Genomic DNA, 144,179 nt, shown 5'->3' on the forward strand with positions numbered 1-144,179 from the left:
TAGTCCATATTCATTATATCCCCAATTCTTTTTATCCATTCTTCCACTTTGGGTATTAATTTTTGTTTCCATAATCTTGCAAGAACTAATCTGGCAGCTGTTGTTAAGTGTGTAAAGATTTTGTCTTCATTCTTTCCCCATTGGTTATTCGTCATGCCTAATAGAAAGAATTCTGGGAGTAGTGGTATTTTTATCTTTAAGATTTTTTGACATTTATCATAGATTTCCCTCCAGTACGGTTTTACCTTCTCACAAGACCACCACATGTGTAGGTACGATCCTTCACCTCTTCCACATTTCCAGCATTTAATCTTCTTGCCTTTAGTAAATTTTGATATCCTTTTTGGGGTCAGATGCCACCGATAGAACATTTTCCACCAATTTTCTTTCAATTCATAGGCATATTTGTAATTTAGTTTTTTCCCCCATAAAAGTTCCCATTCCTCTAATAATATAGTTCTTCCTAGATCTCTTGCCCAATTTGTCATGCGCTTCTTTGTTCCTTTTCAGTGCTTCATTCCAATAGAAATTTATATATTCTTGCAATTTTCCTCTTTCCCTTGTCTAATATTCCATCCCATGATGTTACCTTATCCTCAAATCCCTGAATCTTATCTTTATTGAAACTTTCTTTTAATTGATAATACTGGAGCCAGGTTAGATTACCATATTTTAATTTTAATTCTTCCTGTGATTTTAATTTTATTTCCCTTCCTTCTTTTTCTAGTATATGTCTATACATAGGCCATGTGTTCCAACCCAGTTCTCTTCTCTGGCGCGCCTCCATAGAAGAGACCCAGAGGGTTTTTTTAACAATATTGTATCCTGCCTTAAGAGGAAGGGGGAGGCAGGCAATAAACTCATAACCACCGCCATCATCATAATTAATTTTGTAAAAAATAATAATAAACCAAATTATGTTTTTCACCTACTTTTTTGAGATTTTTAATCTCACAGTTTTGCTTTATTCCCCATTTATTCCACATCTGTGCATTTTGGAAAATTCACCTCAGAATATACAGAACTTAATTCCTCATCCATCCCTAATATACTGAATCTATACGTCTCTCTATGATTAGGAGCTATGAGAAAACAGGGATGATGAATGGAGAAATGTTCTATGAAAGAACTGTACAACTTGTTCAAACAGATTTTCTGCAAGTCTGGTTATGCTTTCTCCCATTATCTAATAAATGGTGATGATATACCCTTTTAAATTATTGTTAGAATGCTTTTAGAAAAGTGGGGGGTGACACAAAGAACACTATTACCAACTTCAATATCTGGCAAATGGATCCAAGTCTGTATCTGGCATAAACAAGTGTCATCAACTGCCACATGCACAAGTGAAGTGCACCCTGCCCATTGTTTCTAATGGGATGTTATAAAGTTCATTCTAGGAACCCATGAATCCAGTGAAATCTCAGTCCTAACACAGTATGTTAATTTCAATTTGAGTTTAAACAATCTGAAACCAAGAGTAAACCACACTGCACTTCCTGCTGACTAAACATGCATAGGATTGCACCATTTCTCTTTAATGGTTCATTACGTTGGAAACACAGCATCATATAGAGACCCAAATCCAGTTACTAATAACAACTAAGTAGATCCATTGTACCAATGGGATTTACCTAATTGTTGTTTTATCAGTTCTATTTGCATCAGTGACTCCACTTTAACTGGAATTAACAAATGAATCTATGCTATGCTTGGTACACTACAATGTGGCAATGACTATATCTAGTCCTTTCTATAATGCTGGAATAATATGGATACATTGATTCCAATTGTCCTCCTTTTTAAGAATATATACAAGCTCTAGAACATTTTAGATCTGTCTATGCAGATTCTAAAGATGTCTGAGAAATAATATATAATTTAACCCAACAAACATGGTACACAGCAGTTGACATTAAGATATTTCATTGCTAAAGATTTAAAACCTTCTGCCTGGATAAGACTGTCCATAAATACTAACTTCTTATACATTCATAAAAAAATACCTTAAGCTCCTTTTGTAATGATTATGAAAATTTTGTAATGGTTAAAACATTTGTAAAAACAGAGTACAATTTGCAACCACACCAAATCTGATTCTTTATTGATTTGGTATTGATCGATATGTTTCTTGCTCCCTTTGTCTCAAGCTTTATTTCAAAATAAAATATTTAAAAAGAATAGAGCCATCTGCAGCTCTATCCAGTCAACTGAAAAAAATCATCATAGTCTTCCCTTTACCATATTTTCATAGCCAAACATTTTTTTGTTCCTGACAATTAGACTGGATGTGCTCAGTAGCTTTAAGGTTTTTTTTTTTTTTAAAAAAAAATACTTTAATAAAAACTACTCCAAATTATAGAGTAAAATACAGGTTGTCACTCTGTATTATAGATTTCTAGCCTAGAGGTATGAATCTGTAACTGTTCCGTATTTATCTTACTAGAAAACTATGTGAATGCATCCTAAACCCACCTTAAGAGCCAGCAGTCTCATCATGTGAAGGAGGTCTGTTACAATTAGAATATAAGGAGAAGAATATTTCCAACTTCCTCACATCAGCAGGTGAGGCTGCAACAATCAGAAACTGAACTCTTGTTGCAATTTCCTATTACAACCTTGCTTGCTGGTGAAAGGGGTTTGGAAATGTCATTCTTATTGCACTTTGATTCTCTACTAAACTGACTTTCCTTGCCTCGTGATGCTGCTGGTAATGTGTAGGTGGTGGGTGGTGACACATCAGGAGATGTTATTTAGTTATGCATTCGGAACTTCGTAGCCAAGGTAGAAAATTGGCAACCATCTCTCTAGTGTGAAATGATTATATTTAACAATAATGGCCCCTGGAGGTGCAGCAGATTAAACAGCTGAGCTGCTGAACTTGCTGACTGAAAGGTCGGCAGTTCGAATCCGGGGAGCAGGGTGAGCTTCCACTGTTAGCCCCAGTTTCTGCCAACCAGCAGTTCAAAAACATGCAAATGTAAGTAGATCAATAAGTACCATTCCAGCGGGAAGGTACTCCATGCACTCATGCCATTCACATGACCTTGGAAGTGTCTACGGACAACGCCAGCTCTTTGGCCTAGAAATGGAGATGAGCACCAACCCCTAGAATCAGACATGACTAGACTTAATGTTGGGGGAAAACCTTCACCTTTACCCTATTTCAAGGCAGTTAATTATTTATTTGTTTGTTTATTCTGTGCAGGCATTCATCAAAATTTCACAGGAAACCTGAACAACAACAACAACAACAACAACAACAACAACAACAACAACAACAACAACAATAATAATAATAATAATAATTGTTCAGGAAACAGGAAAAACTCAGCCGCTATCAGGACCTCAAGTTTGAACTTCAAAGACGCTGGCAGAAACCAGTGCAGGTGGTCCCGGTGGTGATGGGCACACTGGGTGCCATGCCAAAATTTGGAAACAATAGACATTGACAAAATCACGATCTGCCAACTGCAAAAGGCCACCCTACTGGGATCTGCACGCATCATCCGAAAATACATCACACAGTCCTAGACACTTGGGAAGTGTTTGACTTGTGATTTTGTGATATGAAATCCAGCATGTCTATCTTGTTTGCTGTGTCATACAATAAAATAATAATAATAATAATAATAATAATAATAATAATAATAATAATAATAATAATAATAATCTTTATTTTTATATCCCGCACCATCTCCCTGAAGGGACTCGGGGCGGCTCACATGGGGACAAGCCCGAAACAATGACACAACATATTTGACAAAAACTTAAAACATTTCAATGATACACAAAATAAAATAATGGACAATTAAAAATAATAATGGACATTAAATAATGGACATTAAAATCCAAGCAGATAAAATCAGAATAATTAAAAGCAAACTAGCGGGGACAGGTTTTATAAAGTGCTGTATCATGTAAATGAGTAACAGTGATAAAGTGCCATACGCTTTTAAAACATAAAGAAGTATTCTGATGACAGCTCTATTGGGCCTATTCATTCAAACGCGCTCTGGAACAACCATGTTTTCAATTCCCGGCGGAAAATGGGTAGGGAAGGGGCTAATCTAATCTCCTTAGGGAGAGAGTTCCAAAGTCGGGGGGCCACTGCCGAGAAGGCCCTCTCCCTTGTCCCCACCAGCCGCCTTTGAGACAAAGGCGGGAGCGAGAGGAGCGCCTCCCCGGATGATCTTAAGGTTTGCGTTGGTTCGTAGGAGAGGAGGCGATCACGGAGATAGGCAGGTCCTGAATGGCAGATTCTCCACTGCAGCTACTTAATTCATCACTGATGGTGGAGACAGAATAAAAAATAAAGTAGAAGAGCTTGGTCAAGGCAATCCCTTCTCATACAATTTTAATTATGTAGTGAAAATATTTGTATTTACTCTGATTTTATTATCAGTCCTTCTTGAACTGCATTCATATCAAAATTAAACTTTCAAATTGGTATAGAAGTATTTTTAAATGGTGTAGCACATTCCTTTCTAAGTGTAGAATGTTCTTTTAAATGATATGACCCATTTCCCAGACAGAGACACAGAAATCCCACTTTTTCATATGTTTATTATTAGCACATTTGTTGGTCTTTGCACATTTCATTTTTCTAACAGCTGAGGAAGAACCTAACAATTTTGAAACCAACCAATAGTCCTATATAGTTACTGGGTAAAAATATGAATTTTGGACGGGTATTCCAAGCAGTTAAGAGTGTACTACCAGTGACTTTCATATAATTGTGAATTAAATACAAAAGGATTTAACTTTGTTCTCCTTTTGTTCCTACACTTATCAATGAAATACCCATAATTTAAGTTAATGCATTTTCTCTTGGTCAAATCGCTGAAGCATCAAATCCATTAATATATTGCTTCCAGACAATACAGAGTATCCAAGGTCCAGCCACAAAGAAAACCTTCCCTCCATTCCCAGAAGCTTACAAACTTGAAGCTGCAGTTACTTCCACATTCTCATTTTTTAACACTATCTTCCTTGAAAGATTACAGGGGATGTTCTCTAGCAGACATATTGTCATTAAACATTTAGTAAGAAGATTCATTTTAAAAAGACCATTAGCTGGCCACCATCTCATTTAATTAAAATTGATTCTAAAAACACAATATAAATTTGAGTGCCTATTTTAATCACTCTTTCGGCAATATTCTGTTCTTACCAAGTCTAACACTTACATAATTATAACCACTCTAGTCAAAGTAAAAGGATTGCCCTACCTCTTGCATGCTTTCTCCTACTCAAATTATTTGGAGCTTTCTCAAACAATACACATTGTGCACAATTACAGTGCTAAAGTTTGTTTGGTGTGTGTGTTTGCATGCAAAGGTAATTAAGTTTATTTTGAAGGAAAGTTAAGGGGGATCTTTTTAAAGGTTGCATTCTCAAAAGCTTCAGGAAGAAACTATTTCAGAACCCTTTTGGTTTAAATGTGAGGAGAATATGTCTATCAAATGTAAAGTAGGAGGCAAGCTTCTTTTTGTGAACCACAAGTCAATTTTTCACTTAATATATCTGCTTTTGGTTGACTAAAAGATGTCTGTACCAGAAAGCATTAACAAACACTGTAATTTGCTGGGATCAGCCAGGTCTGTAGCTGTGTTAGTCTGGGCCCTCTTAAATTATGCTATCAGCTTTCAAAACCTTATTAGGCATAGCCCATTTAGGCGCCACTGGCTTCTCGGAATCACCAATACACCTCTAATCAGAAAACCGCAGAGCAGCCAATCTGCTGCTATCAGAAACCTCAGTACGATTTTGTGTATTAATATTTCAGAGAGCATGTGGGAACACATGCTCCCTGCTGAGCATTACAACCAGTCAAGCAACTGAAACAGCAGAAACCAATCACCAGCAAAGACTGGCCAGATACACTTACTACCGTCTCTTGTCTGGCGGAGGACCTGGTAACCAAAGAAGACAAAATGCAATGACTACTCCTATTTCGTCTATGATTAATAAATTCCCATAAATGTCAAAGCAGATGACACTCAATGATTATAATTAAAGTTACAGGAATAGAGAAACCCCAGACATTTAAATGAACTTATTTCATCTTAACATTGGTTAACCTTATTTATTTTTTTTACATTTAGCCTGCATTAATGGATTGATACATTTTTCTTCTTTTGTATGTGCTGCATAGATTTCTCTGAACTGATTTAAATAAAAATAAAAATAACCTGAAGGACAGGAAGAATCATCAATGATTTCAGGAAGTGAGTAGATATTTTTGTAATATCTTGATTGCCACTGTATAAGCTATTAAAACTGACAGGTATTTAGGAAAGAAAGTCAGAAAGGAATTCCAATGAATCAAGCCAAATCATGTACAGGAAAGGAGGGGTAGGAGAGGAGAATATATTAGTATTTCTTTGAAACACAACATAAATGCTACTTTGCATCACACTAGAGGCTATATTTCAGAAGAAGGAAAAGCACTCTGAGTATTTCTTGCTTAAGAAAACCCTATGAAATTCATAGGGTCCAACACAAATTGAGAGGTGAATTGAAAGCACATGCAACACACACAGAGATTCATTTGATGTGATTTTTACTCACTGAACAAAGAAATGTGGGACACTGCATCAGATAGGAAAAGTAAACACAAACTCGTTAAAAGTTTATCAGAATGATTGTCTTTACAATTGGGCTTATAAAAGCATATATGTTTTGCATATCGCTGTGAAAGATAATATTTTTCTTCCCAAATCAGCACGGGCTGTGGCGCAGGCTGGAGGGCAAGCCAGCTGCAACCAGCTGCAATGAATCACTCTGACCAGGAGGTCATGAGTTCGAGGCCCGCTCGGAGCCTATGTTTGTCTTGTCTTTGTTCTATGTTAAAAGGCATTGAATGTTTGCTTATATGTGTAATGTGATCCGCCCTGAGTCCCCTTCAGGGTGAGAAGGGCGGAATATAAATGCTGTAAATAAATAAATAAATAAAATCATTTGCACTTCCCCTATACATTTTTTCATCAAGAATATGGTTGGGGTTGTGTGTTTTCCAGGCTGTATGGCCATGTTCCAGAAGTATTCTCTCCTGATGTTTCGCCCACAACTATGGCAGGCATCCTCACAACCTCTGGGGATGCCTGTCATAGATGTGGGTGAAACATCAGGAAAGAATACTTCTGGAACATGGCCATACTGCCCGGAAAACATACCGGCCATGAAAGCCTTCGACAACACAAGGATATGGTTGGTGTTAATTTTTCAGTAGTAAAGCCTTTTCCATTTATAAACAGATAACATTTCTACTTACCATCTTTGGTTATCCGGGATGCCATCTAGGCCTCCATGAAAGCCCTGGTTTTGGGTTGGGGACTAGAAGCTAAGAGGAAGTGGGTTGTTTTATCCCACTTCCTCTCAGGTTTTAGCATAGTGTTGAAGGGCCCTCTGTTTCATCTCAAACTGATCCTACTCTTGAGAAACCAAATAATGCAAGATCAGGAAGGGGGAGGAAATCATTTCAATCAAAGATTATCTATAAATGTATGTAACATCTTCACTCACAGTTGTAAAGAACTCAGTGAGGCTAGGAAGATGGAATGTCCATCAGTCTTAGGATACATCTACACTGTAGTATTAACTGTCATGGCTCAATGCTAAAAAATCATGGGAGTTGTAGTTTGGTGAGGCAGAAAAGGATAAAGGCTTTTAAAGCTGCAACTCCCATAATTCCATAAAATTGAGCAGTGTCAATTAAAGTGTAGTCAAACTGCATTAATTCTACAGTGTAGATGCAGTCTTATGCCCCTTCTACATTGCCATATAAAATTCAGATTATCTGCTTCGAACTGGATTGTATGGCAGTATAGACTCATATAAACCAGTTCAAAGCAGATAATCTGGATTATCTGATGTTATAATCTGGATTATATGGCAGTGTAGAAGCGGCCTTAGTTTACCACACTTGAATGTAAAAATTAGGTGAGTCTTTGGTCTTGCGATCACAACAGTAGCATTATCAGACTCCTAGTGAAAGTTTTGAATTTGCTGGGTAGTTTCAGGGCAAGACAATTGGAAAGGAAGTTATTCATTAATGCAATAAAAAGAAGAATATTCCTCTGCCACTCTATCCTCCATCTCTGTGATGCTTCCCTTTAAATAGTGTTTGAACAGAGAGCAGGAAGTGACATAACACGATGCAAAGAATGCAAATCCTGGGAAGCTCCCTTTGATTCTGTCTCAGTTGTATCTACAAAGGACCAAACCCTTGAACATACCTAAAATGCCTCTAGGATCTCAATCAATATGTGTAAGCCTAAAATAATAATAAGGAATGTTTTCACAAAAAGGTACCTTGCAAAGTACCTTACAACAAAGCTGCATTTGTGGTTGAGTGGTTTTATTCATTATTCATGTTATTGATATATTGAACACCTATTTTGGTAACAAGTAGGAGACAAAGTATATAGGTGTTAATTTGTAATCTGTAATTACATTTCAGCTCCCCATAAACAGTGCTGCAGGGTAGAGTCAGAAAAAGCAAGCTGTTGTTGCCAATGATGTTAGCAAACACAGTGTCATATTATTGGGTATTAAGTGAAAGCTGAAGCAAAATATCAAACAGAAGCCGAAGGTAAACCATGCAAATATATCTTCTGCCAGGGTGACACCATGTTTTGTGGCACCACATTTCTTCATTTTCAAACAGATTCATCGACAAAACTGTCAGAATAGCACTTGAAGCAAGCATGAGCAAACAGGAATGGAGGAGCTGCTCTATGATGAGAGAGATGTGCAAAAGAAACCCACTTCAACATTTCCGTGGGTTGGAACTGTCATGTTTTTATGCTAATGCTACATTAAGAAAATAAAATGGGAACCACCCTTATCTTTCCAATGAGATAGAAACCTGAAACACTGACAAGATAAAGAGAAAGATAATCTTTAAATCCACACTGATGCAGAGTGTTGTGAGGATTACTCATCATGTCAATTTGAGAAAGGTAGAATATAAGCCCATCTTTCCTCATTGCAACATTGCTAAAAAATTCCAATATCTAGATTAACAAAACTGATCTACCTTTTAATCTTTTAAACAAAGATTTACATGACAAGATTACAGAAATCCAAGTATAGATCACCAAAACATAAAACTGCAGGACACATAAAATAATACTAGATAATCTATCAATCTGAAGAGTATTAGAATTCACAGCCATCTTTATGTATGCTGTACTCAAGGAATAAATATTATTTTCAAGGGCCTCATGCTGATTTTGAAGAGCTAGTTGCATCCAGTTCTTACTAGGAGGGTACAATGCATACTTAATATAGGAATATATGGGGAAAGATAGATGAACCATGTTGTCATTCCTGTTGTGTGTGTTTTTCAACAAGATAGCTTTATACAGTTCTCATTCATAGAAAAGGCTTAGATAATGAAGTATCACCATGGTTAGTGGCCTGTGTAAACTTGTAACTGTGCTTTTATTCAGCATATATGTTGATCAGTCTTTGCACTCAGTACCAACACATATAAACACCTTTGGAAATGTCTTCTGCAGTTTGAACACCAGTGTAACATAAATGCCTGTGTATTGGAATATACTATTATTTTTCTTTTGCTTAATTTACACACTCCATGTTCTGGCTGGCCCAGAGCCAGAGCTTCATTGCTTGAAGAACTACTCTTATCATTTCGTAAATGATCACTTTCTCTCTGTGATTGCTCCAAAAGTCAAGACAATTTGGAATACAGAGAAAAAGTTGTGAGTACCATACTTTGAAAAAAATGACTTGTTGACTTGAATCACTGGCCAAAACTACAATTATCTTATTTACTTGATATATGTTTTAAAGTTTCAGTATTATGCACACCTATGAATACGTATGGGCACAATGTAGCTAAATCTAATGACTTTAAAGTGAGGTTTATACATTAAAAATACATATTTTTATTTTGGCATTTGTGTCTAATCTTTCTGGGAAAACTCTTAAAAATTGTTCCTACTAGGTAACTGTTCTGTATTTGCTGCCTCTACATATGACCTTATCCCATGGGAAGGGGGGGGGGGAGTGAAGGAAAGTGGGGAAAAGTGTTCTTAATAGTGGGAACACAATCTACCCCAGCAGGATCTGTCTTAGGAGATTGCCAGCCATCCCACAATGTTTCCCTGTTTTCCTCCACTTCTGCATGCTGTCTCCAAAATACGGAGACTCCATTTGTAGTCGCAACCCATACTTTTCCTCTAGACCTAGAATCCAAAGAACTATACAGCTGGTAATCCTGGGCACATCTAGCCTGACTGTGTAATGTAGTTTGAGGGCAACTCGACAGCATGATATTTAAATGAAGCATGCCATGAACGTGCATAGTAAAGGTAAAGGTTTGCCCCTGACATTAAAGATTACTCGTGTCTGGCTCTGGGGGTTGGTGCTCATCTTCATTTCTAAGCCCAAGAGCTGTTGTTGTCTGTAGACATATCCAGGGCCATGTGGCCGCAATGACTGCATGGAGCACCATTGTCTTCTCTCCGGAGTGGTACCTATTGATCTACTCACATTTGCATGTTTTTGAACTGCTAAGTTGGCAGAAGCTGGGGCTAACAGTGGAAGCTCACCCCGCTCCCTGGATTTGAACCACCAACCTTTCAGTCAGCAAATTTAACAGCTCAGCGGTTTAACCCACTGTGCCACCGGGTGCTCCCTGAATGTGCATAGCAATGTGCATTAAGAGCTTTAAAGCAGGATAAGCAAAGTTGGGGGACATAGCCCATAATGTGCATCAGCACTAATAAATGTAAACCACATACCATGATGAAACTGATTTAAAAACAGGTGCTCCAGCAATTAATACATGTTCATTAAGATGGGGATGAAAAAGAAAAACGATTGACCATGAAGCTTCAGATAAATGGAGAAAAGGGTCATCTTAAACATTGGGGAGAGATTAAAATTTGACCAGCATTGCTCTGTTGAAACTGGAAGTTCACCTCAAATTACTTTCCTTTTTATAAAAGGATCAGCTGCCAGTTACTCTCAAAAAACATACTGCATTCTTGATTGTCATCTTCTAGCAGATTTGTCTAGCAGAAAAGATAGCAAACAACAACAAACCAGACCATTTTCAACTATCTTTAGCAATTGCAAACACATGCAGCTAAGTTTTTACATGTGATGTGTTGTGCTGCTCATTTGTCTGCAAAGGAAACTAATGGAGAAATTTTGGCTCTTCCTCAAAGGCAGCATCTGTCAGCGGATAAGTGTTTCTTCCATTTTTAAGGGGAAAATATCATCAATGATCTTCATAAGGGGACACTGAGCATATTTCTGTGACTGTGGATGTATAGAAATAATTTCTGCTGGACAATAAGCCCAATGTACTTCATAAAACCCTTTTATGTCAGTGTCATAAATCTGAGTCAAAGCAACCTGTCTTGGATTTATAAATCTCTGATTTAAAAGCAAAAAACAAAATATTGCTGCCCAATTCAATTTAATTGCAGATTAAGGATTAGGGATTAACCATCCAGAAGTATCTCATTTTTTAAACAGCCTTGTATGCTGCTCTTTATAGTTTCTTCTGTACTTCTAACAAATATTGCTAAAACCTTCAAAATGACATTACATCAAAAGCATTATCTTATGTTTTTTTGGAGATAGTATTCAAGAGAGGACAATGCCAAAAATATTTCAGTTTTTAAAATAACAGCAACATATGTTCTATATAAGATTTCTGTTAAATTAGACATGCTATAAAAATGACCCCACCCCCAAGGATAGAATATAGTATATCGGGAAATGTCTAAAAAAAAAATGACAGTGTTAAGTAAATGAATTTTATTTTTGTTTTTATGCTTCTTCAAATTAAGTCCACCTTAAATTAGAGCAGTGGTTCTCAACCTGTGGGTCCCCAGATGTTTTAGTCTTCCGCTCTCAGAAATCCTAACAGTTGGTAAACTGGCTGAAATTTCTGGGTGTTTTTTTTAAAAAATTTATTACATTCCAACAATTAACAAAATTATTTCAATATACACAATACCAAAAGTAAGTAATGCTTAAATGACATTTTAAACGATCCTTTGGAATGTAACACCCCCCCTCCCCTCCCCCTTTCCCCCTCCCCCCTGGAACAGCAATTCAATATATTTTCATTGTATCATTTTAACTGTGTGGAACGCCTGGTTCAAGGTGGTGTATCTTTCGTCTCCATCTATTTTGTTGATTAGGACTGACCATTTCCTGAACCAGTCAGGTTCTTTTAGACAATTTGTATATTTTCTTTTCCTTTGATTAATGAAATCATTGATTATATATTCTGATATATAAGACCACCAAATTTCTACGTTCCATTTTGTCTCATCCCTCCATCCTTGGGCTATTGTGGCTTGTATTGCGGCTGTCATATATTTTAGAATCTCGGTCCAATTATTGTTATCTTCCCTTACCTTTATTGTGAGGGACATAAATCTGGCTTTATCCCATATTAATTCTTTCCCTATTATTTCTTCCATTTCTTTTCTTATTTTGCTATAAAAGATTTGAACCTATTCCCCCACATTTATGCCAACATTTGTTCGAGGTACTTCCCGTTATATGAGCCAATTGTAGGGGGGTTCTATACCATTTTGTGATTATTTTCCTTTGTGTTTCTTTGATCCTTATATGATTAATTTTATGAATATTATTGATCCATGACCCAATTAGTTTCTCAGTAAAGTTTTTTTCCTGTTTCCAGATCTCTGTAAGCGTTTCTTTCGTATTATAAGTTAAGGTAATTAGTACATCATACCATAGCCCAATCATTCCTTTATCTGTTTCTAATTTCCTTCTAATTATTCTATCCAGGGGGGTTTCACCTGCTTCTGGGTGTTGTAGGCCAAAGCACCTGGGGACCCACAGGTTGAGAACCACTGCATTAGAGTTTTCTGGGCAAGATTTGTTAAAAAAAATAGGTTTGCTTTTACCTTCTTCTTTAACTGAGAGAATGTTACTTGGAATTCCATGACTGAAAGCATACATACAATAAAATACATAGATAAAAATACACCATTATAAAAAGCATATACCAAATCATATTGCAGCAATAGAGTGTAAATTGAAAACTCATGATTGAAAGTTGACTGGATAGGCCTGCCAGAAGAGATGGGTCTTCAATTAAGTCTTAAATTCTGACAGTTTGTTTAGCTGTCAGTTCTCTTCTGGTATGTCATTCCACAGTTGTGGGGTGGCCGATGAAAAGGTCATCTGGGTGACAACTGTCAGTACGATTCTGGCTGGCTGGAGTAGCCATCCCTCAAAGGACCTCAGTGTCCCAAAGGTCAGATTGTGCAGGAGAAGGCAATCCTGTAGGTAAAGAGCCCAAAGTCCAGGTTCTTGTCACATCATGATTGCTTCATTAAGGTTTCTTTTAAATTGTACTTGTTAAACATCTATCACCATCATTAGAGACCTAAGTGCAGAATAGAACACAGCAGTGATAGAATTTCTGAGCAGTTCCCTTAAGATGCCAAGCCTACTAGTAAGGTATAATAATAAGAATTATAACTGTTGGAATCCTGTTAGGGACATTCACAGTTCAACTTATACATACATATCCTTTCTCTGTCCCTCCCTCCCTCCAATCCCTCCCTCCCTCCATCCCTCATATCTCCCAGATGGAGTGGCCCACCTTCACACAAAATGCTGCCATCCCCCTGAATCCTGCCCCTCTTCTAACTATTTAGTGGTTAGTAGAGAACAAATGATGTCTTGTTAGTAGAAAAGTTAGTGCATTCAAAGACCATCCTGACCAGTACTCCTAGGCTTTCAGAATTGCTTATGCTGGTATCATGGGGTTTGTGTAACCCTGGACAGGATGCAAGCATTGCACATTCACCAGCATAAAGCCACAAAAGTGCCAGCTATTGACCCAAGAGTTTAAAACTAGTAACACACAGCTTTAAACTGGGACTAACTGTTTTTGCTCAAACTATTATTTCTTGATTCCATGCTTTTATGGTTTATTTATTTCATGTCAAAAGCATTGCATAATAAATAAATTTAAAAAGTGATGAAATAAAGGAAATCACAAACAGCTAAATAGTTTTTGACCAAAAGTGGGCAACAGCAACTGCATTGTGTGTAGCTTTAAACAACTCCTCTTCCGTACATGAGGCAGGACATTGTGGGCAAGCATACATATGAAGAGTTGTTTGTTCTGCTCCACAGTCATACGAGGTGGAGGGTTCCTCCAGGTAGTGCCACCTCATCAAGTTGTCTTTTGATCTGCCCACTCCGCTTCTAAGTCTGTTTAGGGACTTCCAATTTGTCCATTCTTGGTTTGCCCCTGGAGGAAGACCCTCATGGGGAGCCATCCAGTTAGAATTGCCAGGTTTAGCTGCCCAGAGGGACACTCTTGCTGTTGCTGGAGGAACATCAAGAGGAGTGGTGGTTCTCATGAAGCCCTTCCTTGATTTGAGTCTGGTGGGAGGAGGCTGGTAGTCATGCAGTGAGTGGCTTTCACAATGTTTGACTTTATTTCTCTCACCGTTAGCAGCAACTTCCCATCGCACGTCAGGAGGGGCAATGCCAGCTAACTTGTAGTTTATCAACAGGTGTAGGTTTAAAGCATCCTGTGATTATTTTGCATGTTTCATTCAGTGCTGTGTCCACCTGCTTCGCATGGGCAGACTTGTGCCAGACAGGACAGGCATACTCAGCAGTTGAGTAAGACAAGGCCAGGGCTGATGTTCTTATTAATTGTGGGTCTGCACCCCATGCACTGCCAGTAAGTTTCCGCAGGATGTTATTGTATTTGTGCTTGGTGTTCATGCAGTGTTTCCTATATGTTAGTGTTCGATCTAAGGTGACACCAAGGTATTTAGGATGGAAGCAGTGTTCAAGTTCTTGGCCTTCCCAAGTAACTTTCAGTTTCCTGTTGGCTTCACAGTTACGTAGGTGGAAAACACACATTTGTGTCTTGGAAGGGTTAGGCTTCAGGTAGTTCTCTTTGTAGTAGCTGGAGAGATTTTTCAAGGCATGAGTGAGTTGCTTTTGAACTGTTTCAAAATCTTTTGCTTGTGTTGTTAGGCCAAGGTCATCAGCATATATAAAACTCTTTGTGAGTGGTGGTTGTGACTGATCATTCGTGAGGATGTTAAATAAGGCCGGTGCAAGAACGCTGCCTTGGGGTAAACCATTCTTTTGCCTCCTCCATCTACTTTTCCTGCCCTGAAACTCCGCATAGAATCTGCGGTTTTCCAGCAGGGTCTGGACAGTTTTTGTAAAGTCAAAGTCCCGGGTGATATGGTAGACTTTATGCAGCATTTTTCTATGTTGCACCATGTCATAGGCTGCCGTAAGGTCCACAAAAACTGTTCCCATAATGCAGCCTTCTCATAGCCTTCCTCGATATGCTCAGTCAGATGAAGAATTTGACCTGTACAGTTTTTTCCTGGTCTGAAACCTGCTTGTTGTGCAATAAGCTTAGGTTCGATGACAAGTCCTAATCGATTTAATAGCATCCTCTCATATACTTTATATAGATGACATAAGAGAGAGATTGGTTGGTAGCTCCTGGCATTGGAGGCATCTTTACCGGGTTTTAAAATGGCAATGATCTTAATTTTGCTTTTATGGTTAAACCAGACTTTATGATTCCATTTTAATTTTTGGTCCTTTTCCCTGAATACCTTTGAAAAGATGCTCACTTGAATGTTCTTGACATCTCTTCGACTATGGAATTGCACAAAAGTGTAAAAGATGTAGACTGTTTGACAAGAGTGTTTAAGCAATTCATCTTGTTACAGAATCACTGAAACACTGCAAGTGTCTGGTCTGTGAAGGGAGAACATCATACAGTGGAAATATGTGTGTGTCCAGTTCACATTTAACCATTGTGATTGTGAGAGTACCCACTGGTGGGTTGGAATTCACATTTTCAACAATATTCCTTATACAGACAAGCCATTTCTGAGAAAGGAGGGAAGTGTTCAGAACCTATAATAGTCTAGTGAATATGCACATGGTTTCCTTTATTCCTATTCAAAAGCATATTTTGAATCTTTCTGTGAAATAAAATAAATTAGAAATGCAGTTAGAAAATAGGTCCAACCATGTACTCAGGTAAGATAAACTGACAGATCACAAAGCATGCTTCCTATGAAATGTCTTTAAGGACTGGTAAAAAAAATAATCTTATTTCTCTGCTAATTTCCACATACAAACATGTGTTGGATCTATCCATTAAATGTGGAACTTCTCTTTTAAAAGATCTCAGCAAATACAGCCAGGTCTAAGAAGAAATATTTCACAGATGACAAGAAAAGAGTTAATCTGGGGTGGCAAAACAGCTCTGTGCCCTTTCTAATAAAATCAATTTTTATGCTACCACTGGCAAGACTTTGTGAGAGCAGTGCTTTATTTTTGTGGCGAGCTGCTGCCAAATCCAAGCTTTGTTGGACAAGCTTCCCTAGTTTAGCTTTGAAAAATTTCTCATATTTTCAGACATCTGACTCTTAGGTTGGAGGTCAAAAATAAATCTCCTATCACTTAAAGTAAAGCCCTGTTGTTGCAGCACTGGAATTCCAAAGCTTCTTATCACAGGGCTTGTTTTCGCATTCATGTTCTCCTGTAACATTCTGAGCTGTAAGTAACAAGTTTGGTATTCAAGGCAGGATCCAGACTTTAGCAACTAAACATTTTTATTGATAAATCCAGTAATTCATGCAAACTGGTTCAGCTTTGGAAAGAAGAGGATCAATGTTTTAAAAAATTAAAAATAAAAGCAACTCCAAAACAATGTTTGCATGCTCTACACAAACATATTTTGTTTTAGCTATAGCGTTTCCCTACTAATCAAAAGTGTAATTAAACTTTTCAACTATAGCAGTTTGTTAGCATTTTAACTGCCATGGTTTCCACCTAGAGATTCCTGGAGGTTGTAGTTTCTTTCTCTTCTAAGGCCCCTTCTACATATACAATCCAGATTATCTGTTTTGAACTGGATTATATGGCAGTGTAGACTCATAATCCTGTTCAAAGCAGATAGTCTGGATTATTTGCTTTGATAATCTGGATTATAGGGCAGTGTAGAAGGGGACCAAGTCAACTCCCTTATACTACAGCACCCGAATCCTTTGGCAAAGAGTACATCTATATTTGACAGTTTGACTGTTTGACCCTCCATTTTAACAGCCATGACTCAATGCTATGGAATCATATTACTTGTAGTTTTGGTCAGGCATCTAAACACTTTGGCAGATAAGGCTAAAGACCTTGTTAAACTTTAGTAATGCCATTGCATAGAACTATGGAAGTCAGAGTCATCTCAAACTGCATTGTGTCAACAGTGTAGGTTCACCCAGAGATGTTTAAGTACACCACAGAACTATAAATAATGGGTCCTTCTACACATACCCAAAAACCCAGAAGAGACCGGGATAAAGGGGGGGGGGGACTACATGACATTTAGGGAAAGTCTGCTCAGTATCAGGTTAACAGCTAAAAAACACACGTTTTTAAGATGCGCTTAAACCCAATTTTGGCCAAAAAAAATTGAGCACCTTCGCATGACTGTATATCCATGCAGTCATGGAAATTATGTGACTTCTTTCCAATCCTCTGGTGTGGACTGCTCCAGCTCATATGTATGTTTTAAAAACCCAAAACAGATTATTGGGCTGTCAAAAAATGGAGCCACAGACACACAGGTGGCTCAATCTAAGCACAGTTGGGAAGCAACGAGAAATCTCTACAACCATTCCTTTGTTCTAATGTTTATAATATTAAACAGTGCTTGAATTTATAATTGGTTGAAGAGAGAGAATAAGAAATCTGTTTGTGTACATCAGAATCTCTGCATGAGCTCAAATGAGATCCAGTGCATCTTGAAGAGAAAAAACCCTCCTGCCGGATATCCTCGTCCCCCCTCCATCTTGAAGACTTGTAAAATCCACCTTAAAGAAAGGCATGAGAACAGCAGGGGAGCATTTCCAAGGAGTGACAGGTCTGTGTGTGGACTTGCTGTTAGATCCTGGGATTTTTTTGCCCCACTTTTTAAACCCATATTTTGACGCAGTCTCAAAGCAATTATAAAGATGGGCACTAGGTTTTTTGAATATTTGTTATCTTTCTTTATGAGCCTGTCATTACTCCAAAACCGGATCCACGCTGGAATATAATCAAATTTCTGAATCCAGATTACCTGCATCGAACTGATTTATATGAGGTCCCTTCTACACTGCCATATAAAATTCAGATTATCTGCTTTGAACTGGGTTATATGTCAGTGTAGATTTATATAATGCAGTTCAAAGCAGGTATTATGGATTATCTGATTTGATAATCTGGATTATATGGGGCCTGAGTCTACAATGCCATAAATTCCAGTTCAAACAAGATAATATAGATTCAGAAACTGGATTATATAGTAGTGTAGATTGGGCCTAAAATCATCTGGAGATAACTCTCTTTCCACCCTACCAGCTTTCCTAGGGTCATTCGAAAGGAGAAAACCTTCTTGGTGTCTGCCCCAGACTTTGGAACTTTCTCTTTAGGGAAGTCAGAATAATTTATTACTTGTTCGCCTTTCATCAGAAAGTTACAATATTTTTTATCAATCATACTCAGCCACGAGTGACAGCCTATGATGATGACAATATTTTTCTATCATCAGACTTTTGAAAACTGACTGGGGAGTGCTTTAGTGCTGCATGATGTTGTTTTTAAGGGTTTTCTGTTGTCCTTTGATGGATTTTAATTTGTTTAATTTTAAAACTGTAACTTTTTTGTTTTAAAATGATAAATATATATTTTACTAAAGCTTTTATACCATTTTAATCTGTTTTGTTTTAAAATATCTTGTTAGTCACTTTATACGCTTTACTGAGAGGAAGGAAATATAATGAATAAAACAATAACAACAAATCCCAATGTTCCATTCAGTGAAACCATAATAGTCAATGTGGTATAAAAGAATTATAAAGTTTGGGTACACCCACATGCAAAAAAATGTTGTTGATAAAGTTTACAAGAATGCACCTGAAAAATACATTTTGTCTAAGAAGCTTCAGTAAAGGTAAATTGTTTCTCTTTATTGGGCCGTAAAAATCATTATGGATTTTCCTGCTGTGAATGCACCCTAAACCTGTGTGAATTCTTATACACAAGACCACACAGAAGAAAACTGATTGTGTCCTAAAATCATTTGATGCAGGCATGATCATTACTTGGTTATTGTGCCATGAAGGGATAATTTGCAAAAGTGCAAAATCCCAATAGATTACTCACCCTTGGCTACTTGTAATTATATCATTAAATGAATTACAATGCAATCCTATGCCTGCCTACTCAGAAGTATTTTTATTGTGTTAAGTAGGATTTACTTCCAAGGAGACTGTAACCATATCAACACTAGTGGTACAACTTTTATCTCTGCCAATAGCAGGTCCTTTGTAAAATCAGACTTAATTGCTCTCTCAAGACCAAGCCATCCCAAATATTACTGCCAGATTATATGGGTCACTAGCAATTATTACTAATGGTTAAGCAGTTCCAAATTCATGTGATATATTATTAATAAAATACAGCTCACTGAGCAGGGAGGGGGGATTCTGAATTTTTTATTTTAGGCTGTACCCCAAATGGCTATTTAGTGAACACTACAGGATTATAGATGTTCCCTAAGATTTATGCAGGATTTTTAATACAATTCTCAAAACTAGAATAATACTTTGTTGTTGCTGTTTTTGCTGGTTTTGGGTTGTCATTTTTGATTTATTGTGACATTAAAATGATCCAATCAGGGAGTGTGATTTCCCCAAGCCATACAGTGGATTTCCATAATTGAGAAGAAATACAAACTCTGGTCTTCAGAGTTGTAGACCCCATCTACACTGCAATATATGGTCAGTGTAGACTCATGTAATGTAGTTTAATGCCTTTGTCCCCATCTACACTGCCAGATAATGCAGTGTTGAGGGTGCATTAGCCTGGGGTGTTCAAACGATCATGTGATTTAACCCAGAATCAACCCGATAATCCAGGTTTATTCCAAGATAAAAAAAATACCTACAAAGATCCAGAACTTCCAGGAAGATCTGAATCTTTGCAGGTATAGGGGTTGTGGGGGTTTCCTCCTGGATCACCAACTACAATCCCAGAAGGTGTCCCCACAGCCATCACATGTTCCTTGGGTTCAGGCAACCCAAGGGGAGGTAGCAGTGCCATCCTCCCCTTCCTGTGCCCTGCTTTGCACCCAAGACCACAGAAATAGCCTCCTTACCAATGCATGAAGCTTCTCTTAGCTCTGTAGCACTCAGAAATAATGCCACAGAGCTTGGAGAGGAAATTCCCCCTTTTCTATAACAAAACTCTGTGGTGTCATTTCTGAGTGCAGTGGAGCTGTGGGAGCCTCATGCATTGGTAAGCAGGCTGTTTCTGACATTTTGAGCATGAAATGGAGTGCAGGGAGGGGAGGATGGCAGTGGCCATGCCTGCCCATGCCAAGAATACATTGCAACAGGTGAGTGTATGACATTCTGGTTTTCCTGGGCAGGTCGTTCCATAGTCGTGGAGCAGCCACCAAGAAAGCCCACTCTCTCATTCCCACCAACTGAGCTTGAGATGGAGGTGAGGCTGAGAGAAGCACCTCTCCTGAACATCTCAGGGTAGGTCCGTACAAAGGAATCTGGTCAGCCAAGTAGCCTGAACATGAACTGTCTAGGGCTTTAAGGTCATAACCAGCAATTTGAATTGTGCCTGGAAATGGACTGGGAGCCAGTGGAGCTGCTTCAACAGGGGGATTGTCTGCTCCCTGTAGTCATAGAATCATAGAATCATAGAATCATAGAATAGTAGAGTTGGAAGAGACCACATGGGCCATCTAGTCCAACCCCCTGCTAAGAAGCAGGAAATCGCATTCAAAGCACCCCCGACAGATGGCCATCCAGCCTCTGCTTAAAAGCCTCCAAGGAAGGAGCCTCCACCACGGCCCCGGGGAGAGAGTTCCACTGTCGAACAGCTCTCACAGTGAGGAAGTTCTTCCTGATGTTCAGGTAGTCAGCCTGTTGTGGCTCAGCCATCACAGCCTATACTTCATCAAGAGTTGGAGTTGGAAACAGACTATGCAAGGATCCAGGCCCAGAACAAGGCCCCTTGGCCTTGCAGCTGCCTGATATTATTACACAGGAGGATACGATAATTGGAGAATGTTCCGATACCTCGGCAATCTTGCCTACACCAGATGGTGTTGTCCTAGGCAAAGATGGGGTTTTCAATTGGAGGGAGTGTTTTACGAGAGATAGGAGCAAGAAGGTGGGGGTTTGAAGGAGCAAGAGGTTAGCTCTGAGGCTCGATAATGACTAACTGTTTCCCGTGGGAAGTTTTGTGGGCCCTGCACTCCCTTAATCTCACAACCTTGGAATCTCCTTAAAAGTGTTCCCCTTTGTGTTCCTCATTGCGGTGTCAACTTTGCCTTTCCTCGGAAGAGGTTCCAGTATCCAGTTCCCAGCCTTGATTCCTGTTTGGAAACCGAGCCAGGTTTCCAGCTCCTTGCAAGCCGCGCTGTGCCACTACTTCCGAGTAGACCTCGCCTTGTTACCTTGCTTTCCTTGTTCCTGAACCGAGACTGACTTCGCCTTGTACCCTGCCATCCTTGTTCCTGGATTGAGACTGACTTTGCTTTGTTTATGTTGCTTTCCTTGTTCTGAGATGGGACTCCCCAATTGGATCACAGTTTCAGTTTTCAGCGTTTGGTTCTTGGTTTTGAGTTTAAGAACTATCCTTGACTTTTGGGTGAAACTATCGAGTTTCACTGGTGGATTACAAAAAGGACTTTGCTGAACTTGTTTGAAATTGCAAAAGACTTTATATTAAGGACCACTTTTAATACTGACTTATTTCGCTAACTGTGCATAGACAGATATATATGCTTTAATAAACCGCTTGTGTGTTATACTGGTATCCTGTCTGTTTCTCAGAGTGCTCCTGCAGCCTTGGGGTGCGACACAGCCCCAGTTAGCAATCTGGCTGCATGTCACGACCCAGGCTACAGAGCACCAATAACCATACGCAGAGGCCAGATTCTATCTAATATCTTTATTAAGGAAATATATAAGATTAATAAAAACAAATGTAAAAGTTAGTTCAGAAGCGGACCTTTCAGGAAAGGTCAAAATTAGTCCAAAAAAGCAATGTCCAATATGAAATATTATGGTCCAAAGTTGTAATCCAATAACCGAACACTCACTTTGCCAGGCAAAGTGAGGGGAATAGGCCAGGTCCTTTAGTCCATAACTTGAAATAACTTGATACTTGAAACAAGGCTTAAACGTGGAACAAGGTAGCTAGGAACAAGAACAAGGTCCGTGGAATAACTTGGTAAAATCCGTGGAACAAGGCAAGGATTGGTCCTGGGCAACAAGGCAAAGTCCGTAGGTAAACAAGGCTGGGAAGCAAGGCGAAGGCTGGAAAGCAGGGCAAGGCTTGAGCAGGAGCGAGGCTTGAATCGGAGCGCGCTGTCCAGACACAACTCGCTCCGTAGGCTGACGAATTGACTCCGTGAAGTTACTGCGCGGGTAAAACACCTATATAGAGTCTAACTTTCCCACCGAAGCAGTTCTCTGGGAATCAGAAACGAAAGCTAAACTCTGAGACCAGATGTTAGACTCCTTAAAGATTCTCACGAGAAGCAGTCTTAATTGGCTACATTCTTAGCTGCAATTCTCGCACTCCTGCGCGAAGCTGATTCCAAACTTCTCTGTTGTTTACAAAACTCCCGGCGCAAGAACACGGGAGAAGTAGGCTCTGGGCTTGTTTGACATACTTCTGGGAGACAACTTTCTTGCAGGTGCAAGGTTCCCAGATCTGCCTGGGAAAGATCTGGCTGAGAGGAATCCAGTTCTGACTGGGAAGGTAAAAAACCCAAGTTTTCTTCTTCATCAGGAATTACAATGTCCTGAGCAGGACTACAAGGCCCATGGGTCATCACACTATCCCCCTCCTCAAGGCCCCTCCCAAACTGGGGCCCTCTCCCCGAGGCGAGAGGTCGCGGCTTGGCGGGATAGGTCTGATGAAAGCGGCGGGTTAGATCAGGAGCATGGACTGTGGAGGCGTCTTCCCAAGAGCGTTCCTCAGGGCCAAAACCCACCCAGTCAATGAGATATTGTAGGCGGCGGCGATGAAAGCGAGAATCCAAAATGTCCTCAACCTCGAACTCCTCCTCCCCATTCATTAAAACAGGAGGGGGGGCCGGTTGGTCTGTATCAGGACGCACACCATCCGCCGGAAGGAGCAGGGAACGGTGAAACACTGGGTGAATACGCATTGAACGCGGAAGTTGGAGTTTGAAAGTCACGGGGTTTAATTGCGCCACCACTGGATAGGGGCCAATGAAACGGGCATCTAACTTCCGGCAAGGGCGGTGGGAGGGCAGAAAGCGAGTGGACAGAAAAACCCGATCTCCTACCTTGATTTCGGGGCCCGGCTGGCGGTGTTTGTCAGCGTGGCGTTTATAGTCCTCCTTGGCTTGGTCCAGTTGCTGGAGCAAAAGTTGTTGCACCGCTGTGAGTTCCTGCAGCCAATCCTCTGCTGCGGGAACTTCTGAAGTTTCAATGACAGGGGGAAAGAAACGTGGATGGAAGCCGTAGTTTGCAAAGAACGGCGTTTCTTTTGTAGAAGCTTGAACTCCATTGTTGTAGGCAAACTCTGACAGTGGTAACAGAGAAGCCCAATTGTCCTGTTGGTAGTTTACATAACAGCGAAGATACTGCTCTAAAGTGGCATTGGTGCGCTCCGTTTGTCCATCTGTTTGGGGATGATGAGCTGAAGATAAGCGAGAGTCTATGCCCAATAGTTTTTGTAGTGCCTTCCAAAAACGAGAGGTGAATTGAGATCCACGGTCTGTGACTAAACTCTTGGGCAATCCATGTAGTCTGAAAACATGTTGAAGGAATAGATCCGCAGTCTCTTTGGCTGTGGGGAGGCCTTCGCAGGGAATGAAATGGGCTAACTTGGTGAAAAGGTCCACCACCACTAAGATCGTGGTGAATCCACAGGAAGGTGGTAGGTCAGTGATGAAATCCGCAGAAATTATTTCCCATGGCCGAGATGGGGTAGGAAGGGGGTGTAAAAGCCCTGAGGGCTTCTCCCTTCTTATCTTGGAGCGCTGACATACTGGGCAGGTGTTGACATATTTTTCCACATCCTTGCGGATCTTGGGCCACCAAAAATCCCTTAGGATCAGATGCATGGTTTTAAATAGTCCGAAGTGTCCTGCTGGTTTGCAGTCATGACACAGACGAAGCGCTTTTTCCCTGCCCGGTCCGGGTGGGATATAAACATGATTTCTATAGCAAAGCAGCCCATCTTTAAGCGAAAAGGGAAAATGCAGACCTTGGCGAAGTTGGTCCTGCGCCCAGGCATCTGCTTGCTGACTAGCCCTGATTTCTTGAGCACAGATGGGTCCTGGAGTAGAGGAAGTTGAACCAATGGAAATGGATTTGGTGTTCCCCACTGTGAGCGTGGCAAAGTTCTCGGGTTGTAATAGTTGGGATTCAAAGGTCTCCTTACGTCCTGCAGCGTATTCCGGTTTACGTGACAGGGCGTCTGCTTGCTTGGTCTGGGCTGGGGTCACGTAATGAATCTGGAAGTTGAAACGTTCGAAGAATAAAGCCCAACGTTGCTGCCTCTGATTCAGTTTGCGGGCAGTTCTTAGATGTTCTAGATTACGATGATCAGTGTGGACTTCAATGGGAAATTTGGCCCCTTCTAGCCAATGTCTCCAAGTTTCAAAGGCTGCCTTTATGGCCAGTAGTTCTTTTTCCCAAATGGTGTAATTCCTCTCTGGTGTGGTTAGTTGACGAGAGTAAAAGGCACAGGGATGGAGGTGATCTCCCACTGGTTGTAAGAGTACAGCCCCAATTGCCACATCAGAGGCGTCCGCTTGCACAACAAAAGGGGTTCCAGGATTTGGGTGCTGTAGAATTGGCTGGGACGTGAATAGTTTCTTTAGTTGCTGGAACCCTTTCTCTGCTTGATCAGTCCAGCGGAAAGGCTGTTTTCCACGGATGCAGCTAGTGATGGGGTCAGACCAGCGGGCAAAATCTGGAATGAACTTGCGGTAATAGTTCGCGAACCCCAAGAAACGCTGCACCTCTTTCTTGTTGGTTGGCGCCCGCCATTCCAATACTGCTGAAACCTTGGCTGGATCCATGGAAAGCCCTAGAGGCGAGATGCGGTAACCAAGGAAATCTACCTCTTGTAGATCAAAAGCGCATTTTTCCAGCTTGGCATAAAGTCCATGATCCCGCAATCGTTGTAACACCATTTTGACGTGGTTCTCATGTTCTGATTGTGATCTAGAAAACACCAAAAAATCGTCCAGGTAGATTATCAAGAACCTGTCTAGATAGTTGTCACGACCCAGGCAGCAGAGGCACCAATAACCATACACAGAGGCCAGAATCTAACTAATATCTTTATTGAAGGAATATATAAAGTTAATAAAAACAAGTGTAGAAAATAGTCCAGAATTAGACCCTTCAGGAAAGGTCAGAATTAGTCCAAAAAAGCAATGTCCAATAAGAAATATTAAGGTCCAAAGTTGTAATCCAATAACCGAAACACTCACTTTGCCAAGCAAAGTGAGGGGAGATGACAAGGTCCTTTAGTCCATAAAACTTGAGCGTGGCTAGGAAATAACTTGATACTTGAAACAAGGCTGGAACGTGGAACAAGGTAACTAAGAACAAGAACAAGGTCCGTGGAATAACTTGGTAAAATCCGTGAAACAAGGCAAGGATTAGTCCTGGGAAACAAGGCAAAGTCCGTAGGTAAACAAGGCTGGGAAGCAAGGCGAAGGCTGGATAGCAAGGCAAGGCTTGAGCTGAAGCGAGGCTTGAATCGGAGCGCGCTGTCCAGACACAACTCGCTCCGTAGGCTGACGAATTGACTCCGCGAAGTTGCTACGCGGCCAAAACACCTATATAGAGTCCAACTTTCTCACCAAAGCGATTCTCTGGGAATCAGAAACGAAAGCTAAACTCTGAGACCAGATGTTAAACTCCTTAAAGATTCTCACGAGAACCAATGTTAATTGGCAACATTCTTAGCTGCTATCCTCGCACTCCTGCGCGAAGCTGAATCCAAACTTCTCTGTTGTTTACAAAACTCCCGGCGCAAGAACACGGGAGAAGTAGGCTCTGGGGTTGTTTGACATACTTCTGGGGCACAACTTTCTTGCAGGTGCAAGGTTTCCAGATCTGCCTGGGAAAGATCTGGCTGAGAGGAATCCAGTTCAGACTGGGAAGGTAAAAAACCCAAGTTTTCATCTTCATCAGGGATTACAATGTCCTGAGCAGGACTACAAGGCCCATGGTTCATCACACTATCCCCCTCCTCAGGGCCCCTCCCAAACTGGGGTCCTCTCCCCGAGGCGCGAGGTCGCGGTTTGGTGGGATAGGTCAGATGGAAGCGACGGGTTAGATCAGGAGCATGGACTGTGGAGGCGTCTTCCCAAGAGCGTTCCTCAGGTCCAAAACCCACCCAGTCAATGAGATATTGTAGGCGGCGGCGATGAAAGCGAGAATCCAAAATGTCCTCAACCTCGAACTCCTCCTCCCCATTCATCAAAACAGGAGGGGGGGCCGGCCGGTCTGTATCAGGACGCACACCATCCGCCGGAAGGAGCAGGGAACGGTGAAACACTGGGTGAATGCGCATTGAACGCGGAAGTTGGAGTTTGAAAGTCACGGGGTTTAATTGCGCCACCACTGGATAGGGGCCAATGAAGCGGGCATCTAACTTCCGGCATGGGCGGTGGGAGGGCAGAAAGCGAGTGGACAGGAAAACCCGATCTCCTACCTTGATTTCGGGGCCCGGCTGGCGGTGTTTGTCAGCGTGGCGTTTATAGTCCTCCTTGGCTTGGTCCAGTTGCTGGAGTAAAAGTTGTTGCACCGCTGTGAGTTCCTGCAGCCAATCCTCTGCTGCGGGAACTTCTGAAGTTTCAATGACAGGGGGAAAGAAACGTGGATGGAAACCGTAGTTTGCAAAGAACGGCGTTTCTTTTGTAGAAGCTTGAACTCCATTATTGTAGGCAAACTCAGACAGTGGTAACAGAGAAGCCCAATTGTCCTGTTGGTAGTTTACATAACAGCGAAGATACTGCTCCAAAGTGGCATTGGTGCGTTCCGTTTGCCCATCTGTTTGGGGATGATGAGCTGAAGATAAGCGAGAGTCTATGCCCAATAGTTTTTGTAGTGCCTTCCAAAAACGAGAGGTGAATTGAGATCCACGGTCTGTGACTAAACTCTTGGGCAATCCATGTAGTCTGAAAACATGCTGAAGAAATAGATCCGCAGTTTCTTTGGCCGTGGGGAGGCCTTCGCAGGGAATGAAATGGGCTAACTTGGTGAATAGGTCCACCACCACTAAGATCGTGGTGAATCCACAGGAAGGTGGTAGGTCAGTGATGAAATCCGCGGAAATTATTTCCCATGGGCGAGATGGGGTAGGAAGGGGGTGCAAAAGCCCTGAGGGCTTCTCCCTTCGTATCTTGGAGCGCTGGCATACTGGGCAGGTGTTGACATATTTTTCCACATCCTTGCGGATCTTGGGCCACCAAAAATCTCTTAGGATCAAATGCATGGTTTTAAATAGTCCGAAGTGTCCTGCTGGTTTGCAGTCATGACACAGACGAAGCGCTTTTTCCCTGCCCGGTCCGGGTGGGATATAAACATGATTTCTATAGCAGAGCAGCCCATCTTTAAGCGAAAAAGGAAAATGCAGACCTTGGCGAAGTTGGTCCTGCGCCCAGGCATCTGCCTGCTGACTAGCCCTGATTTCTTGAGCACAGATGGGTCCTGGAGTAGGGGAAGTTGAACCAATGGGACTGGATTTGGTGTTCCCCACTGTGAGCGTGGCAAAGTTCTCAGGTTGTAGCAGTTGGGATTCAAAGGTCTCCTTGCGTCCTGCAGCGTATTCCGGTTTACGTGACAGGGCGTCTGCTTGCTTGGTTTGAGCTGGGGTCACATAATGAATCTGGAAGTTGAAACGTTCAAAGAATAAAGCCCAACGTTGCTGCCTCTGATTTAGTTTGCGGGCAGTTCTTAGATGTTCTAGATTACGATGATCAGTGTGGACTTCAATGGGGAATTTGGCCCCTTCTAGCCAATGTCTCCAAGTTTCAAAGGCTGCCTTTATGGCCAGTAGTTCTTTTTCCCAAATGGTGTAATTCCTCTCTGGTGTGGTTAGTTGACGAGAATAAAAGGCACAGGGGTGGAGGTGATCTCCCACCGGTTGTAAGAGTACAGCCCCAATTGCCACATCAGAGGCGTCCGCTTGCACCACAAAAGGGGTTCCAGGATTTGGGTGCTGTAGAATTGGCTGGGAGGTGAATAGTTTCTTCAGTTGCTGGAACCCTTTCTCTGCTTGATCAGTCCAGCGGAAAGGCTGCTTTCCACGGATGCAGCTAGTGATGGGGTCGGACCAGCGGGCAAAATCTGGAATGAACTTGCGGTAGTAGTTCGCGAACCCCAAGAAACGCTGCACCTCCTTCTTGTTAGTTGGCGCCCGCCATTCCAATACTGCTGAAACTTTGGCTGGATCCATGGAAAGCCCTAGAGGCGAGATGCGGTAGCCAAGGAAATCTACCTCTTGTAGATCAAAAGCGCATTTTTCTAGCTTGGCATAAAGTCCATGATCCCGCAGTCGTTGCAACACCATTTTGACGTGGTTCTCATGTTCTGATTGTGATCTGGAAAACACCAAAAAATCGTCCAAGTAGATTATCAAGAATCTGTCTAGATAGTCCTGAAAAATATCGTTGACAAAATGCTGGAACGTTGCGGGAGCTCCGCATAAACCGAAATTCATAACTCGGGACTCGAATAATCCGAATTTAGTCTGGAAGGCGGTCTTCCACTCGTCCCCTTCTCTGATGCGAACTAGATTATAAGCCCCCCGAAGATCCAGCTTGGTGTAGACCTTGGCTCCTCGGAGTCGGTCCAGTAGATCCGAGATTAAGGGCAGGGGATAGCTGTTCCGCTTGGTGATATTGTTCAATGCTCTGTAGTCCACCACCAAGCGTAATTCCCCTGACTTCTTCTTCACAAACATCACTGGGGAGGCGGCTGGGGATTGAGAGGGTCTGATGAACCCCTTGCGAAGGTTTGTCTCTAAGAATTCCCTGAGAGCTTCTTGCTCTGGTTCAGTCAGGGAGTAGAGATGCCCTCGCGGGATCGGGGCCCCCTCCACCAGGTCAATGGCACAGTCATAAGGTCTATGAGGGGGTAATTTTTCGGCTTCTTTCTCATTGAATACATCCCAATACTCGGAGTACTTCTTTGGCAAGGTGATGATGGGCTCGGAGTCTGTGGCATGGCATACCTTGGCTACGAGGCAATGGTTTTGGCAGTACGGTGAAGCAAACTGCAGTTCTCTGTTGGACCAGGAGATGTTAGGGTCGTGGAGTGTCAGCCATGGAATTCCCAAAATCACAGGGAAATGGGGAACCTCGGTAACAAAGAAGGAAATCTCTTCCATATGTTCCCTTATCCACATCCTGGTGGGCTCCGACCACTGGCTTACGGGGCCCGTCTTGAGGGGACGGCCGTCTATGGCTTGCACCACACGGGCATTCTTGAAATCATGATATTGTAATCCCAGAGAGTCGGCATACTCTCTATCGATGAAATTGTTGGTAGCTCCAGAGTCTATCATGGCGTGGATCATGACGGGTCCCCTTTTTGCTGACCATAATGTGACCACGAGAAGGAACAGGACCCCGGTTGGCGGCTCTTGGATGGATTTTTTGACCGGGTTGGCGAGCCTCTCTACACCCGGTCGTTGGCTTCCCCCGCCGGCTGTGTGCCAGTCGGCTCAGACGCCTTCGACTCCGTGGAGGACGCCGCCGCAAGACGGGCGGCAGGCTTCCCTTTGGCTGGGCACTCTCTGGCGAAGTGGCCCCCGTTCCCGCAGTACCAGCAGAGGTTCAAGCGTTGACGACGGGCCTTCTCGGCGGCATCTAGTCTGGGACGCACATTGCCCAACTGCATCGGCACCTCCTCGCCTCCTCTAGGGTATGGGGTTGGCGGTGGGGGTCTCCACACCGGACGTGGCTGAACACTGGCGGGAGCGGGGGGTTTTGCCCCGGCTCTACCGCCCTGGCCTCGAACCCATTGTTTCCTGTTGGCAATCATGACTTCAGCCCGTAAACATTGATCAATGAGTGCCTCGAGGGTCTGGGGAGGATCCACCTTGGAGATTTCTTCCAGCATTTCAATGTTGAGACCCTCCCGAAATTGTCCTCTGAGGGCTACATCGTTCCAGCCGGTGTTGTGGGCCAGCACGCGGAACTCGGCTATGTACTGAGACATGGGTCTGTCTCCTTGAAGGAGGCGCCGGAGTTTGTGACCGGCTGCCTCCAAATTGTCCTCGATTCCCCAGGTCTCCTTAAGGTGATCCAAGAAGCGTTGTGCTGAACTTAGGTGGGGGGAGGCTTGATCAAACAGTGCCGTCGCCCAATTGGCCGCTGGTCCGTCTAGAAGACTGTAGACCCACGCCACCTTGATGTCTTCTTGGGGAAACTCGGCATCACGGGCCTCTAGATAAGCTTGACATTGGCGGCGGAAAACATGAACCTTAGCAGCTTCTCCAGAAAACTTGGTAGGCAACGCCATGGCCGGGAGGCGAACTCCGCGCTCCCTCAACCCTTTTATTTCTCCATCCTGCGCGTTGAGTCTGTCACGGATGCGGTCCACTTCGTCCTTGCTGATGGTGTAGCTGAGCGGCTGTCCAGCCGGCGCGGCTCCGGTAGACATCCTGGCCTCGGTTAGTTGGTGCTTATGGGTGGCGGAGTCAAACTGTCACGACCCAGGCAGCAGAGGCACCAATAACCATACACAGAGGCCAGAATCTAACTAATATCTTTATTGAAGGAATATATAAAGTTAATAAAAACAAGTGTAGAAAATAGTCCAGAATTAGACCCTTCAGGAAAGGTCAGAATTAGTCCAAAAAAGCAATGTCCAATAAGAAATATTAAGGTCCAAAGTTGTAATCCAATAACCGAAACACTCACTTTGCCAAGCAAAGTGAGGGGAGATGACAAGGTCCTTTAGTCCATAAAACTTGAGCGTGGCTAGGAAATAACTTGATACTTGAAACAAGGCTGGAACGTGGAACAAGGTAACTAAGAACAAGAACAAGGTCCGTGGAATAACTTGGTAAAATCCGTGAAACAAGGCAAGGATTAGTCCTGGGAAACAAGGCAAAGTCCGTAGGTAAACAAGGCTGGGAAGCAAGGCGAAGGCTGGATAGCAAGGCAAGGCTTGAGCTGAAGCGAGGCTTGAATCGGAGCGCGCTGTCCAGACACAACTCGCTCCGTAGGCTGACGAATTGACTCCGCGAAGTTGCTACGCGGCCAAAACACCTATATAGAGTCCAACTTTCTCACCAAAGCGATTCTCTGGGAATCAGAAACGAAAGCTAAACTCTGAGACCAGATGTTAAACTCCTTAAAGATTCTCACGAGAACCAATGTTAATTGGCAACATTCTTAGCTGCTATCCTCGCACTCCTGCGCGAAGCTGAATCCAAACTTCTCTGTTGTTTACAAAACTCCCGGCGCAAGAACACGGGAGAAGTAGGCTCTGGGGTTGTTTGACATACTTCTGGGGCACAACTTTCTTGCAGGTGCAAGGTTTCCAGATCTGCCTGGGAAAGATCTGGCTGAGAGGAATCCAGTTCAGACTGGGAAGGTAAAAAACCCAAGTTTTCATCTTCATCAGGGATTACAATGTCCTGAGCAGGACTACAAGGCCCATGGTTCATCACAATAGTCCTGAAAAATGTCATTGACAAAATGCTGGAACGTTGCGGGAGCTCCGCATAATCCGAAATTCATAACTCGGGACTCGAATAATCCGAATTTGGTCTGGAAGGCGGTCTTCCACTCGTCCCCTTCTCTGATGCGAACTAAGTTGTAAGCCCCCCGAAGATCCAGTTTGGTGTAAACCTTGGCTCCTCGAAGCCGATCCAGTAGATCCGAGATTAAGGGCAGGGGATAGCTGTTCCGCTTGGTGATATTGTTCAATGCTCTGTAGTCCACCACCAAGCGTAGTTCCCCTGACTTCTTTTTCACAAACATCACTGGGGAGGCGGCTGGGGATTGAGAGGGTCTAATGAATCCCTTACGAAGGTTTGTCTCTATAAATTCCCTGAGAGCTTCTTGCTCTGGTTCAGTCAGAGAGTATAGATGCCCTCGCGGGATCGGGGCCCCCTCCACCAGGTCAATGGCACAGTCATAAGGTCTATGTGGGGGTAATTTCTCGGCTTCTTTTTCATTGAATACATCCCAATACTCGGAGTACTTCTTGGGCAGGGTGATGATGGGCTCGGTGTCTGTGGCATGGCAGACCTTGGCTACAAGGCAATGGTTTTGGCAGTACTGTGAAGCAAACTGCAGTTCTCTGTTGGACCAGGAGATGTTAGGGTCGTGGAGAGTCAGCCATGGAATTCCCAAAATCACAGGGAAATGGGGAACCTCGGTAACAAAGAAGGAAATCTCTTCCATATGTTCCCTTATCCACATCCTGGTGGGTTCCGACCACTGACTTACGGGGCCCGTCTTGAGGGGGCGGCCGTCTATGGCTTGCACCACACGGGCATTCTTGAAATCATGGTATTGTAATCCCAGAGAGTCGGCATACTCTCTATCAATGAAATTGTTGGTGGCTCCAGAGTCTATCATGGCGTGGATCATGACGGGTCCCCTTTTTGCTGACCATAAGGTGACCACGAGAAGGAACAGGACCCCAGTAGGCGGCTCTTGAATGGATTTTTTGACCGGGTTGGCGAGCCTCTCTACGCCCGGTCGTTGGCTTCCCCCGCCGGCTGTGTGCCAGTCGGCTCAGACGCCTTCGTCTCCGTGGAGGACGCCGCCGCAAGACGGGCGGCAGGCTTCCCTTTGGCTGGGCACTCTCTGGCGAAGTGGCCCCCGTTCCCGCAGTACCAACAGAGGTTTAAGCGTTGACGACGGGCCTTCTCGGCGGCATCTAGTCTGGGACGCACGTTGCCCAACTGCATCGGCACCTCCTCGCTTCCTCTGGGGTATGGGGTTGGTGGTGGGGGTCTCCACACTGGACGTGGCTGAACGCTGGCGGGAGCGGGGGGTTTTGCCCCGGCTCTACCGCTCTGGCCTCGAACCCACTGTTTCCTGTTGGCAATCATGACTTCAGCCCGTAAACATTGATCAATGAGTGCCTCGAGGGTCTGGGGAGGATCCACCTTGGAGATTTCTTCCAGCATTTCAATGTTGAGACCCTCCCGGAATTGTCCTCTGAGGGCTACATCGTTCCAGCCGGTGTTGTGGGCCAGCACTCGGAACTCGGCTATATACTGAGACATAGGTCTGTCTCCTTGGAAAAGGCGACGGAGTTTGTGACCGGCTGCCTCCAAATTGTCCTCGATTCCCCAAGTCTCCTTGAGGTGGTCCAAGAAGTGTTGCGCTGATCTTAGGTGTGGAGAGGCTTGGTCGAACAGTGCCGTCGCCCAGTTGGCCGCTGGCCCGTCTAGAAGACTGTAAACCCACGCCACTTTGATGTCTTCTTGGGGAAACTCGGCAGCACGGGCCTCTAGATAAGCTTGACATTGGCGACGGAAAACATGAACCTTGGAAGCTTCTCCAGTAAACTTGGTTGGCAACGCCATGGCCGGGAGGCGGATTCCGCGCTCCCGCAAACCCTTTATTTCTCCATCCTGGGCGTTGAGTCTGTCGCGGATGCGATCCACTTCGTCCTTGCTGATGGTGTAGCTCAGTGGCTGCCCACCGGGCACGGTTCCGGTAGACATTCTGGCCGAGGTTAATTGGTGCTTAGGGCGGCGGAGTCAAACTGTCACGACCCAGGCTACAGAGCACCAATAACCATACGCAGAGGCCAGATTCTATCTAATATCTTTATTAAGGAAATATATAAGATTAATAAAAACAAATGTAAAAGTTAGTTCAGAAGCGGACCTTTCAGGAAAGGTCAAAATTAGTCCAAAAAAGCAATGTCCAATATGAAATATTATGGTCCAAAGTTGTAATCCAATAACCGAACACTCACTTTGCCAGGCAAAGTGAGGGGAATAGGCCAGGTCCTTTAGTCCATAACTTGAAATAACTTGATACTTGAAACAAGGCTTAAACGTGGAACAAGGTAGCTAGGAACAAGAACAAGGTCCGTGGAATAACTTGGTAAAATCCGTGGAACAAGGCAAGGATTGGTCCTGGGCAACAAGGCAAAGTCCGTAGGTAAACAAGGCTGGGAAGCAAGGCGAAGGCTGGAAAGCAGGGCAAGGCTTGAGCAGGAGCGAGGCTTGAATCGGAGCGCGCTGTCCAGACACAACTCGCTCCGTAGGCTGACGAATTGACTCCGCGAAGTTACTGCGCGGGTAAAACACCTATATAGAGTCTAACTTTCCCACCGAAGCAGTTCTCTGGGAATCAGAAACGAAAGCTAAACTCTGAGACCAGATGTTAGACTCCTTAAAGATTCTCACGAGAAGCAGTCTTAATTGGCTACATTCTTAGCTGCAATTCTCGCACTCCTGCGCGAAGCTGATTCCAAACTTCTCTGTTGTTTACAAAACTCCCGGCGCAAGAACACGGGAGAAGTAGGCTCTGGGCTTGTTTGACATACTTCTGGGAGACAACTTTCTTGCAGGTGCAAGGTTCCCAGATCTGCCTGGGAAAGATCTGGCTGAGAGGAATCCAGTTCTGACTGGGAAGGTAAAAAACCCAAGTTTTCTTCTTCATCAGGAATTACAATGTCCTGAGCAGGACTACAAGGCCCATGGGTCATCACACTGCAGCTCTTTGGACTAGCTGATGTTTCCAAGCACTCTTCAGCGGCAGCCTCACGTACAACACATTACAGTAATCTCGGTGGGATGTAACTAAGGCATGTACCACCACAGCCAGATCTGGCTTCTCAAGGAACAGGTACAGTTGGCTCATAAGTTTTAATTGTGCAAAGGCTCTCATGGACACCACTGATACCTGGACCTCCAGTTTCAGTCCAGGAGAACCCCCATACTGCAAACCTGTGTTTTCATGGGGAGTGTAACCCCATCCCTGTTCCCTAATCTGTCTTCTAACTGACCAGGAGAACCTTTGTGTTGTCTGGATTAAGTTTCAATTTGTTTGCCCTCATTCAGTCCATTACTGGTGACAGCCACTGGTTTAGGGTTAGGACAGCTTCCTTAGCATTAGGTGGAAAGGAGTAGTAGAATTGGATGTCATCTCCATATAGGTGTAATTAGTATGATTTTTGTTTTATGTAATGTGTTTTGGGTGCAGTGGATAACTGCCTGAAAAAAGACTGGTTAAGATGATGGAGGTGGTTTTATGTTGCTGTGGGAAAACTCACATTTCTGCATGTTTACCAAAAATGACCATGTGAACAGATGTTGCTCCATGTTAGGTTATCAAGTATTGAAATTGTGGGAAAGTTGTAAAACATAATTTTGAAGAACGTTTAATTTAAAGACATGCCGATATGTACAGTGTCATAAAAATATATGCTGCTACATTTGAGAAGCGGTCCATGGTTTTCACTTGACTAGCAAAGGGATCAGTGGAACGAACACATGAGGACATGAGAGAGTCTAGAAAAGATGTGACTCTCCAGACAGAAGTTCAGCTGCAAATTCCAGAAGCCATATTGAGCTTAATCAATGGAGAGGAATGTTAGAGCATATAGTCCATCAAGAATCACAGGCCTCTGCTACAATTTTAGCTATCTTTTAAATATTTTTTAAAAATATTATTTATATTTAATTGTATTTTAATGTTTTGATGTTTTAAATTGTGTGCTAATGTTTTTATGTTAAACCGCTTTGAGTCCCCTTTGGGAGAGATAAAGCGGGGTGTAAATAATAATAATAATATCTGCCTAGAAGATCTGGTGGCAGAGGACTCTTACAAGTAAAACAAGCATTGAGAGAAGAAGAACGTGCCCTGGCAGAATATGCAAAACAAAGTGAAGAACCTGCTTTGATTGAAGTCAAAAATCAGAAACTCCTCAAAGCACAGCAGACAAAAAAAAAACAAGAAAACTGCACTACAAACTAGAGCTGACAGCTGGCACAACAAAACATTGCATGGAAAGTTCCTTGACAAAATTGAAGGAAAAGCTGACAAGGAGAAGACCTGGCTATGGCTCACAAATGGGACACTGAAGAAGGAGACAGAAGGCCTGATCCTTGCAACCCAGGAGCAAGCCATCAGAACAAATACAATTAAGGCCAAGATTGAAAAATCAGCTGATGACCCAAAATGCAGACTGTGCAAGGAAGCTGACGAAACCATTGATCATATCCTCAGCTGCTGTAAGAAAATCGCACAGACAGACTACAAACAGAGGCACAACTATGTGGCCCATATGATTCATTGGAATTTATGCCTCAAGTACCACTTCCCAGCAGTAAAGAACTGGTGGGATCACAAACCTGCAAAGGTAATGGAAAATGAACAAAGTTCTAGAACACAACACACCAGACATCAGAGTTGTGGAAAAGAAAAAAGTTTAGATTACTGATGTCGACATACCAGGGGACAGTCGAATTGATGAAAAACAACAGGAAAAACTCAGCCGCTATCAGGACCTAAAGATCGAACTTCAAAGACTCTGGCAGAAACCAGTGCAGGTGGTCCCGGCGGTGATGGGCACACTGGGTCCCATGCCAAAAGATCTCAGTCGGCATTTGGAAACAATAGACATTGACAAAATTACGATCTGCCAACTGCAAAAGGCTACCCTACTGGGATCTGCACACATCATCCGAAAATACATCACACAGTTCTAAACGCTTGGGAAGTGTTCGACTTGTGATTTTGTGATATGAAATCCAGCATATCTATCTTGTTTGCTGTGTCATAATAAAATAATAATAATAATAATAATAATAATAATAATAATAATAATAATAATAATGTCTTTACTGGATATCTGGTCTATGAACACAGCCTTCACTATACAGTGTTATGAACATGATCCTACATTGGAAAATCTATCAAATATTGTCTGTTAATGATATTTAAATTGACTGCAGTTTTGGATTTGATGTGTTATCTCTTGTGCAGTGAGGACTTGTATATATGGCACTGTTGATTTCTATGCAGAAATCTGATTAAGAAATGTCCATTGTATTTGCTAAATCAAGGTATGGCATACTCTTAATTTACTGTACACATTAAAACATGTCAGGGCAACTATACCATCTGGATGCGATGGGTTTTTAAAAAAGTGGTGGCAGTTGCATTTTGATGCAACAAGCCTAAATCATCTTGCCTTGTCCCTGAGCATTTTTCACATAAATGTCAGACAACTGAGGTGACAGCGTGTAACTCTGAAACACCTGCACTAGATAGCCTTCAGGGCAAATGAGCTCTTGTCCAACATCACCCTGAGAGACCTTCCTGAAAAGAAAAACTATGAAGTCACAGCAGTGATTTTGGCCTTGCTTGCCAGGATCTACAAATGACTCAACAAAACACCATGCTTAATGTTAACAAAGGCTGATGGCAGATCGGAAATAATCAGCATGGCATGTTGACCTCTGTACTTTGCCAAGAGGAGATCATAGACCAATTAAACACAGACGTCTCGGCACCATACTCAGGCTTCAAGCCAGATTGAAACAGGCCAGAGACGTCTATGGCTCCAGATGGTACAACAGCTGTCTCATGAACATTTCTCATTCACCTTTCTTAAAGGGAAAGAAAAAAGGTCATAACTGATACAACTGATTGCGTTCCTTGAGAAGTTGCATGGTCTGTTAAATGCACAAAACTAGCATATATATTTTTTAGGAGATTATACAAGCATTCAGACGCTGGATATTTTTATACAAAATGCTTGGCTCCACACTTCTCTCACTAACATGCAGAATAGCATCCAACAGATTTTGCAAAGTGCTGCATTTTACTGTTGACAGCATTTTATGAGCATCTAGGTATGTGTTTCAATATCTATCTTGAAATTTTTTTAGAGGGGTCATAATTATTTTAAAATAAATTAAGTAATGTAGGAATGGAACAACAGAGAATTAAGAGGTCTATAACATTTGCCAGGAGTGAGGAATGTGGATTTCCATTCATGAGGAATGTGATTTCCATCAATGTCCTTTTCAAAAACAATTCATTTTCATGTTGTCCTGGAACTCCAGAAATCAGAGAAGGGAGAGAATTTTTGTGCCAGATGCCAGCCAAAGGAACAAGAACTATCAAGTGTTATTTGATTAACATCAATGGGAAATTCACCTGTGTCCAAACTGGGTTTAAATAATAACTTATATGTCCTCAATTTGTTCTGGCCTTGTCAAGGACAGAACGCCACAAGATCAAAGATAACAGAGTTTATTGGATTTACAGAACTCAAAATGCCCGTAAAAGACAAGGGCAAGGCAACTTTAGCCTTTAAAAACAAAAAGGGGCAAGAAAAACGTTCAAAAGATAAACCGGATTAAACCGGAGTTTAATCCGGGTAAAATCAAAACAGCTTGCTTCAGCCTGGGGATAAACAAACAGAAGCTGGGAAACAAAGAAGTCAAAAGAATGCAACTAATTAGCAGCAGATGCCTCTCTGCTGCCAGCACTATGTTTTGAGTAACTAGGAGTCACTCCTTCACACAGCAAGGCAAATTTCCAATACAAACTCAGCAGCCAAGGATTGAAGCAATAGCGTAGTCCCAGTTCGTTCCGTAGGTCGAGAGGCAGAATCAGACGTTTGCAGTTTTCCAAGTTCAATAGGAGAAAGCGAGCCCGTAGTCAGTTTTCAGTCCGTAAATCCAGAGTAGCAGATGGCGTCCGTCAAGAAGACGACGGAAGGTCAAAGCTATTGAGATTAAGCAGAGGTTTTGCACAAACAAAAGCCCACACAATTCCTCCCGCCGTCTGAACCCAAATTCCAAAACAACTTACGTATCAGCACACGAAAACACACCAGTCTTCAGGAAAGCGTCCCACACAGATCCCAAGCGTTCGTCCAGATTACCTTGCCCAACGCAATTTGCAATTGCTCCCAAGCCTCATTTTATGCCAGTTACAAATCCTCATCACTATCAGCTGCCCTCCTTAACCCGGGCGTTTCCTCATCACTTTCCTCATCAGAGCTGGAACACCTCTGACTACGCCCCACAGCATCCCCAGCTGTGGATCCCGTCCCATCCCTCCAGATTGTCCATGGGTCTAATCCTGAAGGTCACCATTCATCTTCCATCCCATTATTGCCAGTGGCACCCAACTCCTCCCTTACCCGAGTCCAATCCATCTCATCCTCTTCCGAGCTAACCAGCTCTTCCTCCATTCTCTCCGTGAACCCCTTAAAAGATTCTTCGTCAGATGGTTCTGCAAAGATATCTCGCAGCCTCTTTCTTTCTCGCTCCTCGAGAGTATCTGACTCTCGAGGAGTCTTACGTCCACGTCTGCCAGAAGCAGAGCCATGAGGCTCAATCATAACAGGCCTTGAATAACTATTCTCCCTCCCATATATTTACTCTCTGTTTCCATTCCTCTGGCTTGTGACTTCAGTTTGCAAACCCCGTGTCCATCTTCTCCTTCCTTCTCTCACTGTTTCTTTCTAGTAACTAAGTAAAATAGATTAAAATGGAATATGTGAGAATGACTCAAAACAAACATTGATCCTTACTTTTGTATTGTTGAATGCTGCAGATCAGGTTGATGAAATTGATACTGTTTATCATTATACTATATTTATTGAACAGTGTTTGGTTTATTGGTATAGCTTTCCAACAACCATGACGGTCACAAGATTGAAGGATTAGGGATTCAGAGGTCAGCCTTTTCTTCTTAAACTAACTATAGGTGTTTTTACAACTCCTAATTCAATGTGTTCCCTACCAAAATATTCAAAATATGCCCAATTTAATTGCTTCCACCCATGTACCTGTAATTTTTTTCCCCTGGAGGACACATTATTTTAAAAGCAATGTTTTGGAAATTTTTGCAGGGGAGGGAGTCAGGGCTGTGCAGAATATTGAAAGGAATTCAGACTCTGAGGTCACATTGCAAAGGATGAGACAAAATCAAGAAAAATGAGGAAGCTTTGAATAATACTAACTTACAAAATATGTATAAAGTGAAATCTGATAGCTGGAATATTATCAATTTTCTCTGAAATTAAGTTGATTCAGTACCTTTTTGCTACATTTTAAATGTTGTTGTCATGTTTCCTCTTTTTCTTTTTTAAAAAGGATAACAGAATCTCAGTATTACCCTGGACTTTTCATGGTCAGCATAAAACTTCACCATGATCTTGTCTTTGGAGCAAAATTACAGTACAAACCTGTGGCCTGTCATTACAATAAGTGGTTTAAAAACTGGGGTTTGGTGAGGAGATTAACTGCAAAATCTGTTGGAATACAAAGCAAAGAGATCTCTTTAAAAATAGCACATGGATTCCAATATTTTATTGTAAACAAGGGAAGGTTCATTTTGCTTTTATTATAAGAAAGCTATACATGTTCATGAATATTTCATAAATATACTTTTTATTTTCTAGGTCAAATCACCCTGGAATTATTTTACTATTTTGAAATAGTAAAGAAAACTCTTGCAAAGGGGTAGTACCCATTTCTTTCAGAAGTAAGAAAACAAAAAAGTAGAAAAACACCCATTCAAAACAAGTGGGAGATTTCTTTTAAATTTATTTCTTTATCTTATAACAAAACAATTTAAAGAACTACATGTGTGCCTCCATCTTTTTTTCTTTTTGGTTATCAATGGCATTTTTACAACAATAGCAGAATAGAGGTTCTTCACCCTTGCAATGCAGAAAGCTTTAACATGCTCTTTTTTCCTCAGGTTTCCTGTGGAGCTAATAGATTTTAGAAATGGGCATGAGCTGACAGCTTTGCACACACACGTTTATGTTTTCAACACTACCTATGTGTTGAAAAGAAAAGGCACGGTGGGACTTTTTCCCCCTGTGATGCTCTTTTGTTGCATCAATTGAGAAAGGAAGTAATCATTTGGGAACAGCAACTTTAAACATGTTCAAAAGACATCAAGAGGAGAAGAAAGGCATGCATGACTGCACAATACTGTAAATGCCAAGAAAGGCAGGCCATTTTCTTGCTAAGCTCTAAAACATTTTAGGCCCAGTGGAGCCTTGGTGTAGGTCCACTGTGCCAGACTAAAAGAGGTCATTGCATGTCAAAATATAAATGTATCAAACCTAGCTTTACAGAATACTTTCATACCAAGTCAGCTATTTTGTATGCTATTGCAAAGTAGTGATTTTAAAAGTCTGATTTTAAACAAATACAGAAGGGTGCTTTCTCCATCCAAAGCTATTCTGTCACAGTGTCACTGCTTATTAGGCTTGTCCGATCGATGGAAAAAATGTTCCAATTCTCGTTTTTAAAGTAGGGGGTGCCGGCGCTTCGATATAGAAATTATTTCCGAATTTTTCACCCAAAAATTTCGGATATTTCCGAAAATTCGTAATGATTCTTAATGTTTCTAAAATGGCAGACACGCATGCGCAATCGCCAAAAAAAAGGAAACCGGGGGGAACTTTTACAAGGCTCTCCCACCCTCATTTCTTGAGCTATCCTCATCAAAGTTGGTACAGTGGGAGATCACATTCAACACTCTTTGCTCAACAAATTGCAGAACGTTTCCTGTCTCCTATGATTTTTGGCGAATTTTCATAACTTTTTATAATACACTATTTTTCAATATTTGAAGAAACCTGTTCCTGGTTTGCCTTGGCAGGAGTGCCACTGTCCTTTGGAAACTATAAATTGCCTTTGAACCTTTTGATCAATGGTGCCACTGGCTGAACTTGTGATTGCAAAAATGAAACTCTGGCTGAGGACTTTGGATTAGAAATGCAGCACACGCCAAGCAATGCCTTGACAGGATTGGCAATATCCTTTGGAAACTATAAATTGCTGTGGACCCTCTATTGAATCAAATCAATGTCTGACTTTGTGATTGCAGAAATAAAACTCAGCCCAAGGCTTGGGAATAGAAATGGAGCGTGAGGGAAGCAATGCCTTGGTGGGTGCCCCATGTCCTTTGGAAACTATTTCTTCCAATGTACCCTTTTAGGTTTGGAAACAATGTGTGTCTTTGTGATTGCTGCAATAACACTCAGCCCGGGGGCTTGGGATTACAAACGGAGCGGGAGGGAAGCACTGCACTTGCAGGAACGCAGACGTCCTTTGGAAACTATAATTTTCAAGTTCCCCCCCTTTCAGGATTGCAAAGAAGGGCTGATGTAGTGATTGCTAAATTCCAAAAAAAAAAAAGAAAACCAAAAAGGCAAAGGGTCTCCCTCTGGAGTAGAAAATAAAGGACCCCAAGCACTGCACTTGCAGGAACGCAGACGTCCTTTGGAAACTATAATTTTCAATGTCCCCCCCTTTCAGGATTTCAAAGAAGGGCTGATGTAGTGATTGCTAAATTCAAAAAAAAAAAAGGCAGAGGTTTAGAAATGGAGCGCCAGGAAAGCAATGCCTTGGCGCCCACGTCCTTTTGAAAATAAAAATTCCCTAAAGCCACAGCAAGGACTCTGCCACAAGCCCCAAGCCAATTCCCCCCCCCAAAAAAAACACAATATCGAACCAGCAACAACAGACACTCAACCCCCTATAGCCAGAACAGTCACTTAGCCCTCTCTCCCCCAAGCAAGCAAGCAGCTTGATTCCCAGTGCGGCGCGAACCACCCTCTCTGCTCGGCATCCTAGCCCAGAATGGCTTGGCTCGGTTGGGGAGGGGATTTTTATAGAGATCCTACATGTGGCCTCGGAGGACGCTAGCCCCCACCTTTTTCAGCCATCGTGGAAGTCTCTGATTGGCCAGGGAGCGGTAGCCATTTTAGGCTGCGCTAGGCTCCCATTCAAGTTAGGTTGCAGAAACAAAAAAAAAATTAAAAAACAATTAAAAAATCTTTTAAAAAAATTTTGGGAGGAAAAAATTTAACGAAACATTTAAGACACAATTAGAGAATGGGCCAACGATGGTTCGAATTACATTGCCAGTTGCGCCCAGGGACAACGTTTCAATACTCAGTTCAAAAAGCAAGAACAATCCGAAATAATAACGAAACGAGAATCATAACGAAATTTTGGATAACCCTACTGCTTATAGTAGATGTATCAGAATAAAATAAAATGAGTGAGGGATGATGTGGTTGAGATTTATTAAATTGTACATGGTGTGAGGGAAATGAGTATAGAAAAAAACTTTTGATTCCTTCAGATTAGAAACTAGGATCATCTAAGTTGGTTTCATTCAATTACACTGATAGTCAGTCATTCAGCTATGACAACTTCTTTTAGAAACAGGTTGGACCAAGCTAATTTAAAAGGAAGAGCTATCCTAGTCACAATCTTTGAGTTACATGTTTTGAGAGACAAATAGGATTGTCTTCCCACAGGGCATATGTGTATTTAACAGCTTCAAGGACTGCAGATATTCAGAGGCACATCTTCAATACGAGTTGCTGTTTTATGACCAATTGTGAAATAACAGATCAGAAACTTGTGTTAAAATAAGGATGACTGCTTTTGACCTAGAACGTATTAAACTGATGTGTGTCTGGCTTAGGCCAGGTGTCAACACATTACCACCTTCAAAGTCATTCTTGGGTGAAATACCTATTCCCAAGAGCAATGCAAAATGTTATGTTGCTCTCTCTTGCCAGCCATGCACTAAAAGACACAGGACTTTATAAGAGAAAGCAAAACAGTGGGCTTGACATGGCAAGTGTCCATTGCTGGTCACCTAGGGGGATGTTAGCTGGGGTGATGAGGGAGGAGAGGAGTAATCACCTCCTTTTTTTCTACCCTCCCCCTGCAATTACTCTGGCACCCTGGCCGATGTAACTCCTATTGGCCTCCACTGTGACAAGAACTGATGCAGAACGGTGAGTGCCATCCGGTGTTCCTGAGCTGCCTGAACCCAGGGACACATGTAAGATGTGCCCCTGGGTGACCATGTAAACAGCTGTGGCCTGTTCTGCCCCATAGTTGTAGTTTGCTCTAGATTCTTGTGGATAATTCAGAGCAACCTGGGATGTTTGTTAACAGAATACAAGGATACATTAAGTGGCCTTGGTTGTGTTGACTCAAATCAGCGTCATGTACATGAAACTGCCATATAACTGATTCCCCCTCCCCACTTTGTTCAGGATAATTGCTTAGTATAGGTGTACTCTCAGATCTGGATATGAATCTGTGGGGGTAGTCATGTCTTTTGTATGTACAGAAAGAAACTGAAGAAAACAAAACTGGCCTGCATGTGAAAGCTATGGATTTACTCCCGCCCTCACCGCCACCTTTACACACACAGCTTTTTTTTTTCATTTTTCAACCAGTTATTGCTTGGGAACTCATAACATAATTTAGGTTGTTGATATGTGTTTTACTCTTTTTTCCAGTGCATAAAAATAAAATGCCCCTAATTATAAATTTATAAGAACTATTAGTTGAAAGCTTTTGTTTTCATGAAGCCATCCTAAGAAACCTGTAAGAATAGGTTACCCCTATTTGGCCTCTTTCAATCTAAATATAGTGACACACTTGAAAACTATTTTTATTTTAGATCCTTCCATTCTAGTCATGCATCTAGCATTCCCTGTGTGCACTAAATTTGATAAAATTGGTCAATGCAATACTAAAATATTCAGTAGTTCTTTTGCTACTCTGAATTTACCTTCTGTAACAATGACAAAATGTTCATATATTCTCCAGGGTTTCTGGAAAAACATTAGTCTTCTATTTCTGTATATGTTTTCTAGCAAAGGGGTTCCAGAAGTAGTATTAAGTTTTTATAATTTTCAGCCCAGCTGGTAGCAAAGGAGATGCAGCAAATGGAAGAGAGTTGGCAGTAAATTTACAGCAAAAATGACTGCATAGCAATTTTCTTTTAAATCTTAAGTCATTTCCTGAGGGAGGGGGTTGTGATTATCATTTTGAAAAATATAATGATAAAGGTTTAAATTTTCTCTCTCTTTTTAATTCACTTTCATTTTTCTTATTTCCTGATACAGGATATTAATAAATGTTTTTATTGCATTCCTTCCTAATATAGGTTGCTCCTTGGGTTATCATTACCTGCTAGAGAAGGTTCTCTGCTTTTTGGTTGTTTACAGCGAGCAATTGGAACGTGCTAATCCTCCCTCAGAGCTTTCCAGCTGCAGAAACAGATGACTCCTCATTTCTGAAATTTGTCCTGATATAGGGCAAAAGTGCACATCTGCTTAATCACCCAAATGGTCCATTTTCATAACTGTGTCTTTTCCTTGGTTGCCAGAGCTCAGATATTGCATAGAAATGTGCTCTATAGTTTCCATGATTTATTTCATTATTTTAATGGGAGATAATCCACATTATGGAATAACAAGATGCTCTCTGGGAAATCATTTTATTAGAATATGCTATTTAAAGAGACAATGGAAATCATTTCAAGATCTATTGAATACCTAAGCTAAATAGCATTAAATGTGCTTTGACAAAAAATGCTGGGATATAAAATATATATTTGAATGCCATTTAAAAATATATGAATTTTCAGTAGCTTAAATATTCAGGAAAGACTACTTCAATGATTGCTTCTATAATTCATGCTAGGGAATACGTAAAACTATATTATATCAGATCAAACTGTGGATGCTGGCAAGTTGTCTTTGCATATACCAGGGCATACGTTTAATTTTTTTAGGAGTAATAAAGAAAAGGATGAGTGTTGGCTCATTTATGCTGCCATAATATTTTACAGAAGTCACAAATTGCAACTTCTATCAGCCTTAGCCAGCATAGCCAAAGATAAGTAATTGTGGGAGTGACAGTTAAACATCTAGAGGACCACATTTTGGCCACCATGCTATACATCCATTCACATGTTTATATGGAGGCAAATTTAATTACATGTAATAAGCCCGACTTCTTAGTAGACACACTTAGAGTTGCATAATGTCTACCAGTGGTTCATGTTGCTATGTAATGAGAGAAGAGGCAAGATCTAGGAAGAAATAAAGACAATTGTTTTCTTCAAAAGTATTTAAATGAACATTAAATAATTGCAATTAAAAAAAAAGTACAGGTCTTCCTCTCTCTGAGAAGCAGAAGCAAAATAATGCATTAGGAACCATATTTCACTAGCAATTAATGAATCTATTTCCAGGTTTGTATGCATTATGAATTTGCATCAAATGAAAAAAATGAAAAATAAATATACCATAATTATGGATGCAAGGGTAAGGGGTCATGATTGACAATAACCAGCCTGTTGAATGATACAAGTCAGAAGAGCAATATAGATTCATTGGGGAAAGAAAAATAAAACCCAAAAGATGCATTGGGGGAAGAAAAGTAAAGCTTATGGTAAAAGGACTGAAAAAAAAAATAACATTTAAGTGTGGCATATGCTAGATGGGAGACATTAAGGTACAAGTGTTTAAAAACGATCTGCACATTTTGTTAGTTGTTTTCATAGTAAATGGTTTATTTTGTCATATTTTTATGTTCATGAGTTAGTAATTACATATTCTGAGTTGCCAGAAAGTGAATTAAAATGCAGTGTTTAAGCTGCCATAATTTTCACTCCCCTCATATGCCAGGTGTTTGGTGTTTGATGATTGCTTGCGGACTCTATTGATATGTACTATACATTTTCAAATGTGATACAGCTGGAGATGTGCTTGCATCTCTTTCAAAAAACCACACTCCTGTAGATTTCTACACCATATTGTCAGGCTCACTTCAAAGGACCAGTCTGAACGCAGATCAAAGATAGCTGCTCTCAAATCCAATCTTTATTGAAGAATACATGACTTTGGAAAAGTCGAGAATGACCTAATGTTTACATACATCCATTTTTATCACCTCTGATGCAACGTAACACCACACGCAAATATCATCATCAAACCCCACCCTCTGGATCACATTACTACTATTCCCACACACTATACCAATTATAATTGTTTATACTTTCAACCCTGAGTTCCCAGGCTCATACTATCTTCTCCCGCCAGGTGCTTTCAGGGTTATTTATGTTATGACGCCAGGTCCAGGGCTCGGAAATTCAGCCCTGGGATCTGGCTCCATGACACCATATTATGGGGAAAAAATTGAGCAAAAGAACTGTTCTGACTTACAAAACAACCTTTCACACTGTATCTACTACGGATATGCAAAACTTGTTTTGTAATTTGTTTTTTAGATCTAATTTGTTAGATTTGTACATATGAAGTGATATTAATAAATGAGAAGGTTAGCCATGTAAAATTTTTAGAATTAAAAACACTGACTGATGACTTTTGGATGAGTTATGTAAGTCTTGTAAATGGCTCTAGGTGTTGTGACCCAGCTTGAATCTAGGATTGACTCTGATCAGGAAAGAGGGATACAGGTTCAGAATCTACCCGAAAGGCCTGTAGCTTTGGAAGATGAGGAACAGAGAGTGCAGGCTCAGTTTCCCACAGGGAGGGTTGGATTTGATGACCCTGAAACTACTGAAGCCAGCCAGGTGCACACTGACATGGGAATGGAGGAAGGGAGGATAGAAGGTTCCCAGCTTAATAATGAGTCTCAGCGAAATAACGAATAAGCTGACCTTGATGGGATGGGCTCCTTAAATAGAGCTGAGCATTTGGAATTGAGGGTACGCCGTAGTGTACGAATTGCAAACAGGCGGGGGGAGGTGAGAGGGCAGAGGAATGCTTTCATGTTTTGCATAGAGTGTTAAAAGGGGTGCGTTCAGGGAAAAGCTGTTGTCAAAGCAACTTTCTCGCTACCGGAGAAGCAAGCTCCAATGTATCCATGTTTCTTGGAATTTGTCATGCTCTCCTTGGATGTTGTCTATTCCTTGTAAACTCTGGACTTATATCTCAAGACTATATTTGTAACTGACTTTTGTCACTTTACTTTTGCTTTTTGAAGAACTTTTTACTATCTATTTTTAATAAACCAAAAAGACTCAAACCTGCTGTGGAGTTCGTGTGCTAGAGCAAGGTAAATCAAGGCTGAGGTGCGACACCAGGTCTCTAGCGCAGGTATCGCTTCTCCCAAAAGGGCTGGGTTTGGTTCCCACAAAGAGCCCCGAGGAGGAAGCAAGCAGAATTCTGGGAAATGTAGATTAGGGCACGGCCTTTTGAATTCTCTGGTGCGACTGAGTTGGAGAGAATGCAGCACCTGTGTATTAAAAACAACTTCTCCAACATGGAGAGGGAAACCCAAGTGCTTTAACATTGGATTTGAGCAGAATTCTTGGAAATGCAGTTTAGGGTGAGGCTTTTTAAATTCTCTGCCACATGGGTCCTTTCCTTCCCAAATTTCATTTCTCAAAATTCTGCTTACCACCTTGTACTGCCGCCTCCTCCCCTCCCCTCCTCCTCCTTTTCCTTCTTCGTGTTTTTTCTCTAAAGGATTTTGAAATAAAAAGGAATTGTTGGGAGTTGAATCAACCCTGTTAGGTAGGCAAAATTGAGAGGCAGTAACTCCAAAGTTTTCCTAGTAGGTTTCCTATTATTGTTGTTATTATTATTTCAAAGGCTGGTTGGGAATATGTTGGGGTGGTTTGACTGTGCTTTTCCTACCTGACCAAATAAAGGGGATTGGACTCTCACATTGTGCAATTACTTAACGGAAGTAATGAAGAATTTGTCATATCATTATAGTTACGATATAGACCTCCAACAATATTTTAGAAACACTTTTAAAACTATTCTCTGCACCCCCTAATTTAGTAATGAGTATTGAAACATTTTTTCATTAATCACTCAAGCCTTATATCTATAAATAGATAGAAAGAAACATATGTTATGGATCGAGACCCATGGACAGTAAGAAAGGATCAAATTCTGTCTCTCTTATTGGAGGACAGGCCAGTGTTGACAGCATTGGATGCCATGTGTCATGACACCAGGTGTTTGGGGATAAAGCTAGATTAAGCTTCATTTGACCCTATTCAGTTCCTCTTTGGACAACACTTTGACCTGCCCTCCTGCCTCCAAAGCAGTGTGAGCTTTACTGGTTGTTTCAGAGCTGGGTAGGAATTTGTCTCCCTTTTATTTGGGTTTTATTCCCTACCTCTATGATATATCTAGGTAGTGTCCTTAATTAGGTGGCTACTTGATAGAAAGTGTGAGGAGAATACAAATATTATGGAAAAGAGCTTGGCAATCTTTTGATAAAGAGGAGGGCACTGAAGTTGCCCCTTTAGGATGTGTGACCTAAAGGAAGTTAGTAAGACCTTGGAGTTGAGGAGACTGTGGCTTCAAGCAACATGTGTTCATGTTGCTTGGGGTCAGGGAGGCATTCCAATTTTCCCATAACATCTATAAAGGGAATAGTTTTATAAGAATAAACCAAAAATCACTTATGATTGCATCTCATTAATTTCTACTTAAAGTATAAATTTCTATTGTAAACAGAAGCAGTGTGCAGAAATTTTCTTATATGCAGGTTCATGTTTTGCATAAAACTGGACTGTTATCACCCCCTCTAAAAAGGGGCTTTAAAAATCCATGACAACAGATTTTCTAAGAGCTATTTTTGAATAATTGTCTTGACCCACTTCTTTAAAAATTTTGAATTTTTATAAGGATTACAAAACCATTAAACGACACTCTTAAACCCATTTTGTTCCATTTGGCTTTAGAGGGGTCCTTCCCGGTTTGTATTTTGCTGGTTCGTATCTCCAAATCACTAAAATTACCTGAATTATGACTTGACTTCCATAATTTTGCACACCCCTATTAGTTAGGACTTTCTATTTTCCATTTCTCAATTTTTCAATCTCTTTTCTATCCTGTTTTAGATGAGCAAAACTGTTCTTTTTTCTCTTTTCTTTTTTAACATTATAAACATTATAAAATTGGTTTTTTTGGTATTAGATAATAATGGAAGAAGGTAGATGTAAGATATTAAAATTTCCCCTGTACTATATCCACTCTTATAGCCTTCCCGTTCCTCATATATTTGCAATAAAAATTACATGGAGAGAAAAAAAAATAATTTCTTTTGTGCCATTGTTTGTCATTCTAAAAGCAGCTGGCCATGAAGTTACCAAGATATCCTGGTTGTCAACTTGTAGAGAAGAGGGAGATCACTTCCTCCTTTTCCTACTCCCAGACAAACTCCTTTGCTTACATTGGCAAAGGTACCCAATGATGGCCACAAGCTCTCTAGAGTCCTGTGGCCACCAGTACAGCAGCAATAACAAAGATAAAGGTGACTGAATGGTGGTGTGAACATCAAGGCAGAATCCAGAGCTGCAATGCTTTGGCCCACCCCCAGATTTTGTTTTCTATGTAGATGTGCCCTATGTTCAGCTATTATGTTTGTTTATTTATTTACTTTATTTTTCTCCCAGTTTTCTCCCAATATAGCCTAGAACTGAAAGGATTTGTTTCTTATTGAAAAAAAAAATATAATACTGTTTTAACCTTGTTTTATATTTTCAGTGCATTGCTTGCTTGCTTGTTTACAATATTTATACACCACTCTTCAACCCAAAGGAACAGCCACAGCCTTTCATCAGCTGTTGGGACAAGATGTGATGGAGCTTTGTCTGCCTGCTCTTCACTTCCTCAGATTTTAGATCAGTGGCAGCTGGAATGCAGGGGTGATTTTTCATCATCTGCTAGACAAAAGCATTAGGTTTCTGTCTTTTGAGGCACTATTTTGCATGTGGATGCTATTTTCTTCACTTTCTTTCGTGAATTTATTGTTAAAGGGAGGATCTAAAATGAATAAATAAATGTGGCCTGGTGGCATTTTTGTGGGGTCAATCATATCAAATAGTGGATGCAGATCAAACTGATACAAATGTGTCTGCCAAAACAAGATACATAGTTTTTCCAACCCATCACTCAGCCAGTTATGGATCTGTTTTTATGAGTCGGGCTGGGCATGCAGCTTTGTTGCGTTGGAGACAAAATGAGGACATTGCTCATTCAAATAGGAATTACATCCCCTCAAATTTCTAATATTGCAATGTTCATATCTCTTTGATAGTTTTGCCTGTTTCCTTTTTTGGGGGGATGCCTAAACTGAATTTGTAAATATTCAGCTGAGATCTTAAATTAATGCAATACTAGCAATTTGACACTTGAAGGGAAATTTTATTGAGGGGCAGAGTTCTCAGTAGGAGGCCATGCTTTCATTTTGCTCTCTTCCCATAGCTACATCCCTGGTCTGTGCTCAATATATTGCTCAATAATTTCATCCTACATTTAATTACCATTCTATAATTCATGTTATATCAGCAAGACTTAACACAGAATATGTAATAACATTTGTTTTGTTTTAAACAAAGTTTTGTAAACATTTGAAAATAATGTCAGGGTGCAACTTGGTAATAGATATGACAGCATGGAATACCTTCTTTCACTTATGGCACACAAAAATTTCAACTGAAATTGATAATAATAAGCAAAAAGAACATTTTGTGTTTCTTAAAATAATTGCTTTTGAATATTGAACTACTATAGTGGGCAGGCTGCTTAAACAATTGTGTATTAGGCTTGCTCAAATAATTCGTTTTCCCCGTTTACCGTTATTGATTCGTTATTTTCGTTTGTTTTAAAGCAATATTGAACCTTGGTTGTCCACACGCCTGGATATCGCGGTTTCGAACCGCGATTGGCTGTTTTCCGTTATGGCGCCTTTTTTTTCGTTTTTAAAAAATGCTTTTGCAAATCACCCAAACTTGTTTAATGGCACTGGGGCAACCTAGCGTGTTGTTGGCACCTTGTGGCCAATCAGAGAGCACGTTAAACCAGGGGGAGGGGCTGGTAGGACGTCCTGAATGAAAAGAGGCTGCACTCAGCCTCGTGGCTCATTCGCACCGGGCTTCTGAAGAGGGTGGAAGGGAGTTTGGGTAGGCAGGCAGGCAGTTAACTTTGCTGCGTCACAGCCTCCTTGGCTGTTTTCTAGTGCTGAGCTAGGCTGAAGACCGGGAGAAAATTTTGGGTGGGTGAGTTTTGGAGGTGTGGGTAAACTGTTGGGTGTTGGTTTTATAATTTTTTGCAAAGGGCCTGTGGGTGTTTTTTTCCTGACGAAATTGGCGTTTGCAATTTTCCCACACGGCCAGCAATGGTGATTTGGCCCTTGCCTCATGCAGGGCTGTTTTTCTCCGTGCCAGGGTCTCTGAATAAAAAGCAAACTTTGCCAAAAACAACTGCAGCTCCCATTAGTGCTTGGTAGAACTCAAAAACTCCTTTTTGGGAAAAAAGGGACCCACTTTTGGCCTCTCATTGCTCAAATAGGGCGGTCTCTCCATGAAAGGGTCGCTTTCTGTGTGTTTCAAAAGCCAACTTTGCCAAAAACAACTGCAGCTCCCATTATTCCTTGGTAGAACTCCAAAAATCCTTTTTGGGGGAAAAGGGACCCACTTTTGGCCTCTCATTGCTCAAATAGGGCAGTCTCTCCGTGAAAGGGTCGCTTTCTGTGTGTTTCAAAAGCCAACTTTGCCAAAAACAACTGCAGCTCCCATTATTCCTTGGTAGAACTCCAAAAATCCTTTTTGGGGGAAAAGGGACCCACTTTTGGCCTCTCATTGCTCAAATAGGGCGGTCTCTCCGTGAAAGGGTCGCTTTCTGTGTGTTTCAAAAGCCAACTTTGCCAAAAACAACTGCAGCTCCCATTATTCCTTGGTAGAACTCCAAAAATCCTTTTTGGGGAAAAAAGGGACCCACTTTTGGCCTCTCATTGCTCAAATAGGGCGGTCTCTCCGTGAAAGGGTCGCTTTCTGTGTGTTTCAAAAGCCAACTTTGCCAAAAACAACTGCAGCTCCCATTAGTGCTTGGGAGAACTCCAAAAATCCTTTTTGGGGAAAAAGGGACCCACTTTTGGCCTCTCATTGCTCAAATAGGGCGGTCTCTCCGTGAAAGGGTCGCTTTCTGTGTGTTTCAAAAGCCAACTTTGCCAAAAACAACTGCAGCTCCCATTAGTGCTTGGCAGAACTCCAAAAATCCTTTTTGGGGAAAAAGGGACCCACTTTTGGCCTCTCATTGCTCAAATAGGGCGGTCTCTCCGTGAAAGGGTCGCTTTCTGTGTGTTTCAAAAGCCAACTTTGCCAAAAACAACTGCAGCTCCCTTTACTCCTTGGCAGAACTAGAAAGTACAGGTATCCCCTTGTAAAAAAATAAAATTAGCTAAAAAATACATAGACGGTTTTGCGGCAGTTAAGATACCCTTAATAACATAACACGTTGCCAATCAAGAAACAAGAAATATTTTTCAACACTTCCACGACACCTTTCCATCCCCCCATCTGTCTCCTGAAAACACTCCTGCTGTCATGAAACGTTCAGCTGTACGCGGGTCTGGGGGAGCAAGTCCTGATAGTGGTAAAGGCACAGCCAAGACACTGTGGGGGGCCAAAAAAGTAAGGGTGGGTCCCATCCGTCTGGAACGCCGAACTATGGGAGTGGGTGGACTTGATGAAGAAGCCGGCTGTTCGCATGCAGAAAGTACACAGCCCTCCACACCGAGCCAGTTGTCTTATAGAGCTGAGACCACAGGACGATCAATGGAACATACAGGTTTAGCAGTCCTGGAACTACAGGTGGTGGATAGTGAGGATATAGATAACCCCACCCCTCCACCCGCTACTGACAGTGAGGAGGAGGTACTATCCAAACAAAAACTTTCTCAAGCTGACGAAAGGGTGCCCACGACTCCTATCTCAGTGGGCGTCCCCACAGTGGCTGTGGGGAGGCCTAGGTCTTATATTTGGGACCATTTCCATGTGCACTCTCAGAGTGCTACCTTGGCTGTTTGTAGGCACTGTGGGACAAATATCAGCAGAGGCAGAGACCTGAGACATCTTTCGACCTCGGGGTTGAGTTCTCACTTGAAGCGACACCATCCCTCCGTATCGGTACGAGGGGGAACTGCAAGCCCTTCCAGTGGCAGCATTAGCACACATAGTTCTCCTGGTGAAGATGGTGGAAGGCAGACACAGTCCACCTTGGAGGATTGGGCCATTCCATTACCCAGAAAGAAAACGGGGGAAACATTACTCACACCCCAGCAGATAACCCAAACTGTGGGAGAGATGATTGCCCTTGATCACCATCCCTTCCGCCTGGTAGAACAAGAAGGCTTCGTACGCCTTATGAAACGACTGTGCCCCCGATACAAAATCCCCTCCCGTCACACCTTTTCCAGAAAAGTAATTCCCGGCTTGTACGAGGGCTGTAAGGAACGCATTTCACAGATGTTGCGTAGCGCCATGGGAGGACACATCCATTTTACCTCTGACATTTGGTCAAGCTTGGGAGGAGGCCATTCCTACCTCTCTCTCACAGCACATTGGTGGGAGAAGGAAGGCAGTATGGATACATCCCATCGTTGGGCACTCCTCGCGTTGGAGGTTGTTGATCGAGATCACAAGGCAGAGACCATCTGCAGCTCTCTGGAAAACATTATGGGGGAGTGGATGCAGTATAGGCCAGAAGAAATGAGGAGGGGCTTTATGGTGACTGACGCTGGGAAAAATATGATCAAAGCGGTTGAAAGTGCCGGGTTTCAGAATGTGTCCTGCATGGCCCACATGCTTCACAATACCGTCAAGGAAGGTTTAAAGAGCCCAGAAGAGCAGCCAGCCAGCAACGCAAACATCTCCCTGCTGATCGAGCGCTGTAGAAAGATTGCGGGCTACTTCCACAGGAGCATCAAGGCAGCCCGGCAGCTGAGAGAGAGGCAGAGCCTTGAAGGCCTCCCGCAGCACAAGCTGCTCCAGGACGTCTCAACTCGGTGGAATTCAACCTTTAAAATGCTTGAACGCATGGTCGAGCAGCAGAAGGCGGTACACGGCATCTCGCTCACTTTGGTTGCGCCAGTTAGCAAACTTGTTCCAAATAAGCAAGAGTGGGACACCATCTCCCAGCTAGTAGACATACTAAAGCCATTCAAACATGCCACTGACACCCTTTCGGACTCTAAAGCCCTTCTTAGCCAGGCAGTGCCCATGGTCTTGAGGCTAAGGAGGCACCTAGAAAGGCTTGGGGCCGGTCGAACAATGGACTCCCTGGCTGGACCGCTGACACCGCCGGCCCAGGAGGTGGTGAGGAGGTTGTCCTTTGCTGTACGGAAACGCCTAGAGCCACTTCTTTCCAGCAAAGTCCATATGCTGGCGGCCTTGTGTGATCCCCGGCTAAAGTACAACGTCTGCCCAAAAGACTTTACCGTGTGGAAGGCCCAACTAGTTAACCTTGTAAGGGAGGTCTTTGCTGCCAGGGTGGAGGAAACGGCCACAGCGGCCCCTCTTCCGGAAATGCCTGTAACCCCCAGCACTAGCGCTAGTGGCGAGACAGAAAGTCCCGCGGAGCCGGGAGGTGTTTGCCGAAGGGATACGGATCTCCAGCAGCGACCAGGAAACGTATTTTTTGCAGAGACGGTGGCCATACTAGCCTGCTCTGAAGAATCCTCTTTGCTGGCTTCTGCTCAAAAGGTAGACTCGGCCGAATGCTCGGTCAACAGGTACTTTGAGGAGCCTCCTGAGATAATCTCTTGTGATCCATTGGCCTATTGGGCTTCACGCGAACACATGTGGCCGGACCTGTCACACGTAGCCCGCATGTTCCTCAGCTGTCCTCCCACGAGCGTGCAGAGCGAAAGGGTCTTCAGCCTAGCGGGAGATGTAGTCACGCCCCACCGCAGCTTGCTGGACCCGCAAACAGTTGAGAAACTGGTTTTCCTGAAGGCCAACCTTCCCGTGTTGAATTTCCCAGATTTGGATTTTGACACCGACGGCTCTTAGAACAATAGTTCTCCTTTAATCAGCTCTGCTTCAGAGTAACTTTGGCTAATTTGGTGGGTGGCCAGGAGTGGGGTTGCCCCTTTGGACTCTGTCAAACAACTCTCTCCTCTAACCTACAATGCTTTCCTCTCTCTTTTTCCTTCCTTTCTCGTCTTTATCATCACTCACCGTTGCCCACTGTTGTTTTCGGGTTCATCAATCACAAGGCGCCGTTTCCCGAATCATTGAATCATGGAACCATAGAAAAGTAGAGTTGGAATAGAACTCATGGGCCATCGAGTTCTCCCCCAACAGACACGCAGGAAGTTTCATTCAAAGCATTCCCGACAGATGGCCATCGAGCCTATGCTAAAAAGCTTCAAAAGAAGGAGGCCCCAACACAGTCCGGGGGAGACAGTTCCACTCCAGAACACTCTTCACAGTCAGGAAGTTCTTCCTGATGTTCCGGTGGAATCACTATTCCACTTGTTAGAACACACTGCTCCGTCCTGTTGTCTTCTGGTCAGCAGAAAATAAGCTTGCTTCCTCCTCCCTATGACTACCCCTCACATATTTGTACATTGCTAACATTTCTCCTCTCAGCCTTCTCTTCTGCAGGCCAAACAATGATTACCAGCTAATAAAGCCTGTACTCATACTGCTTGATCAGACCCTTTTTCATTGTAGTCGGAATCCTCTATACACTTTCAAGCTTGAACGCATCTCCATTTATCTGCGTTGCGCAAAGTTGGACATATTATTCCAGGTGCGGTCTGACCACGGCAGAGTAGAGTGGGAACAGGACTGCCTTGGATCTAGACGACGATATTCCCCAGTTTATGCATGCCTAAAGCCCATTGGATATTTGATCTGCCACAAACCATAGTAGGCTCATTGTTATGTTGTTGTCCACGAGGACTCACAGACAGTTTTCTCACACACTGCTGTGAAGGTAGGCGTCCAAAGAAATGTCGCTTGGATTTACATTATGTTTAACAAAGTGAAGTTTCTTTCATATGTCCCTGTAGAACTTAATAAAGTTACTTTTGGTCCATCTCTGTAGTCTGAAGTCACAAAGTTTTTTCTCTCCCTCAATAGTGACGCTCTAGAGGTAGAAGGATTTCTGGTAAGAAATTACTCCATGAAATCCTAGGTAGGATATGCATCCTCTTTGGGTTCATTACGGATTTCGTTCAATTCAAATTTTTAATTTTTTGGGTTCAAACATTACTTCCCTCATGAGCCATGAATTTTTGGACTTCTCCAGATCCTAAGAGTTCCTGTACAGAAAGAGCAGTGATATATTTGATGAGGATACTTCGGATATTCATTTAAGGTGAAGGAATACGCCAGAGTCATATTTTTTTGATATATCTGTCCATCTGAACGTTTGAGGACGCGTTTTGCCACGGGGATTAATACAACACCTAGACTTTGGCCACTGGCCAGCACTTCTCTAAAGTTTCATCTTTCACTGTCCCATCGGCTTGAGCAGTTAGGGTCGACGCAGTGGCCGCGGTACGGCCGCCTTTGGTCCCCCTTTCCCTCCTGCCGCGCACGCGGCCGGTGGCGTTTGCCCGTCAGGGCGTGTGCCTTTGCGGCTGATAGTGACCTCTGGGCGCAGGTTCCGTCGAGTGCGAACCACATTTTGCTGGCTTGTTGGTATAACTCAGAGGGTCGAATCGTCAAAGTCAGAGGAGCACCATCAAATTTGGACTAATTTCTGAAAATGTAAACCTTGGGTCCCATCACCTTGAAAGGCTGTGATTGACGCTGTTGCTGCGGAACGGCCGCCTTTGGTCCCCCTTTCCCTCCTGCCGCGCACGCGGGCGGTGGCGTTTGCCCGTCAGGGCGTGTGCCTTTGCGGCTGATAGTGACCTCTGGGCGCAGGTTCCGTCGAGTGCGAACCACATTTTGCTGGCTTGTTGGTATAACTCAGAGGGTCGAATCGTCAAAGACAGTGGAACACCATTAAATTTGGACTATTTTCTCAGAATGTAAACCTTGGGTCCTATCACCCTGAAAGGCTGTGATTGACGCTGTTACTGCGGAACGGCCACCTTTGGTCCCCCTTTCCCTCCTGCCGCGCACGTGGGCGGTGGCGTTTGCCCGTCAGGGCGTGTGCCTTTGCGGCTGATAGTGACCTCTGGGCGCAGGTTCTGTGGCGTGGGAACTTCAATTTGCTGGCTTGCTGGCAGGGACAATAGAAGAGGGTGGAATCACCGCACCGCAGCAGTACACCTCGGCCTTGTCCACCTCTTTTTAACATTTTCTTCTTCCACTTTCCAAACGCCTTTAAAGGCAGTGGTACTCGACGCTGTGGCCGCGGGACGGCCGCCTTTTGTTCCCCCCGCTATCTTGCCGCGCATGCGGGCGGTGGCGTTTGCCCGTCAGGGCGTGTGCCTTTGTGGCTGATAGTGACCTCTGGGCGCATGTCCTCTGGCTACGGAAATGCTTCTTGCTGCCTTGTTGGCAGCGACGATAGAAGAGGGTGGAATCACCGCACCGCTGAAAGCGGGACACCTCGGCCTTGTCCACCACTTTTCTAAATTTTCTTCTTCCACTGTCCCATCACCTTGAGAGGCGGTTGTCGACGCTGTTGCCGAGGGACAGACGCCTAAGGTTCCCCTCGCCCTCTGTCCGCGCCCGAGGACGGTGCCCTTTGCCTGTCAGGGCGTGTGCCTTTGCGGCTGATAGTGACCTCTGGGCGCATGTCCTCTGGCTACGGAAGTGCTTCTTGCTGCCTTGTTGGCAGCGACGATAGAAGAGGGTGGAATCACCGCACCGCTGAAAGCGGGACACCTCGGCCTTGTCCACCACTTTTCTAAATTTTCTTCTTCCACTGTCCCATCACCTTGAGAGGCGGTTGTCGACGCTGTTGCCGAGGGACAGACGCCTAAGGTTCCCCTCGCCCTCTGTCCGCGCCCGAGGACGGTGCCCTTTGCCTGTCAGGGCGTGTGCCTTTGCGGCTGATAGTGACCTCTGGGCGCATGTCCTCTGGCTACGGAAGTGCTTCTTGCTGCCTTGTTGGCAGCGACGATAGAAGAGGGTGGAATCACCGCACCGCTGAAAGCGGGACACCTCGGCCTTGTCCACCACTTTTCTAAATTTTCTTCTTCCACTGTCCCATCACCTTGAGAGGCGGTTGTCGACGCTGTTGCCGAGGGACAGACGCCTAAGGTTCCCCTCGCCCTCTGTCCGCGCCCGAGGACGGTGCCCTTTGCCTGTCAGGGCGTGTGCCTTTGCGGCTGCTAGTGACCCTTGGGCGCTGGTTCTGTTTGTTGGTAGGACGATAGAAGAGGGTGGAATCTCACCGCAGAAAGTCTTACACTCAGAAGTAAGACTTGTAGTCTTCAACTATCTATGGAGAACTCTCGGACAGATTCAGAAAAGAAATTCCTGTTGGACATCAACGGCGTCACTTCCTTCAAGTCCATGCCATCCTGATGCTATGCCTGTAAGATCACTACCTCCTTGAATCGGACGGGCAATAAAACATGGAGGATGGACCAGTTGGATCTTCTAACACTCCCAGGCACTGTCTTGTTTTTCAAAAAGCAATTCTTTTTAAAAGTGCCGTTTTTTCCCACGCTCTGCCTTCCTAACGGTCAAGCTCTGACATCTGCAGGTTTCTGGACTACGGCATTGCGATGACAATGCCAGTATGCGGTCCTCCAATTTTTGCATGAAGTCTCTTTTCTTTTTTTGTGTAGTGTGGACACAGCTCTGCAAAACCTCTACTTACTTGCAGACCACAGTCCACACCTACAGTGAGATGTTGTAAGAATAAAGTAAAGGTCTGTCAAACCCTCCTCATCCAATCCATGCTGTTGACAGTTATACATCTCTGTGGTTCCCTTTGGCTTCCTTCTCAACCCTGCTTTGGTCATTTACCTGTAATAACACCAGACACACACACAAGTCTTCCCTCTAGTTCAACGCCATAGAAACATTAACCTGACATCAGAGCCGTAAAACATTCCAGTTCCGAAAAGCCTTCGAGGACTGTGGGGTGGATCGCTGGCAGATGAAGAATTGGTTTCCAGGCAAAGAGTATTTCGCACTTTATTGATTTTTAACTCTCAAACTACCTCATCTATGTGCAATTATTCAGCCCTCGGCCACAGAGCCCTGTTTTTACACCTCTGTTTTTTAATCAGGTAATGCTGTGACAGCTTTCTTATTTTATGTGTTATTGATGCAACATTTCCTTTGACAAATATAAAATTTTGGGGTTTAATTGTTCACATTTTATTGCTGACGGCCACGCCCCATGGAAGCTGCTCAGAGTCCCTCCGGGAAGATGGCCCGGGTAATAACAATTAAGATCTTACTGTGTTATTAGAACAATCATTATTGATGTCATGATGTCCACGATTTCCCTGTGGAATGCCAGCTAGCTTGTGTCCTCCCGGGAAGGGTGCGGCCAGGGCCGCTGACGGTTTGCTGTCATGGAGTGTGCCTTTGTGTCGGCTACAGACTGTGTTGCTATGGTCTGGTTGACACATTAGTCAGTGGGGCTTGGGCCCTCAGTTCACTATCAGACGTGAAGAATACACGCCCTTCCCCATGTGGGTTCAGTGGTGGGCGTGGGGCCGGCCAACGGTGGCCGGCCCCCCTGGTCAGTGGGGCTTGGGCCCACAGTTCACTATCAGACGTGAAGAATACACGCCCTTCCCCATGTGGGTTCAGTGGTGGGCGTGGGGCCGGCCAACGGTGGCCGGCCCCCCTGGTCAGTGGGGCTTGGGCCCACAGCTCACTATCAGACGTGAAGAATACACGCCCTTCCCCATGTGGGTTCAGTGGTGGGCGTGGGGCCGGCCAACGGTGGCCGGCCCCCCTGGTCAGTGGGGCTTGGGCCCACAGTTCACTATCAGACGTGAAGAATACACGCCCTTCCCCATGTGGGTCCAGTGGTGGGCGTGGGGCCGGCCAACGGTGGCCGGCCCCCCTGGTCAGTGGGGCTTGGGCCCACAGTTCACTATCAGACGTGAAGAATACACGCCCTTCCCCATGTGGGTTCAGTGGTGGGCGTGGGGCCGGCCAACGGTGGCCGGCCCCCCTGGTCAGTGGGGCTTGGGCCCACAGCTCACTATCAGACGTGAAGAATACACGCCCTTCCCCATGTGGGTTCAGTGGTGGGCGTGGGGCCGGCCAACGGTGGCCGGCCCCCCTGGTCAGTGGGGCTTGGGCCCACAGTTCACTATCAGACGTGAAGAATACACGCCCTTCCCCATGTGGGTCCAGTGGTGGGCGTGGGGCCGGCCAACGGTGGCCGGCCCCCCTGGTCAGTGGGGCTTGGGCCCACAGTTCACTATCAGACGTGAAGAATACACGCCCTTCCCCATGTGGGTTCAGTGGTGGGCGTGGGGCCGGCCAACGGTGGCCGGCCCCCCTGGTCAGGGGGGCTTGGGCCCACAGTTCACTATCAGATGTGAAGAATACACGCCCTTCCCCATGTGGGTTCAGTGGTGGGCGTGGGGCCGGCCAACGGTGGCCGGCCCCCCTAGTCAGTGGGGCTTGGGCCCACAGTTCACTATCAGACGTGAAGAATACACGCCCTTCCCCATGTGGGTTCAGTGGTGGGCGTGGGGCCGGCCAACGGTGGCCGGCCCCCCTGGTCAGTGGGGCTTGGGCCCACAGTTCACTAGCAGACGTTCAGAAGACACGTCTGAGGGGCTTGCGCCCACATTTCCAGGTATTTTACTTCTCTCTCTGTCTCTGGGAAGCGTGCCGGCCAACGGTGGTCGGCCCCCCTGGACAGTATTTTAAGGTGCGGGCCTTGCCGCCTGTGGGTGTATCTTTCTTTTGTTTTGTTTTTGCTGCCTCACGGCCAACGTGGTCGTGTTTTCCGCGGTGCACCGCATCTCTCTTCTCTCTCGGCTGTCGTTCTTTAACCCTTTGTGCGATTTGGCACGGAAGCCTCCTTGGGGGCGGCCTCTCTTTCTTCCTTTTCGGGAAGCGTGCCGGGCAACGGTGGCCGGACGGCCCTCAGTGCGCAGTATTTAAATGTGTGGGACACTCTTTTTCCCTCTGTGGGAAGCGTGCCGGCCAAAGGTGGCCGGCCTAGTATTTTAAGTTGTGGGCCACTCTTTTTCCCTCTGTGGGAAGCGTGCCGGCCAAAGGTGGCCAGCCCTCAGTGGACAGTATTTTAAGTTGTGGGCCACTCTTTTTCCCTCTGGGAAGCGTGCCGGCCAACGGTGGCCGGCCCTCAGTGGACAGTATTTCAATGTGTGGTCCACTCTTTTTCCCTCTGGGAAGCGTGCCGGCCAAAGGTGGCCGGCCTAGTATTTTAAGTTGTGGGCCACTCTTTCTTCCTTTTCGGGAAGCGTGCCGGTCAAGGGTGGCCGGCCCCCCTGAGCAGTATTTTAAGGTGCGGGCCTTGCCGCCTGTGGGTGTATCTTTCTTTCCTTTTGTTTTTGCTGCCTCACGGCCAACGTGGTCGTGTTTCCCGCGGTGCACCGCATCTCTCTTCTCTCTCGGCTGTCGTTCTTTAACCCTTTGTGCGATTTGGCACGGAAGCCTCCTTGGGGGCGGCCTCTCTTTCTTCCTTTTCGGGAAGCGTGCCGCCAACGGTGGCCGGCCCCCCTGGGCAATATTTCAAGGTGCGGGCGTCGTCGCCTGTGGGTGTATCTTTCTTTTGTTTTGTTTTTGCTGCCTCACGGCCTACGTGGTCGTGTTTCCCGCGGTGCACCGCATCTCTCTTCTCTCTCGGCTGTCGTTCTTACCCCTTTGTGCGATTTGGCACGGAAGCCTCCTTGGGGGCGGCCTCTCTTTCTTCCTTTTCGGGAAGCGTGCCGGCCAAGGGTGGCCGGCCCCCCTGAGCAGTATTTCAAGGTGCGGGCCTTGCCGCCTGTGGGTGTATCTTTCTTTCGTTTTGTTTTTGCTGACTCACGGCCTACGTGGTCGTGTTTCCCGCGGTGCACCGCATGTCTCTTCTCTCTCGGCTGTCGTTCTTACCCCTTTGTGCGATTTGGCACGGAAGCCTCCTTGGGGGCGGCCACTCTTTCTTCCTTTTCAGGAAGCGTGCCGGCCAACGGTGGCCGGCCCCCCTTGGCAATATTTCAACGTGCGGGCCTTGCAGGCTGTGGCTTTTTCTTTCTTTTCTTTTCTTGCCTCCAGTATGTTACAACACAATCACACATCACAACACCAAAAAAAGGCCAAAACCAACAACAGGCAATGTGCCGTGCTTTCTATATTTAGTAGTAATATATATAATACAAAATAATAAATACAGCCAGACTTTTGAGCTGCAAGGATATTCAGTGCAATTCAACCAGACCAATAAAAGATTAACCTTCGAAAAAGGCGACCAGGCTTTGAAACAGTGATACTACTCTGAATCTGACCAACCAAAGAATTCCCCTAGATAGCAAGCACCCAGGCTTTGAACCACCGAGGCTATTCATTACAATTCTACCCCCCTAAAAGGCAACTACCTAACCTTCCAAGCAGCAAGCCTATTCCTTTCTATTCCACCTCACCAAACAAGGATTCCCATAAGAAAATGGCCAGGCTTTCAGGCTACAAAGCTATTATTCACTGTTATTCCACCTACCTAACAAAGAATTCCCATACACCACAGCAACGCGTGGCCGGGCACAGTAAACTATAAAATTGTGCAATAAATCTTAGGAAAGGGCAAACGCTCTGCAATTTAGCAAACAAGCAGGGTGGATTTTGTTCTCCCACTGTACCAAATTTGATCAGTATAGCTGAAAAAATGAGAGCAGGAGAGCCCCCGACCCCCCCCCCCCCGTGGCTGTTTTGGGGCGACCGCGCATGCGCGTCCGCCATTAACGAATTAATTTCCAAAATAATGAATTTTCGTTAATTTCGAAAAATTTTGGGGGCCAAATTCGTAAATAGCAACAAAAACGAAAAACTGCCCCCTCTAGTTTTGAAACGAGTTTAGAATCAAATTTTTCATGGATCGATCAAGCCTATTGTGTATGTAAAGAATCCCCTACTTTAAAAAAAAACGAACATCAGAAGTTTTCCTCAAACACTTTGCCTTTTGCTCTTCTGTTCATCCATAGTTAAATGATAAAATATATTTTTCATGAGTCAGAATTTTAGAGCAACGATGCTGATGCTGTTTCATCTCCAGAGTCCTGACAAATTTTAAAGAGCTTGGCTGAAGAGAATATCTTTTATTTACATTAATAGAAGAAAGTTGACTTTGAAAGATTGCATGTAGTTGGCAAGAGAGATGCTTATAGAGCATTTTTGTAACTATATGATTTTTTTTTTACCAAATGGGAGGGAGGTAATTGCTTCAAATAGATAGCTAAACTCACCTTAACACAGGAGTGAAGAGAAACTGTTTGTTGTTGATGATACAGACCACATTTACTTGGATATTATCAAATTACAATGTTATAGCGCTTCATTCCATTTTATTTTGCAAGGTGATATCCTACTGAGTTCTGGGATTTACAGTTTTGGGAGATTGTATAATTCTTAGAAGTTGAAGTGAGCTATAGTATCATTATGCTGTGATAAGGATTTTACTGTTTAATCTGTTGGAAACTGTATGTCAAAGGTGGGATTAGGGACATAAATTATATTTTGAGTCCCTCCAGGGAGAGAAGGTGGGTTAAAGATAAAGATGACGATGATGGTGATGATGATGATGATGATGATGATGATGATTATTATTATATTCGTAAATTATATTCTGCATATTTCAGGATTTTGTATTTGCATTTCAATAAATTTATGCAAAAAAGAGAGGGAGGGATTATCTACGCACATACAAAAATGCATTACATATAGTCCCAAGTGCAGGATTTTCTTTTATATACATAAATATGCTAGTTTACATTTTTAAAACAATGTGTCACCACAGAGGCAATCTTTTTTTCATTGACAGTGGCATAACATGCAAATAGACTTTACATTACTGTGTGGAATTCTCTCTTTGTCTCCTTTTCTGCTACTCCAGTTTGACTAACCCCTCTCCCCCACTCACTATCCCTCTCTTGCTCCATCAACCAAGATGCCAAATGAAGGTCAGATCACTCTGTTCGAAGGTCTGAATTAATTGCTAGAAAAAGCCTTTTGAAATTGTACTGAAGATTACAGGTTTCCTGCTCTGCTTTAAAATATAAACATTGATAAAAGTAATAAAAACAGATAATCATTTACCTCTACTTGGTGAAATACACAGTATGTGGTGTTGTGATTTAAAAGTATCTATTTTCATGCCCATTTATTTTCTATAATTCCATTATAATAAAATTTAGGTTTGGTTGAATGTGTATGTGTTTCTCTGTGCTGTCCTTCCCATTACATACTTTTTCATATATTGTATTAATATGGTTATTTAAAGATAGATAATAAGACAGGCAGAAGAGTCAGGGAAAAGCAGTCTAAAACTAAGTGCTGTGCTGTGTCTGTTGTTATCACTGCAGTTGTCGTTGTTATTGTCATCGGTACTTCCCTTTTTCTCATTTTAATTCACAGTGGATGTTTGTCTAGTGTAAACAAGCATGGAAGCTTTGACAGTACAAGGAGATAATATTTTAGGTCTTACAAAAACACCTTTTAAACTACTTACCCTAGCAACACACATCCTAAAAAACCATCCATAATTACACATAGTTATTAATATTTAACTTGCTACCAAACAAAATCATGTGGCTGTGGAAGAACAGATGGCAAAAATGAAATATTTATTCTAGATACTCTTGCTATTGTAGTCAACTCAGAATGGGCTAGTTTCTGCTATCTTGCTCACTGCTGAACTTTTTATTGTGCACTCCACACATAATAAGTATTGAGTAGAGATGCTATCCACAAATATGCACAAGACCTCCTTGCATTTCTTGTGCAAATTCTGCCTTGGTCAGACCACACCTGGAATACTGTGTCCAATTTTGGGCACCGCAGTTGAAGGGAGATGTTGACAATCTGGAAAGCGTCCAGAGGAGGGCGACAAAAATGATTAAGGGTCTGGAGAACAAGCCCTATGAGGAGCAGCTTAAAGAGCTGGGCATATTTAGCCTGCAGAAGAGAAGGCTGAGAGGAGACATGATAGCCATGTACAAATACGTGAAGCGAAGTCATAGGGAGGAGGGAGCAAGCTTGTTTTCTGCTGCCCTGCAGACTAGGACGCGGAACAATGGTTTCAAACTACAGGAAAGGAGATTCCACTTGAACATCAGGAAGAACTTCCTCACTGTGAGAGCTGTTTGACAGTGGAACTCTCTCCCCCAGGCCGTGGTGGAGGCTCCTTCTTTGGAGGCTTTTAAGCAGAGGCTGGATGGCCATCTGTCGGGGGTGCTTTGAATGCGATTTCCTGCTTCTTAGCAGGGGGTTGGACTGGATGGCCCATGAGGTCTCTTCCAACTCTACTATTCTATGATTCTATGATTGTATGAAATCAACCAATGGAGACCTTACTTATCTTCCATATTTCAAATGTTTTTTAAGGCCCAAACTACATATGTGTCAGCAAAAAAATTGATGTTTTTTGAATATTGGACACCACTGTAATAAGAATACTTTGGATGACCTGCAGTAGCTGCATTTTTTCCAGGGCCAAATAGCAAGTAGTAAAGGAAAGAAGCCTATTTATGCTGACTTCATGGGTTTCCTTGCCCCCACCATCACTTCCTATAGTAATATATTTATACTATCATAACTTTGGCCTTTGTTTTTTGAGAAGGAAACTTGCCACTTTAGATAAATCTAGAGGACTCAATGCAGATGATGTTTCCTAGTGGCATTTAGTATGGATATGTCCACTTGTATTTCCTTTTTGGGTGGATCGTTTGCAAAAAAAAAAATATTGTATCATGAAAAAAATTGTAGAAACTTCTTTCTATTTCTGTAAATGTGAACTTGTGGTAAACATGCTTGGACTCTGGTTAAACCATCACCAAAAGACTCATACACAATGACTGGAGAAGCAAACATTTGCCATTTATTACTCTAATATTACTCTAATGCTCTTCTGAAAGGGAGAAGAAAGAAAATGTTGGAGTTTTTCTTCCTACTGCAAGAAAGTTCTGAAACCCATTCTGCAGGAAATTTGCAAAGGGGTTTCTCTCATACAAATAACAACATTTTCTTTAGAGTAAAAATGTTATTTTCTGCTGTTGGGGATTATTTGCTTCCAAAACAGAATTTTCTGCTCAAAAAATAATATTCTTGTCGGGTACCGGGCAGTTGATATTAATGCATGTGTCTAGTCTACAGTGCTTAACAATGTATTTCCCTTGCCTCCTTTCTTCCATCTTTCCTCGTCTTCTTTTTTATTTAACTTTCAAAACTTGGAATGATGATGTAAACTTATGCATGAAAACTAGAGAAGCAGCAAATATTTGCAGTTATTCTCACTGGCAACAACAAAAGGTGTCTTGAAATATTAGAACACCCTGCAGAGTAATCAAGCTGCCATTACATTTTGCATGCATTGAAAACTCCTCACAAAACCTCCAAGGTTTTTAGGAGGATTCTTGTGTGTATAAATGATTTTTTTAAGTCCTTAAATGAGAAAATTATTGGAAAATGTGCATATACATATTTTTCTTATCTTGGGGGAAAGTTCTGAAATTACTTATTCTTGCATACAAGAATGAAGTAAGGTAAACTTTACTTTCTTAAGAAGTAATCAATTTTTCTGCCCAATGTGATGTGTTGCATTTAACCAATAGTTCAGGATCTCCACTTTTAAATCTAAGGCTCAGTCCACATGCCCATGAATAACACATGTTGGTTGTCATTGCTGAATATGCATATGCTGAAGATGCCATGCATTAGTAATTTATGAAAGAGGATCTAAAACAAAAACAATGTTTTTGTTCCAAATTTGAGAAAGTTTGCTATAGTTTCACATTTAAACCAACTAGATCAATTATTCATAGACAAAGAAAGGATCATTGATTTCAGTAGGAAGTAAGGCTGTTCTCTTTATGGATTGAGGCCATTGTAACATTAGGAATAAATAAGATTTATTGGGAACTTGCTTTTGGATATTATTATTTTGCAAGAAAATGCATCTCTCATTAGCTCAGGATTTAGTTATTATAGCACAGGAAAACCTAGAATTGAAAATTAATTCTCAAAATTAATTTCAGAGGAGTAGTTGGATTCTCCATGAACAACTCCCTGTTTCTCTCAAGAGTAATATTCACATGCCTCTCCAGATTTGTGAATATGAAGTTACAAGCCTCCTCCACAATTGATTAGATCATTTAAGGTTACTGAGACTTGTTGTCAAGCACATATGGATGCCACATGTTTCAATATAGCTGCAAAGAGATGCTGTCCCTTTGTTTACATGTTTCCTCTGTCATATCTTTCCTCAACTTATACCAAAATGTTTTAAACATATATTTGAACTGTAAAACCCAATGTCACTAGTATTACTTGTGGAAGAAGTTTATTATATATTTTGTCTCAAATAAGAGTTAGCTTATTAATATAAAGCATATCTCCCTCCCTTAGAGGATTTCCCCCTTCTGGGAACTCAAAGTGTAAAAGAATTGCTTTACAAACTTCTTGAAAAGGAGAAGAAAAATCATTGGATTGCATTTCTGCAAAGTTTGAGGAAAGATTCACAAAATGGTAGCAAAAAATAAGTTCACATCACAGCTTGTAAGCGATAAGAGCACTGCCCAAGGGGTCCCTCTTGCCCTAGACGCAGAACAACATCAGAGTTAAGAGTGTGCTGGCTTTCTATAATGAAAATCTCATGTTTTGCCATAAAGGCTGGCCTACTTCAATATAATACTGGATTTTTCTGCTCGAGGCACAGTTCCATATAACTTTATGGGACACTGAGAGAGTTAAATCATTACAATGATGAAAGGAGCAATGTAGCTCCTAGCTACAAGACAGAGAAATGGCCCTTGGATGCTGTATACTAGAAACAGAACTGTAACACTACAGTACTAGGAATCTTGCCCCTGGAAGCATTTGTCCTTTGGATACAGAACTGTGGAAACTGTGACATTATAAAGTCTGCCAGGGAAGTAGAGACCTGCCCGGGAGGCAGAATTGTCTGGTTGCAGGGATAAAAGATTGAAAGCATTCTTTGCTCACAGAAAACAGTATTGTCAGGCATTCTGCCTGGAGGCAGAATCAGATGATGTAATTTGAAACATGAGAATTACTCTCCAGAGGCAAAGTTCTTGGGTTGCCATGCCAAGGAATGTCCTAAAGTATACATAATTTTCTACAACAAATACTGGCATACCAAAATGCTCTGTGAGCACTTTCTGGAGTAAAATTTAATGCAACTGTATATCTGTGGTGAAACAGGATGAATAAACAGAACATTCTGTCATTCACCTTCCACTTCACGTATGCAACAGGAGATCAATCTGGGATATAAATCCAGTAATTTACTTTAAAAATAAAAATAAACCAAACAAAAACATTTACAGCCGTATGATTTCCAAATTGCAAGATTGTGATTCTATTTGAGTCACATAACTTGCTATGTATAAAATATTTTGGGAGGCATCTAATTAGTTTTATGCCCTGAAGAACACATTGTTTCTCATACAAGGTCACTGTTCCCCAAGCAGCTACTAAGTCCACATCATATACCTGACAGGTGAGGACTTAGTTGTCAGTGGGATAATGATTCTATTCTACATTTCACTCTGAATTTTGAAAGAGCAGTGTCTAATATGCCAAAACTATTTTGGGGGAGTATTTATGTCCAAACATATTTAAATATGTCCAAACATATTTAAAGTTTGGACAAAAACCAAGCAACTTAGGCAAACAGTTACTTTCCAGTCCCATTGATCTCAGGGCCCTTCCACACAGCCATATAAACCAGAATATCATGGCAGGTAATCCACAATATGTGCTTTGAACTGGACTATCTGAGTCCACACCACCATATAATCCACTTCAATGTGGATTTTATACAGTTGTGTGGAAGGGACCTCAGAGCCATCAACAGCCGCTGAAAGTGAGAAGATGCATGAAAAGCTCCAAAGAGGAGAAGTTTCAAAAATATAGTTAGATTACTTCACGTTCAGATATAGGATATGATAAACCAAAAAGTGGATGGCCTTATAGTAATATCCAACTGTGGGTCTAGAAGTCAACAACTCAAAAGTTGGGCACAGAATGCTGAGTACAAGTGTTAAATGACTTGTGTAGAGAATAAAGAGAATTATTATAGTAATCAATGCAAAGAAAGAGACGACATCAACAAAAATGAATTAAGAGAACTCTTCCTCAAGATCCAAGAAATCGAAGAGGAATGCAGACCAAAATCCCGATACTGCTCTTAAAGCACTAGGGAGAAATAAATCATGAGACAAGGCAGCCTACCACTAAATAATCTATTCAAATTCAAATTAAAATCTGCTGAGAAAATATGGTAATAAAAATGGCCACAGATTGGAAATGTTCAACATACATTCTAGTTCCCAAGAAAGGAGCCATCAGGAACTGTAGTAAACCATTGGACCATGCAAGCAAAGTGAGGTTAAAACATTTAAGAAAAACATTTTACTTTACATTAAGAGAAATGCCAGATGTCCAAGCTGGCTTCAGAAATGGAAGATACACTAGGAATGATTTTGCAAATAACTATTAGATAATAGAGAAAATTAAAGAATTTGAGAAGAAAACCAGCCTGTGATTCATAGATTGTAGTGAAGTCTTTGATTGTATAGATTATGACAACTAAGGAGGGCTCTAAAATAAATGCCATGCCATAACAGTCTATTCTTCAGATATATAACCTATACTCAGAACAAGAGGCCACTGTCAGGATACTATCTATAGTAATAGATTTGTTTTCAGTTGGCAAAGGAATCTGGCAAATCTGCATTTAATTTATGCACAGAAAGTTGCATTAGACATGGAGAGAAGAGGTGTGAAAATTGGAGAAAGGATCATTAACAATTTATGATATTCAGTTGATGTAATTCTAGCCAAGTTCTAGTCAAGGAAGAAAGTGCAAAAGCAGGTTATAGTTAAACATCAGAAAAACAAAACAAAAATGATTATTACAAATTACATAACTTTAAAATAGATTTCGCCATAGAAATATTTAAGCATTTTTATACCTTGGATCCGATGAAGATTAGACCTTGGCAGGGCAGCTATAAAGGAACTAAATGAAATTTCTAATTTTAAAATGTATCATAGAATCATAGGTTCATCCACTCCAGCCCCTACCATACAGGAACACACAATCCAAACACTTCTGACAGAAGGTATTCCAGTCTCTGGTTAGAGCTGCTCTGGAGTTTCATCAAAATTTAAGAACACTTCGTACTGTTTTTCTGTGAGTTTTTCAGGGTGTATGACCATGTTCCAGTAGCATTCATTCCTGACATTTCACCTGCATCTGTGGCAAGCACCCTAAGAGGTTTGTTAAGAGATTGTTGGAAATGAGGCAAGTGGGGTATATATATCTGTTGATTGTCCAGGGTGGGAGAAAGAACCCTTGTCTGTTTGAAACAAGTGTAAATGTTGCAATTAGCAAGCTTGATTAGCATTGAGTAGCCTTGCAGCTGCAAAGTCAATCACAGCATTGTTGCCTGGAGGCATCCTTTGTTTGGGAGGTGTTTGCTGGCACTTGATTGGTTGCTGCCTGGAATTCCCCTGTTACTGAGTGGTGCTCTTTATTTACTGTCTTGATTCTGGTGATTTTTAATGCTGGTAACCAGATTTTGTTCATTTTCACAGTTTCCTCCTATCCGTTGAAATTGTCTACATGCTTGTGGATTCCAAGGGATTCTCTATGTAGTCTGCCATGATGGTTGTCAGAGAGGTCCCCACTGTGTTTAGTGCAGGCTAAACTAGTTTAACCCAACTCACTCCACAGTCAAGACCAAAAGTCTCTGGGTTTCATGTGAACACTAACTTCTTGGTAACTTCAGGTTTTTTGGACAGTGTAAAGAAGCCGTAGATCTGTTAATGACAGGGTGTTGGATTGGAAAAATTTGTCATTCATAATATTATAAATTGAAGATGATTTGATAAAAATTAAAAACAACAACTAAAATGAGATCCAAGTTGGAATGAGACTGGAACTTTAACTGATATCTTGCTCCATTATATTAGAATTGTGACTTAAATAGGTTTTTGGCTTCCTGTAGCCATTTATGTTCCAGCTATACACTGAAATGAATACCAATAATCAAGTATTTCAAGAAGGCACAATTGCCACAGTCCCCCACCCCCACCCCCAGCAACTACTATGAGTATGTGTGTGATTATTTCTGATCAGTTCTCATCCAATATTTGTATCTTTCAATGTTTTGGAGGGAAATTATGCTATGAGTAAATTCACATGGAAGGTTTGTATGTGTTTGAGGGAAAAATCAGAGACCACCGTTGTACAAAAATTATTTAAAAAGTTATTCAAGATGTGTGTGCAAAAAAACCCCCCTTTCTTTCATGTGTACATAAAAATTATCCAATAATTTCAGGGTGGCAGGGAACCCATGCGTTTTTCTCCTAATTGTGGTTTTCTATACAAAAGAATTGTGTGTCACATACAAACTACAATTTTACTCAGTGTTTGCTCCATGCGATCATTTATGTAAAAATGCTGTTTCTTATGCAACAACAATTGCAATAACAATACAACAGCAATCTTAGCAATTAATGTTAAAAATTCCTGTATTTTCAACTTTTTTATTAAAAAAATTTTTGCTGGCAAAGGAATGCAATTTCTAAGCTAGTATCCAATGTACCTTTCTTCACATAATAATTTCTCCAAAATTTTTGTGAATATTAAGATAAAATTGCACAAAATATTAAGCTCTGTGTTAATCTATTTGTGTCTTCCCCCTTAAATGCTGGGAAACCCATTTATATAAATGAATTTGTAAATAATGTTTTATCCTTAACACTGAATGAGGGTTTCTCTTGCAACAGAGAAAGTTGCTTGCTTCAGATTAGGGCCCCTTCTACTGTTATTTGCTTTAGACTAGAGCCCCTATATCCCAGGATCTCATCCCAGATTATCTGATTATCCCAGATTCTGTGACAGTGGAGACTCATATAATCCAGTTCAAAGCAGATAACCTGTGATCAGATACTGGGATATAAAGATAGTGTAGAATGGGCCTAATTACCACATCCTGCCCGGCTTCATGTCGAAAAGGGAGAGGAAGTAACACACACTACTGCCGCATGTGCTACTTACCTGGGATTTTGAAAGGGTGTGTGTGTCCAGATACTAACCCCGGCAGGTCCAAGATCAGCAGGGTTGGGCATCAGCACTGCAAGCTTTCCCCTCCCTGCCCTCCATTTTCCCCTGCACTTCCAGAACGAAGACTCCAACAAAGCATCTCTCTCTTTCCCCTTCTTTGGGTACAGGAAGAGGATTTCTCCTCCAATGCTCCACTGTTTGATCTTCCAGGGAAGAGAAAGATAAGCAAACACCACCTGCCTGAATGGAAGACTTCGTCAGTAAGTTGAGAGGGAAATGGGGGAATGGGAGGCAAGAAGGAGTCCAGACGGGGGGAAGGAAGGAAAACACATGTTTTCCATCCTTGCAGGTTTATACAAGCATAGAAAGGTGTGTGTTGTTCAGGAAAAACCAAGTTTCCTACATTTCCAATCAATTCTGGCTTTTTTTTAAAGGCTCTTCAAAATCCTAAAACAAGTTTCTGGAAGTTACAAGAGACTATAATGAATGGTTTGAGGGACCAACAAATGAGAGAGAAATTATTTTTGCTCATGTAATGAATTTCATTCAGATAACATAATAAAATACCCTTACACCAAAAAAGGTCACCCACAACAATATGATATAGAAAAGTTAAAAATATTTAATAATATAATGAATGAAGGGACAACCATCTTAACTTTAATGGGAAAAGTTAAGCCTTCAAATACTTTGGATGATAAATCTCATTATCCCTTGTCCAAGCTACCACCAGATGATGGGCAGTAATACAAAATTTAACTGGAGATCTACCTTTTGCTTATTCTTATTATAGACAAATAAAATGAAAATCATTTGATTAGTATTCAGGTTTAATAATCTAAAGTATGTGCAGAATATGTAATGACACATGATTTTTTTCTTTTTATGACGTTAAGTAGTACATTAATAACATTAATATTACAGTTATATCTTTTATAACATGTCTTTTCTCAGGGTCTACTAGAATTCTAATGATTAACTAGGCCTATTAACCAAGCAAAGAAGTTGTAAAATGGACTGGATACACTGTATTGTTGCTAAAGCTGAATTAGCCCACTTAGCTAAACTATATTTTTGCAGATATTTTATTAACAGAGAAAAAGGTTAAACCACAAACAAAACAAGAATGGTCTTCAGTCCAGTGAAATATTCATTCTTTTTCATCTTTTATTCATTAGAATAACATGGATTTCTATAGAATGTTGTCCACTTCTATCATTATAGTTTCATCTACTTTTGATTTATTGTAATGGAAAATTCAGCTCTTATGTTGCTTCCTGTAGATGAGTAGGAATCTCACACATTTCTGCAACACATTACCAATTCATAACTTTCTCTACATTTTAAAAAGGATATAGAAGTCATTGTTAAGTCATATCAGCTTGTCTTCCATCCTTCTACTGATGAAGTTTCTGGCCTCACCTTAATCTGCCTTCATATGAAACATGACAGATATGTGCACATAGATGTACATGAATAGACCTCTATCATTCAAGAAAGGAATTGTAGCCAATCCAGTTGGTGATCTGTAGATTATTATGCTCCTACCAGAATGACAATGCAGTTAGAGACATTGAATGTGGGCGTGGGGGCTAAGTTCTGTGATTTTACAGCTCATTTGCATCATTGATTAATACATATTGAGAGCTTTATGAACGATTGTAATATAATTAAATGCATTATTCAGTCCCTACATTGCTTGCAAGCAACTGGATTTCCTCTGCCCACCGCCAGCAATTTATTTTCTTGCCAGCAGGTAATGGCACTCAATGCAGTCATGCCGGCCACATGATCTTGGAAGTGGCTATGGACAATGCTGTCTCTTCAGCTTAGAAATGGAGGTGAGCACCAACCCCCAGAGTCGGACACGACTAGACTTAATGTCGGGAAAAACCTTTACCTTTAATTACTTTACAAAACACAAAGATTGAAGTGGAGAACGACAATTCTCCTTCAAACAGATTTTCATAAATATTTTTGCCCATTTTTAAAAGTAAACTATCATTTTAAACCTCTTTCTTTTGGAAATGATGAAGATACAGAATTTGCTAGAATTTCACTTCTGTACTCATTTAAAAATAATTTCAAATATCGGTTTTACATATCAAACTTACCTAAGGAATATATACTGAAGATGATTCACAAAATGCCATCTAATACCAATTAAACAATAAAAAAGAAATGGTAGTATTTCATACTTTTGTTGGCAGAGTTGTGATGCAACTGGAGCAATAAACCATATATGATTTCATTATTCAAAAATAGTAGAAAGCAAAAAAAAAAAAAACCCTTGCAGGATATAACTTTTAATGGGTAATCTTCAAAGAGCTATAAAGAGCTCATTTCTATGTGGACTGCACATTTAGAGAGCATGACAGCTTGAAACACACTGAATGATTGTTCATTTTGAAACTGGTTGGACCACATGAGGGAGAGTTGCGTTTGCAAAAATAAAATATGTTTTTTTATTTTAAAATTCACATTTGCTACAGTTTAATTTTAATTTGTTGAATCAAAAACTGAACAAAAATCTTTGCTTGATTCACCATCACATCAGCAGACATTAAGGATTCAACTTTTCAATAAAATATAGGTCATTACTGGAGTGATGGTATGGGATTAATGCTATGGGATCCTGGGATTGGTAGTTTGGTGAGGCATCAGCAATCTATGGCAGATAAGGCTCAAAACCTTGTCAAATTACAGCCCCCAGGATTCCATAGCATTGAACCAAGACAGTAAAGTGGATTCATCCTACAGCATAGATGCACCTCAAGGTTTTTCTTTTCATTGCTGAAAGCTTTAATGTCCTAACACTTTTGTTTTTAAAGTTTCAGCCAATTCGATTTCAAATTCTCAATTTGAGATATTATGATACAGAATGTTTGGAGTAATGAGAATGGTCAGAGCAATGGCTGATCACCATCTTGTCAATGTGAGATGGTTTTGCTGACAAACCAGGTAAATAAAGAGACCACACAACAGTAATTGATTAAACTAAGGGCAATTTTATTGAATAGTAACCTATTTATGCTGTTTCTTGAAAACAATAAAACTATTTTGGGAAGCAATCTGATACAGGAGCAGTTGAGGCAGTCTGTATCACTAACTTGAGCCCCCAACCTCCCCTGGAGTGTTATACCAAAACCCCTAAGAGCAATCCATAATTTACACGGTTGCTCAAAAGCCAGTTCTTATCCTGGGAGGCTAATCAAGGGGTGTAGCCCTTCTAACTAGAGCTAAGACCCCAGAGACCAGCCCCAAGAACAGGATATTAATCCTGTTCTTTCATCATGTCATTACATTTCATTAACCCCCCACCCCCTAGATCACTTGACCTGCAAGTGGGGTTGAAAATTTCCATCCAACACCAAGTTGGGTACATGGCTCCCCCAATACCTGCTACAAACAGGGGCTAGTGTCCACCAAGCTCCCTATTCTGCACCAGAACCACAAATCATGAATTTAATGGCAAGTTGCAAATCCACAACAAACAGCTCTAATCCTAGTTCAGAAAGATGAACATTATCCGACCTTAGTAACTCAGGTCATTTATAAGTAACTAGCTGTGCCCAGCCACGCATTGCTGTGGCGAAGTCTGGTGGTATGGGAAATAAAGTATCGAGGAATTGGTGGTAGTTAAGGTAAAGGGTAAAGGTTTTCCCCTGACGTTAAGTCCAGTCATGTCCGACAGTGCAAATAAGATAATCTGTGGAAGAGACCTAAGTGCGGCCTAAATCTGCCTGTCCCCTAACTGAACCCTGGCTGTGCCTTGGCTGAGCTGGTTGCTAGGAGATGAAGTGGGCAGAGATTAGCCCTCTAAACTGGCAGCAATTGGATAAAAACAATTATTGCTCTCCCTCTAATTAGGACTTCATTTTTCTTTTCTTTTTGTTGTATCTTACTGGAGCCGTGGATGATGGGTTGTGTTGTCAAATTTCGAGGTTGGGCGGCCTGTAGTTTTGTTGTTTTGTGGGTTGCCCAGATGCCATCACTCTTTTATATATATAGATTTCAGAGTGATCAATGTGAAAACCCAAATAATTAATCATGGCCAGTGTAATTTCCCTATCCACCCTTTTTCGGGTTATGTCCAACTGACAAACATCCCCTTCCCCAAACTAACATTGCCTAGAAATGATGGTCAACAAAGCAATCTTAGTAAAGGGCCAATGGTCTTGAATTTTGCCCATGTCAATATGGCCTGAATTATAAGGGCCTTCCCTGCCAAAAGTCCCAGGTCATTGCCCTCAAAATGTAAAATCAATACGTGGGGAAGCAGCTCGTAAACTGACTGGGATTTCTGGAGTTGTAGGCCAAAAACATCTGGAGACCCCAGGTTGAGAACCACTGATCCAGATCCTTATTGGTAAATCTCAGTCTTCAGTAGATAATTGTGTGCACCTGTGTATTCTCTGGACCACTTCCAAAATATATTTGGACTTAGGATATTTCTTCCATATGCTCAAAATAAAGCCAATGAATGAAGGAGTTTAAGCTAAATTGGCCTGACATGCTGATTATCATGGCTATAGACAGACATATATATAGCACACCACAAAGGAAAAGCAGCAAGTAATTCTCAAACCAAATGCTCTATCCATTGCTCTGCTAAAAGGCAGGGTGAGCAAGAGTAGTTTTTTAACCTTAGTCATACCACTTCAGGCAACAGAAAGATATAAAAAGAATGAATCAAATTTATCGCCAAAGCAATAATTATATAGCCTTGTAAATCTGTTCATTCATTGCTTGTTTTACAAAACATTAAGATGTCCATAAATAGTAGTAATATATTTACTCAGCAAGGGAAAGCTGAATTATAAACTTCCTGAACCCATGAGTAGTAAAACCCTATCCAGTAGTATAAAAAGAAACAAGTGGGGGCATGATGGCAGTGATGACTCAGAACCATATATAGTTCCTGCTATTATTTTCCTAAAATGTTATTTAGCATGAATAAGGTCCAAGTATGTGCATCGTAATTCATCTTTTGATCCTGTAACCATTAACCATGACATTTATGGGATGAATGCTCAAGAATAACAGGGAAGCACAATGGCAAAATGTCAGTGAAATCCTAGGAATCAGAAAATAAATGAAGATAACTACATCTTACAGATCTTTCAATTTTCCCCTGAAATAGGTTGGTGGTTATTAATGAAGCAGTGTGCAATGCAAGCACATTAGAAAGTTAGAGTTGGCAAATACCTCATATGATGCCACAGACATTATGTCCCCACCTGTCATTTTTCAATGCTGTTACAGTTATTTATTCATTAATATCCCAGGAGTCCCACAAAACTAGTAGTCAAAGTAACTTACAACAATTATACAAGAATATAAGTACACATAAAGCCATCACTACAAACACATGGAGTTATTGTAAAAATTGAATTAAAATTGATTACTCCTCATTGGGTATATAGATTACAGCATATCAACGACTTCTGAAAATGTGTGTAGAAATGTCATTACTGACATCTCTGAATTTTCAGCATTTCATTTCATTTTCTAAAATGCTTTCATTTTGATTTTGCTTCCAAGCAAGATTTCTGGGTTAGGTAGGAAAATCTTTAAAAATAAGTTCAGATAGAACAAGCAAACTGGCCAATCTAAAAGATTAATATGTATAATCTGATATTGGGTTTCAATTATAGTGTCAGGGTGTATCTAGACAGTAGAATTAATGCAATTTGACACCACTTTAACTGTCATGGATTAATGTTAAAACATCCATAGAAAACAGATAGAATTTTTAACAAACAGGAAAAAAACCTGTAAGACTCAGATACAGCATTCATCTGGATACCAACTGCTGGTGAATAACAGTGGGAAATGGCTATTGCCCTTTTGTCTTGCTTGTGAGCTAAGCGTAGATATCTGCTTGGTAGGGATGTAAAGCTTCCTGTTATTCTTGTTGTCAAGGACAAAGATTTTTTTTCTTTGCTGCAAGAAAATGTGCAATTTTCAAAGACTGCTCATAGTTTGTGGATTACAATCAGGCCTCTACATATGTTTTTGTGGTAGTCCTCCACCCTGAACCCCTGCTAATACCCACTGTATTATGTGCCAAAAAAGCACAGCATTTTATTCACAGAAAACAAAAATGTTTATTATGTTTTCTGTACAAGAAACCTGCTTTTATTATTGTTGTGCAGAAAACTTTTTTCTGTGTACAGAACCTAAAAAGGAAAATTAAAACTATGTGCATTTTCATGCAAAATAAATCCTGAACTCCGGAGATACTTGCCTCTAGGTTTCCCAGTACTGAAGAAATCTATTTTTCAATAATTTGTCCCATATTTTCACATATTATTTCTTCCCCTACCACTTAGCTCCTGTAGGAAATGGGACATTTGACTAAATAGGGTTCCTACTATGGGTAGTAGCAACATGTAATTCTTTCCATAATGGGCTTATCCTTTTTCTTCTGTAATTATTCATAAAATTGTTTCCCATTAAGCATCCAGACTTAGAGCAACATCTGGTTCTACCTTGCTTAGTGAAGCACAACTGCAAGACAAGCCTGAAAAAAAGGGGATAGAGGAGAATAACAAAGAAAGTAACTGGTCTTTATTAGGGACCAAGCATAAAGATAGTGAAGCAACAGAGTCAAGACATGCTCTCTTTCCAGGACCCCTTTTATCCCCAAACTGGAGAAAGAAGGGTATCCTTCCTCTTCCTCCTCTTTTTTGCCACAAGATGTATTAATCAACAATGCAGGAGAACCTGAAACATGAGGCATAAATGCCATTTGGAAACTTGTGGTGGAGTGACCACTAAGCAGGTGCTATTTTTTTTAATCAAGGTGTAATGTGTAAGCTTCTTTGCAGAGAAATTGTGGTGCCATTTTTTGATTGGGGTTGTGTGTTTGAGCTATTTTCTTTAAACTTGAAATGTGAACATGTCTCATTTTTAATTTCATTTAATTTTTCCAAATTTTGCTGCATTTCCTCCTACCTCTGTTTGATAACTGATTCAAGTTTGAGTTTTGTGCCTTGGGAATTTATATTAATGCAAATTGTAGTAATTGAATGGGATTGAATCTCATCTCATCAGTAGGAAATTATCTTTTTAATGTTTTCCAGCCATGACTACATCTCAGAGAAATAAATCGCCAGAAACAACATTTCTGGATTTAAAAATACTGGAATGATTGAATCCTGAGACATTTGGTTTTTAAAAGAATCTTCTCCAATTGATTTTTTTGATTTTAATTTGGAAATCAACACTTCCCATTAATTGACGCAGTCTGGGTTTTCAAGCTGTAAAGCTATTTGAGCCTTGAATACAACCCTCACTCCCCTTTCTAGGCATCAGCTCACAGTTCACTGGTGCTTCTGCTTGCAGAATCAACTGTCACATATTTGAAGTTCTTGTCTAAATAATTCATGACCAGATTTTTGAGTAAGCCACATTATATTTTAATTAAAAATGATAAAATGCAGATCTGTATTCCTATCTGCTAGTGTGATGAACCATGGGCCTTGTAGTCCTGCTCAGGACATTGTAATCCCTGATGAAGATGAAAACTTGGGTTTTTTACCTTCCCAGTCTGAACTGGATTCCTCTCAGCCAGATCCTTCCCAGGCAGATCTGGAAACCTTGCACCTGCAAGAAAGTTGTGCCCCAGAAGTATGTCAAACAACCCCAGAGCCTACTTCTCCCGTGTTCTTGCGCCGGGAGTTTTGTAAACAACAGAGAAGTTTGGATTCAGCTTCGCGCAGGAGTGCGAGGATAGCAGCTAAGAATGTACCCAATTAACATTGGTTCTCGTGAGAATCTTTAAGGAGTTTAACATCTGGTCTCAGAGTTTAGCTTTCGTTTCTGATTCCCAGAGAACCGCTTTGGTGAGAAAGTTGGACTCTATATAGGTGTTTTGCCCGCGTAGCAACTTCGCGGAGTCAATTCGTCAGCCTACGGAGCGAGTTGTGTCTGGACAGCGCGCTCCGATTCAAGCCTCGCTTCAGCTCAAGCCTTGCCTTGCTTTCCAGCCTTCGCCTTGCTTCCCAGCCTTTGTTTACCTACGGACTTTGCCTTGTTTCCCAGGACTAATCCTTGCCTTGTTTCACGGATTTTACCAAGTTATTCCACGGACCTTGTTCTTGTTCTTAGTTACCTTGTTCCACGTTCAAGCCTTGTTTCAAGTATCAAGTTATTTCCTAGCCACGCTCAAGTTTTATGGACTAACGGACCTTGTCATCTCCCCTCACTTTGCTTGGCAAAGTGAGTGTTTCGGTTATTGGATTACAACTTTGGACCTTAATATTTCTTATTGGACATTGCTTTTTGGGACTAATTCTGACCTTTCCTGAAGGGTCTAATTCTGGACTATTTTCTATACTTGTTTTTATTAACTTTATATATTCCTTCAATAAAGATATTAGTTAGATTCTGGCCTCTGTGTATGGTTATTGGTGCCTCTGCCGCCTGGGTCGTGACAGTTTGACTCCGCCACCCATAAGCACCAACTAACCGAGGCCAGGATGTCTACCGGAGCCGCGCCGGCTGGACAGCCGCTCAGCTACACCATCAGCAAGGACGAAGTGGACCGCATCCGTGACAGACTCAACGCGCAGGATGGAGAAATAAAAGGGTTGAGGGAGCGCGGAGTTCGCCTCCCGGCCATGGCGTTGCCTACCAAGTTTTCTGGAGAAGCTGCTAAGGTTCATGTTTTCCGCCGCCAATGTCAAGCTTATCTAGAGGCCCGTGATGCCGAGTTTCCCCAAGAAGACATCAAGGTGGCGTGGGTCTACAGTCTTCTGGACGGACCAGCGGCTAGCTGGGCGACGGCCCTGTTTGATCAAGCCTCCCCCCACCTAAGTTCAGCACAACGCTTCTTGGATCACCTTAAGGAGACCTGGGGAATCGAGGACAATTTGGAGGCAGCCGGTCACAAACTCCGGCGCCTCCTTCAAGGAGACAGACCCATGTCTCAGTACATAGCCGAGTTCCGCGTGCTGGCCCACAACACCGGCTGGAACGATGTAGCCCTCAGAGGACAATTTCGGGAGGGTCTCAACATTGAAATGCTGGAAGAAATCTCCAAGGTGGATCCTCCCCATTCCCTCGAGGCACTCATTGATCAATGTTTACGGGCTGAAGTCATGATTGCCAACAGGAAACAATGGGTTCGAGGCCAGGGCGGTAGAGCCGGGGCAAAACCCCCCGCTCCCGCCAGTGTTCAGCCACGTCCGGTGTGGAGACCTCCGCCGCCAACCCCATACCCCAGAGGAGGCGAGGAGGTGCCGATGCAGTTGGGCAATGTACGTCCCAGACTAGATGCCGCCGAGAAGGCCCGTCGTCAACGCTTGAACCTCTGCTGGTACTGCGGGAACGGGGGCCACTTCGCCAGAGAGTGCCCAGCCAAAGGGAAGCCTGCCGCCCGTCTTGCGGCGGCGTCCTCCACGGAGTCGAAGGCGTCTGAGCCGACTGGCACACAGCCGGCGGGGGAAGCCAACGACCGGGTGTAGAGAGGCTCGCCAACCCGGTCAAAAAATCCATCCAAGAGCCGCCAACCGGGGTCCTGTTCCTTCTCGTGGTCACATTATGGTCAGCAAAAAGGGGACCCGTCATGATCCACGCCATGATAGACTCTGGAGCTACCAACAATTTCATCGATAGAGAGTATGCCGACTCTCTGGGATTACAATATCATGATTTCAAGAATGCCCGTGTGGTGCAAGCCATAGACGGCCGTCCCCTCAAGACGGGCCCCGTAAGCCAGTGGTCGGAACCCACCAGGATGTGGATAAGGGAACATATGGAAGAGATTTCCTTCTTTGTTACCGAAGTTCCCCATTTCCCTGTGATTTTGGGAATTCCATGGCTGACACTCCACGACCCTAGCATCTCCTGGTCCAACAGAGAACTGCAGTTTGCTTCACCGTACTGCCAAAACCATTGCCTCGTAGCCAAGGTATGCCATGCCACAGACTCCGAGCCCATCATCACCTTGCCAAAGAAGTACTCCGAGTATTGGGATGTATTCAATGAGAAAGAAGCCGAAAAATTACCCCCACATAGACCTTATGACTGTGCCATTGACTTGGTGGAGGGGGCCCCGATCCCGCGAGGGCATCTCTACTCCCTGACTGAACCAGAGCAAGAAGCTCTCAGGGAATTCTTAGAGACAAACCTTCGCAAGGGGTTCATCAGACCCTCTCAATCCCCAGCCGCCTCCCCAGTGATGTTTGTGAAGAAGAAGTCAGGGGAATTACGCTTGGTGGTGGACTACAGAGCATTGAACAATATCACCAAGCGGAACAGCTATCCCCTGCCCTTAATCTCGGATCTACTGGACCGACTTCGAGGAGCCAAGGTCTACACCAAGCTGGATCTTCGGGGGGCTTATAATCTAGTTCGCATCAGAGAAGGGGACGAGTGGAAGACCGCCTTCCAGACTAAATTCGGATTATTCGAGTCCCGAGTTATGAATTTCGGTTTATGCGGAGCTCCCGCAACGTTCCAGCATTTTGTCAACGATATTTTTCAGGACTATCTAGACAGATTCTTGATAATCTACCTGGACGATTTTTTGGTGTTTTCCAGATCACAATCAGAACATGAGAACCACGTCAAAATGGTGTTGCAACGACTGCGGGATCATGGACTTTATGCCAAGCTAGAAAAATGCGCTTTTGATCTACAAGAGGTAGATTTCCTTGGCTACCGCATCTCGCCTCTAGGGCTTTCCATGGATCCAGCCAAAGTTTCAGCAGTATTGGAATGGCGGGCGCCAACTAACAAGAAAGAGGTGCAGCGTTTCTTGGGGTTCGCGAACTACTACCGCAAGTTCATTCCAGATTTTGCCCGCTGGTCCGACCCCATCACTAGCTGCATCCGTGGAAAGCAGCCTTTCCGCTGGACTGATCAAGCAGAGAAAGGGTTCCAGCAACTGAAGAAACTATTCACCTCCCAGCCAATTCTACAGCACCCAAATCCTGGAACCCCTTTTGTGGTGCAAGCGGACGCCTCTGATGTGGCTATTGGGGCTGTACTCTTACAACCGGTGGGAGATCACCTCCATCCCTGTGCCTTTTATTCTCGTCAACTAACCACACCAGAGAGGAATTACACCATTTGGGAAAAAGAACTACTGGCCATAAAGGCAGCCTTTGAAACTTGGAGACATTGGCTAGAAGGGGCCAAATTCCCCATTGAAGTCCACACTGATCATCGTAATCTAGAACATCTAAGAACTGCCCGCAAACTAAATCAGAGGCAGCAACGTTGGGCTTTATTCTTTGAACGTTTCAACTTCCAGATCCATTATGTGACCCCAGCTCAAACCAAGCAAGCAGACGCCCTGTCACGTAAACCGGAATACGCTGCAGGACGCAAGGAGACCTTTGAATCCCAACTGCTACAACCTGAGAACTTTGCCACGCTCACAGTGGGGAACACCAATTCCAGCCCCATTGGTTCGACTTCCCCTACCCCAGGACCCATCTGTGCTCAAGAAATCAGGGCTAGTCAGCAAGCAGATGCCTGGGCGCAGGACCAACTTCGCCAAGGTCTGCATTTTCCCTTTTCGCTTAAAGATGGGCTGCTCTGCTATAGAAATCATGTTTATATCCCACCCGGACCGGGCAGGGAAAAAGCGCTTCGTCTGTGTCATGACTGCAAACCAGCAGGGCATTTCGGACTATTTAAAACCATGCATCTGATCCTAAGGGATTTCTGGTGGCCCAAGATCCGCAAGGATGTGGAAAAATATGTCAACACCTGCCCAGTATGCCAGCGCTCCAAGATACGAAGGGAGAAGCCCTCAGGGCTTTTGCACCCCCTTCCTACCCCATCTCGCCCATGGGAAATAATTTCCGCGGATTTCATCACTGACCTACCACCTTCCTGTGGATTCACCACGATCTTAGTGGTGGTGGACCTATTCACCAAGTTAGCCCATTTCATTCCCTGCGAAGGCCTCCCCACGGCCAAAGAAACTGCGGATCTATTTCTTCAGCATGTTTTCAGACTACATGGATTGCCCAAGAGTTTAGTCACAGACCGTGGATCTCAATTCACCTCTCGTTTTTGGAAGGCACTACAAAAACTACTGGGCATAGACTCTCGCTTATCTTCAGCTCATCATCCCCAAACAGATGGGCAAACGGAGCGCACCAATGCCACTTTGGAGCAGTATCTTCGCTGTTATGTAAACTACCAACAGGACAATTGGGCTTCTCTGTTACCACTGTCTGAGTTTGCCTACAATAATGGAGTTCAAGCTTCTACAAAAGAAACGCCGTTCTTTGCAAACTACGGTTTCCATCCACGTTTCTTTCCCCCTGTCATTGAAACTTCAGAAGTTCCCGCAGCAGAGGATTGGCTGCAGGAACTCACAGCGGTGCAACAACTTTTGCTCCAGCAACTGGACCAAGCCAAGGAGGACTATAAACGCCACGCTGACAAACACCGCCAGCCGGGCCCCGAAATCAAGGTAGGAGATCGGGTTTTTCTGTCCACTCGCTTTCTGCCCTCCCACCGCCCATGCCGGAAGTTAGATGCCCGCTTCATTGGCCCCTATCCAGTGGTGGCGCAATTAAACCCCGTGACTTTCAAACTCCAACTTCCGCGTTCAATGCGCATTCACCCAGTGTTTCACCGTTCCCTGCTCCTTCCGGCGGATGGTGTGCGTCCAGATACAGACCAACCGGCCCCCCCTCCTGTTTTGATGAATGGGGAGGAGGAGTTCGAGGTTGAGGACATTTTGGATTCTCGCTTTCATCGCCGCCGCCTACAATATCTCATTGACTGGGTGGGTTTTGGCCCTGAGGAACGCTCTTGGGAAGACGCCTCCACAGTCCATGCTCCTGATCTAACCCGTCGCTTCCATCTGACCTATCCCACCAAACCGCGACCTCGCACCTCGGGGAGAGGACCCCAGTTTGGGAGGGGCCCTGAGGAGGGGGATAGTGTGATGAACCATGGGCCTTGTAGTCCTGCTCAGGACATTGTAATCCCTGATGAAGATGAAAACTTGGGTTTTTTACCTTCCCAGTCTGAACTGGATTCCTCTCAGCCAGATCCTTCCCAGGCAGATCTGGAAACCTTGCACCTGCAAGAAAGTTGTGCCCCAGAAGTATGTCAAACAACCCCAGAGCCTACTTCTCCCGTGTTCTTGCGCCGGGAGTTTTGTAAACAACAGAGAAGTTTGGATTCAGCTTCGCGCAGGAGTGCGAGGATAGCAGCTAAGAATGTACCCAATTAACATTGGTTCTCGTGAGAATCTTTAAGGAGTTTAACATCTGGTCTCAGAGTTTAGCTTTCGTTTCTGATTCCCAGAGAACCGCTTTGGTGAGAAAGTTGGACTCTATATAGGTGTTTTGCCCGCGTAGCAACTTCGCGGAGTCAATTCGTCAGCCTACGGAGCGAGTTGTGTCTGGACAGCGCGCTCCGATTCAAGCCTCGCTTCAGCTCAAGCCTTGCCTTGCTTTCCAGCCTTCGCCTTGCTTCCCAGCCTTTGTTTACCTACGGACTTTGCCTTGTTTCCCAGGACTAATCCTTGCCTTGTTTCACGGATTTTACCAAGTTATTCCACGGACCTTGTTCTTGTTCTTAGTTACCTTGTTCCACGTTCAAGCCTTGTTTCAAGTATCAAGTTATTTCCTAGCCACGCTCAAGTTTTATGGACTAACGGACCTTGTCATCTCCCCTCACTTTGCTTGGCAAAGTGAGTGTTTCGGTTATTGGATTACAACTTTGGACCTTAATATTTCTTATTGGACATTGCTTTTTGGGACTAATTCTGACCTTTCCTGAAGGGTCTAATTCTGGACTATTTTCTATACTTGTTTTTATTAACTTTATATATTCCTTCAATAAAGATATTAGTTAGATTCTGGCCTCTGTGTATGGTTATTGGTGCCTCTGCCGCCTGGGTCGTGACAGCTACATTACTTTGTAAATGAAGAGCTGTGTCAAGGCATCCACTGAGACTGAACAGATTGATACTAAAGAAAAGGAGGCACTATATCTGACTTTTAAAAATGTGAAAGGGAAAGGGAATAATAGAGTTGTTATTAATGTCCTAGACCTTTTCTCTTCTCTCTTCACACGTCTTCATTTGCATCCAAGGGGGAAAGACCTTCCATCACCTGATGATCACCATGAGTTGCTTTTAAACAAATTATCCTTCTGCTGTTTATGAGAATTATAGCACTTTGTGTGCAGTGCTAATAACAGTGCAGCAGCAGTGACCCTACCCAACAAGCAAACAGGGGCACAAAGTGACAATGCTATGAAATGTACTTAGATGCCTTTATATCAACATCTTTTGTAAGCTCAGAGATCATGTATGCAACTTTATAATGTGTGCAATGAATTATGACCCAGTCTTACATCTAGTAAGGCAATGATTTCTAGGATCAAACTTTGAAAGATAAAAATATATTCTCCCTTTGTACTATGAGAACACATGAATATTTTCCGTATAGATCTGCTCAATGTAGTTGTGCATTTGTTTATACTTCACTTTATTCTCTTTAAGTGTTGCTGTCATTTACTCTTTTCAATTATGTGTTTGGGTTAGTACTTACCAGGAATTGGATGATCACTTGAACTTGGAGGATTCAAAAATAACTCTCCAGTCCAGATCATTGTAGCCTGTTTCATCTTGATATCAATGTGAGCCCTCTCTGGATAGATGTTTGATATAGGTCAGCATTTTAGAGCCCTTGCCATGGTCAAAATGATATGCATAATTGACAGGAAAGAAGAACACGTAACCTAGGAGAAATATGGTGGTTTGGTTGTGTTTCTGCACATTGGAAAGGACAAGATTTTATCCCCTCATATCCTTTTCTATTACCTAAGGGTGCATCTACACTGTAGAATTAATGCAATTTTCTACAACTTTAACAGGTAATACTCAATGCTATGGAATCATAAAAGCTGTAGTTCTACAATATCTTTAGCCTTCTCTATCAAGGAGTGCTAATGCCCCACCAAACTACAAACCCCAGGACTCCATCACCTTGAGTCTTGGCAGTTAAAGCTGCATCAAATTGCATTAACTCTAAAGTGTAATTACATTAACTGGGTGAAAACTACTTTTCATCTTTGAATTTTGCTTGCAACAATTGAACTCAAAGGGGTATTGTGAGAGGAGACAAGAACAACTCAGGCATTTTGAAAGCTGGTGAAAAACTAGAACAACAAGAAATTAATCAGAACTGTCCTTGTCAGACCAGGACGACTGGAGATTATACAGGTTTAGCAGGAAAAGTAGACATTAGCTGCAGCAGTGCTGGTCCATGTGTATCCCCAGTTTGCATCCAACTTCATTCAGTGCAACAGGCCACTTCTACACAGCTGTATAAAATCCACATTGAACTGGATTATATGGCAGTGTGGATAAACCAGTTCAAAGCAGATATTGTGGATTATCTGCTTTGATATTTTGGGTTATATGGCTGTGTGGAACAGCCCTCAGTATCATATCCAGATATAGTCAGATTCTATGGAACTTCCATGAATTGTTCATAACAAAACATGCAGGTGACCATCAATCTGTCTCTTTTTAAGAGAAGCAGCAGCCACAACCTAGTGGACAATTATGATTCCACAATTATGATCTGACCAAGGAGACAAATCTGATGATATCCATGTTTTCTCCTGCCACAATTAATCTATTGTAATAAAAGGCTGGTCAGACAGGGGATGCAGAGAATCCCACTCCAAGGTATTTCCTATCACAATCCATGTTGGCTAAGGCAAAAACAAACCAACTCACAACAAAACAAACTGCCATTTTAGACTGTATATTATATGCAACCAGCCTAGGTAGCTATACATATAGGGAAAACATTCCTGAAAAATAAACATAAATAAGACAGGAGATTATTAAAAGTAAGAGGTCATTTTTCACATTGGTTATTCTTAATAATCCTATGTTTGTTCTTAAAATAACAGCTGAATCACAGGCTGAAGTGAACTGAAAGTGTCAAGAAGACCTTATTGCGGTAATAGGCTCTTGTTTCAACAATCTGCCATCCAAGATACATAATCATCCTGGAAGAAATAATGAAAGAGTTGTTGTGTCTGATGAGTGGCATTTACAGTCCATAAAGAATCAGAGTGACCCGTCAATGACAGACATGTGCAGAGCAAAACTCGCTGGAGTGGTTCCATATTGTAGCTCAATTTACAGACTTCAGCAGTAGATATCTGGGTGACATCCAGCTGTCAATTTCAATTTGGATGATCCTCTGGTTTTTTCACCCATTTGTCCAATATTGTCAATTCCTTATTTAATCCATAAATGTCTGTTTTTCTTTCATAAGGTAAGATTTTATGATATCTTGCATACAAAAAAAATTGCCTTTAAACATGTGTGATCTAGCTGTATGAATATATAGTTGTTTTTTTACTCATTTTTATTGAAAGAAAAAACTGTTATGCTACTATTATAAAATGAGCAGACAAATGATAGTTATATTTTTAAGGAAAAACTACTGATCTATGTTTTAACTATTACTACTACAATACAATACCACCAAATATCTCTATTGATAATTTCTATATATGAAAGTGAGAATAAGGATCTGGTAAATAAAAATCTTATACTACTCCTGTCATGTGCTGCAAGACTCTAAATAATGAAATCTGGAAAAAGTTAGAGAATTTGACAATAAAAATATCGTTAAACATGATATGGGGAATAGCTCTAATGAAAAAGTTAACCTATATATAATGATTAGGACAAAGTGAATTGTAGGAAGATATATTTGATAAAACTTGGAAACCATTTATTATTTTCATGTGTAAAAACAATGGCAAATTTAAACCACCAAACGTCCAAGAAATATTGTGGCTGAGTAATTTATGAGTACATTACAAAACTTTTATGTAATTGATAAAATTATACTAATTTAGAAAAAACAGAATTGACCATGTTGTATTTTTATAATGCTGTGTAAGAAATGAGATAGTTGAAGGCATAGATTTGGAAATAAATGGTGATATAAGGCATTTGTATTATATTTCAAATGTTTAAATAACAGTATTTAATGAATATTTGAAAATATTAAAAATAGAAAGTATCAAAAAATCTAAATTATTACAAATGTCAGCACAGAACTATATAAACACAGCAAATAACACAAACCAATACAGAGACATAAACATGAAACATACATACTAAAAAGGACTAAGTATGAGTTTCCTTATATTTTCTTAAAACACATATTGTATACATTGTATACATTCATCTGGGTAGGGGGTAATATAAATACATTAAGATAATTACATAATGGTCTTAGATATGTTAAAGTTTATTTCATTTGACTACATATATTTTTTGCAGTATTTAATTACTTCCTGTTGAGTTTGCTACACACACAATGAAAACAATGCCGTGACATTGCAAAACATGTAATATGAAGTTTTGAAATATGAAATACCACCTTTTTGTTTGTGCAGAAAATATTGGTGATTTCTGTTCATTTACCATGCAATTAAGTGGCTATTTAAAGTTTTTTTTCTGCATCAAGAGATTTTACAAGTTCCTAGATAATGATAGCATTGTGCTGTGGTAGTTGCATTGCCATGCTGCAAAACGGCATAATGCAAATTAAAATGAAAGAACAGATATGGGTAATTTGAGTGAGTGTATTTTATTTGAAACATTAAGCAGTAGGTTGACATTAAAACATCCCTTTACTGTCTTCCAGTAATTGTTAAATCCAAGAAAATAATACAATAAAATTACACGTTTTGGTAGACTTTTATAATAGAGAAAAGTAAACTACAATAGTTTACATTTTTCTTGTTCCCCAGATGTAATTACTGTACTTTGTCTATGCTCACTATCTGAACTGATTAGGTATAATCTCAATTTTTTTGTCTGGGATTTGGAATACAATTCAGGTTGACATTAAAGATTTCTACTCTCAGCTTTTGAAAACAATGCCAGGAAACTTTCTTGTAAGTTTATTCATTTTGGTGGCTAAATTAGAGGCATGAGCTGTCATTTCCAGAGAACTTAGACACTAAAATTAAGTGAGCAGACTTTCAAGCCATACATTTTGCTCATAGAGGCTGCTGGGTATTGAACTCCATAGAGGTCTGGTCTAGCATCATTGTTTCTAATAGAAAAAGTGATCATTTCAAAGCCCAGTCTCTCACTTTAGACCTTCACTTAGAAGTAAATGCTGTTTCATTTCAGCATGCTTACTGAACCCCAAAGATGCTGAAGACAATAGCAATGGATACAATTTAGATCAGGGGTCCCCAAACTAAGGCCTGTGGCCAGCCCTCCAAGGTAATTTACCCAGCCCCCACCCTAATCTTTAGACTTAGGGTCACCCTAAGTCTGAAACAACTCAAAGACACATTAATCTATGTTTTTAAACTGTGATTTCAAACTGTTTTCTAATCTGTTCTTTTATAACTGCTTAATAGGGAATTGTGTTTCTCCTTCCCAGGGTGTTTGTGCCCCAGTTTGTTCTGGTCATGGACCTTAATAAAGAAAGATAGGAAGATTAGATTGGAACTAAGCATAGAGGAATAGACTGTACATAAAGAAATTTCAATGCATTGAGGACTAGACTGTGCACAAGAAAATTGGTTGGAGGGTTAAGATACTCTTACTCGTACATCAATAGGAATTATACCATAACTTTGTGCTCTGATTTGTAATGAATTTTGTGTTATGAGCTGCCAGTTTTCAGCCAATGTTTCTGCTCTGACTCTTGAAATGAAATCAATATGATAGCTAAGTGTTAGGAGAACATTTCAATATGTGACCCAAATGCTAGCCTTTATAATTTCAGTGATATTTAGCTAATGGACTGAACCTTTTATAACTAATCGTTACTTGGCTACAGGAATGGACACAAAATCCTTACTTTAACAATCCTCTTTTTGTCTTTAAAATTATTACTATTGTAGAATGTTGAGGCAGAAAAGGGATTTTATACTGCTTTTATGAAAATTGTTTTTATAATATAGACTTGTGTCAAAGTCATGTTCTGGTAAGAAGCACAGAACCTGGATATATTGTGACAGTAAAAAAAAAATCAATGTAACACACACTAACCTTTGTAATATACAAATAATGTTCTTTAACTAATGCTGAAACCTTCATAGTCCAGCTTGTAAGAGGTTTGCTGTTTTAAAAAATGAGCTTTATGTATACAGTTGTGTAATTCTTATGTGGCTTTATATTATTTCTTATCTATTTTGCCTTTTCTTCTTGATAGTCAATATGTGCGCAATAGGTCTCAAATGACAGAGTGACCCTGAGGCTCTGCTAAGATGGGATGACAAGTGTGATACTTGGTATGTTATGCAAATAGTGCAATTGTTTGGTGTAGCCTTGGTTATAATATTCATACACTTTCAAGGAAATGACTTTCCCTTGTCTGTTGAGAGATTTATTGGACTTAATGTAATAGAGGCAAAGCAGTGTTTCTATGTTCTGCACTGCAAACAGACCAGTTTTATGATACAGCATATACAATTAGTATGGTATCATAATTTATGGCATAGTGAACATCGTCAAAGATTTCATAATGTTACAATCATAGAAAATGAAGTATGATGAAGTCTATCTTGGAGGAACTTCACTTACATTGAAATGTAGGGTAATGCGTGAAACACTTTTAAAGAGTTATCTCAAGATCATTAAAGCTATTAGCAAGCCCAGTGCCCTTTGTAATATTCAAGTTATGCTGAGCAAAGAACAGTACAAGAATGTCACCTCAGTTAATAGCACAGTTCAATCAAGGTGAAATATGCCTACTGTAACACATATTTTAACTTTCTAGAGTAATTCAAGGGAGAGGGGATTCATATGGATACCATAGTTTCTTAAAACCACAGAGATATTCAACTGAGCAAAATGAAAGGTATATTAGGAAAGTGTCTGGCCAGTTGCAATTTTTGCCTTATTGTGTTATTTGTATAAAATATATGAGTTGTTTTTGATCATTTGAAAAATAATTTTAAATAATTTGTATATTCCACTTATATTTATAAGAATAGACTAGCTTACACTGTTGTTGTTTTTTTAGTTTGAAATTAAGACCAGAATCTAGTAGCTAGTTTCTCATGGTGGAAAAAGATATAGTTTGTGTTGCCTGAGCACTCATCTAATGCACACAAAATTTTGCACACATTTGAGAAAAAATGCCTGGATGTGTGACCAATGTAAAGATACACATATAAACACAGGCCAGAAGGTAAGAGCTTCTACACCACCATTCTTACTGCCTGCCTTCTGGACTACAAGGACTACAAGAACTGCTAAGCTAGCCTTACCTACACACTGGTCGTGGCTCCCTACAGCTGCTGTGACTCCCACTTGAGGATACAGTTGGGGCTTGGCCATTGGACCCTTTAAGAGCCTGCTATGCTCAGTGGCAGAAAAAGTCCAGAAGGTAATTGCTTTGAAATCAGCATTCCTATTGCATGCCTTCTGGACTATAAGAAATTCTGCCTGAAGCAAGCTGTACCAGCATTCTGAACATGGGTGGGGTAGCTGGGGTCTATAAAGACCATCTTAACCTGACTAGACTACCTACAAGGAAGCTGAATCACATTGAGTGTGTGTACCTGAGTATGAAAATTAGGGATAGACTAGGGATTTTGTTAGTGTACCGTCCACCCTGCTGCCTAACAGACGCCCTGGTTGAGCTCACTAATCTCGGAGGTGTTGTTGGAGTCACACAGACTTCTGCTTCTGGGTGACTTCAACATACAACTGGAGGCCAGTTTTTCAGATGCAGATCAGGAGTTAATGATATCCATGACAAATATGGACTTATCCTAATTGATTTCTGGAGCAATGCATTTGGCAGGTCCTTGAAGCTATTTTCAGCTCGAAACATATGGATCTGTGGGCAGAGATGATCAATACCTCCGAGTTGCCATGGACAGATAACTTTCTGGTCAAAGCTAGTATCACAGATACAACCTACCCCTGTAGGGTGGAGGATCTATTAAAATGGTCTGCCCTTGAAGGCTAATGGATCCTTTGAGATTCCAGGAAGCCTTAGAGGGTTCTATGGCTGGCATCACCAATGATCCTGTTGAATCCCTGCTCAATAAGTGAAATCAAAATCTAACCAGGGTTATTGACACGATTGCTCCCAAATATTATTTCTGACCTGTGACTAAACAGGCTCCCTAGTATATGAAGACACTCAGGGAAATGAAATGGGAAGAATGCCGACTAGAGTGCAGATGGCGGAAAACTCTACTTTTATGCAACAAGACACGGTATAGAGGGGACCTTTGTTCCTATAAGGTGGCAATACTTACAGCGAAGAAAGCTTTCCTCTCTGCAAGGATTGCATTTGCAGATTCATGTCCAGGTGAGCTGTTCAGAGTGGTGAGAGGTTTAACCCAGGTGTCCTCCCCTCTGAACCCATTGCTAGAACCTCAGTAGCTCATTGTGGTACTTTTAACAACTGTTTTTCAGATACAATCTCTCACATAAAAGCTGACTTAGATGCTATCACTCCAGCAGAGGCCAGCAATGAGGTATCCAGCAACTCTGTAAGTGAGATTGCACTGGATCAGTTTCAATTGGTGATAATTGTTGATGTGGCCAAGCTGTTGGGGCAAGTAAAGAAGAAAACCTGCCTTCTTGATCCTTGTCCATCTTGGCTGGTCACTCAGGGAGGAAATGCAATTTGATCTCAAATACAACAAATTATTAATGCATCTGCCAGGGAGGGAAGCTTTTGCGCTGCTGTAAAAGACCTCCCTGGATCTCCTGGACCTTAATAATTACAGGTCATCGGCTGCCTCAAGACTAGCTCCAACAGCTAGATCAGCCACCGGAATTTTAAAACCATGTAAAAACCTATCTCTCCTGACAGGCCTACACAGACAGTCTTTAAGCATGATTTTTAAATGTCTGTCTTGTGCTTAATCTTGTGTTTAAGCTGTGATGGGCTGGATGAGGGTGAATAAGCTGAAGCTTAATCCTGACAAGACAGAGGTCCTCCAGGTCAGTTGTATGTCTGATCGGGGTATTGGGTGGCAACCTGTGCTTGTCGGGGTTGCACTCCCCCTGAAGGCGCAGGTCCACAGCTTGGGGGTCCTCCTGGACTCATCACTGACACTGATGCTCAGGTGTTGCTGGTGGCCGGGAGGGCCTTTGCACAACTAAAACTTGTGCGCCAGCTGAGACCATACCTCGTGAAGTCTGACTTGGCCATGGTGGTCCACGCCTTAGTTACCTCTAAATTGGATTATTGCAATGCGCTCTACGTGGGGCTGCCTTTGAAGACGGCCCGGAAACTTCAATTAGTTCAATGCTCGGCAGCCTTGGTTCTGACGGGAGCCCAATATAGGGAGCGGTCAACCCTCCTGTTTAAGGAGCTCCACTGGCTACCTTTCATTTTCCGGATCCAATTCAAAGTGCTGGTGATTACCTATAAAGCTCGGAACGGTTTGGGGCCCATCTACCTTCAGAATTGTCTCTCCCCCTATGAACCTGTACGGTCTCTTCGGTCATCAGGGGAGGCCCTCCTCTTGCTTCCGCCAGCATCACAAGTGTGGTTGGTGCGGATGAGAGAGAGGGCCTTCTCTGTAGTGTCCCCCCAGTTATGGAATTCGCTGCCTGGGGAGATCAGGCAAGCCCCCACCTTGATGGCATTTTGGAAGAGCCTGAAAACTTGGCTTTTCACCCAGGCCTTTGGTTAAGATCGCCTTTTCCCATCACAATTATTATGCTGCTCGACCTTTTGTACTGGTTGCTCTTCCCCTGATTCCTGATTGCTTGATATTATTCAGGACTCCTCCCTACTTAATGTGACCTTAAATGATTCTAATGCACTTGATCTATTTACAAATTTGTTACTCATAATGTACACCTTGCTTATCCACTATTGCAACCTCATTGTTTTTAATTTGATGTTTTAATTCTGTGTTGTGTTTTTTCACCTATTGTGTATATTTTATTATTGGTTTTTGTTGTTGTCCTTTGATGTTTCATATTTTATCATCGCCTGTATTTTGATTTTGCTGTAAGCCGCCCCGAGTCCCCTTCAGGGGAGATGGGGGTGGGATATAAACTGATTATTATTATTATTATTATTATTATTATTATTATTATTATTATTAATTAATCAATCTCTGTTTTATATATTTTAATATGTATTTTATAGAAAGATGCTTTAATATGTAGCTTTTATAGAAATACATTTTAATATGTAGATTTGTAGTATTTTTACAATGTATATGTATTTTAATTATTCTGTAAGCCTGCCTGAGCCACAAGGAGAGGTGGGTAAGCAATAAAATAATGTCCTAGAGTAAATATCCTTTGCTTTCAGTAAAAACATTTCTACAATATTCCTTTTGACAAGCTAATGAAAGGTGGACTAGATACTTATATGAATGTGTAGCTAGCTAAACAAATTACCCAAAGTGCTCATTAAAGACACAAACCAACCTTCAGGGAGCTCTCCACTTCTTTGCCATAGGAATCTATCCTGTCCTGTTTTATGAATAAATGAGAACACGGACGTATGGGTGTGCACATAGAATAACTCTTATGAAACTGGCAGATTGCTACCACATTGGCATATAGAGTCAAAATTCAAAATGTTCTTGGCAGAATCTAAATGGTGAAATAAATGAAGCTTCTTTTTTCAGTTTTTTTAAATTTAAATTATTGAAAAATTGTGCATTTTACATATTAGGTACTGAAAACTTCTTATACATTCTTTAACAAATTTGCAATATAGAGTTATGTATATCATAGCTCCTATAGTATTTTCACTCTCCAACTATATTACATACTCATATTATTTACCTTTTGTTACCCTTCACCTAGTGCTATCCCTTCACCCCAGACCAGCCAATTACAATATTTATTTCCAAAATTCCATTGTTTCTTCTACAGGTTTGTTCCCCTTACCTTCTACATACACAAACTCTATAAATTTTCCCCATATCTTCCAAAAATCAACCTTTTTAATAACCCTCTTTTAATCTTAATATTACATGTCAATTTATCATTTATCACAATATCCCAAATCTCCTTATACCATTCTTCCAATTGGCACTCCTCACTACCTTTCCATTTTTTGGCTATTAACAATCTTGCTGCTGTTACCAAGTTGGCGATTAGTTCCTTTAACTCTTTTGATATTTGAATATTATCCATAAATGACAACAGTGCTATTTCAGGCATTCTTATTATTTCTGTTTTGGTCATTCCCTTTATTTCTTTAAAAACGTTCTCCCAAAATTTGTGAACATATTTACAGGACCACCACATGTATATATGTACCGATTTCCTGACAGCCCCTCCAGCACTGCTTAGAGTATTTCTTATCAATTTGATTTAATCTAATTGGTGTGAGGTACCATCTCCAAACCACTTTATAATAATTCTCTTTTATTCTTATAAACATGTTTTTCCTTGCCCATCTTTCCAATTGTAGAACTTTATACCACCAATACTCCCTCCTGATTGCTGATTCCTTATCTCCCCTAGATTTTTCATTTTTGATTCCCAATCCTTTAATGTCATCATTCCTTTTTCTTTAAATTCTCTTTCTAACTCCCTTTTGAGATTCACTGGGAATTTTTTTGTAATTAACACCGGTGTTAATGGGGAGATCGGTGGAATTAGTTTTTCTTCATACTTGGTCCAGATTTCTAATATATTTTTTAAAAAGGGGTTCCTTATTTTATTATACAATTTCTTCTCCAAATTCCTGGTTTTCCCTATGAAGAAAATATTCTCTAATTTCATATCTATATCTTTACTCTCTTCTTCTAACCATTCTAAATCATCTTGTAACTATAATCCCTTCAATAATATACCTTAATTGATTTGCCATATAGTATAGTTTTAAGTTTGGTATTCCCAGACCTCCCTTCTTTTGTATTTTATACCATTTTTCTTTATTTATTCTAGCCTTTTTATTCCCATTACAAAACATATTGATCATATCCTGCCAATTTGTAATTTCAGTTGAAATTTTAATAGGTAGTACTCTAAACAAAAAAAATATTTTGGGTAATATTTTAATTTTTACTAATGCAATTGTGCCGAACCAAGACAGTTTAAGCTCGGTAAATTTAGCCAGAGTATCCTTAACATTTTTCTTAATCTGATTATATTATCTCTTTCTAAATTGCCAATTTCTTTAAATATATTGATTCCTAAGTATTTTATTGACTTCTTTATTTTTATTCTACACAAACCCCCTTCTCTTATTCTCTCTTCCTCTTATTTAGTATAATTAAATAATAAAATTTCTGATTTGCTCCAATTAACTTGAAGACCTGTGACTTACTCAAACTCTGTTAAGTGTGTTTCTATTTTTTAATTGTTCTATTGGATTTTCAAGGGTTAATAGCGTATCGTCTGCAAATAAGCATATCTTGGCACAGGATAGATTGATTTAAAATCTTTGGAGCCAGGGGGTATTTTAGAAATTCCTAGTAGATATGTTTCTGGTAATTTTGGGATTCTTGTTCCTAAAATTCTAATTTCTAAAATACCCCCTGGCACTAATGAAGAAAAAATCTTAACATTCCTTACAACAGCAGCTAGAATTACGTATGCAAGATACTGGAAACAAGATAAAATACTGTCACTAGAAGAATGGATAAGTAAAATAATCGAGATAAAAAATATGGATAGACTGACTTACCTCGTAGCAAAACATCAGAGAAGACCAAGAAAAGAAACAGACTGGAGTAAACTAGAAAAATATGTAAAACAAATCAAAATAGGAGTGTAAATGAAGCAGAAGAAACACTATAGATGAATGGTGAAGAACTAAAGTTGTGATAAACGGATTAAGAAGAAAAGACAGAATACAAAACAGCAATTGGGCCATTGATGTTGACTTGGAAGTAGCATTTTCCTCTCCCCTGACTCATACCCTATACCCCTATTTCCCCCTCGTTCCCCCCTTTTTTCTCTTCTCCCTTTCACCCTTGCTTTCTCTTCTCTTTCTTCTCTCTTCTAAATCTATTTTCCCCCTACCTACCCCTCTCCTTGCAACTCTGTTATTTTAAGTATAATAAAATGTGAAATAAACACTATTTTTATTGTAAAATGGTGTCAAAATATATTCTAGAGTGTAGATGTGCACTTAGGCCCCCTCTTCACTGCCATCTAAAATCCAAATTATCTGCTTTGAACTAGATTATATGGCAGAATAGACTATATAATCCAGTTCAAAGCAGATAATCTGAATTATCTGCTTTGATTACCTGGAATATATGGCAGTGTTGAAGGGGCCTTAGTGAGTCATAAGTAGCAGTACAGTAGAGTCCTATTTATCCGACTTCCGCTTTTCCGACACACCATATTATCTGACGCCCACCTGCCCTCACTTGCTCACTCACTTACTCACTCACTCACTGGGCTGGGTCCTGGTCCTGCCCTTGCTGCTGGGACCGGCCTGGTGAGTGGACCAGCGAACGAGGAAGGGCAGGCGGGCAGCAAAGGAGGAGGGTAAGGGAGGCCACCACCGAGAACAAGGGAAGCATACTGCCTTCTTCGAGCTCTGACGCCAACTCCCGTGAGCTCTCTCTCCCTCCCTCCACCTCCCGGCACTTTTCCTAAGTGTCTGACAGTCCTTTATTCCAAAACAAAGAAAGGGAGAAAGGGTCAAAATAGGTTTTAAAATATGATTTTCAAGTGGAAATGCATGCCATAATTCACTTCTACATGAGAATGTCCATGTTATTTTTTTTTTTAAAAAAAACAAAGGTTAATGAAGAAATTGCCTACAATAGTATTATGAAATACAAACATCCTGGAAAATCTTTATCTGGCCAACAGAAAGATGAAATACATTCATCAGATTGCTTTGCAAAGGTGTCATCTACACCACCATATAAAATCCAGATTATCTGCTTTGAACTGTATTATATGGCAGTGTAGATTAATACAATCCAGTTCAAATCAGATAACCTGGATTATCTGCTTTGATAATCTGAATTATATGGCAGTATAGAAGGGGCCAAAGTGTATAAGGGGCCACATTCGTCTTCATCAGGCAGAGATGATAAAAGTAGCCTACAAGGGAAATAAAGCAGCAATATTGTGGTCCATTTGTTCTACTTTGCATTCTATAGGAAATGCAATAGACCAAAAAGTATGCACAAATACAGTGAAAAAGAGGTGGTAACAAAGCACCCAAGTAAAAAAAGCACCCCTCAAGAACCATATTTGCTTCTATTGTTTGAAGCCCTGCAATACTATAGAAAAATGCATCATTCCTCTTGGAAAAATCTCTGTAATCTCAGATATGGATATAACCTAGGGATATGAACACAAATTGGAATTGGATTGAATTGTCCCTTTCTGCTTGCCACCTCTCTCCCTCACCTTATATTTATTTAGCACATTCTGTTATGGGAAAGTATATGAGTTTTGTTTTCTCCATGGTGGCCTCAAGTAAACCAACTTTACCATGACACATTATATTATATTCTACATTATATTTATTTGTTGTCATTTTATGGTAGTGCACATAAACTATATATCTAAAGATAATAAGCTTCCTCAGTTACAGAGTAAAACCAGAACTGAGCAAAAGAAAAAAGAAAAAAAAGAAAAGAAAAGAAAAAAAACCCCAACAGCTGAAACAGAATAATGGGAAAGGGAGTATGTTGATAATTTAATCTAGTTTGGTGGGATTTAATGATAATATTTTATTATTTCAAAATAATATTAAAGAATTGCATATTTATCCTCTTGGAATGTATGAGCTCATAAAGTGCTTCAATAGCATAAATATAATTAAGAAAAGAAACCAAGCATAGAGTTGCCTTGCCTCAGCTACTAAATATAAGATTTATTTTGAAAAGAACATTTACTAACTTCTAAATCTGCGGTATTGTCTGATCTCTTTTGCTTCATGTATTGATTTTGTCATAGCTTTCCTACTGAAATAAAAGACATGATAGAAGCTTAACTGTGGGGTCTTTTGACTGTTTCTTCACTTGCATGTCTCTTATATAATTAACTGCCATAGAATCATAGAATCATAGAGTTGGAAGAGACCTCATGGGCCATCCAGTCCAAGCCCCTACCAAGAATCAGGAAAATTACATTCAAAGCACCCTTGACAGATGGCCATCCAGCCTCTGCTTAAAAGCCTCCAAGAAAGGAGCCTCCACCACACTCCGGGGCAGAGAGTTCCACTGCTGAACAGCTCTCACAGTTAGGAAGTTCTTCCTAATGTTCAGGTGGAATCTCATTTCTTGTAGTTTGAAGCCATTGTTCCACATCCTAGTCTCCAGGGCAGCAGAAAACTAGCCTGCTGCCTCTTCCCTATGACTTCTTCTCACATATTTGTACATGGCTATCATGTCTCCTCTCAGCCTTCTCTTCTGCAGGCTAAACATGCCCAGCTCTTTAAGGTGCTCCTCATAGGGCTTGTTCTCCAGACCCTTTTAGTCACCCTGCTCTGAACACATTCCAGCTTGTTAACATCTCCCTTAAATTTTGGTGCCCAGAATTGGACACAGTATCCCAAGTATGGTCTGACCAAGGCTGAATAGAGGGGTAGCATGACTTCTTTGGATCTAAACACTATACTGCTATTTATGCAGGCCAAAAGCCCATTGTCTTTTTTAGCTGCTGCATGACATTGTTGGCTCATGTTTAACTTGTTGTCCATGAGGACTCCAAGATCTTTTTCACACGTACTGCTATCAAGCCAGGCGTCCCCCATTCTGTACCTTTGCATTTCATTTTTTCTGCCTAAGTGGAGTATCTTGCATTTGTCCCTGTTGAACTTCATTTTGTTACTTTTGGCCCATCTCTCTAATCTGTTCAGATCATTTTGAATTCTTCTCCTGTCTTCTGGAGTATTGGCTATCCCTCCCAATTTGGTGTTGTCTGCAAATTTGATAAGCATGCCTTCTAGCCCTTCATCTTTGTCATTAATAAAGATGTTGAACAGAACCAGGGCCAGGACAGAACCCTGCAGCACTCCACTCATCACTTCTTTCCAGAAGGAAGCGGAACCATTGGTGAGCACCTTTGGGTTTGTTCATCATTTCTCAATGCTACGAGAGTTATAGTTTGTTGTAGTTGTAGAGCTGTAGAGTTGTGGTCTCCAAAAAGTACCAGTGTCTCACCAAATTACAACTCCAATAATTGCATAGCACTGAAATTTGAGAGTTGTAAGTGTGTAGTCTATTTTATTTCAAAGTCATTCACAAGAAACAAGCAGCCAGGAAGAACAAATTCAGGAGAGTGGAAATGCAGTTATACATCTTTCTTACATGGGCAGGTGAATTCAAGAAAAAAGGGGTTGTCTATCATTTGTCCACAATGAGGACTCTCATCTGTTGCTGTAAGATTCATAGCTGTCTGACCTTGACAGCCAGGTGACTAATTGCTTGATGTCTGGTGTTTAACAATATGCATGGTGTTTCCATTACCTCTGCTTCAGTTTCTCTTGTGATTGTTGTAAAAAGGAAATAGATCTCTTTTCAGTATTCTCCTATTCCATCCAAGTAAGGGCATATCAGTCATATAATATGGGCTGTATTTACTCTTGATTGTTCAGTCTCTGAGAAAGGGTTGTATGAGGATCTGTAGACCCCTTCTGATCTTATCCTTTTGTGTCAGATTTCCCCAGAAACCAGACAGTGAGTTATCAGATGGGGTAAAAATAAGAATAAAGAAAGAAAAGCACATTTACTCCACCATAAAGCAGTGAAGGTGGGGTAAATCAATTTGCTGGCATCCAGGAATGGCCAAAAAGCATTTTACTGTAACTATGAGGTGAGTGGGTGTGTCCTGTGTGGTATATTTAAGTCAGCCATGCACTCTCATCTTCCTCTTTGAAATTTGTTGGAGGAGGGAGAAGGCAGCAGTATCGGTTGTGGCCTCACGTTTAATGTAAAAAGGAGATTGGAGCATTTCTTTTTTGTTTGTTAGCAAAAGACAAAAGAGAAGAAATTACAGTAAAATATGGAAATTTACCAGTTCTATCCTGGTAATTCCATTTGATGTTGGAATGAAAGTACAGTAGAGTTCCGGTTATCCTAGATAAAGGGGCGGGCCCCATCGCAGATAACTGAATGGCTTGGATAGGGTGAGGTGTCACTGAGGAAAATCCCTCATGAGCCCTCACCCCTTGGGAAGCCCCTTGCCATCGTGGCTATCTAGGCAGCAGCAATGGCGAGGCGCTTGCCTGGGTCGAGGTCTCGTGAGGGACGTTCCTCACAAGCCCTCGCCCCTTGGGAAGCCCCTTGCCATCGCGGCTGTCTAGGGAGCAGTGATGGTGAGACGCTTGCCTGGGCTGAGGTCTTGCGAGGGACATTCCTCACAAGCTCTTGCCCCTTGGGAAGCGCCTCGTTATCGCTGCTAGGCAGCAGCTATCGCAGGGCACTTCCTCCTCCCTCTCCCTCCCCTTCTCTCCAACTCGAGAGAAGGAGAGGGAGAGAGAGGGGAGCCCCCGGTGGTACCTTGGATAATACAGAGCCTCGGTTAACTGGAGCTCTGTTAACCGGGGCTCTACTGTATATGGATAGAAGGATGTATTTTCCATTGGTTGGAGTGACAGAAAAAGATTTTCTGTATCATATCATCATTATCTCTGATTTCTACTCTCTTGTTAATGAAAAATCCAGCAGAGCCATTATTTTGCAGAAACAGAGAAAAACATTTCTATCTCCTATGCACAATGCCTTCAACAATTTTTATGATTATATTTTTGTTTGTTCCGATTTTATGATATGTAGTTTATAATGTTCACTAAGAGAATATTATTCTGTCTGTATTTATTGTTCATAAATAAAAAATAACAAATAAGTAATATGCTGCCAAAATGTTGAACTGTACTGGGAAGGATTGTCATTTAACATCAACTATTTCAATGGATGAAACTTAGGCTTTGAATAGCTGGCTGACTACCAAGCAGTCTGTCTTGTCAGTGTTCCAGTTTCATGTTGCATGGGGTATATGTTGAACATCCTTCAATATCCTACCCAGTCATGTGGCAAATCATTTCAATTACACTGCAAAAAACCTTTGGACCAGCTCTTCAGATGATTTAAACATAACTGGTTTTACTCTAGGCGAGAGATTCATCTTTGCACATACCTATTCAACTTGTCAAGCAAGGGATTTTCCCTGCCTGAAGCCTGATGCTGTTGTTAATTATGTATATTGGTGATGATGATTTCATTTGTTAAATTAAAATACATGCCACTATCTAGCAAATGTTGGTAGCAATCCTAAATATACTTAAAATAGTAGTTTCTCTTAACGTTCTTTTGGGTTTTTATGGACTGGGACTTATGCTGCCTATAGGATTTAGGCATAAACCTGTTACTTTGTACAAGAATTGTAAATTGCTCTGAAACCAGGAAGTTGTAGGTACCAGCTCAGTGAGATTGTTTAATGTTTTGGGCTGTTTCCATTTCTTTTTTTTCTAAATGTGCTTTTCCAACATGTTGAACACCTGAGCCTCCTGGTAATGTCCTAAATCACACAAACGCCAACAGTGTTGCAACCTATTTACAATGTATCTCCTGCCATATACCAGTGTCTTTTTATGAAATGAATTATAATCAGCCCATTGTAAAAAGAAAATAGAAATGTCTTATTACTTGTCCAGAAGGAGAAAAAGGTATTCCAGCCCCGCTGGTTTAGAATTACATTTCTTAAACAGCTTATCTAGCTAGCATCTGCTTATAAATGTTATAAAACTTTTAACCATCCCACCAATGACAACTGGGAAGCATCTGTGTTACTGACAGTAGTGCATTTCTTCTGGATGTTGGTCTGAATCTTGAAGGAATTTTTCAGAATCATACCTCCAAAATAGATTTAGCACCCTGGATAGCACCTCTGAAGTCCCAGTTAAAAGCCAGAACACTGCCATACTGGCCTGGGAGCCCCCTCCTATATCACACTGCATATAATTCAAGCCTTGGGTGCAGCTTCAGCTAATGAGAACATGTCAGACATGAAACAGTATCCCAACTGTTGGAAGCTTTAATTTATTGAACTGATCTGTGAATTTGCTCCAAGCCATAATGCAAAGGTCAAGGAGCCCCAGGGCCTTATCCAAGTTAGATCTATCAGTGTTTCTTCTTTATCAGCAAAAAGTAGCAAAATGCATGTAAATCTAATTAGCATTTCTCAGACCCCTGTCTTCCAGGTGTTTGGGATATTAGCTCCCGGAATCATCCCTGATCATTGGCCAAAGCAACCGTGGCTTCTGAAAGCTGAAGTCCAAAACACCCAAAGGAAATTTGAAAATCACTAGTCTATATGAAACTGATAATTTGAAAGACATATACTTCAACATGAATGTAGACTGGAGAGCCACAATATAGAATATCTAATAATATTAAAGGAAATATATATATAAATCGTGACAATTATTCTAACACATTTAAAGATTATAAACTACTAGCTGTGCCCGGCCACGTGTTGCTGTGGCTTAGTACGGTGGTGTTGGCCAGTCTACATTAGGTTGTATTTATGCTGTGACCTCCACCCTTTTTTATATTCACATTAGTAGTAGTATTTGAAGTCTGTTACCTTCTTCAATTTTTGTGTTGATTGATAATTGCTTGAGATTCCTGTTGTCTTTGGTTTGTTGTTAATCGTGATGTCTGCTTCTGCTGAGTGTGCTTCATATTTTTATTGTGGTAGAATAGTCTTTTTTTTTTTTGCCTGTGTAGGTGTTTATTATTATTGTTGTTGTAGTGGTGATGAAGGTTGGTTAAGTTAGATGCTACTGTATTGTTTTTTTGGAGTCCCAGTGTAGCACTGACTGGCCTCTCAGCTTCAGTGCCTGGCTGCTTCTTGCCTGTGATGGTGTTGATTCTTGTTGTTGTTGTCATTGTCATTATTGTAATTGTTTTTTTTTTTTGAGACCAAGTGTGAATGTAGGGATTGGGGAGGTAGATGAGCACTGAATGACCTTGTAGCCTCAGTGCATGGCTGATTCTTGCATGTGTAGGTGTTTATTATTAGTGGGTGAGTGGATAGATAAATGAGTGGATGGATAGATAGAGTGAGTGCTCTCCTTGTTTCCTTTATTCCTTTATTACCTTTCTCTGCTCTGATCCTGAGCTCGCTGATAAGAACACACTGGTCAAAAAGGAGGGTAAATATAACTGGATCGATGGTCTTTCTCTCCCTTTTGCTCTTGGCCTTCCAGGCAGAGAGGGAGGGCGCGTGTCGGCGTTCCTTCGCTTCCCTTCCCTCCCTCCTTCCTTCGTTCTATCCGTCCCAGCCTTTCCTGCCTGCGGAGCCATGGAACTGGGTCAGTGGGTTGGATGGCAGAGAAAGGGAGAAGGAAGAGGCCTCTAATTGAAATGCATGGACTCCATGCCATGGGGTGCTGGGATTTGTAGTTTGCATCCAGTCCAAGCCCTTTCTTTCTTTTTGTCATGGAGGAAGACCCCACCCAAACCTCTCAGACAGATGGCCATCCAGTTTAGTTGTGTTGTTATAGTCACAATGCGTTGTTGTGAGTTTTGTGGGTCCGGATTGTGGTTTTGTGGTGCGGTTGTGTTTTTACAACCGAGAGGCAAGGCTTTTGCGTTGTGTTATCAAGTTTTGTATTTCTGGGGCATTTAGTTGTGTGCCAATTTTCGTATTTCTGGGGCATTTAGTTGTGTTGTTATAGTCATGATGCGTTGTTGTGAGTTTTGTGGGTCTGGATTATGGTTTTGTGGTGAGGTTGTGTTGTTACAACCAGGAGGCAAGTCTTTTGCATTGTGTTGCCAAGTTTCGTATTTCTGGGACGTTTAGTTTTGTTGTTAATAGTCACTGTGCAAACAACTTTATCCTTTTATATATAGAGAGATAGATAATCTAACCCTGCATATTTATCAGTGTTTATTTTATATTAACAAATAGACAAAAAGTCATTGGAAATAGTTAGACACAATACATATGCAAATATAATTTTTGTAGTGAATGTAATTTCACATCACAGTAGAAGAGAACAAATATCTGTGACATGGTTTTTTGAGGACTGTAGCTAAACTTGGGAGTTCCAGATTCAAATCCCTCGTGAGCCACTAGGCAAGTTAGGTCAGTCACCCTCCTAGCTTGCCATACCTAACAGGGCAATGATGGGCAACCTTTTGCGCTTGGTGTGTCAAAATTTGCCAAAAAACCTAACATGACTTTGATGGTGTGTCACATCGAGAAAAAAAACCATAATTTCGCAATAACAAAAATGTAGAACTGCAATATATAACTGTATTTAATAAACCGAAAACGATTGAACTTACCTGCTTAGTGACTTCTTGAAGGGTGTGGCCTAGTGACAGCAATGTAACTGCCCAGAAACATGCTGTATTATTCGTAGGCTAAGACTGTATCAATATTGCAGGATTACTGCATTTTGATACCACTTCAACTGCCATGCAGCAATATCATTCAGTCTTGGGATTCATAGGTGTGCCTTCTCTGCCAGGGAGCCCTGGTGCCAAGCTACTAATCTTTTGTTGCTCTCTTAAATAGCATTGAATAGCCTTCCAGCTTCAAAGCCTGGCTGTTTCCTTACCTAGGGGAATCCTTAACTGGCCAGCTTGAATAGTACTGAATAGCCTTGCAGCATCACAACCTGGCTGCCTTCTGCTAAGGGGAATCCTTTGTTGGCTAACTGGAATAGCACAGAACAACCTTGCAGCTTCAAAGCCTGGCTGCTTTGAGGCTGCAAGGCTATTCACTGCTATTCCACTTGGCCAACAAAGAATTCCCATAAGCCACAGCAACGCGGGGCAGGGCACAGCTAGTAAGAGAATATGATAATACTACAGTAATAGAATAATAGCATGAAATAATATGTTTCATGGCACAAGAATAAGAATAAGAGAAGGAGAATCCCAATGTGTCCTGTGCTTTTAAGAAGCAGAAGGGGCAGGGGCGAGTGTGAACACGTTCAAGCCCTCCTCCTTCTCTCCCACCCTCCCTTGCCCTGGCAGTAGGAGCCAATCAGAAACCTCTGGGGCGAAGGGGGCATGGCTAGGGCAGAGCCGTGTCTCAGAGGGAAGAAATGGCAGCAAGGGAAGGAGGTGCCTTGGTTCTTTGAGCTGCATATACACGTTGGTGGCCAGGAGCAAGCGGGAGGCAGGGCAGGGCAGGGCCAGCTGTGGAGGCGCAGAAAGCAGGCACCTTCCTTCCTTCCCTCCCCTGCACCTGGGCGCCACTTCTCTCCTGCAGCCATGCTTCCCAATGGAACTCTGTTTGCAGCCTGGAAGGTCCCATTCTTATTAACTTTGCTAGGTCTTACTTTCAGGCCGTGTGTCAGCAAAAATGGCTAGGCGTGTCAGTGCTGACACGCTTGTCATAGGTTCGCCATCATGGTAATAGGGTATTGTGAAGCTAGATTACAGAACTGGACAATCTTTTAAGTCATAAGAGGAAAGGCTGTATAGGTATATAAATAAGCATAGTAATCTCACTAGGGTTCTTCCCCTTGGTATCAAGGGCCCCTAGCTTATGGCATCAACAGGAGTTGTCCATAGGTGCTGGGTCTATGATGCTTCTCACCTGAAAGTTGTTGCATGTGGCTATATGTGTGCATAAAGAGCATTTATCTCAGTGTATTCAACTGCAGATATATATTCAGATCATCAAACTTCTTTCCCTTCACATAAACAATTAACAAATGAAGGAGCTCTTTTTTACAAGCATCCTTGAGGTTTATTGCCAAACACTGCCCTCGCTTGCTCTTCATTCATATTCAGTTTCATGAATAAAAACAACAATTCACATATACCTTACTAAAATCAGAGGCTTTGAAACCTATTAGGTCAGAATGTAATTTGTGAAGAAGCCACTTTGAGTTCAGTAATAATGAACAGGAGGGAAATTGTGGTAACATCAGTGTTAAGTTAGATAACAAAAATGAAAAAGTGCCTAATCACAAATTTAAATGAACAAGCACAATAGAAGATAATCCCCACTATCTGTGGATTATCCAAGCTGGACTTCCTGTATCTTTTTTAATTTTCTTTTTCCTGATTTAGACCCCCTATCTTGACTCACAGAAATGTCTCTCTAGTCAGTGATGAATGAAGCTCTTATATATTTCTAATATAACTATAGAACCAAAGAATGAAAAAGAGATGGCTCTCTAGTGTACTACTAGTGAGTAGTCTATTATATACCCCCATCTACTGGATAGTGGAATGTCTAGTCAGCTTTAAAGTTAGTGTATGGTTGATTTTAAGCTTGCTGAAAAACCTGCATGAAAAGCATTTTCTGTATTTTTTTAAAGAAAAAATAGCATGTAACAAAGCAAAATATTCCAGATATTGTGCAGGTGTTGTTTCCCTTGTATTGGAGGAACATAAGGATTTAGGAACCTAGCTATTGAAGCATCCTTAGTATGCCCTTATTATACTTTCCCTGTTCTCATTTGGTGTCTGCAAACTATACAGTTACAGCAGTTTAATACTACTCTAGCTGTCGTGGCTTCAGAATACTGGGATATGTCCTTATGAAGGACTGAACTTTCTCTACCAGATAGCTCTAGTGTACTCTATCTGCATCCATCTGGCATTTTAATAGTGTAGGTAAGGTTGAAATTGTGTTTAAATAGAAAATCATTGGGGACTTTTTGTGTGTGTTTGAGGGGATGCAATTTACAGTTTGTGGGCAAAGATTTTTCGGAGTGTTAAGGCAGGGATCTTGAAGGAAATGGGGAAAAATTTTGTGCATAGGAAACCAACAACTTGCATTATGCTTGCCCCTGCATTTGTTGTTGTATACTGCTGTCACCTTTGACTTGTGGTGATGTCCAAATCAGCCTGTTAGCAACAGCTCTGTTCAATTCTTACAGAATCAGAGTCATTGTTTCTTTGACTACTTCTATTCATATGCAATGGGGTATACAACTTTTCCTACTGTCTTCTACCTTAACAAGCACTACTGTCTTTTCTAGTGAGCCATGCCTTCTCATGATATGGCCAATGTACAACTATCTCAAATTGATCATCTTGACTTCTATGGTGAGCTCAGACTTGGTTTGTTTTAGAATCCATTTATTTGTTGTTTCAGCAGTTCACAGTATGTAATGCTCTTCTCCCACACCACATTTCAAGTCATTTGATTTTTTTCCCTTATGCTCCAGCTTTCAAACTTACACATAAAAGCTGAGAATACCATGGCATGAACAATCCAAATTTTGGGATTCAATTTCACATCTTTACATTTCACGAACTTGTCTAGTGGCCTCATCAAACAGGCTGTCAGAATCACCATGCATCGTGGCAAATTCAGTGGTGTCTGGCGGGGGGAATGGGGAATGTGTTACCCCACATGACCTGACTCACTTGTTGCCCCATCCTATGCGGCAAATTGTTGTCTGCCTGGCTTCCCCCATTGTTTCAAAGGCAACACAAGAAGACTCCTGTTTTGCCCTGGTGGCGGCATATGCTGGATCTTCTATAGTTTTACAATAGAGCCCTAACAGAAGTACTTCAACATTATGGGATGGAAGCCAGTGGGCTCCATTGTAAAACTATAGAAGATCCAGCACAGGCCACTGAATGTAAGCCTGTTCAATGAGGTCACTAGTTTCTTCACAGCTGCCTTTACAAGTCCTAGGGCACATCCACACTATGGAGGTTTTGCAGTTTGACGGTAATTTAACTTCCTTGGCTGAATGCTATGGAATCCTGGGAGTTGTAGTTTGATGAGAAAAAGCTAAAGACCTCTTAAAACTATGAACCTCCACCCCCATGATTCCATATTGTTGTGTTATGTTATGGAAATTAAAAGGCTGTTAAACTAAAGTAATCCCACAAGTGAGAGATGGTGCCCTGTCTTCTTCAGATTCCTTAAGGCAGTCTTCATTCTGATTACTGACTGAGGGGGCATCTATACTGTAGAATTCATGCAATTCGATATCACTTTAACTTACATTGTCCAATGTTATAGAATCCTGACAGTCTGGGAACCTCAAAACCATCTGTTTCTCTGCAAATTGCTTTCTCCCCCAACATGAGATGTGGTGGGGGAAAAACTACTCACTCTGGACCATGTCCACAAAGTCTGACAAATCTCATTTTGGAATGCAATGCTCAAAAGGCACTGACAAAGCTTATGTAGAGCAAAACATGTTTCATGGTTTTTCTGTAATAGATTAAAAAGTTTCCTATCTTGAAAATCTTAAGACTGCCCATACAGAACCTACATGTTTGTTTACTGCTATATTCAATATTCTATTTTCATTGGAAAATGTTATGAGTATCTGGAGCAGATGTTGTTTTAGAATATTGCCACCCTTGGGAGAAAAAAGAACTCTATGGTTGGCATTAAAAACACTTTCAGGTCTCTAGTTCCTATACAAAACATGTCATTTCTTTTTGTCAGCAAATCCATTAAATAGGCTATTGTACAGCTAAGCAATGCATCTTTTATTTGTCAATTACCTGTGTGAATACATATTAGCAATGCGAATACACAGAGAGATTTCAATTTAACTAATTTAAACAGGATTAAAAGAACTCAAAAGAGGAAAGCTTAATCCTGAAGGATTTTCTTTAGCATGTAAAACAACGAGACTCCCCTGAGCAAGTCTAGCATGTTTTATCTTTCGCCTGACAGGTAATTTTCTTTGTAGTAAAAAAGAAGCTAGTCCTTTAAAAATCACCTTTGTGTTTGGAGGATAAAAAGGTATTTTCCAGGAATATACAGAAGTTAAGCAGGGTGAAAACAGTTGATGTTTAGATGTATTCTGTGATAATACATTGTTAGCAAAATAAAATGCATTGTGAAACTTTACTTATACACACAGGAGAAGATGCATGCTTTCATCAGAATATATATGTCATGAAGAAATGTAGTAAGAAGTAGACCAGTTAGAATTGGCATAAATAAATGGAATTCTAGCGGGAGAAAAATAAGAATAGGGAAAACTTACTTTAAATAAATAATAGAAATTACCAGAGTTTTTCCTCTATTAGTTCTCATAGGAACTCAGGCTTTACATACTGTCTGAGCTGCCCTTAAAACATACTGTTTTATGCAAAAATGTGTATTTTATGATTCAGGCATGTTGGTATAGCTCTGAGCTTTCAACTTTTTTTTTTCAATCCTCTCATGTCCCCAAATGCATGTGATCGCTTTGGGTATATTTTTCTTAGTTCTAAAAACTTTTTTTGTAATTTTTTATTGTAGTATATGAAAAAAAAACAACAACATACAATGTTCAAAATTCAACACTCAAAATACAAGATTTATTTCCCCTGTCTTGCCACCTCCCCATTCCCACTCATGAACCACCACCCATGACTTCTGACATCACACCAAATGAAACTAGGATTTAACAAAAGTCTGCCCTTATCATTAGAATCATAGAATCATAGAATCGTAGAGTTGGAAGAGACCTCATGGGCTATCCAGTCCAACCCCCTGCCAAGAAGCAGGAAATCGCATTCAAAGCACCCCCGACAGATGGCCATCCAGCCTCTGTTTAAAAGCCTCCAAAGAAGGAGCCTCCACCACAGTCTGGGGGAGAGAGTTCCACTGCCGAACAGCCCTCACAGTGAGGAAGTTCTTCCTGATGTTCAGGTGGAATCTCCTTTCCTTTAGTTTGAAGCCATTGTTCTGTGTCCTAGTCTGCAGGGCAGCAGAAAACAAGCTTGCTCCCTCCTCCCTATGACTTCCCCTCACATATTTGTACATGGCTATCATGTCTCCTCTTAGCCTTCTCTTCTGCAGGCTAAACATGCCCAGTTCTTTAAGCCGCTCCTCATAGGGCTTGTTCTCCAGACCTTTGATCATTTTAGTCACCCTCCTCTGGACGCTTTCCAGCTTGTCAACATCTCCCTTCAACTGCGGTGCCCAGAATTGGACACAGTATTCCAGGTGTGGTCTGACCAAGGCAGAATAGAGGGGGAGCATGACTTCCCTGGATCTAGACGCTATTCCCCTATTGATGCAGGCCAAAATCCCATTGGCTTTCTTAGCAGCCACATCACATTGCTGGCTCATGTTCAACTTGTTGTCCACAAGGACTCCAAGATCTTTTTCACATGTACTGCTGTCGAGCCAGGTATCCCCCATTCTGTATCTTTGCATTCCATTTTTTCTGCCGAAGTGAAGTATTACACTAATTAATCCCCTGTTTGGCTATTTCAAATCTATTTTTTCTTCTTTTTTACATACCCAAAGTCCAGTTTCCATTTTCTAGCAAATTCATGTTTGTTTCCTCCCCTTAAGCCACTGGAGATCTTGGCCATTTGGATATAAGTCCATATCAAAACAACAGACTAAGAATTAACTCCGGTGTTCATATCTTTACCCATTAATCTTGGCTTCCACCTTTGTCCCTTAACTATTCTTTATAACCATAAATGAGATTGTTTTTGTCACTCCATCATGATACCCACATATTTTGCATTTCTGTTACTATTAATATTCCCTATACTAAGTGCTCATTCATTGGTATATGTCAAAGATCAGATGCCAGCCAGTTAGATAAATGTAGTTGATTCAAAAATAACTCAAAAAAGCTCAGCACAAAGTCCTGAGAGCTCACAACGTTTTAACTTCAGTGTGATTAAACAGTTCAGAGCAAATAAACCTCAAAAACACAACCGGAATATAATCCGGATTATCCGGAGATATAATCCGGATTAAAACTAAAATGCTTAAAAACAGCTCAAAATTGCAAGGCAGAGTCAAAATGGCAAAACAAACAAGGGCAAGAAATCCCAAAGGCTCAAAACCTCCCCAAAACCCAATAGTACTGTAAAAAGCCCAAAACTAAAAAGAAAGCCCAAACCGGGCTAAAGTTCTTCGCCAAAAGCGGTGCAGGCAAACAGAGCTGGAAAATACTGAGGCAATATCGACAAGCCGCTGCCGAGTCAAAAGCCAAGCCAGATGTCAAGGGAACAAAACGTCGTAGTGAAGTCAAACCGGTCTGGAGTCAGGATTGGAGAACAGTGTCGGAGTCGAAGGTGAAGCCAGCGGTCAGCAATGGAAGTCAGCCACAAACACGGGAATCATGCCAAGCCGAGTTTAAGAGTAAAGAGATATGCCAAGTTGAGTTCCGGTCCAAGGTCCAAAGGATGAAGTCGTCACAGCAAAGTCCACGTCGCGGGATAGCACAAAGAGCCAAAACGACGGAGGCAAGCAGCAGATCGGTTGCAAAGTCCCAAGCCAGTCTTCGGAGTCACATACAAGAAACCCAATGGTGCCCAGCACCACCTTGCCACACGCAAAGAACAATGGCCAAAAGCCCCTAATTTATATAGGTTTCCTTGGGTGTCCAAACAACCAACGCCTTAGGATCAGGTGTCCCAAACTCCTCATCAGAATCCAAGCTCCAAACAGCCAACGCCCTAGGATCAGGTGTCCCAAGTTCCTCATCAGAGCCAGAATCGCCCTGCCCACACCCAACCCTGTCCACACCTGTGGAATTACCCTAATTCCTCCAGGCAGACCATGTGGGGTCTGCTTCTGAAGGAGCCCAAGCTTCTCCTGCGTCCTCAGCATCCATGGACCCAGTTTCCTCCCCAAGATCCTCCGGAGCCGTGTCCAGACCATGCCAACCTCTTCCACCACCACCGGGTCTTCAACAGTCATTCCCACCTCAGGATCCCCTTCCAGATCCCTAAATGAATCCTCATTTGAGGATTCCTCAAGTATTTCCCTGATCCTTTTCCTGTGTAAATCTTCCAATGAGCCTTCCTCGTGAGGTGTCTTTCTTCCCCTCCTGATCCCACCATTAGTACTAACAGCCTCAGAAGACTCATTCACAACAGTATAAATGTCTGTTCAGAAGTGCCACACTCCATGCATTTGCTGAAGTAAAGTATTAAGTCTAAAAGAGTTTATAATGCAAGCATTTTTCTTTTAATCTGAAATGTGATACAAAATTCATTCTTACAGCTTTTTGTTCTTTCATTCATCTTTGGATACACAACTCATTAAATAGAAAATACCTTCAAACATTGGTAGCCTCCAAATATTCGGGGCAAATAAGGCCCGCTTGCATATCTGGGTCTTGGTTCAAACTTGAACTGTTTTCTATCTGATCTGGTAATTTCAGTGCAGAGGAGAAGGCATCCAGTGGGCCATCTAGGAGTTTATTTTATTCTATTTCTACTTCTTATTTTGGAAAAGCTTACAATAGAACAAAACAGCTTTAGTTTGCACAATATAATGCTGAAATTAAACAATGATTTTACATTGCTGGGTGTGGGATGACAAGGAAAAGAATTAGAATACCACTGAATCAAAGAGGAAGCAGTACTTTGAAGATGAAAAAAGTAGGTTGGAAACAATGGAAGACATTGTTTCTTATGTAGGACATGGAAATTTGATTGTTCTCAGGACCCCTAAATGTCCTATTTAATTACCATCTTTGATTTATGAATGGTTCCCATGACTGTAACAGCTGCCTCTGAAACCTATTATTAATTAAATAGTGAAACTTTTCCCAATATGTTGTCGAAGGCTTTCATGGCCGGGATCACAGGGTTGTTGTATGTCTTTCGGGCTGTGTGGCCATGGACCTGTTGAAGTTCTGTTTGCCACATATAAGTAGATATTCAACAGGTGCATGCTGGGAACACTGCCATGGGGATAACTTTCTGTTAGTGTAGGGAAAGTGACAGACCTACATTTGATAAGCTTTTAACATCATTTTGGACATAAAGAAAAGAGGCTGACAGTTTAGGGAACAGACCTTTGCAGGCATTCAAAACTCAGCTGTTACTATAATTCTCAGTGGAAGCTATTATGCACTGAACACTGTCAGGCAGGTGCCTGAATGGAATCTGAGCTCTTCTACAATTGGGTGAGAAAGCAAGCATTAAGAGAGTAGATTGCAAGAATCTTTCATTCTCAATAGCAAACTCAATCCACTTCAGCCCAGTACCCAGCTTTCTCCTGTTTCATTAAGATTTTTCAGTAATGGTCAACAGCTGTAAAGCTTAGCAGAGCTGCAAATATAGAGGGCTCCTTATATATTACAGGAATCACTGCATTTCTCAACATCTGTGAGTTAGTCACTACGCTATGAAAATTTAAATGATTCAATAGCACAGGTTTCTCAAGCTCCAAAGGCCAATTATGGATGGTAAAAGTAAAGTTCTGAATAATACATGGTCTTTAGTAAAAAAAAAAAAAAAAAATCACAGTGACAGACATTCAACCTCCGGGATTAGTTTACATTTGCTTAGGTTTTCAAGTCTATCATTACAAGCATAAAAGCTGACTTAAACTGGACTGTGAAATTAACCTTTGCATTCCCACAGATTGGAAAATAAATTTCATGTGTGAATGAGGGGGTAACGGAGGGGATGAATGAAGTAAGATACATTTCAAATTTTATTCAGACAATTATGGTAGAAAAGCATTGCAACTATATAGCAGTAAAAAATCAGCAACACAGTTTTAGTTGCACAGCTGCTGGGGGACAATGACTAAAAACTGGGACTAATTTCTTCATTTTTAATTTGCCTTTAGCTATTCATCCCAATTTAATTTCAGTGGCTGCAGTAATGCCACTTCTTGTCCATGAGCTTCATTTTCAGATAGCTGCTTACATATCAGATACTTTCTAATTTGCTCTGTTTCAAAGATCTACTTTTTCCCATTTCACAGTGTTACCATGCCCACCAAATACTTTAAAATATGGTAAGTTCCTCTTCTTGTTAATCAGTGAAGAATTGTTTTTTATCCCACAAGGTCAATGTTCCAACATATCTACCATTATTTTCATTATGCACAGCCTAGATGTCTGCAACCCTAGAACAATTACAGGACACATCATCTGTTAGTCTAATTGTACAATTCCCATCACATCACATTTACAGGAACTTTGCATCACATTTAGAATTTACCATTATAGAACAGGCTGGGAAAATTATATATATTAAAGATGCTTAGTGAAGTAGGAAGAAATAATCCTCCATTTACCAGATTGTCAGAGTCCATTGCCAAAGGGCAGGGTGATAGCAGCAATATCTTCAATAAAGAAAGAAGCATAGAGTTTTTGCTTGTGTGGGTTATCTGCCAACTTACAGGAGGCCCATGACTTTCATAGGATTTCTTTAGGCAGAGGTTATTTGCCATCAGGGCTGTAGCCAAGGGGGTGGGAGTAGGGGTTCACCCCCTCCCCAATTATTCAGATTAAAAAAACCAGGTTTACTCATGAATTATTACTGGTTAGCCAAATCCCCATGCTAAGTCTATGAGAAGCAAAAATTAATCGAGTCCCTCCAGAACTGCAAGCACTATCACAAGCAATTTTTGACAATTTATTCACACTGTCATTACTTGCAGCAATAGCTGATATAGTGGAAGCAACCAAGTTGGCCCAACCATAACTGGCAGGCAAAGCCTAAGGCATGGCGGGGGGGGGGGGGGGTGTCCTCATTTGTTAGTTTTTCTGATGATTTTGTTGGTTGGATCTTGTTTTAGTTTTTTGTATGTTGTGGGATCCAGGAGTTGTCTGATTTTTTTTCCCTTGTATTGTTCTGTTTCCATGATTACTGTGGCATGCCTTTTGTCTGCTGGGTGAATAATGATTTATGGATCTGAGTTGAGGTCTTTCATGGCTTGTCTTTCCTTGTTCTGTTCTTAGGAGGAAGTTTTGTCTTTTTCTCAGTTTCCCCTCTTCCTCTGTTTCTTCCTTGGGGAGGTGGTAAATCACTGATTTGACATTGGCAATCATGTTTTATACTAACCTCACTGCCAATGTTGAATCAGCAATTGACCACCTCTCCGAAAAATTAACACTCTGATCAAGAACTCCTCAATTAACCTCACCATACACCAACAACTGTGCAAATCAGAAGCCTTCCCACCTAGGCTTTATAGACTCCCAAAAATCCATAAGGACTCCACCCTGCTCAGACCCATCATGAAGGCCATTGGATCTCCCACATACAATTTGGCAAAAATTTTGGCTGCACAGCTACAAACCCATATTGGGCTCACTACGCACTACATCAAGAACTCAGTCCACTTCATAAGAAAAAAAATCAACAACCTCAAGCTCAACACCAATGACAAACTGATCAGTTTTGATGTAGTGTCTCTATTTACCAGGTCCTGGTAGCAGATACCATTGCACTAATCAAGCAGAATTTCCCAGAAGACATCACATCCTGTTTTGCCATTGCCTCACCACAAGCTACTTCCAGTGGGACAATGAATTCCATGAACAGAAATATGGAGTAGCCATGAGGTGCCCTCTCAGCCAAGTCATAGCAAATTTCTAAATGGAACACTTTGAGAAACAAGCCCTGGAAACAGCAACAAAAAAGCCCACTATATGATTCAGATATGTGGATGACACCTTCACCATTTAGAGCCATGGAGAAAAAGAACTAAACATGTCTCTGGACTACCTCAACAGCATCCACCCAAACATCCAATTCACCATTTTAAAAAAAGGAAGAAAAACTGCCATTGATGTCCTAGTCATCCGCAAATCCAATCGACCATTTGGCCACACAGTTTACACACACAGATAGATACATGCATTAAAACTCCAACCATCACCTAGGTCAAAAAAGAAGCACAGTTAAAACCCTGGCAGACCATGCAAAAAGAATCTGTGAACCCCACCTCCTCCAAGGTGAACTGAAACACCTAAACTGGCCAATGGATACTCTACCACAGACATCAGAAGAGCTACAAGACCAAGAATAAAGACAAAGATCCACCCAGAGGAAAAGTGTTCTTACCATACATCAAGGGAACCATTGACTGCATAGGGATGTTGATGAAGAAACACAACGTACAAACTAGCTACAGATCCACTAAGAAAATCCAATAAATGCTACATTCAGCAAAAGACAAGAGGGATCCTCTCATCTGCAGCTGTATACCATGAAGCTGTGGACAAGTCTACACAGGGACCACCAAACACAGCATTGCCCAGACACGAACCAAGGAACATGAAAGGCACTAATCCACCCAAAGAAATCAGACATAGCAGAGCACTTGATGAACCAACCTGGACACAGACTATTATTTGAGAACACAGAAATGCTGGACCACTTTAGCAACCACTATGTCAGACTAAATGGAGAAGCCATTGAAATCCACATGAAGCAGGTGAACAATTTCAACAGAAAGGAGGAAATCATAAAAATGAACAAAATATGGCTACCCATATTAAAAGGTCTAAAATCCTATTTAAAAGCCTGCCTGATAAAAAGATTTTACCTTGCTGCCAGAAGGACAGCAGGGAGAGGGCCATTCTGGCTTCTCTGGGCAGAGAGTTTGAGCTGAGGGGCTGCCACTGAGAAGGCCCATTCTCTTGTTCCCATCAACTGAATTTGAGAGGTGGTGCGACCATGAAAAGTGCCTCTCCTGAAGATCTCAGGTCATGGGAAGGTTCGTACAAGGAGATACGGTCAGTCAAATAGCCTGGACCTCAGCTATCTAGGGCTTTAAAAGTCATAACCATTTAACCACTAGATTATGCTACTTCTAAAACAGGGATGAGATTCATAGCCCAGTTTCTCCCTTAGAATCCCCTGAAGGCCACACAACCCAAGTACCAACATTTTCTTCTGCAGCCACTCTCAAAATGGTGAAAAGAAGAACCTCCCTTTTATTTCTTTTCATTCTGACATGGATTTCCTTTTCAGATTTTCTCAAACTGGACGTCTCTTCCTGTTACCATTTTTAGAATGTACTTTTTAGGTAAGGGAGTGGAGTTGTTTCTGCCTATTTGGGAGAGTAAAATCTTTAGGCATAGTTCCTCCCCAAAGCAAATCCCTTTAAAAATAAAGTTAGGAGATAAAATAAAGTTAAGGGGCTTTAGGGCTTTAGGGATTTGGTGAGGAAGCTCCAACTATAGTACCCCACATTATTCACCCCAGATTAAAGGAACTTCAGATTCTTCAGTCTCACTCCTTTAACAGGATGTATACAATTGACTTCCACTAAGGACCTCTTCACATGGGCTGCAGGAATCACCATGGATCATGGGGAACCCGTAGTCCCATGCCCCGCATCAACTGGCTTATCAGCAAGCCAGTCCCACAGGGGAAGCGTCGACTGCCCACCTTCCACCCATTGCTTCTGGTGCAACACAAGGAGGCCTCACGTTTTGCTGCTGTGGCAGCATATGCTGTTCCTCGCTAGTTTACCCACAGTGCCTCTCTGGAAGTTCCTCTGCACCATGGTATGGGAGCCGGCAGGCTCTATGGGTAAACTATGGATGAACCAGTCTATGTTGCTCAAGTAAGTCCAATCGGACAAGGTCAACAGAAATCCTGGAGTTCTGCTGGGATAAAGCAAATGACAATAGTTTCCTAAATAGGTAATATTATAAACTAGTTCAAACTGGTTTAAGTTTGCTGTGCCAAGTGAGAGCTTTACAAGGAGTTGCATCCCTCAAAATGAGAGGGTAACAATCCACTTTCTAAGAAGATGTTTATTGTTAAAGAAATGAAATCAAGAACCAGCATGAAGTATGTTTACTTCATCCCACAGTAGGAAATATATATTAATAATTTACAAGGGGGAATGTCAAAAGGTTCTTAATGTTATGGGTGGCACAATATTAACAAAACAAGAAATAATCTCAAAGAAATAGCATTCTCAAACAAACAGTAGTTTTAAAGGGAAATGAGTTGAATGAATAATGTATAATGTTAAAAAAAAATAGCAATCTTTCTTTCCACAACAGGTATTTGGGAAATGTTACTTATTAATATATAGATTCTTAGCAAACATCACTGAAAATGAACAATCAGAAATAAATTATATTACAATGAGTGTGTTTGCATATGAAAACAATGTTTGGAAACATAAATCAAAGTTAAAGAGTTTAATGAGTTACTTTTTGTATCTATCACATTAAAGTTTATGTCTAGCCATTTACAATTCTGTTAAGGAGTATGCAATCCATTAATATTTCATAGGACTAGTCAGGTAAATATTTTCCATTTATTACATTTCATAGAGCATGTAAATTGTCAGCATTATTTTGTTCTTTCCTTTATCAACTTGTGTGTGTGAATTAGCCTAAAGCATAGGAAATTGCTGTGATGACAGGTCATCCTACTTCATATGAGCATCCACTGATATACTGAATTTATAAAAATATTTCAATAATTAAAATAATGTATTGTTTAAAGAAGGGGAATTTGATAATGACTGCACCATATTGATTTAACTGACTTAAAACACTGTGCATACCCAGATTTACTATGTGATTATTGGGCTTAGTGGTATTTCACTCTTTTCATATCTATAACTGGATGGGGGGAAATATCTATTCAAAAGAGCTCATTGTATTGTACTAACTGATACCGTACCACTAGGAGAAACTGATAGGGAGTCTGTAATTTACATCCTGAAATATCCAGTGCTTTCCAAGGAGGATGCTCTTGGTCTTTTAGCTATATAATCAGGAATCAGGGATTACCTGATTTAGGTATTTCACCAGATCATACACTTCTTCTTTTTTTAGAACAAGTAGTCTCATAATGTCATACTTGGAAAGAAAGCCTTTATTGGTATAAAATGTGGGCAGAAGACTACATGGTTTTAAAACTTGGCACAATTCCCAGTAGTGCACATACAAGTGAGACATGGGGGGAAATGTTTCCCCAAATAAGGGTGTATGTGACACTCGAGGATATAGTACCTCCAGATCTTGGGGGGGGGGGGTGATATGGTTCCCCAACCAAATGGACATTGTTCACCAACAATCTGTAGAATTTTCCTCCTGGCAGCTTCTGAAATTATCTACTATGTTATTATCTACTAAACCTAACCCTTTACTCCAAAACTCATAAAAATAGACATATTCATTTTGGCTGCTAACCAATAAGTTATGTTTCATTTTACTTTATCTTGCTGTGAAATTATTAATTGTTTAGAGTATAAGCTGCCTTGATTTCCATTTTAGCGGAAATGCGTTATAAAGGAAAATAGAAAATCAATGGCAAATCCTCTCAGACCAAATCTTCTCTGAGTGCTATAATTTCAATTTTAGATTTACCTTAAGGTACAGAATTATTACTGTTTTTATCTGGCTTGTCAGACATCCAAAATCAAATTTTTGCCATAAAATCAGACTTGATAAAGTGGAACAAAAAACCACACTTTGTTGAACTCTACCTTTGCCAACTATGAGATGACTTTAACAATTAGTAAAATGGAAAAAAGGGTCTCCTTTTCTTGTCTGTATTCTATCACATTGGACAAAGAATATTCAAACAATAGCCTATGGACAAATGCCAGTCTAAGATATTGTTTTGGCTTGATTTCACAAGACTCATTTCGCTTCAGATATTTGCAAAGGGAATGTCCTAAGGGGTAGATAAAATGGAAAGAAAAAACAGGAAACCAAAACAATTTTGCATAAAGAAAATACTCTGGTTTCTCTTTTGATCATCTACATATTTTACCTCTTTTTAGATTAGGAAAATATCTGGTACTCATAGTGTCTCATGACTCAGAAGTCACACAGTGTTATGAGCAATGCAGAAACACAAGAGGTGGAGCTAACCATTGCCACTAGCAGCAAATTATTTCTATAAAGGAACTGACTTTTCATCATGAAGAAGTTATTAAACCATAATATTTCAAAATTTGTAGTGTTGGCTGCATTTAATTTTAGTGTTTCAGGCAGCGTAATGGCATATCTTGAGAAGATGTGGCTCTTTAAAAAATATAATAATGTCTGACAAAGTAGAAGTTAATACGAAAAGGAAAGGGCCATGTTTCAATTGGGTAGACTCAGGTGAATCTACATGAGCCATATACCCTGGGTCTGATTAACACTTACACAGACATCAAGAGATGACCAAGAACAATTCTGCACTCCATGGTTGCTACTACGATGATGACAGGATGGTGATGGTAAATGCCATCTTCTGTCCTTGGGTCATCTGAAACCAAGGAAATCAGGATGGTTAAATCAGAACCAATCCAATTGTTTACATATGTCCAGAGGGTGAGAAAACTAGAGTTTCAAGTAACTTTGTTTTTAACAACAACAAAGTCAGTTTATTTGTATTATGGTTAACATTTATGTCATTCCACAGTGAAAAAAGACATTGGTATTTTGATGCTCAAGGTACTATGTCTCTTACTATTCAATCATAGAGTACCTCCATAGGAGACTGCTACAATGCAATTGTCACATGTCATTAATGGCGCTTTGCAAAAGTTCTCTGTCCTCTTTCAACCAGTGAACAGGCCTAAAATTCTTAACTTGTTCGAACAAAGGATATTTAATAAGACGTGTTGCACTTGTATCTTTTTACTATGTATTATATGTGCTTACAATGTTTTAACTTTGTATTTTAATAGATTTGTTATTTAATTTTGTTTAAATTTTTTTGTTTTAACTTTTAGACTAATGGGGTTTTTTTTGCATGTGTGCAGATGGTCTTTTAAATATATGATGGCTGCTTTTGAAGGAAGACCTTGGATCTTTGGTCTTTTGCATTATTTTTCTTGTTTACTATGGTTAGTCACAAATACTGGTATGTATCATTTTGTGGCTACTTTTAATGTTTTATGTCCTGTTTCAATTTACATTTCATGGACTGTAGATTTCTAATTATTGATTATTATTTACCTTTAGCTGCTAGGAAAGTATAGTCCAATCTCTTAAATAGATAATTACATAAATCTTGGGAGATGGATTTGGTAAACATAGTGAAAATCACTGCTGAGTTACACGTATCAATTTTTTCCACAAGACTCCTATTCTGAGCATTGAATAAATAATAATAATAACAATAATAATAATAATAACTCCAAAGGGGAATTCAGTCAAATATGTGCTTGAATAAAGGCTCCATGTATTAAATGAGGCTAGAACATTCTTTAAAAGCCATGCAGAAAAGCTCTGCATCTTTCAGGAGGTTCTCCATTACCTTTCCATTTATTTTCATCAGGCTTCCATATCATCCAGCTCCTATTTTCCTTTTATTACTACCAAATTTATATCTTCATCTTTTACGTTCTGCCTGCTGTCTCATCTTTCATGGATGTCTCTCTGATCTATTTCCCTCTGATTTTTCTAACATCACTAACTCAATATGGCAATATTTTCTGGAGAGATCCAGAAAAGCTACACATTCTTTGCTCTCTCACATCACCCCCTAAATGTCTGACATCCCAACTTCTCTGATATCACAACTTTGAGGAAAGGTTGCAGGCAAATATATATGTGGATGACTAAGGATGATTTCCTTATCTAAATTTGGAGTCTCTCTTGCCAATTTCGGAGAAGCTAATCAATAGACTGTCCCATGGATCATAATAATGCCCTGCTTATTATTTTTAAAATGAAAAACCTTAATTCAAACACTGTTAAAGTTGCCATTTGTACAGGTTATTGGAGTCTCATTTACATGTCTTTTGACTCACTTAAAGCATGTGCTAAAGAGAGAATGGAGTACTAAAATGCAGTGTACAGTATTCTGTTTATAGCAGTGCTGAACCTACTACTGCATAAATAACAGCAGATCTAGCTATTGACTCATTCCGAGTACACATATCTGTGAAAACATATGAATCAGCAAATTGTGCCTCCTTATATTAAACTTTTTTTTGTCTTCAGATCGATAATAGTAGAATTACAGTATCAGCCTTATCATAGCTACAGAGGATTTTATCAGTGAACTTCATTATTGGCAAAAATGTCCTTCTGTAAAGCCTTACTAATTTGAATTCAATAGACTATTATGGTGGAGCCTTGAATGAACAAGTCCTTTGTGTATGCCATGATTATGCCTTTAAAGATCCTCTTGTAGGTATTCACTAAATCACTTTGTCTTCTTGTGTGAACATGAGCAATCCTTTAAAAAAAAGTCTGATTCACTTGTAGTTTTTCATCTCATCCACTGCTAGAACTCACATACTGCATTTTGAGGTGGAACTGTCAATAGAGTACTTAATGTAACCTCAAATATTATATCTGGAATCCCCCAAAACGTAGTGTAAGATGCTGAAATGACTAGGGCTAGGCATAGTTGACAATAGTTGGCTGCATCTACACTGCAGATTTATGGCAGTTTGACACCACATTAACAGCCATGGCTTAGTGCTATGGACCTCTGGGATTTGTAGTTTTATGAGACGTTTACTTTTATCTGTCAGAGAGCTCTGGTGCCACAACAAACTGCAAATCCCAGGTTTTTATATAATGGAGTTCTGTTAGGTAAAAGTGGTGTCAACCTATTATAATTATGCAGTATGAATGGAAGGCTAGAGTAATTATTATGACAAATCATTACTGTATACAGTTTGGCCAAACAACTGCAAATGGTTCTATGCTTTCTGGGAATGCTGACATTTATAAGGGCTTTGTACGTCAGCAAAAAAGACATTTTGCTAGCTAGTTGTTTGTGCTGCTGTTATGTACCATTGAATCAGCTTTTACTTATGACAAATCCATGAACGGGAAATTTACAACAGATACTGTTATTAACATAGTACATTAGGTCTAGCTTACTCAAGGCAGGACATGGTTTTCTTGACTGAGTCTATCCAACAGGAATGAGGGCTTCCCTACAACATTCAAATCTACTCAGCAGACTATCCTTTCCTATGAGTCATGCTATTCTATGACTGTCCCTAATACAATAGCCTTACCTGCGACAAAAGTATGAGAATAAACTCCCCCCCCCCCCACACACACACACACAGCTGGGGGAGGGAAGTGGCTTTGCCCCCTCCCACCGAAAGAGGGTTCTAGAAGGGGGGGGGGGCTTTTAGGAAGCAGCCCGCCTCCTAGATCACTCATTTTTCTGGACATCAAGGAGGAAGTGGGAGTTCTTGGCTTGAGGAGTTGTTGAGGGAGAGCTTGTCCAACGGACGGTTTCCATTAGTTCTACTTCGGAGAAGTCTGTATTGGCCTGGTGAGGTCTGGAAAGGGGTTCTCTGGGGTTCACCCCTGCTTCCCTAGCTCTCCTCCCTCAACAAAGGCCTTGCGGAGTTTACTTGCCTTCCTCCAAGTTATTCAGGAAAGGCGCGGAGGGGGTGCGCACATTGCTGCGCGATTCCCCCTCGTTCCTTTTGGCTCAGTGGCTGCCATTTGGGTTCGTTTTCTCTTTTGATCTGGGTAGTTATGTGTGAGTGGGTTTAGGCTTTCCTTGTTTAAATCCACCTTCCCCTCCACCCTCCCTGTTGCGGCTGGCTTGCTCTATTGAGGCGGCTGCTTTTCGTTAGGGTGAGTTCTGGTTCTGTTTGCCATGGTTTTTTTCTGGTTCCACCTTGATTTTATGTGAGGGGATTGTGGCGGTTTTTTTGGTCATGGCAGCTTTGGAATTATCTTGCTGTTAGGGGCATTGCTGTTGCTGGGCAGATTTCTTTTGCCGTTGTTCGTGTTGCAGAGCAGAATTTGATGTTGCCAGTTGGGAGAGGTGGCCCTTTTAAATTTTGCGCCCTTTTTTCCAAGCATTTTGGCCATCTTGGTAGGCCCAGTGGCCATTTTTGTTGAGAGCGGTCAGCCATGTTTGTTTAGGCCAGTTGGCCATATTTCGTGGGGCTCGTCGGCCATTTTGGTTTTGGGCAAGTGCCATTCTTTTAGGCCTGGTGGCCATCTTTGTTTAGGTAGCGGCCATTTTGGTTTATGGACTGGTGGCCATTTTGGTTTATGGACCGGCAGCCATCTTTGTTAAGGCCTGGGACATGCTGTTAGGCACAGCGGCCATTTTGGTTTAGGCTCAGTTGCCATTTTGTATGAGCTCGGTGGACATTTTGTTTGGGCCTAACAGCCATTTTGTTTTACATAGTGGCCAGTAACATGGAGGCTTCTGTCGTGCATTACTGTTATTAAGCTTAGGGCAAATTATTAATTATTGACTGTTTTATATTTAATCAATATGAATTGTGGGATCTAGAGGATTTATGAATTGGTTTATCCCTTAGGTGGTTAATATTATATATATATATATATATATATATATATATATATATATAAATAATTTTATATAAATTATAACAATAACAGTACTACATTTAATAATAGTACTACAGTGATATATATATATATATATATATATATATATCACTGTAGTACTATTATTAAATGTAGTACAGTTATTGTTATAATTTATATAAAATTATAAAAATTATATAATTTATATAAAATTATGAACTTCTCTGACAGCTGCAGTGGCCTTTTCCTTCTCGAGCACATCAATGCGCACAAAGAGCGCCTTAAGCAGCTGGATCGTATCTTCTTCCTCATCCGAAGAAGCACTTGGTGGGGGAGGGCTCTTAGCAGGAACCTTTTTGGCTGGGGCCTTGCCTTTCGGTCCCCCAATATTCTTCTTTGGTGCCATACTGTAAGATAACAAAGACATCCGTAAGGCATAGCCACTATAAGAAAGCGACCTGCGGTATTGAAAAATAGCCAACAAGCTAGAATCCCACTCATACGTATGCTATAACAATCTAGTATCAAAGATCAATAGTGTAGTTAGTTATAATCGACTCACTACTATTACTACATAGACTTTATAGCAATATTGTTATTATATATTATTTAACTCCGACACACCCTATTTTGGGTGAGAAGGCTAATAGTGGGCATATGATCCAAAATTACAGGGCTGGGCATTCCTTTCACCAGCCGCAACATCAACAGCATCAACAACCACAACAGCGCTTGTTGTGCTGGAAGTATTCTTCCCAGGGAGTTTGTTCCCGGAAGGGATGTAAATTTCTGCACGTCTGCGCTATTTGTTCAGGGCAGCATACAGCAAAGAATTGTACCAAGGAAAAACCCTGTAAGGGTGGTGGAAAGGATAACCACAATTCAAAGAGAGGTTTCAGTCCCGGCGGGTTTTCCAAAAGGGACCCAGCCCAATTATTCTAGTACAGTTAGACTTGTGGTTATCTTGTTATCCTAATTTAAACACAGCTCATTATTTGCATAATGGTTTTTTTATGATTTTAGGATTCCTGCGCTAGGTCCCAGAGCTCCTTTTAGAGCCCTGAATTTGAAATCCATTATTGGCATGGAGGACATTGTCCTTTCAAAAATGAATAAAGAAGTCACTGAGGGTAGGATTCTTGGCCCATTCACTTCACCTCCCACACCACGTTTAAGGGTTTCACCAATAGGGCTTGTTCCGATTGTTCCGAAGAAGGCCCCAGGGGAGTATTGCCTCATTCACCATCTTTCCTACCCCAGGGGGAGATTGGTGAACGACGCGATTCTGGAGGATTTTTGTACGGTCCATTATACTTCCTTTGATTCGGCGGTAAAGAAAGTTAGGGCTCGTGGGCCGGCAGCCGAGTTGGCAAAGTGTGACATCAAGTCTGCTTTTTGCCTTCTTCCAGTGCACCCGCTGGACTTTGAACTGTTGGGTTTTCAGTTCAACAGGTTGTATTATATGGACAGAGCTCTTCCAATGGGCTGTCAATTTCATGTGCTGCTTTTGAATCCTTTAGCACTTTTTAGAAGGGGGCCCTTAACACAAAATCAGGATTATGAGGTGTTCTTCATTATTTGGTCAATTTGTTCATTGGAAGGCAGGGGTCAAGAGATTGCAAACTTTGCTTCAATTTTTCAGGAATTGGCTGATCAATTGGGTGTCCCTTTGGTCCCTGAAAAAATCGAGGGCCCTGCCACTAAATTAACCTTTTTAGGGATTGAGCTTGATACGTTTCAACAATCCTCTAGTTTGCCTATGGGCATGCCTTCTGCGAGGTTTCTGCAATGCCATATTGGGTGTCAGACTGCCGCATTATCATGTGTGGATTGCTCATGGGATTAAGGCTGATTTGGACATATGTTGCAATTTTTAAGTCAGTTTAATGTGATTTCTTTTTGGAGGCAGGACCTATTAAGGATGCCCTTCAGATAGTGTCTGATGCTTCTGGAGCCATAGGCTTTGGCACCTTTTTTAACGGGCATTGGTGTGCTGAAATGTGGCCTGAGAGTTGGCACACTAGAGGGATAACCTCTGATTTAACATTCCTGGAGTTATTTTTCCTTTTTGATAGCAGTGACGCCGTGGGCAGATCAATTAGCAAATTCCACTGTTCATTTGGTGCGATAACCAGGCCACTGTCAATTCAACCAGACTGATGGAGGCTTTGAGGTTTTTCACACTCCACTGTCTAAAGTATAATATACTGTTTAGAGCTTTTCATATTGTGGGGACAGATAATTCTCTTGCTGATGCTTTGTCCCATATGCAGATGGAACGCTTCAGGCAGCTTGCCCCCAGTGCAGATTTCCACCCTCACAGCATGCCAGTTCATCTTTGGAAATTGGGAACAGTCCATAGTCCATGGAATGGAGTTAGCCCTGGCTGTGAGTTGCAGCAATTCTTATGTCAGAGCCATGCAGGATTTTTCTGAGTTTAAGAAGTTGTATGCAATAAGTTCAATTGCACCAATTTTCATATGAGCAGGTCGCACAGTTGGTACTTCCCTAGAACAGAGGGGTTAGCCCTCAGATCATTTGGGCAAGGTTATCTCCCTTGCATATTGGTTTAAGACAAGGCTTTTCTAATGTCACTGTAGATTTCACTTTTGCAAATGGTTGGATGGCTTATCCATGTAGCAAGCTAGGCATTGAGATAAGCGGCAGCCATTAACCCCTGAAATTTTAAAGGATAAGACAGATTTGGCATCAAATTTGTGAATCCTGCCTTTTTTGGAGCTCTTCAAATAATGACTTACTAAGAGTTTCAAAAGAGGATCAATATCGAAGAGCACTTCAGTTTTTCAGACTTGCTGCTCCATTGACAATAGGCCAATTTTGGCTTTGGCTTCCAAAGCAGTAAAAAATTTAGGGATCAAAGACCAGAAATTTGGTACATTTCCTTCAGTTTTGGAGCCGCTTCCCCCTTGTTGTGATGAATTATTCAGTGGAAAAAGTTAATTCTTGAGGAAATAGAAGGCTGGAGCCTATTGTGCGTACGTGCGTCATACGCTGTGTTAGTTACACTGGTTTGTCTTTGCAGAACCCATCCTGTTGGCAAGTAGACATCGCACCCTGATGCTGAGCTACAGGCACATGAAGGGCCCTATGGCCAACTTCTCAACCTCGTTTCCATGGCCTTCGTGAAGTGGAGGAGGAGAAGAGGTTTGCAGTGCTGACATGTTTGGGTCTGCTGATGGGCAGGGCCCTGTTTTTTATAAAATGTTTGTTTGGCATGCACAAGGTGAAGGAGGCGCACCCTCTAACACGCTTGTCATGGCCCTGTTTCGTACAAGTTTGAATGGCATGCACAAGGTGAAGGAGAAGCACCCTCGAACACGCTTGTCATGGCCCTGTTGTACAAGTTTTGAACGACATGCACAAGCTCCAAGAGGTGTGGCCTTATACCAGCCTGGCATGGTCAGCAATTATTCCTAGGCTACGTTGGCCCTATGGGAATGGCAAAAAGTTGGATAAAGCACGGAAATGGGTCAATCGGGCCCTTCAAAAAGTTTTGGAGAAGGGCATAGGTTATTATATCTCACATGATGCCATTAGGCTCAATGATCTAAATCTGTATCGGTCTGATGGGATTCATCTGTCTGAACTAGGCAACCAAATATTCATAGCTGACCTGCAAAAAGGAATTAGGGAAATTCTTGAGAATTTGGTGGGTGTCAGGAGCTAAATAGACATTTGCTCCTGATCTGTGGCAGAATGCTTAGGAGAATCTCTTATTTTGGTGTGCACCACAAGGCACCTCAGTCAGAGCCGGCCCTAGGTATTTTTCAAGTGTAGGCGAACAGAATTTTGGCGCCCCCCCAAACCAATCACTGAAAAATAAAAGCGTTGGATAAGCGAAAATGTTGGATAATAAGGAAGTATAAAGGAAAAGCCTATAAAACATCAAATTACATTATTATTTTAAAAATTAAGCACCAAAACATCATGTTTTACAACAAACCAATAGAAAAAGCAGTTCAATACATGGTAATGTTATGTAGGAATTACTATATTTGCAAATTTAGCACTAAACATTGAACAGGGATATAGGGCAGTGTGGACTTAGATAACCCAGATAGCCCTCAGTATTAAAAAAAACAACTCTAAAATCAGGACAATAAATAAAGAACAACACTCTGAAAACAGAAGAAATCCAGACAGTAAACAATCAGGGACAGCTAACTCCTCCCAAAAAAAGATTCTCCCAGGCAAGAAGAAGCCAGGCCTTGAAGCCACAGGGCCATTAAATGCTAATCAAGGTGATTAATTACAACATTCACACCTGCTTCAAAGAAAAGTTCTTTCTCCCACCCTGGACCTTCTACAGATATATAAACCCCACATACCTAGCTTCCAAGTTCCTACAGACCTCACAATCTCTGAAGGCCCCAAAGGTGGGCTTGCGTGGTGCGAAGGTGGGTCTGCGCTGGCCGGAAGGCCCAGCGCGGCCGCTGGAAGGCCCGAAAGAGAAGGAGGTGGAGAGTGGTGCGCTCCTCCCAGGACGATGGTGCCCCCGGGACGATGGCGCCACAGGCAAATGCCTATTTCGCCTTATGGTTGGACCGCCTCTGACCTCAGTTTTGGTGTTGGCAAGAGGGGTGAATCCTCGCTTAGGGTTTGTACAGCCCCAGCGAGGGTGAACGATTATGGCCTTGGAATGAGAGACTTTGACCTCATTTGTTTCAGAGGCAAAACTCTCCACCACATTCCCCTTCAGGTCATCCAAGTTTAGTTATGCTGGAACCTGGTGTTTTGCCCTAAATTCAATTAAAAGGATGGTCGGGCAGGACCACCTATATTGGCTTTTGCCTTACCAAATTTATAGATGGCTATTGAGATTTTTGGCCCTAGTTCCAAATCAAAAGTTAAATAGGTAACTATCAATAAAGTTGCCCAGTTTTAAACCCTCGTTATTTCGGGAGGTTGGAGGGCTAATGAGATGATTAAGTAATTGTGATTGAGTATGTTGGAGGTATTAGAGTGATTTATAGAGAAAACTGCATTTAGTCCCAGAAGATAAAGCCAAATCTAGAAGTCTAAACCTATTAATCTGTTTGAGTGATTGAGCAGCTTTATTCAATTTAAAGCAAAGGGAGAAAGAAAAGATATTGAATTTTGAAACATTTTACATCAAGCTTTTAAAAATATTCCATCTCTACACATTCCATTTCTCCACTGCCTTTCTATGCACAGCATTTTCCAATTTATACTGCTACTCTAAAATAATAATTAAAAATTCAGCCGTATGCTGATATGTTTTAGAGAGCCTGATAAACCCCATTTTGACAATAACCAATATCTTTCTGTGGCCTATATCATTTGCTGAGCTCTGTCTGCTCTAACTGCAATGTTACTGTGTATGTTCAGGGCCAACAACCAGAAGTTATGGTTATATATAATGTCAGACCCTCCTAAGCAGTAAATAAGATCTTGCTACATTCTGTGTGTGTGTGTGGGGGGGGGGGGGGTCACAGAGATAAGGATCACAGCATATGCATAGATATTGTTCATGTACATTTTGTTGTTGTCTGTATAACTCTGAAGTTCTATGAAATATCTATTTCGACCGGTGCTGTGAGTAGGCTAGAGGGACTTGATAGATCTTTTGGGCAAAGTTATTGTGTTTTATCTATTTGCCTTACTGTTCAGTTAAAGGGCTCATTCAAGTTTTGTTTCACTTGATATTTCACACTAATATTTCAGTCCTACCCAACAATACTTTAGAGTAGTGGTTCTCAACCTGGGGTCTCCAGATGTTTTTGGCCTTCAACTCCCAGAAATCCTAACAGCTGGTAAACTGGCTGGGATTTCTGGGAGTTGTAGGCCAAAAACATCTGGGGACCTCAGGTTGAGAACCACTGCTTTAGAAGAATGCACCGAAGGCTGACCACTCTCTTTAGATAGCTCCCTCCTTTTCTCACCTACATGGCTTAATCTGGAATTCACAAACAGGACTTTGCCATTATGTATCTCAGATTAGAATATCAAAATAACATAAATGCTGGTTCAGAGGTAATGGCTAAATATAGTTTGCTTAAAACATGAAATAAGGCATTAATTTGAAAGTAAGAGAATAATAGAAATGGTGATAGAAGCAATATAATGAGCTTTTATCTGTTATTCTTCATTTGTGAGTTGACAATCTGCATTCACCTATATTCATCTACTTCTGTTTCATCTAAGGTAACTACTTCCAGAGCAGCAGGAGATTTCCAGCATTGTACTCTTCTTCACCCCCTATGGATCATGTAGCAGCCAGACAATGGAAACTTCACACTGTAATTTTAATATTTTCAACCACTTATTGTCTATTGCCTGGTTTTCATACTAAAAGTGTTTTTATTTACATAAGCAACAGAGGATGAACAATGGAAGATTTTATGAAAATGGCTTAGAGCCTCTTCCTCTTTATCAGAGGCCTGCAATGCATTTTAGGTATGTCTTTGAGCTGGATATTTGAATTATGAGAATGCAGCCTCTCCTATTAAAAATGGATGAAAAGAAACCTGCAAAATTCATTTCAAATACCAAAATAAAGGAATATAAAAATAGTTCCCATTAGCTTTCCTATGAAATATTGATCACTGTAAGTGACAGAGGAGTCAAGAGACGTGTAATTTTATAAAGTTTCAAGATATCCAGGCTGTAGTTCAGTTCACAATCAAGGGAATTTTTACTTTTAAAAATTCATTCCATTTCTTCAAGAAGAAATAGAATAGAATAAATGTAAAAATTAAAGATTTTTAAAAATTAAGATTTTAAAATAAAATTAACCCAAGCCATCCAAATATAAATACATTAAATAATATTAATTAAATAAGTATACTGGAAAAATACTTAGTTCAACTTTTAAATTTAAAGATAATTAAATTATTTACATTGTAGTTTACAATTAATTTACTAACTTAATCATGCTGAATCAAAATGTATCCATCTGAATGCAGGTACCCAGAATAACATACACCAGTTACACCAGTGGTTCATAACCTATGGGTCCCCAGGTGTTTTGGCCTACAACTCCCATAAATTACAGCCATTTTACCAGCTGTTAGGATTTCTGGGATTGGAAGGTCAAAACATCTGGGGTCCCAAAAGTTGAGAACCACTGAGTTACACTCTGAAGTGATTGATTTCTTAATGATCATGTGTATATGCAATCATTAAAAATGTTTCAATACACATTATAAAATTACGGGGCACTGATGAGTCATTTCTAAAATATAAGTGTTTTACTGTAACAAGAGTAATGAATTGGGGGGGGGGGGGTATTTCAATAAGAAATCTGGAGTTTTGTTTTCATTTCTGTAAGATTTGGTCCTTTAACTTCAATGCAAAATTTGTGAGGCTCGTTTTTTCATCATTTTTATGGCTATCAGGATGAAACTTACCACACTTGTATAATGCATTTTCAACTGCAAGCCTGCCAAGTTTCAAAATGCTTTGCTCATCCACCGATTTTTAGGATTTTAAAAAAAGTTTTAACAAATAAAATGTTTTTTTTTATAAAAAGAGAGATCCCTTTCAATTTCTCTACAGTGACTGAACATGAGTAGGGCAACATTCCTGACAGGTTTCTGAAAGATCCAGTCATCCACTAATTTTTAGGATTTTTTTCAATTTAAGTACCTTGCGTGAGTCACACTCTCTCAGCCTCATAGGCTTGAAAAATTAATTTTTCCAACTATCAGGATAAAAATTGCCACGATTGTAGGTCATATTTATATCTGTAAGCCTACCAAGTTTAAGAATATTTTGCTCATCCACTGATTTTTAGGACATTTTAAAAATTTCAACAAAATCAGTGGCTTTTAAAAAAAAAAGGTTTTTCTGATTGTCTGAGGAAAAAACTGTGCAGCTGCTCTTGTCAATCATCATGACAGCAACCAGTCCCCGCCCCCAAGGCAGTGGAGTAATGTTATCATGTTACAAGGTTGTTGTATGTTTTCCGAACTGTATGGCCATATTCCAGAACTATTCTCTCCTGACGTTTCACCCACATCTATGGCAGGCATCCTCAGAGGTTGTGAGCCTCACAACCTCTGAGGATGCTTGCCGTAGATGTGGGTTAAACGTCAGGAGAGACTACTTTACCCCCTTAGGAAAAAGTAAATTCCCCCAAATTTGTGAAAATACACAACATATCAAAGCCTAGATTAAATTTTGAGCAGAAGCAAATTATCAGTAAAAGAAAAAATGTTTCTGGCTCATCCATCCAAATTCTAACCTGGAATCTCTAAAGTAGAGCATATTGCGTTATGTAAACATCAAAACTATTACGTTCACACAATGTTTTAACAATTTTAAGAAAACTGACATTTTCAAGATGTTCTGAGAATATGTTCTATCTTCAAAGTCTGTGATTTGGCATCCAAACAAAAATTCATTATAATTTATATGTGGCGTCAGTAAGGTTTTTTTTGCACCTCCACTTTGATGGAAATGTTTCAGTAATTTATATTACCTGAAAAAAGAATTACCAATATTAATAGTATTCATGCAATCTGATGTCAGAAGCCAGTCTTTAAAATGAAGTGAGTAGTGTTAGTCTTTGGTTCATATCCACGATTCATCTAATTCAGGATTTGAAAATATGGAAGGAAAGGAAGGAGGAAGAGTGTTGTGGCATCTTTAAGACCCGATTTATTTTACCATGTGTTTTCATGGATTTACTCAAATATATTTATGCAGTTTAATATTCAAGCTTCTGGTATCAATGCATAAGTTAGTTGAGAGGGAGGGAATCAACATGAAATGGTATATCGGATTATTACTGTTTTAGGAAATAGAAGACCAGAAAAGTTCTAATTCTGCTATGATTCTTCAAATGTTATCTGCATACTTCTGTCTTCCATATTAAATTATAAAGCTTCATTTTTTTCTGTATGAACAGTTTATGTATTTGTGTATGTGTGTGTGTACAAATTTTCCCCATGGAACATATTTTTAAATTGTAGGCATTTTTAGCTAATCACATGTTTAAAATGACCATGATTCTGTGTATATTTTGTTTCTCTCAAATGCCCAGCAGGCATCACACATGTGGCCATTCCAAAGCAAATGTGGCAATTTATGTGGCAAGCAATGTTACAATGAATCTTGGGAAGTATGGGATCCATTTCACATTCTCATCAGAACCGGACAGAATGGATTTGTGTTGACTCAATTTTTCCCTTGATCTCAAACTAAAATCAGCTTTGAATGTCTCTTCTTTTTCTATTGAGCTTTAGGAGTGTCCTGTTCTTTCATTTGGAAGCATTTAGTACATTCTTTTCTGTCAGCCATGAAACCTATTTCCCCAGTGTGTGAATAATTTTTGAAGTGATTAATCATATTCTGTACTCAGACCCATTTCTGGTTATTGTATATTTTTTTAAAAAACAATAATTACCATTTTCAAGTTCATCAGCACTATCAAGAGCATACATCTATAAGAGTAGATTGAATGCTACAGCACTGGGCTCTACTGCATGTGTTTAAAACTTCATTGACTTTCTCCTAAATAGTTTTCTTTCAATCTCTTTTTAAGTATTTAAATGGGTTCTTTAAAACTTATTTTATTGCCACATTGTGCTAGAAATGAACCAATTTATGCAAATGAACATTCTGCAGACAAGAGATAAAAAAATTAAATTTTAACAATTTCAGACATCTGTGACAGAATTTTTAAATGAAAAGGCAGGATTAGTCAAACTGACAAAAGTGAGAAAAGTAACGTTGGCCACTTTCTAATCCTTAAGTTTAAATGTAAACTACTACTTCAAAGGCCAATGGTAATATCACACCTTTGAAGTTCTAAATCACTATTCTACTTTCAAACAAAATAGATTTGGGAGTTTATCAGTTTGATTTGGCATTTCATGTGCGTGCATAAGATGTCTAATTTAATAACAGCAATTACAAATAATTATAATTCCCTATGGTAAAATTCTGCTTTAGGAATTTTAAAAATTACCTTTCTAAATTCCTTAAGACAGCTTGTAGTAAATTTCAAAGCATAAGGACCAGGATGTGTTATACAATGTAGATATTTGCTTTTCCTCAGATGCTAGCCCCCAAACTTATGAGAGTCACAGGACTTCAGCCTTTACTGCAGAGCATTAAGCATGTGATCAGATGTAAAATGTATGCAGCAGAACACTGTCCTTACGACCACTTTCAAAAGGGTACAATCTCAGTAAAAAAAAGTTAGATCTTAAATAAAGATTAAAGTTTGTGAATTTCATATAATTTTTCAACTATACATTTTAATATTAATTTATATAACCAATAATCAAATTCCAGTGTCCAGTGTAATGTCAATGTAGAACTGCCCTATATGTGCAAGACTGAATTTCATTTGTTTATTTATATGTCCATAACTCTATTCATTTTCAGTAGGTCTATACCCATAATAAACTCTGGGCTTTGTTGTTACACACAGAAACATATACATTATCATACACATACTGAGCCATATAGACATACATAAAATCCTTTCCAGCTACTTAAATGCATATATAAAAATTTTCTTAAAGCTTTTCTCAATAGTTACATGTTGTCTGACCTTAATTTATTTGTGAAATATAAGCATAGAAGTATTTCTAAAGCTTAGCTATTTCTTAATCTCAAAGAAGTGTTCTAAACTATTTATGGAGAACATTATTTTGGCTGTTCAAATACTTTATTCAATCAAAATGTCTTTTTTTCATTTGCAAGGATTTTGCATGTCATGTTATTTTCTCAAACTATTAAACCATAGATTGCACTTCTTCATTGAACCCACTAAGATTTGTAGTTAATCAAGAAAAATAATGATTACCTAGCATTGTTTAGATTATCCTAGACTCCTTCTCCATGATGGGATTACATGAACAATAGAACTGACCTCTGTGTGTAAAAGGTCTCTCTTAAATATTTGTTGTTGCTATACTCTTAAAGGACACCATGAAGGCAAAGTGCCTTAGCTAAGATCCTATCACACTTGCACAGTTATAACACTATGATTCCACTTTAATTGACATGGGTACAGTCTATGGAATCCTATAATCTTTATAAATCTGCAGTTTATGGTAGGATTAGTTCTCTGCTAGATACCTCTACTAAGTACCCAGGCTACAAAGCCCAATACCCTATAGGAGCACATCTACATCAAGATCCAGGGCCAGTCTGGAGCAGAAATGCTCAGGACTGTCTCCAGATGCCATAAAACTGTTCACATCCTTTGCCCCTGATCTATTGCAGTAGCAGTGGCAGAGTGCAGACAGTCCATTCAGGCTGAAACCTGTTGGGCACCACTAGACTCTCACCCTTATTTGTCTTGTTGTGTTCATTGCTGTGGCAGCAGGCAGGAAAGCTCTGGCTGCTGCAGGGCATCTTTGCTGACATCATGGAACCAAAGAGAAGGGGACAGTGGTAAATTTCTGAATATTAATAAGTCTATTTCTGTTTGTATCATGGGAATGTAATTCCAAATCCCATCTTGTGGTGGTGAGGATGTGCCTTTGAGTTATTACAAGTTTTAATCAATACAAGAGTTACAAGAATTAAAAACTTGGTAGATGGAGGGAATGCTCTGAATGTAGCATATCTTGATTTCAGAAAAGGTTCCTCATGATCTTCTTGCAAACAAATTAGTAAAATGTGGGCTATATTACTATTGTTAAGTGTATTTGTAATTGGTTAAGTGACTGAACTCAAATGTTGTTCCCAAATAGTTTTTCTTCATGCTGGAAAGAAGTGACTAGTGGGGTATCACAGAATTTTGTTCTGGGTCCAGTGCTGTTCAACATGTCTATTAATGACTTGGATGAAGGTTTAGAGGGCATGCTTATCAAGTTTGCAGATGACACCAAATTTGGAGGGATAGCTATTAGCTAATATTCCAGTAGACAGGATCAGAATTCAAAACGACCTCAATGAATTAGAGAGCAGGGCCAAAACTAACAAAATGAATGTCAACAAAGAGAAATGTTGGATACTTCACTTAGGCTGAAAAAAAGAAGAAGACATGAACAGATACAGGATGGGTGACTCCTGGCTCAATAGTACGTGAGAAAAAGATCTTGGAGTCCTGGAGCCCTTCCTGACAGGGCCCAAAATGCCAGCCCTGTTGGACTTTTACTAGAGGCATCCAAATGATGCCTCTGGTAAAAGAGAATTAATTTGATACCCCATTAGATCTGGGTCCTCCTGAAAGGCCCAGATCTAATGGGGTATGAGCCCTGTGAGAACTCTACCTCGGGTACTCCTGCCCCCCCCAAATAACCTCTTCCCCCACCTCCTTAAATGTCTTTTAATTTAGCACTTTGGGGGGCTTGAGGTGGCCCCATACTGTAGTTGCCGTGCTGACATGGCAACCCCCCCCCCCCAGGAAAACCCAGGTTTTTGTTCAGGCATGGAAACTTAAACCCATTTCATCGTGGGTTTAACCCCAGTCTGGAAGTGGCCCAGGGGACAACAAGTTGAATATGAGCCAAAATTACAATGATGCAACTAAAAATGCTAATGGAATTTTCGGTTCATCAAAGGGTATACTTCCTAGAGATCAAGGGAAGTCATGGTACCCCTCTATTGAGAGGAGACATGATCGCCATGTATAAATGTGTGAAAGGCTGTCATAAGGAAGAGGGAGCTAGTTTGTTTTCTGTTGCCCTGGAGACTAGGACTCAGAGCAATGGGTTCAAATTACAAGAAAGGAGACTCCACCTGAATATTAGGAAGAACTTCCTGACCCTGAGAGCTGTTCAACAGTGAAACTCTTTGTCTTGGAGTGTGGTAGAAGCTCCTTCTTTGGAGACTTTAAACAGAGACTGATGGCCATCTGTTGGGTGTGGTCTGATTATGCTTTTCCTGTATGGCAGGGGGTTGGACAAGATGGCCCATGTGATCTTTTCCAACTCTATTATTCTTTGATTCTGTGATTGTATTACTGGTTGATGGTGCCATTAGAAATTTGAGCCACAAAAAATCTATATGTATATAAATGTAATGTGTGTTTTACTATGGAGTAAACAATAAAACCACTGAACCAAATCACACCAAATTTGTCCACAAAAGACATAGTCATCCAAAATATGTCTTTCAAACAAAAAAACCTAGACAAATAAAGTCCAAATTAGAGGACCAGAAAAAGCCGTTTTTTTCCCTAGCTCTAGTTAGAAGGGTAGGCCCCGCCCACTTCATCTCCTAGCAACCCATTCAGCCACAATGGAGCTCAGAGCTTCTTCACTCAAGCCTCTTCCACATTGCCTATAAAATACAGATTAGCTAATTTGAACTTGATTATATCGCAGTGTAGACTCAAGGCCCTACCACACACCTATATAACCCAGAATGCCAAGGCAGAATAATCCACAGTATCTGCTTTGAACTGGATTATCTTGAGTACACACTGCCATATAATCCAGTTCAGTGTGGATTTTATACAGCTGTGTAGAAGGGGCCTCATATAATCCAGTTCTAAGCAGATAACATAAGATTATAAATATAATATGTAATAATTACTGTGGTATAATAATACAGAACAATATAATCTCCAAAATAAGGACAGTAAATAAAAAGCAACACTCTGAAGACAGGAATTCCAGAAAGGAAACAACCAGGGCTAGCTAACACCTCCCAACAAAGGATTCCCCAGGCAGGAAACAGCCAGGCTTTGAAGCTGTAAGGCCATTAAATGCTAATTAAGGTGACTAATTGCAGCATTATACTTGCTGCACTGAGACTATTAATTGCTATTCAACCTGGCCAACCAAGAATTCCATAAGGTAGAAAGCGGCCAGGCTTGCAAGCAGCAAGGCTATTCAGTACAATTCAAATTGGCCAAAAAACCATTCCCCTAGAACCATTCCCCTAGTACCCAGCCTTTCAAGCAGCAAGCCTATTCCATTGTATTCCAGATCACCAAACAAGGATTCGCATAAGAAGAAAACGGCCAGGCTTTGAGGCTGCAAGGCTATTCACTGCTATTCCACCTGGCCAACAAAAGATTCCCATAAGCTACAGCAACGTGTGGCCAGGCACAGCTAGTATAAGTATAAAATGTGATAGTTTCAAAATCTTTTAGAGTTTTTAATTTTTAACGATTAAACAAATATATGCACAGTACTGATATTTTGTTGTTGGTCTTCAAGTTGTTGTTTTTTTTCTTTTGGAGCCCCTGAGGTGAGCTTATTTTGAGGATTTCCTGGTTAGATGTGTCCAGTCTTCTTCTGAGATTGAAAGTACATGGATTGCTCAAGTCATCAGTTGGATTTCCATGGCTTAGTGGTGATCCAATCATTCGTATTTAAATCTCTGTACCAGAAATGGCATTTATTTCATCTACAGTAAATATTTTTTGAAATACTCAATTACCTTTTATGAGCCTGCATGTTTTTATATTTCTAGAGGAAGGTGTTTTTTTTTTATCAGCCCTATCACTTGATGAGAACCTTCTTCATAGCTGTTCCCAGGCTATGGAATTCATTCCCATAGGAAAGTCGGTTAATCCCCTCTCTTCTCTCTTGTGCCCCACCTATGCTGCCATATAATGCAGTTTGGATGGAAACATGTAGGTATTGTACTCTTCTCTTAATTGTTACATCTTAAATGCTCTTAAAACTGTTTTAAATTCATGTTTTTACAATCTGCATTATACATCTTAAAAAACTTACACTGTAAGCAGCCAATAATATCATATTGTCAGAAAGCTGAGGTGCAAATATACTATTTAACTAATTAAAGAAATCAGTCCATCCATCATTTGGATTGGGAATTTTAAAGCGTTCCAAAACAATGCCTTTGGTTAAACAACCCTTCCTAATGAATGGACCAAATTTGTATCATGATAAATAAAAATGTAATCCAAAAATGTTTGCATGACAGAATGGCTTATTCCTGTCTTCCAACTCTCTACTCAAGCTCAGTAATATATACAGAGGTTGAGAAGTGCCAAACCTTCCCACAGTAAGTCCTTGCTATGCCAGGTATTGATTCAAACTGCATGTGTTTGCTGACCAGAGCAAGGTCATCTATAATTGCCTCTTTCCATTCTTACCCTCTTCCCAAGGGATAGTTCAAGGAAGATCTTCTTTACCTTGCTTGTCCTTCTACAGAAGCTTAACTAGAACTGAATAGCCTTGATCTTGTTTTCCTCTTCAACTGATTTTGCATTTTCCCTCCAGCTGAAATCATATGCATGGGCCCTGTAGTATGCTTACTTAGGGAAGACATTTGTCTAATACTGCGTAGCATTAACAAAAGACAAAAGATGGAGAGACTACAGCTGCAATCCTATTTTATCTATTTTTAATTAGAATATTACATCCCATCCCTCATCAAAATAACTCAAAATGAGGCACAGATAACAAATCCATTTAAACAATTTGCAAGAGTTTAAGATCAATAAAAAGCCTTTAAGGAATCTAAAGCTTTGAAATAGATAAAACAATTGACTATTTCACACTTACACAGAAGCAACGTCAAAGTACAGTCAGCATGGGCAAAGTTACTAAAAGTAAACCACAAACCTTTGCCTGGGCTTATAGGAAAGCGAAGGATCTTGGCTACTCCTTTCTCCCATTGCTGAATGTATTTAGTACGAACTACTGTTGAACTTTGAAGCAACTGAATTGAAGATAAAGGCAAGGGGGAAGGAGACTGATATTGAAACAGCAGAGGAAAAGGTCAGATAGAGGATTAATATGAACCACTCAGGCCAAATTGGGGCAGTTGGAAGATAACTAACCACTCACCTCCTATACTTCTGAACTCTCTGAAACAGCTTATGACCCAAGCTAATTAGTACACATATGCAGCTTCTATGCTGCTATTTTGGGCAATCATCTTAGTAAACATCTTTTAGCCTATCCCTGCATTGATACTCGTACATATGTTCTCTTTCTGAGGGTGGCAGCAGTCCACCACCACTCAACTCCGCTCACCTATGTCTTTAACAATTTCAGAGATTGGTAGAAAAGAGGAAGTAGGAAAACATGTTATCTTTTTTTCAGATATGTTATCTGTCTTTCACTTGACTTTGTTGCCAACTACAGCAACCATTCATGTGAACCTGTCGCAACTCTGCTCAATGTCTCTCAATATAAACAGTCACTCATTACTTTCGCCATCAGTCAGTCCGGGATCCAAGCCAATGCAGATTCAAACAGCAACAATGCAGGCATATTTCAGAAGTCTTAGTCAGTAGTTAATTCCAAATATCCTCACCAAAACGGCCAAGTCTATGCATAATCCAAAGTTCCAAAGCCAAGGTCCAAAACACAATAAGGCACACAATGCCATTAGACAGACTCCAAACTGTAGCAAGTTCCAAACATTACATCCAGCAAAGACCACATCCAAACTGCTACTCTTTATGCCTCATAGCACAAGTGATCTCACCTGTTGGCCTTTCTCTGTGCCAGCCGAGTGGATCTGCATAGCTGAATGGCATCAGTCCTCAGTTGTAGTCTTTCTGGGATAGTTAATAACTCTACCTCATTGCTCTTCTGATCCTGAGTTAACACAGGACTCCCACTTGCCTGAGCGACTAGGCCCTGCACTGCAGGGGTAGCTTTCTCAGTGTCAGACTGTAGTAGTTGTTGTTACCTGCTTGCTATTGACTCAGATACTGGGCTGGCAGCCCTTCATCTTTGTCTGTATTGCAGATACTGATAGAACCAAACTTCCCACCTGCTGTTGTTCCCTCTCCCGTTGCTTCTCCTGTAATGAGTAACAAGAAGGGAGACTCCGGTGGCACAGTGGATTAAAGCCTTGTGACTTGAAGGTTGGGTTGCTGACCTGAAGGCTGCCAGGTTTGAATCCAACCTGGGGAGAGCGCGGATGAGCTCCCTCTATCAGCTAGAGTTCCATGCGGGGGCATGAGAGAAGCCTCCCACAAGGATGGTAAAAACATCAAAACCATCCGGGCGTCCCCTGGGCAACATCCTTGCAGACGGCCAATTCTCTCACACCAGAAGCAACTTGGTGCAAGTCGCTCCTGACACACACACAAAAAAAGTAACAAGAAGGAGCACATCTCCTTGCACTGAAAGGCAAAACAAATAAGTGTCATGGTTTGTTACTCCAGAAAAGGAGTTAGAAAAGTAACTCATTAGGAGGATGAATGATTTCCTAGCATAGGAATATAATTTAATGATGATACTACTTATGTTCTCTTTGATGTGAACAGACCTGAAGAATATTTTCTGGTCTACTTTGCACACTATGATATAATCCTCTTTTGGATTTTCTAATTCTTTGCATTTTTCAGTGTATTACTCCACTGTATGTATGTGTGCGTGGGCGTGTGTATGATAATACATTAAAATGAATGTTGTAGAATCAAAATATCTATCAACTAATATATTTATAAACATGCATTTTGGATGTAAATGTATTCAAATTCATATTCAATCACAAATTTATATACATATTTTCCTTCCCCCTTTCAAAATAATACATTAATATGAAAATAGAATCAAACAGACCTATGAGTGAACACATGCAAAACTGAGTATGGATGTTTGACTTGATGGAATCTGTT

The sequence above is a fragment of the Anolis carolinensis genome, chromosome 5 (assembly GCF_035594765.1).
Source record: "Anolis carolinensis isolate JA03-04 chromosome 5, rAnoCar3.1.pri, whole genome shotgun sequence".
Classification (NCBI taxonomy): Eukaryota; Metazoa; Chordata; class Lepidosauria; order Squamata; family Dactyloidae; genus Anolis; species Anolis carolinensis.